The sequence below is a fragment of the Vipera ursinii genome, assembly GCF_947247035.1.
Source record: "Vipera ursinii genome assembly, chromosome: 6".
NCBI lineage: Eukaryota > Metazoa > Chordata > Lepidosauria > Squamata > Viperidae > Vipera > Vipera ursinii.
This window is the reverse complement of record NC_139515.1, coordinates 36,658,554-36,802,732: the sequence shown is the minus strand read 5'-3', so window position 1 is coordinate 36,802,732 and position 144,179 is coordinate 36,658,554. Positions and strand designations below refer to the sequence as shown.

The window sequence follows — 144,179 nt, the reverse complement described above, 5'->3', positions numbered from 1 at the left end:
TGTTCTAATAGATATTGATATATCTTTTTTATCATTCATTCGGTCTTCTGTTCCTAGAAGAATTTTATCTAATTGTGTATGCTCTAATTTTATCCCTGGTTGTTTTTTGTCTTTTCTGTGTCATGACTGTATTTGTAAGTATGCCCACCATTCCAACTCTATACCATCTTCTAATAGTCTTTTTTTTTGTTTTCAGGTTTCCATTTTTGTCTAAGAGATCTTTATGTGTAATTACACTTCCTAAATTTATGAATTTGGGGTGTATGAAAATCTCTAATGGATAGCCAATTGGGGATTTCTATATAATTATTTTTTATTTTTTATCCACATGTCTAATAGTGCCTGTCTAATATGATGATTCTGGAAGTACTGATGAGCCTTATATTTTCCATCCCACATTATAGCATGCCACCCAATTTGCATGTCATGACCTTCTAATGCTAGTAGTCTTCTGTTCCTTAAATGTATCCAATCCTTTATCCATACCGCTATTGCTGCTTGATAATATTTTTCCCAATTCGGAAGGCCGAGCCCTCCTCTTTCCTTTGCATCCTGTAATAATTTTAATTTGATTCTCAGTTTTCTACATTGCCAGATAAATTTGGATGTAATTCTGTTTAAATTTTCAAAAAAAACCTTACGTAATTTAATTGGTACACATTGGAATAAAAAGAGTAATTTGGGAAGTATATTCATCTTGATTGTCGCTATTCTCCCCATAAAGGAGAGCTGCAAGTTTTTCCATCTGTCTAGGTCTGCTGTAATTTGGTCCATTAACTTGTCATTATTTTCTCTTTTGAGAAAGCTCTTGTATCAGGCCACTACAGGCACAGATAAAGAACCCTTTGCATGGACCAAGGATTGTCAGGTGGTGTTTGATAACATTCAAACTGCTTTAGTCAATGCTCCAGCCCTTGGCATTCCTGATGTTACTAAACCATTCACCTTGTATGTGGCTGAAAGTAAAAGAGTGGCTGCTGGGGTCTTTACTCAAACCCTTGGTACTTGGTCTCGCCCTGTAGCCTATTTTTCCAAACAACTGGATCCTGTTGCTCAAGAATGGCCAGCATGCCTTTGGGCTGCTGCAGCTGCCGTTCTTCTTTTGGAGGCTGCTGAACAAATTAACCTTTGGGGCTCCTATCACAGTGGAATCACCCCATTCCATCCAGGATTTGTTAGCAGCCAAGGGGGGCCATTGGCTTACAGCCTCCCGATTGGAACGGTATCAGATCGCACTCCTTGACAACCCATGAGTTCATATAGAGTGCAGTAGTAGGTTCAATCCAGCGACCTTTCTTCCCCAACTGGATAGTGATCATGATTGTGTATAGACTATTACAGAAGTATTTTCTGGCTGGCCGGATCTAACTTACCAGCCATTGGAGGAAGTGGACAGGGACCTGTATACAGATGGGAGCAGTTTTATGGGTAAGGGAGAAAGGCTAGCTGGCTATGCCGTGGTCACATTGGACCAGGTAGTGGAAGCAGCAGCTCTCCCTGCAGGTACCTCAGCTCAGGAAGCTGAATTCATTGCCTTGACGAGGGTCTTGGAAAAATCAGATGATGCGGTTAATATATTTATAGACAGTAAATTTGTGGGGAGGTTTGTGTTATACATGCACGTGGGGCATTATAGACGGAGTGTGGTTCACTCACCGCTCCTATTAAATATGGGTGGGACATTTTAAGGCTATTGGATGCTGTTTTGCTCCCACATAAGGTAGCTGTCATGGATGTGAGGGTCCATGTTAGGGTTGATACTGAACATGGAAGGGAAAGTGCCTTGGCTGACCACACCACAAAGTCTGACGCATCAGGTCACCTGTCCCCTTGGTATATGGGTATGCTTGTACCATCATGTTTGCCTGTGCTGGCTCCAACATATATGCATAGGATGGGTACAGAGCTTCTGAACTAGGTGCTGTTTATCGTGGACGTAGGCTGGAGAAGGACGGGAAATGCCTTCTCCCAAAACATGAGTTATGGACCCTCTTACAAAACATGTGTGCCAGCACTCATTGGGGTTACAAGGCCATGGCTGAGTTTCTTATAATGGACTATGTTTGTCCTGGGATCTATAACAGGGCCCTCACAATGATCAGGCGATGTGTGATTTGTGGATGTAATGACCTGTGGAAATTATTAAGTTCCCTTGTGGAGGCTTGGGGCTGGCCAGGATCCTGCTAGTTTTGGGGAGATTGATTTTACTGAGTTGCCATGGACGCAGGGTTTTAGGTACTTGCAAGTTTTTGTGGGTGCTTTCTCTGGATGGGAATGAGGCCTTTCCCTGTTGTACTAACAAGGCATGTGAGGTGGTTGAGGCCTTCCTGGAGGAAAGGATTCCGTTTTTTTTCCTTCCCATACCAAGGCTTTGGCTCTGACGATGGCCCCACTTTATCCCTGCCATTAACCAGCAGGATATTCAGGCCCTGGGTGTTGTTTGGTGGTTTCATCTGTCCTATAGGCTCCAGTTTTCAGCACACATGGGGGAGGCCTGTTCCCCTTTGGGATAGTGTATGGTCATCCCTTTCTTTCTCATTCTTCCTTATCTGCTTCCCTCCCTGTTGTTGGAGACCGGGCCCTCAGAGGATATATACACTCTCTTGCTAATGATGTTTCTTCCATTTCTCAAGCTGTTCAGGCCCTCCAACATCCTGGGGTGGATCATCCACTCTGTACTTTCCTTCCTGGTGTTTAGGTGCTTGTCAAGTGTTGAACTGATTCTGGCCCTTTAGCTGATTGCTGGAAGGGGCCCTTCATTTTCTTCTTGCTAACCACACAGTGGTCAAGGTTGCTTGGCTTCACACACTCACCTTCACTCTTCTTCACCGCCTTCTGACGCTGAGGACCAAGTTGCTTGGACTGCACCCCTGATGCTGAGGAAGACCTTGGGCTGAAGCTTCTGTTTGGAGGCTGACACTGACCTGTCTATGGGACGTTTTGGTCATTGTGATACCTGTGCCCACTGAGCTTCCACACGGGTGGTTTCCTCTTACCGGTTTCCTGCTTACTTACATTGCAGGCATCGCTCCTCTCTCTCTTGGCTGACATCTAGTTTTTTGTTTGGGTTGTTCATCTTTTCTTTTTTGTTACTCTGTCTTGTTTTTCTTTCCCTACTCCATGCTCTCTTTTACGGGGGGGATTATGGGAGGTGGTCAAGTTTGAGGTCAGGTTCTGGTCATGGTCAAGGTATGTGCAATGACTAGGGGGACAGCTGCTGTGGACTGGGATGTACAATCTGACACACCCTCCAAGCATGGACTCTCCTGTTGCTTTGACCCCCATATCTCGGCAAGGATGGTTTCTTCTTACCCATGGTTGGGTGAGTGCAGATGCTAGCCAGGAAAATCCAAAGACCCCATCACGTGTATATCACCCTGGAACGTTAGTACCAGGACTTCAGCCAGATGCTTCCCATAACACTGAGGTTGGACCTAAAGCCCAAAGTAAGATGTCTGATATGCTGCCTCTGGGAGGAACCAGACATCAAGAGGGGGTTCTGCCATTTTCGGTGGATCATATCTTGGCACAACATGGAAGGTCAGTACTAGCATGTGGGATGATTGACATAGATGTCATTAGACCTTTGGTCTTGACTACAAGAAGGTCTCCCCTGCTCTCTGTAGTTCGTTTGCGGCAATGGGACTCATGGCTTATATGTCTGGTGTTAGAGCTTATATACCTGAGGGGCTGGAAGGCAAATCAGGCATTTATCTTGCTAACCACCCAGACTGGTGGTTCCTTTGTGGTCAGTTTGCCTGTAAATCTTTGCCAGCTTACTAGTCTGGTACATGTACCATAGGGATTATCTTTCCCTCTGTTCATATTATCCAACATAAGGATACCATTCATCTCATGGAGGAAAGAATTAGGAATTACCCTAAAGATCTGATGATTACTACTGATACTGTATGGGGAAGGTTTAGGGAATTATTCTTGGTACTCTCTTTGTAATGTTCCTTGTTCTTGTATCCTGTTGTGTCATTCACTTTTTGTCCCTATTCACCTCTGCCTGTCCTCAATAATGTGGCCCACATACTGCAGAAGCCTATCCCATGTTCATACTTTTGCGCACTACTCTAAGTATGAAAGGGGGTATTATGTTGACCCGGAATTAGGGGACAGTCTAGGAAATATCAATTGTGAATGTGCAGATGGCCCTACTGTCTTTGGGCTCTTGCAAAGTGCAGGATGCAGGGTCATGAAAGGCCAGCAAGGAAAATACCCAATGTTCTAACCCACCCAAGAACATACGATATCTTTAGGGAAACACCCAAAAGGGAACATGTTTAGTTACTTCTGCTCTCTTTTCTACAGTATGCCAGACTTACTGGGTGAAATCTTTATCATATGTGTGTCAGCTTTGCTGGATGGCCTGCTTATGTAACCAGAAAGAATAAATACAAGGATTTCTTGTCTTTCGGGGCTGCTCTCATTTAGAGGAGCCCGTCTTTGTTCAGCTGAATAAAAATGTAAAGCTTAAAGACAACTTCTGGTTTCCTGTATTTTTTATCAAGCAAAACCTCAGAACCTGCATATCAAGGTAGCTTTAACTAGACATGCAATCTTCCATGGAATTTCCCTTCAATTATTTTTCACAAGAGGGAGAATAGCTTTTTTTTAATTCAAGCAGTAGTCAGATCATATAAAAACAATAAATACAGTTCTTGTTCCTGGAAATTCCATGAGTTCCCACTTTCTTAGCTGGGCTGCCTACCCATAATGTAATGGGAAATATTTTGCAGGAGCGTCTGTGATGTTTGAGTTAAACCACAAGCACTGAGTAAAAAGCAACTAGCATGGCAGTCAGATTGTCTGCTTTCCTCTATAATCTCGGGTAGATGTTTAATTCTGGTTGTGAAATTAGTTCTGTCAGAATGTACATTTGACATCTCCTGGCCTTTGGTTTTAAGTGTACTACATTTCCAGTTTCTTTCAAGGTTAATTTACTGTCCATGGTCAGCTATAAAATACTTTGCCTCTGCCCTTTGCAGATGAAATGAGAAAGAAGTTTCATCCATCAATCCTGTTGAACCACCATCCTTATCAGGTCTCTCTCTCCTTGGTTTGTATCCAGCTAGTGATTATTATAGGACAGGAACTGATCTTTAGTAACTGGTAACTGAATTGTTTTTATTTTTATATTACCTTGCTCCCATCTCTTTTCATCTCTATCATCCCCACCCACCCCCTGCCGCTGGGCTGCAGAGCCGACCAGGTGGTTCTGCCCCAGACGCCTAATGGACCTGGAACGGTTCCAGATGGTGCTTGGGTCTTTACCTATCTCCCTCACTCACAGCCCGGCCGATGCCTTGGTGGATGCCTGGGAAAGGGTGGCCACCGAGGCACTTGACCACGTTGTACCCTTGCGACCCCTGACCCGGCACAGATCCCGTTGGGCCCCATGGTTTTCTGTGGAGCTCTGGGAGATGAAGCATCGGAGACGGGGTCTAGAGAGCGGTTGGAGGTCCAGCCGGTCTGAATCGGACCGATTGCAACTAAGAACCTTTACAAGGTCTTATCTCGCGGCGATGAGGACGGCGAAGTCTAATTACTTCGCTGCCCTCATTGTGTCCGCAGATAATCGCCCGGCCGCCCTGTTTAGGGTGACTCGCTCTCTCCTTAATCAAGAGATGACGGAGGAGCCCTTACAGGGGCGGGCTGAGGAGTTTAGTCATCATCTGGCAGACAAAATCGCTCAGATCCGGGACGGTTTGGACTCTGGGCAGAGTCTGACATGGAGGAATCGAGCGGTCTTGAGCATGTTATCTGGACTGAGTTCGATCCTGTGACCCCCGATAACGTGGACAGGATCATGAGGAGACTGAGCTCCACCACTTGTTTATTGGACCCGTGCCCCTCCTGGCTGGTTTATGCGGCCCGGGAGGAGACACGAAGCTGGTTCCAGGCAGTAATAAATGCTTCTTTGAGGGAGGGTGTATTCTCCACCGCCTTGAAGGAGGCGGTGGTGAGGCCCCTTCTCAAGAAGCCTGTCCTGGACCCAGCGATTTTGAACAACTATCGTCCGGTCTCCAACCTTCGCTTTTTGGCAAAGGTTGTTGAGAGTGTGGTGGCGCATCAGCTTCCTCTGTTCCTGGAGGAAACTGATTATCTTGACCCGTACCAATCGGGCTTCAGGCCCGGGTACAGCACAGAGACGGCATTGGTCGCGCTGGTGAATGATCTCTGGCGGGCACGGGACAGGGGATGTTCCTCTGTCCTAGTCCTATTAGACCTCTCAGCGGCTTTTGATACCATCGACCATGGTATCCTACTGCAGCGTCTCAGGGGGCTGGGAGTGGGAGGCACTGTTTTACAGTGGTTCTCCTATCTGCCGTTCGCAGTCGGTGTTGATGGGAGGGCAGAGGTCCGCCCCACGGTCTCTCGTTTGTGGAGTCCCTCAGGGGTCGGTCCTCTCTCCCCTCTTGTTCAACATCTATATGAATCCGCTGTGCGAGCTCATTCGTGGTTTTGAGGTGGGGTATCATCAGTATGCTGATGATACCCAACTTTTTCTTTCCACCCCGAACCAACCCAGTGATGCCCTCGATGTGATGCCCCGTTGCCTGGAGGCGGTCCGGGTTTGGATGGGGAGAAACAGGCTTCGTCTCAATCCTGCCAAGACTGAGTGGCTGTGCATACCGGCATCTCGGGTTAACCAGTTTGTTCCATCGTTAATGAAGGGGGGTGAGGTGTTACCCCCCATTGATAGGGCTCGCAACTTGGGCATCCTCCTGGATTCACGGCTCAGTTTTGAAGATCATATAGGAGCCGTGACCAGGGGGGCTTTTGCCCAGGTTCGCCTGGTGCGCCAGTTGCGGCCCTATCTGGACCGAGATGCCCTACGCACAGTCACCCATGCGCTCGTGACCTCCTGGCTAGACTACTGCAATGCTCTCTACATGGGGCTGCCCTTGAGGACCACTCGGAGGCTTCAGCTGGTGCAGAATGCAGCCGCGCGAGTTGTGCTGGGAGTCCCCCGATACTCCCGTGTAACACCTCTTCTCCGCGAGCTGCATTGGCTTCCAGTTGCCCTCTGGGTGAGATTCAAGGTGCTGGTGATGACCTATGAAGCCCTAAATGGCTTGGGTTCGGATTATCTGATGGAACACCTGCTGCCGACATTAACTCCCCATCGTCCCGTGCGCTCCCACAGGGAGGGCCTTCTTAGGGTACTGCCGGTGAAGGATTGCCGGCGGGTGACTCCCAGAGAGAGGGCCTTCTCTGTGGGTGCGCCTGCCCTTTGGAACCAACTTCCTATGGAACTTAGGACTGCCCCCGACCTCCGTTCATTTCGTCGGGACCTAAAAACTTGGCTCTTTGAGCTGTCTGGCCTAGACTGAGGAGTTTTTAATTGGGTTTTAAAGTTTTAACTTTTGGGCTTAAATTAATTAATTGTTTTAAATTTATTTTAACTTTTGTATTGTATTAATTGCCCTGTAAACTGCCCTGAGTCCTATGGGAATAGGGTGGTATATAAGTCAAATAAATAAATCTTTTAGATGGTAAGCCACTTCAATTACTTTTTTTCTGAAGAGTATAAAAATGTTCTAAATGAATACATAAATCTTACATTGGTGTAGTATTCCATCCCAGATACAAATTAATAGTCACTTAAATGATACCAATTGGCACAGACATTTCAGGAAGGGAGGTAGCTGTTGAACTCTGCTGCTCAGATGTCTGTCTGCTGTAGGCAACTCCCTCTGCTGTTGTGAAAATGTCATTACTGAAAACAAGTGTGCAACATGGAGTCATGAAAGTATATCTGAAATAGTTGTTAAGCAAATCCTATCCAGCACAATAAAGACATTATCTGTATTGTACACTTCCACTATTACATTCTGGAGCAATCCTTTGGGGAGAGGAGGGACAATAAGAACTAAAACATTTATGAATACTCATAATAATCATGTGTTTATACAAAGAATAACCATTATGAAGCTGCTCCCAGTCAGTGCTTTTTTTTTCTAAAAAAAAAAGGTGCCGGAACTCTCATCTTGTTAATCTTTTATTTATATAATTTTATTTATATATTTATTTGTATAATTAAAACATTATATATTTACTGATTATCTGGATTTTTGTCACTCAGCCTTAGCTGCACAATCACTGGGAAGGGGGATGTATTAAAATATGACACAAATTCCACCCCTTACATCACAACACCAGTACAAAAGGGGGAATCTTGTATTGTGGTAGTTTTATTGGATTATTACTGTATTCTGGAACTGAGTACTGTAGATTATTTTTGAAAACAGGCAAATTCTTGTCTGAAATAATGCTGGTTTTTTATGGATCCACACATTATGCTGAGACATATTGTTTAACTGTAATAAATCTCCATTGGCAGGATTCATACATATGGACCTACAGTCTAGGTATACTATATTTATTCATATTTTATATATACCATAAATTATGCATCTAATCTGGATTCGGCAAATATGCTAAAGTGGATCAATCATTTGCTGCTTAAAGTGATGTTTGAATCATGATACTAATTTGGTAGTGGCTGAGCAAGAAGTTTTGGTTTTAAAAGAGATTCCTCCGAAGATCCTAAGGAGAAGGAAAGATTTCGCATTTCTAGTACAGGAACTTAAGAAACGTGATATTAAGTTCAGATGGGAGATTCCAGTTGGGTTGGTGACAACGCACGAAGACATCGTTTGGTTACTGTGGCTCAGGCACGTGATTTTTATAGTAATGTGTTAAAAGCAACCCCCCTATCATTTTTGGAAGTTGCAAAAGGACACGGTGTGGGAAAGTTTCAAGATGTTGCAGACAGACAGGCAGAGGACAATGGTGGTGGAGGGGATCAAGCTACAGTCTCATCGGTTGCTGCAGGAGGCCAGAAGATGACGCGTGCCGCCTTAAGAAGAGCGAGACGAGAGCAAGAGCAAGACCAGTGGAAAGTTATGGAATCTTCAAAGTGTGCTTACAATGAAGATGTAGGAGGAGAGCGGTCTAAAGAAGTTTTGGGGGTCATGACAGAGGTGCTCCAAAAGTTTTGGGGCGTTAAGATTGCTGATTAAATTTTTAGATTAGAATGTCAATGGAGTAAAATTATTATAGAGGAGAAAGAAAGTTTTTTTTTCTTTTTTTTAAAATATTTTATACAATTTAAGATTGATGTTATTTGCTTGCTAGAAAAGTATATTAGGGTTACGGACTTAAAGTATGTGTTGAACTAAGAGTGGGTATGTAAGCACCTAATTAATAACAAATTGTCTTAGAGATTGCTTAAAAATTTTTTTTTATATATATACTCTTTTTATTTGAACTTTTATTTGAACTTAAGGATGATTTGGAACTGTGAGACATTTGGCGTGATACACGCAAGAACTATTTTAGATTATAGTTTAGTTTGGTTGGAGATTATTAAGATTAACAGAGATAAGCGCTTTTGGTGCGTAACTGAGAATTTGTTTGGAAATTAGAGAAAGGTGGGAGAATGCAAATAGCAGGTGAAAGTTTTTTTTTCTTTTCCCTTTTTTTTTGAAATTAATATGAATAAGGACTGGGATTAAGAAAATTTATTTTGAGTAAAGATCTTTTTTTTGTTTTCCTCTTTTTCTTCTCTACTTTATTTGTAATATTAATATTGTTTGTATTCATTTTATATGAGCTAGAGAGAGATAGAATTTATAGTTTATTGTTGATAATATAGGGGTGTTTATGTTTGTTTTTTGATTTTATGCCCTGTATTTAGCTCTGGGAAGTCGGGGGGGGAGGAGGGAGTGGGGGAGAGGGATGGGGTGGGGGAGGGGGGGATTAAAGTCAAAATGTATTGTAAAACTTTTTAAATAAAAAAAAAAGTGATGTTTGAATCCAGTCATTGCAAAGCAACATTTGAAACACACTGTATGTCCTAAATAAGTCAGTTTGGGGCATACTCAGAAAACTATGGCCTAATAATATGATGTGTGAACTTATTTAGAATATCCTCCCCTTCTGCTTGCAGGGAAACCCATTTTTGTCTTGCTTTTGATGTCTGATGAACCTACTGATGCGGCTGGGCCGGGTGTCACTGGCAGAGTCCCCCGGGGCCGGAGCCGGAGCGGCTGGTGCTGTGGGAGCCACGGGACCCACTCTACAGAGGGCTGTGCGGGGTGGGCGGCATCACTGCTGGAGTGGCTGGGGGCAGGAATGGTGGTGGGCTGCCCCCCAAGACCAGAGTCAACACCAAAGCAGGTAGTACGGCAGCCACAGAGCCTGCTCTACATGGCATGGCGGGCAGCACTGCTGGGGCAGCTGTGGGCAGGGGCGCGGGGGCTGGCAGGAGTGGGCTGCCCCCCGAGGCCAGAGTCAGTGCTGGAGCAGCTGCACAGGGTGGGCAGCAGAGGCGGTGGCAGGCATCCAGCACCGGGTAGACCACCATCTGGCCTGGCCCATGAAAGCTCAGCCACCTGCCACACCCCACGTGCGTCACCTCCACGCCCAGCACCTGCAGCCGCCCCAGCAGCGCTGCCCACTTCGCCGTGGAGAGCGGGCCCCACGGCTGCCACACTAGCTGCTCCAGTGCTGACTCCGGCCTCGGGGGACAGCCCACCGCCGCCACCCCTACGCCTCTGCCTGCAGCCACCCCAGCAGTGCTGCCTGCCTCGCCGTGTAGACCGGGCCCCACAGCTGCCACACTACCTGCTCTGGAACTGACTCTGGCCTCGGGGGAGAGCCCACCACTGCCACCACCGCGCCCCTACCTGCAGCTGCCCTGCCAGTGACTCCGCCTGCCCCACACAGCCCCATGTAGAGCAGGCCTCGCGGCTTCCGCAGCACCAGCCGTTCCAACCCCGGGGGGCAGCCCACCACAGATGCCTTCCGTGCCCCTGCCCACAGCAGCGCCACCACCTCTGCCTCCTGATCCTCACTTACCTAGTTGAGATGGTGAAAGTTCCTGCCAACTCACCTTCGCTGCAGAAAACTAGCCTTTGTCTTTTGGTGCGCTCAGCAGCAATTCCTATTGGCTTTCAAAAGCCAATAGAGGAAGTAGCACAGCTTGTGCAAAAGTGTTTTGTGTGTGTGTGTTTGTGTGTGTGTGTGTGTGTGTGTGTGTGTATGCAAAAAAAATGGTGCCGGAACGCCGTTCTGAGCGTTCTATGAGAAACAAAGCCCTGCTACCAGTATACAGTCTTGTTCATCTAATATAGGCATAACACAGAAGGGAAGTAAAAAAGTCATCTCAGAGACAGAGATGAGCCTGCTAGATGGGAGAAAACATTGAAGCAAATACTGAATTGTAAAATGTATAATGAAGCAGGATAAAATTACCATAGCAGTCCAGAACTTGATTAATGTTCAATCATGTGAAAGCAGTCTTTCATATTTCCCATATAAACCTATTGAGCAACAGTTGTTTGCTTGACTTCTCTCCCCACTTCTGCAAGACCAAATCTAGGAGGTCCTATAATGGTGAAGAAAGCCTATTATGTTTGGTTTTGGCTAAAGTTAACTATTTCCTAGCAACACAAACATTTTAACATTTTAAAGTATCATCATCTTCACCATAAAAATCTCTTGTCTATATTCTCCATTCTCTTCTCAGTCAAGAACCAAATTATTCCCCCCTCCCATGTGGAAATGCTTTCCTACCTTTGGCACATTCTTCCTGTATTCAGGTGCTATGTATAAATTTCATTCTATTTTGTTTCTATTGGCATTTTAAACACTTGCCTGGAACTTTTCTTTGATGTTGTTTTAGAATCTGGGTTAAAAATGCTTACTTATTTTTAGTAACAATGTTTAATGATTTTCTTAAACATCATAGCTAAAAATAAAAAGAAATATAAGACTAGTAAGTACAATTCAAATAATTCAGAACAGATTCTGAATTACAAACTGGAAGAGCATTTTCAGCATGAAACCACCTTGGCTATTTTGGACCACTCTTTCAGTCCAACTGATGTGTTTTTGTTATCGGAAAAATAGGTAGGAGCATTATGTACAACACTTGAGTTACATAATAAAGACAAGATGAAAATCTCATAAATAAAGTGTATAATATAAATAATGTTATAAGACATTTTGTATTATAATATAAGCCAAAATAAAAGCAAAAATAGGAAAAATCTACTGTCCTACAACATAAAAATGGTAATTGCATTTTTATACAAAGTATGACAGTTCCTTTTTTTTTTACAAATTAAACTTCAAGCAATTGGAATCATATTATCCCTTTTGTTCTTTTTTTCTTTTTTTCTTTCCATGGATATAAAGTTAGATCAAAGGCTGAGATTTAGTAAATTTTATCAAGCCAACATTCTCATCCTTCTAAAATAAAAAGATCAACTTTTTTTTCAAAAGGCAAACCAGGATATATGCAAAAGTTTTCATAACTGGACAAATTCAATTTTGGGGAAATTTAATACAGTAACAGCATCTTTAAATCTTATCTTCCAACTGTCAAGGCTCTGACTAATGAAACCAAATAAATCAGAACTCTGAGGCTTGAAGTTTATTGGATACATAATATCAGTATGGCCAAAATTGAAACCAACTCTAAAATTTCCCTTAGGGATTCGATATAACTAAATGTAACAATTTCCTCCCTCTACTATACTATAGATCATGCTACTCAATAAAAGCAATTGGTGGGCTTTTATCATGAAGCCTCTTCTCTCTACCTTCCAGCTCCTGTGGGAATGACTTCGGTTCCCATGGGACTGCTCTGTGTTTAGTCTAGCAAAGCTGTTGTTTTCTTCCCCCCTTCTCCCCCCAACCTGTGGCAACTCAGAATGACATAGGTTGCTTCAGCCAGGTTCATTTCAGATGTTAAGAGCTGGATTTCCCTAAAGAGAAAGCAGTTCCTGAAAATAACAAGAACAGATACACGTTAGTATCTCGCTAATTCCCTATTCTATTGTCTGGGGTTTCTCTAGGTTTTGGGGGATGAAACTTCTGTATCAATCTATCTGCCTTTACATCTTTACTCTTCACCCATGTAGCCTCGGACAAAGGATAACCCTTCCATTAAACTTAAGAATTCATTTATTTCACAATGGGTGTCACCCTCTACCATAATGGGACCTGGAGTGGTTCGAGGTACTGGTCTCAATGTTGATTCTACAACTGATTTCAACAAAGTGCAGTGAAAAACTGGATGTATTTTGCAAAGAGTTGTGGGAGCTTTAGCTCCACTGTGACATGGTTTATGATTCTTATGATAGGGAAGGGACAAATATATTTAAGTCCTAGCTTTTTACAGGGTAGTTTTAATCTTAGGTATTTGGTTGAGAGATAGACTTTCTGTCCTATCTGAAATGGTTTCTGGGGAAATCGCTTCTTACCTGCTTTCTCCTTTTGAATCTTTGTGGCTTTGGTTAAGACATGTTTAATGTTTGCCCAAGTGCTCTGCAGTGAGTTTACCCACTCAGTCAGTGTTTGTGAGGAGGCATCTCTTGAGAGTATTCAGGCATGGGAATGAACTCCCTGCCTGTAGCCACTTTGAACGGAGTAAGTCCAGTACTGCTGTGCATAATGTTATTGTATGTCACTTCAACCAAAGGCAGGAGAAGGAAATGGCAACCCACTCCAGTATCTTTGCCATGAAAACCCTATGGACAGTACCAAAAGGCAAAACGATATGACGCTGGAAGATGAGCCCCTCAGGTCGGAAGGCGTCCAATATGCTACTGGGGAAGAGCAGAGGGCTAGTACTAGTAGCGCCAGAAAGAATGAAGCGACTGGGCCAAAGCCGAAAGGACGCTCAGCTGTGGATGTGCCTGGTGGTGAAAGGAAAGTCCGATGCTGTAAAGATTTTTTCTCCATAGGAACCTGGAATGTAAGATCCATGAATCAAGGAAAGCTGGACGTGGTCAAACAAGAGATGACAAGACTGAACATCGACATCTTAGGTATCAGCGAACTAAAATGGACAGGAATGGGTGAATTTAATTCAGATGACCATCAGGTATACTACTGCGGGCAAGAATCCCTCAGAAGAAATGGAGTAGCCTTCATAGTCAATAAAAGAGTAGGAAAAGCAATACTGGGATACAATCCTCAAAATGACAGAATGATCTCAGTTCGAATCCAAGGCAAACCATTCAATATCACAGTAGTCCAAGTCTATGCCCCAACCACCAGTGCTGAAGAGGATGAAATTGACCAGTTCTATGAAGCTCTACAGCACCTTATAGAACTAACACCAAAAAATGATGTTCTTATCATCATGGGGGATTGGAATGCTAAAGTAGGAAGCCAAAAGATAACCGGAATAACAGGAAAGTTTGGCCTTGGAATGCAAAATGAAGCAGGGCACAGGCTGATAGAATTCTGTCAAGAGAATACGATGGTCATAGCAAACACTCTTTTCCAACAACCCAAGAGACGGCTCTACACATGGACATCACCAGACGGTCAACACAGAAATCAGATTGACTATATGCTCTGCAGCCAAAGATGGAGAAGCTCTATACAGTCAATAAAAACAAGACCAGGAGCTGACTGTGGCTCAGACCATGAGCTTCTCCTTGCAAAGTTTAGGCTTAAACTGAAGAAAGTAGGGAAAAGCACTAGGCCAGTCAGGTATGAATTAAATCATATCCCTGTTGAATATACAGTAGAGGTGACAAATAGATTTAAGGAATTAGATCTGATAGACAGAGTGCCTGAAGAACTATGGACAGAGGTTCGCGACATTGTACAACAGGTAGCAACCAAAACCATCCCAAAGAAAAAGAAATGCAAGAAAGCAAAATGGCTGTCTGAGGAAGCTTTGCAAATAGCTGAGGAAAGGAGGAAAGCAAAAGACAAGGGAGAAAAAGAAAGATACACCCAATTGAATGCAGAATTCCAGAGAATAGCTAGAAGAGATAAGAATGCCTTCTTAAATGAACAGTGCAAAGAAATAGAAGAAAACAATAGAATAGGGAGGACCAGAGATCTTTTCAAGAAAATTGGAGAGATGAAGGGAACGTTTAATGCAAAAGTGGGCATGATAAAGGACCAAAATGGCAGGGACCTAACAGAGGCAGAAGAGATTAAGAAGAGGTGGCAAAATTACACAGAAGCACTATACAAGAATGAGCTTAACGTCCCTGATAATCACAATGAGGTGGTCACTGACCTCGAGCCAGACATCCTAGAATGTGAAGTGAAGTGGGCCTTAGAAAAGCTGAGCAACAACAAAGCTAGTGGAGGTGACAGTATTCCAGCTGAGCTATTCAAAATCTTAAAAGACAATGCAATAAAAGTGCTACACTCAATTTGCCAGCAAATTTGGAAAACTCAACAGTGGCCACAGGATTGGAAAAGATCAGTTTACATTCCAATTCCAAAGAAAGCCAGTGCCAAAGAATGTTCAAACTATCGCACCATTGCACTCATTTCTCATGCTAGTAAAGTCATGCTTAAAATCCTACAAGCTAGACTTCAGCAGTATGTGGATCAAGAACTACCAGAAGTACAGGCAGGATTTCGAAGAGGCAGAGGAACTAGAGATCAAATTGCCAACATACGCTGGATCATGGAGAAAGCTAGAGAGTTCCAGAAAAACATCTACTTCTGCTTCATTGACTATGCTAAAGCCTTTGATTGTGTGGATCATAACAAACTGTGGCAAGTTCTTAAAGAGATGGGAGTACCAGACCATCTTATTTGTCTCTTGAGAAACTTATATGCGGATCAAGAAGCAACAGTGAGAACTGGACACGGAACCACTGATTGGTTCAAAATTGGGAAAGGAGTCCGGCAAGGCTGTATACAGGCCCTGCCTATTTAACTTATATGCAGAGCACATCATGAGAAAGGCAGGGTTAGATGAATCAAAAGTTGGAATTAAGATTGCCGGAAGAAATATCAACAACCTAAGATACGCAGATGATACCACTCTAATGGCAGAAAGTGAAGAAGAACTAAAGAGCCTCTTGTTGCGGGTGAAGAAGGAGAGTGCAAAACTTGGGTTGAAACTTGGGTTGAAACATTAAGAAAACCAAGATCATGGCATCTGGCCCTCTCAATTCCTGGCAAATAGATGGGGAAGAAATGGAGGTAGTGACAGATTTTATTTTCCTGGGCTCCAAGATCACTGCAGATGGGGACTGTAGCCAAGAAATTAAAAGACGCTTGCTCCTGGGGAGGAAAGCCATGGCAAATCTAGACAGCACACTAAAAAGCAGAGACATCACCCTGTCAACAAAAGTGCGTGTAGTCAAGGCTATGGTCTTCCCAGTTGCAATGTATGGCAGTGAAAGTTGGACCATAAGAAAGGCTGAGCGCCAAAGAATTGAGGCCTTTGAACTATGGTGCTGGAGAAGACTCCTGCGAGTCCCTTGGACTGCAACGCGATCAAACCGGTCAGTCCTAGAGGAGATCAACCCTGACTGCTCTTTAGAAGGCCAGATCCTGAAGCTAAAACTCAAATACTTTGGTCACCTAATGAGAAGAAAGGACTCACTGGAGAAGAGCCTATTGCTGGGAAAGATCGAGGGCAATAGAAGAAGGGGACGACAGAGAATGAGGTGGCTGGATGGAGTCACTGAAGCAGTAGGCGTGAGCTTAAATGGACTCCAGAAGATGGTAGAGGACAGGAAGGCCTGGAGGAACGTTGTCCATAGGGTCGCGATGGGTCGGACACGACTTCGCAGCTAACAACAACAACAAGTCCAGTACTGCTGTGCATAATGTTATTGTATGTCACTTCAACCAAAGGCAGGAGATCTGCCCAGTTAGTTTGTTGATAGTTAACATAGCATCTCAGGTATTTTTCCACCACTGAATTCATATTTTCAGCAGCTCCATTCATATTTGGCCAAAAAGCTAAGCTGATCCTCTGAATGGATCTGATCAGCTTCAGGAACTCCCTCCAGAGTTTTGCTGTGAATTGGATCCCTCGGCTTAATATAATTCTTCTTGGTGCTCCATGAGTCAGTAGATATGCTTTAAAAATAGTTTTGCTAGCTTCTGGGTGGAGGGAAGTCCAGGGCAGGCTATAAAATGAGTCTGCTTTGAATAAACATTATTAACAGTCCATATTATGGTATTTCTGCTATTTTCTGGGAGTTCTATGATGAAGTACATTGTGATTACCTCCCAAGGCTGAGATGGTTCTGCAACCTGCTGTAATAGTCCAGGGGCTTTCCTGGTCTTTCTTCATGACAGCACAAATTGCACAGCTCTTTACATAGCTTTCAATATCTTTTTTTATCTACTCTTAGTAAGAACTGGTGCTATGCATTCAGCCGCTTGATGTTCTTGCACCTAAAGCACTTGATAGGGGCCCAGTAGGAGCTCTAGGAGCACTGGTCACTGAGGCCACTGCTGGACATCGTCCAAACTGGCACCTTTCCTGGCTTTGCCTTGGCTTCAATTCAGGAAGCGTTTCTTGTAGTGCTTGAGCTCAATGTCTAGGGTCACTGCCATCCAGTACTGCTCACAGATTTCCTCAGGAGGTAGGTGTATGCATGATGCAGGTCATAGTCCAAGCCCTCCTTAAAGCTCTGAATTAGCAACCGCTCTGGCCATTGCCTTATTCTGCCTATAACTTTTTGGAACTTTGCCAGTCGGCTCCTTTGCTTTAGGTTGCGTATTTCAACTTTGGCTTGTAGGGCTTGGGATTCATCTTCAAATCTGGTGCTCAGCTCTTCCAGGGAAAGCTCTATGTTTCCAAGTTCCAGTGCATCTTCATTGTGAAGACTGGTCACCCACTCTGCAGCCTCCCCCTCTAGATTTGCTGCCACTGCGTTCACCCTCACCGTCTTGTCAGGGTAGGCAGAAGAGTAGTGATTGAGGTGAGCCCACACCTGGCTCATTAAGAATGCCAACTTATCAGGATCTCCGTCAAAGATGGCTTTGATTGGTGGTGGGTCCACAGGGGGTGGAGGAGCCCAGTACACCAGATGCCACTGGTACTGGAACCCTGGCTGAGGTTGAGCCCATCTCTGGAACCCTCACAGTTGCTCTACTGGGCTTGCAGCTCACTGATGGGGTGGAAGGGGGCTTCGCCTGGGTGCTGGGCCAAATGCTGCTGCCAGCCTGGGAAGCAGAGAAGTCGCACAGGCTTCGATGACCAGACTCAGGCTCCGACGGCAAGGAAGCGGTTGCATTGACCTGGCCTTGGCTCCAGCTGAGACCCCGTACCGTATTGTGGTCAATGATGTAACCACACCTCAACCAAGACTGGAAGGGCAAGTTACTGTATATAAACAATCAACAAACGCCATTCTCCCATGTGTTGTTGATATTTTCTAGCCTGTTAATGAAAAGTATGTAGGAAAATAAACAAGCTCAAAGGACACCAAGAAACCAATAGTTCAATCTTCTGTTCTCCACAGCCTCTACACATCCTCTCAGCAAATTTGCTACTTGAGATTTTCTTTTATAAAACACTGATTTGTTAAGAGTGATTTTATGGCATTAAATTATGATATGCAAGCCAACATTTTAAAATTATGTGTACCAATAAACATTAAATATTTTTTTGTCTTCATTGTATAAATATGTAAAATACAATTACTAAATTAAAGCTATTTAAAAAGAGAAAAGATTCATTCAGATAAGGCTAGAAAAGGTTTTTTGTGTCAAGAATGAAGGGCAGTTACTAACACTGAATTGAATACATGCCATTTCTATCAAGCAGTACACTTTTCATACTGAATCTTGCAAGAAAACAGCAAGGGAAGGAAACTAGAATCAGCTAAAAGAAACAGGCTTCTGAGAGTAATCTTGAAGGCAAATGGGCTATTTGGTCTCCTAGGACATTGTGGTTCATTGATGTAATTTTTATGTTATCTCACTGATGTGTACAGCAGGAAAATGATTCCAAAAGGTATTGAAAGATGAGCTGTCATCGACACATAGTTATTGTGAGTATATATTCCATTCACTTCTACAGCAGTTCCTTCTCCCTCATGTATATCTCCTTTAGCCTCTTGTAATTGTTGTATAGCAACCTCTCAAATACTGGAATATTGCTATCATATCCCCCCTAATCCTTCTTTTCTCTGGACTAACCAAGCGCAAATCCTGCAACTGTGTCCAGGCCTTTAATCACCTCAGTTGCTCTCTGTACTTTTTCCAAAGTCTCAACATCTTTTTTGTGACCAAAACTGATTGCCACTTGTGGCCTTACTAAGGCTTTATACAAATACTTCAAGTGGTTTTGATTCTATGCATCTGTTTATACAACAAAGTATTGTATTAGTTTTTTTGGTTGCTGCCGCACACTGCTGACTCAAATGATTGTCCACTAGGACTCCAAGATCCCTATCACAGTTACTGTTTTTGAGCCAGGTTTCACCTAATCTGTACTTGTATCTTTGGTTTTTCCTGCCTAGGTGTAAAACCTTGCTTTTCTCCACATTAAATTTCATTTTGTTGGATACAGCCCATTGTTCAAGTTGTCAAAATCTTTTTGGATCCTGAGCTAGTCTTCTGGAGTGTTGGCTATTCCTGCCAGTTTAGTGTCATCTAAAATTTGATGAGTTCCCTTTCTATTCCCTCATCTAAGTCATTTATGAAGATATTGAAGAGTACTGGGCCTAAGAACCTTGTAGTACCCCACTGCTTACTTTCCTCCATGTAGATGTAGTACCATTAAGGACTACTCATTGACTATGGTTTGTCATCCAGTTACAAATCCATGTGGTGATGATGTTGCCTATCCCACATTTTTCTAACTTACCAAGTAGTAGGTTGTGGTCTACTTTGTCAAATGCCTTGCTGATGTCTAAATATACTATGTCCACAGTGTTTCACAAGTCTACTAATTTAGTCACTTTATCAAAGAATGAAATAAGATTGGTTTGGCATGATCTGTTTTTAACAAACCTCTGCTGGCTTCTAGATTTATTTGTTTCTAGATGTTCACAGATCTATGTTTTGATTATTTTTTTCCGTATCTTCCCAGGTATTGATGTTAGGCTGATCAGTCGGTAGCTTCCTGGGTCTGTTCCCCCCCCCCTTTTTTTAAAGATGGGGACTGCATCAGCTCTTTTCCAATCCTCTGGTAGTTCCCCAGTGTTCCAAAAATTTTTAAAGATATACTATGGTTCTGCGATAACATCTGCCAGCTCCTTCAGAACTCTGGGATGTAATCCATCAGGTCCCAGTGATTTATATTCATCAAGGACAGACAGGTGTTCTCTTACCATTTCCTTGCTTATTTTAATTTTTATTTCTAGTCTGTCTTTTACAATTATGTTTTGATAGGTTGGGCTATAGTTTCTTTTTGCATTAAGACTGATGCAAAGAATGAGTTAAGCAGCTCTGCTTTCTCTTTATGCCTGTTAATTCCTTGCCATCTTCTCTCTTTAATGGACTGACTGTTTCCCTGACTTTTTTCTTATTTATATGTTGAAAGAAACTTTTTTTAAATTATCTTTGACTTTTGTTGCAAGGCTTTGATCATTCTGAGCCTTTGCTTTTCTGACTTCATCTTTGAAGATTCAGGCTATCTGCTGATATTCTGGCTTTGTTATTTGTTCCTCTTTCCATTTTTTGTACTTATCCTTTTCGTCTTTCAGTTTATCAGAGAGAACTTTGTGCAACTATGCTGGTTTCTTCTTGGATTTCTTGTTTTTCTTTTTTAGTGGTATTGTGTTGGACTGGGCTTTTATGATCATATTTTTCAATGTTTCCCACACTTCTTGAGTTGTTTTACCCTTTAGGATTTTTATCCATGAAATTTTGTTGAGGGTCTCTCTGAGTTTGTTAACATCAGTTATTTTGAAGTTTAAGACACTGACTGGATTATATTCTATTGCTTATGTTTGCATTATATTGAATTCCAGTATGGCGTGGTCACTCTCTCCCAAGGTTCTGACAACTTCAACTCCCTCTATCACTTTTCGTCTATTAGTAAGAATTTGGTCCAGTATAGTTTTTCCTCTAGATCCCTCCTCTATCTTTTGCATGACAAAGTTGTTAATTAAGTTGGTTAGGAATCTGATCGATCTCCCATTTGTTGCAGTTTGTCTTCATTTGATATCAGGGTAGTTAAAATCTCCCATTACTACTGTGGTATGTTTCCTACATACATTTGTTAATTGATTAGCAAAGAGTTCATCTATTTCTTCTGCTTGGTTGGATGGCCTCTAGTATACGCCTAAAATACACCAGTTACTTGTGCTCCTTGACAGGGTTATTTGTGCACCACTTTTGCTTTGGATTCTCTACTATATGTTATTTATAGTGAGTCAAGTTGAAATTCTAAACCTATATACTTGGGGTATGACTTTTACATCTGAGTGGACTGCTATCAGGTAGTATAAGGTATTCAGGCCATCATCCAAGAATAGTTGTGTGAACTCAATCATTGGGGCTCTGTAAACCAGAATTTATGGTTTAAGATGTACAGACATAGTTGGCTATGTGTTATTCAATGTCTCCATATAAGCGAACCATGAATTGCATGTTGTATGAACCCAGGAATTGTGCTAGTGGGAAGAATATATCTCAACCCACCCAAAGTTTAATTCCAAGTTTAGAATTAAAGAGTGTAAAAAGTATTTTATAAAAGTATTTTTGCTTTACATTTATATGGATTCTGAAAAAAAGTGTAAGCCTCATTATTAGGTTCTGCTATTTATCAGATCATCTTTATCAACTATTCATTCTTGGAAGCAAAATATAAACTATAGTACTTGAAAGAGTTCCTTATATAATTTTGACCCTAATGTATATTCTAAAAAACAATTTGTGTCTAATTCTTTTGTTTACTTTACAGCTGCATTATGTCATTTCAAATATATCAGTAGGAGCCGTGCACCTGTTTTGCCATGGTGAACCTGTGGTTTCAGTCCCCTACTTCTGCAAGGTATTGTTTAATGTAGCACACAGTAACTAGTACCCCAACAAGGAGCAATATTCACAGTGAACTCTGTTTTGACTAGGTATGTGAATTGATATATATAACCTAAGTCTGTTAATTACAACAAATTTCCAAATGCCTCTTTATAAATAGACCAGATAAGTTTAGGAAATTAGCTATCTCCAGACATTGCAAGAAGTATCTTACTAGGAATTCATATTTATTAATCTTTGCTTGAAGTGCTAGAACATACTAGACTAAAAATAACTGGCTTTAGAGTGTACAAACCCAACTGTTGTGATTGCTTTATGGGTCACTGAGTTGTACAGTTCTGAACAGTGGTTATTTTGAATGGATCATGATTCACTTGACCATGAATTAATGTGCTGTGCAGAGAGTTACCAGATCTGAGTTTCAATACCCAGATAATCTCTAGTTGGGAACTAAGAGTCAACCTATGGAGATGTGGCTTGAATTATTGTACCCACATCTGATGGAACCCTTAAATCAGGCATGTCAAACTCATGACTTCACGTGACATCACGTGACGTATCCCGACTTTTTCCCCATTGCCGGCAATGGAGTGGGCACGGTTTTGGCGTAACGCATCTGGCCCGCGGGCCACTAGTTTGACATGCCTGCCTTAAATTATAAGCCCAGTAGTTGGATTTCAGTTATCAACACAGAGCAAACAAAACTTTCATAACTGTGATTAGATAATGAAATTTGCATAGATTTAGTGATTTAATTTTGTTGATTTAAAGAGAATTTTTCATTAAAAACTTCCAGATGTACAAGACTGAGCAGCTACCTTGTGTTCACAAGATTTGTTAAGTTCAGTATTTGTGGGTTTTTTAATAGAAAATTCTAATACAATTTTCTTTATTTTTTTTACTAAGAACTGGACCAAAGAAAAAAATCCTTGGTAGAAGTGCTGGAAACTGTCCAATTTGATAAATGGTGTGTCAAGAGGTTCATCTGACTGTCAGGAACCTATAATAATTACTGTATCTTATATAGTACTGCACTCTTGAAAGGTGAATTATTCTTATGGTGTACTCATAACACCATTTAAAAGCATTATGTCAGGACCCACCTCAATCCACATCTTAGGAAATAAGAACTCTTGGATGCAAGTTTAGTCCAAAAGGAAAATGTTTACTAGGATGGAATCGATTGTGGCAATACAAGACAGAATCTAACAAAGTTACATTTCAATCCTATATAAAGCATTCCCATTTCAGCCCCTCCCCTCATCCATTTGGTCAGGCTCTCATCATTTGCTTAGGTGTCAGGTCCTTCCATGGGAAAGGGAACTCTCCTTGGTTTTATGGTTATTGCTTTTCTTTTTAGTTGTAAATGAAGATGCAATCCAGATCTGTCTCTCCCCCTCCCTCCCCCAGTTCAAATGTTCCCTGTTGTTTGAAGATCGCCTAAAGTCTATCCTCTCCCCCCCCTTCGGAGAGATGGCAGAATCCCCAGAATAAGCACATTGTTCTACCTATACATTTATGAAATGTGATATAAATGGATTCTGACACATTATGTATTTCTTTTTTTCCCTTTTCTTTTTAAATGCTGCAAAAGTCTGGTTCAAATAAAGATTTCCCCACCCAATCATTTCCCACTGAACTTTGCAGCTTTTCATTTTAAAAGTTCTTTCTCTTCATTATGGGGATGTTGGCTGATTCTATAATAGTTTGATGGTTATTATTGTAGTGTTTTTGGTTGCAATTTAAGAACAGTGTAGTTGTTTTCAAATGTGATAATTTCATATAGCTTTAAGGTTCTCTGAATTCTGATGAGCCAGAGAGAAAGTAGTAAAGAAAAAAAAATGAAGCAGATGCCCAAGAAAATCCCATGTAGATTGGATTTAAAGAAACAATACCATCCACAAGTGCTCTCCAAGTTTGAGTTGGTTTATAAAAATGAAGCCAGACATAATTGGTGTAATAATTATTTTTACAACCTGCTTCCTGTTTTTTCCAATATCATTTGCAAACTTGTGCTCACCATTAATTTCCTCCAAATGAGAAGCAGCTTGGTAGATAATTGAGAAGATGCAGTTGTCCTTCAAATTACACCTGTGAATGTCCATCCTGTCTTTTAACTGAAGGAGTTGGCAGTTTCCTGCAAGTCTGATTGGGCACACCTTCAGAAGAAGAATATATAATTTTTGACTTGTAGGGTGTGACTCAGCTAAATAACAGCATATTGTGCAACAGCTTTGGTGAAAGAAAAATCTTCATTAGGGTCCAGTTAAGCCAGGAATAATAAAATGGAGACTGCTTTAGGAAAGAAGGTTCTTGTTTATTGAGTTGCAGAACCAGACATAAATATGGCTCTGGAGCAGCTGATGACATGATCCTGGGAGTGGTGGGTTTTTATACCTTCTTGGGCTTTTCTGTTTGGAGTTGTTCCTGTTTCTCTGGCATGACTTGAGCTTTTAACCATTGTGCCACTACAGCTCTTACTCCCAAGCACTGGTATCACCACTTATGATGACTGATTGTTGGAATGCCTCTCTTCCCAAGTTTTAAAGAGGGAAATAGAGGAGAGAGATTTGAGAGTTGTAGAGAGGAGGTTTGTCTAAATGGAATTCAAAGTTTTAGACTGGGAATACATTCCCTCTGTTTTTATGACCAACAGAGAAATATTTTAGAAATGTTAGAAATATTTTAATGCTGGGAAAAGCTGGTATTTTTGGGATATAGAAGATTACCAAATTAAATGAAACTTTTTAAAATAGTAGAATTTATTAATAAAATATTATGAAGATAATCTTAGGGAAATTATTTACAAGGCTTTACAAAAATAAAACGTGCAGGGAGGGAAAAGTGTGCTGACTCTGTAAACTGCATAGAGAGAGCTGTAAAACACTAGGAAGCACTATATAAGTCTAAGTAAAGGGTCATCAACCTGCAGCTCCGGAACTGCATGCAGCTCTTTCATCCCTCCGCTGTGGCTCCCAGTCCTCCACTCAGTCCTAAAAAACAAACTTTAAAAAACAAAACAAAAGTTCAATCAATCAATTCCAACTTCTCATGGAAAAAAAGATCTTGCAAAGTTGGAATTGATTGATTGAACTTTTTTTTAGTCCCACAAACAAAAAAAGTTTGTGGGGCTGCCCACAAGCTTCTTTTGTTTGTAAGATGTACAGGGCGGTGGAGGAAGTGACGGAGGACCATGTCAGAGCTGGAAAGAAGGTGCTTTGTGGGTCCGATTGGGGGTGCAGGGGAGGGGTTCTGCCAAGCATCTTGTATGGAGCCGAGGAAACAGGCCGGGTGGGGGGAGCTGCTAATTCCACTGCCATGAGGTTTGTCAGATTCCCTCCAGTGGCCATGATCTCCCCAGCCAGCCAGCCACCATTGCCCAACCTACCCCTCACCTGGCCGGCCATCTGGCACAAAGCCTCACCACTCTTCTCCTCATTCTCCCCCCCACTCTGCTCCATCCGAGTTGAAGAAAGCAGAGGTGCAGCAGCGAGATTGCTCTCAATAAGTTGGGCACACATGAGTGAGCATTGCATCTGGCTCTTATTGTTTGAGAGCAATCCCTCTGTTGTGCCTCTGCTTTCTTCAACTCGGATGGAGCTGAGGAGCTGCTGGGGGCCTCTTGAGTGGGAAGGATGAGATTTGCTGCTGGGCCATGCCTGGTCTATGCCCTGCCGCTGCCTCCCAAACTCCACCTTTGCTCCTGGGGAAAGCCACAGTGGTAGGGTGCTCTGCGCAGGGGAGATAGGGAAAAGCGGTGGCAGGATGTGCTCTGTGCAGGGGAGGTAGGAGGGAAAAGCAGTGGCAGCAGGGCACTCCACGCGGGGGAGGTAGGAGGGAAAAGTGGCGGCAGGGCATGCTTCACATGGGGGAGGTAGGAGAGAAAAGCAGCGGCAGGGTGTGCTCCATGTGGGGGAGGTAGAAGGGAAAAGCGGCAGCAGGGCGTGTTCCACATGGGGGAGGTAGAGGAAGAAAGCAGCAATGGCAGGGTGTTCTGCGCAGGAGGGGGGTTAAGCAGCAGCAGCGGTGGAGTACTGGGGTGGGAGAAGCAGCAGGGTTTTGTGGCTCCTGGTGTTTTCTTTTCTGTGGGAAAGGGGTCCAAATGGCTCTTTGAGTGTTTAAGATTGCCGACCCCTGGTCTAAGTGCTATTGCTATTGCTAAATAACAGTATTGTTGATGTACATTGCAGTTGAAAAGGAATGTGAAGGTAGAGCTTCTTTCATGAAGATGTGACTTATGTGGAAAAACTAAAACGTCAAGGATATTCATGGGGATCTGAATATTTTCTCATACCATGTCATAATGTTGTCTTTTTTATCTTTTCAAAATTTTACTGCATACATACTATTTGTGTTGTTACAATTCTATATAACCAAACTTCATATACAGCAATCACAAAAGAAGGCCATCAACACCTAAAAATGATATAACAAATTATGCAAATCCATACTCTTATGAAGTTGTTATATGTCACAGATAAGTGTCAAGGTTCCAGCTGATGATTCCAATGAAGTAACTAAAGCTGAGACATTCCAATCTCTAATGCAAAACTTTATTGAGTACGTCATACTGGCACTGATGAATAGAAAATCAGCTCTGGCAATTTGGCAGAAGAATGACATATTAAAAGTATAGAAACTCCCTTCCCCCTTGACAGTGCAGGTCACATTGCCCAATTAATCTTCAGACAGTTGTTATGAGAAAAAGTCTCTGCTTGCAATAAACAAAACTGGAACAACCTTGATTCCCATGCAGACCATTAGGCAGCTGCACCCCACATTCCATTCAACCCCCTCCCCTCCGTGTCTGTTGGCAAGCTAGGAAGAAACATGGCTGCAGCAGCATAAATGTCTTTTGTAGCTTGGTAATAAGCTTATGAAGTGCACAGCTACCTCTTAATTTAGATCTGTGTTTTTTTCCATACTGCTTTATATCTAATGCAGAAATACAGTAAACATAATAAAATACCGTTAGGTTGTATATAATTCATAGCACTTATATGACGTTTTCTACACTCTAGAATAGTAATTGAGTCAAATTTGCTGTAACTCATTTTTACAAGCTTCTATTGTAAACATTTGGAAGATACATGTCTCTTTCTAGTATGTCACCTGCCAGTTTATATTAATTCATCTTTATCTATTGTGCTCTATTTCATACTGCTCCAGGAGATTTTTGCATGATTTCATCTGACAGCATACATCCCACTATAGTAGAAAACTGACTTGAAATTCAACTACTTTATCCCTCCTGTCCAACAGACACTGAAATACAAAATAAAATTTTATATGAAGATGGAAACAATAACAGATAATTGATTTTTCCAACTGGAGAAGTATTCATGAACTAAGAGGATATTTGATTGGGTGGATTAATAATATATATCAAGACTTTTGAGAGGAACTTTCCAAGCTTTCCCAAACTTGGGAATGTGTGAGTGAGAATGTCATGGTTCCGATGAATGAGACAAATCAAACAAAATGCAAGCATTGTTTATCTAAAAAGTCTTAATCATAAAACGAAACATCGGCACTCATGGAGGGATGCCAGAATTTGAAATCTCCCCCCCCCCCAAATCCATCGTAACACACACACAATCCCTGCCCTTATCTACACATCATAAATCACATTATCCAATTAGTTTCACATATGAGGTCTCTCTTCCCATTCTGTACATGGGCTTCTTATCTTCTCAAAATAGACGTTAGAAAAATTCCCTCCCTTCAAGATTCAAAGTGAAGCAGTTTAAACAAAAGGCTGTCTCTTACATTGTCACTGCAAAAACATGTCAATGTTTGCAGCATTGACAGAGAATATATAGTACATATGAAAATTATATGTTCTGCTCATGTTTAGAGGTTATAGCTAACCAGCATTTATTTACATTTAGGTCGTAAAGTAGTATCTGCTCCTTTTAATGATTTGTCAGCGATGTTTCCCATGTTTTTTTAAATAATTTTTAGAGGATTTTCATAAAGAAGTATTTGTGTTAGGTATTTCTCCCGTTTAATTTTGCTCTTAGTTTTCCTTGAAATATCTGGAATGGTATATGAAATGACAAGCTTCACAAAGTAGACGACATGCTGGAAAAAGTCAATAGATAGACAATCAGTTTCTTACAAGTATTATTGGAGGGGGGAAAAATTCGGCAACATTGTTGATGTATCCCAGTTTGTAATTCTCTGATCAATCTGAAAGGTATATAATGCTGTTTCTTATTATTCATTGTGATAGAGGAATCTGATCTCCAGACAAAAAAACAAAATGTGCCCAACAGAGCAATTGTCTCAGCTCAACTGAAAAGGGAAATATTTCATTATGCAATGTTGCAGGATGGTTAAAAAAAGAGGGTATTTAGTTGGCAATTTTTGTTCCTTTAATTCAGCACTTGATTACTAGTAAACTACTGGCATTATTATTATTATTATTATTGGCATTATTATTATTATTATGTATATAAGTGTGGGAGCATAGTATTCTAATACCATCTCCTTAACATTAACATTAAATTTGCAGGAAAAGTTTTTTTAAAATACAAATTTCATTCTCATTGAACATTTTTTCACAAAGTGCATATATCATACATCTTTAACAACAGTGAAAAAATTAAATTGATTTAGAGTCTTTTCATTTAAATAAAAAAATCTGCAAATTTTTAGTATCCATTTTTAACTAAAGAAGGAACATAAATTTGATAGTGAGAATCAGAAATGAATTATGGATGGAGTGAATAGGTTAAAAAACTATAGTAAAACTGGATGAAGAGTTAATGATAACAGAGATAATGTTTAAAGTATAGAATTGAATTTAGCATGGGTCAAAGTAGCAGTGAATATTTCCATACGTTCATTTTGTTATGAATTGTTATGAGAGTTGACATCTTTAATCCTGCTTGCTAGCTTTTATAGTTATATAAAATAGAATCTGTACATGAGTAAGTGTGGGTAACAAACTATTGGGACAGACCCTAATAGCACGATCTCGTAGAGTCCCCTTAAATAACATACTCTTATTAATAATTTTCACTGATAGCATATTATAATTTCTGGTGGCTGGCAGAGGGAATAGGTTGTGACAGGTTCATACAAGGATAGAGGAAGCGAAACTGGATAGTTGTAAAGAATATACAACAGATAACTGACAGGGCTTTTAATACCAAATATTGAAAAAAACCTCTTAAGATTTAGAAATAAATATACTGACCTCCATCACAAGGATGAATGCTAACTTGGCTGCAATAACATGCCAGTAATAAATATTATGTTCATATTGATGTTTATGTCCAGGAGGGTATCGGAAATCTCGATATCTAACATAGTTAAAGAAAGTAATTCAAACAATTATTTCAAATGTCTCTGCAATAATGTACATAGACCAGAAGAGGGAGCAAAAGTTACCTGTTGCTCTGATTTTAACATAACACACTAAGTAAATGTAATCAGAATAAATTACAACCAAATATGCAACCATATCAGATTTGCAGAATTACATCATGCTACTTTTATATTATTATGTAAGATAATAAAAATAGTTGTGTAGAATTAAAAGACTTTGATTTTCCTTCTAGCAATTTTAATTCCATTATTTTACATAATTTAACAAGTAAAAGCATTCTAATTTTGTTCCTATTTAGTTACTTTAACTAGGATATAGACTTGCCTGCATATTGTTAAATTGGCAAATACGGAAAGAACATGTGGCTTGTTTTCATTTCGGAATTCTGATACAGCAAAAATAGAAAGAGTATTGTTTATATATCCCTTCATGGTATAGCTACTGTGATCTCCATAGGGTGGGATTGAAAATGACCAGAAGTAAACCAGGCGTGGAATCATATCTGATGTAAAAGCAATTATCATTGCTTATATTGAAAACAGGAATAACAGAACATTTGCTTGCTGAGATGGTTGGCTATAGAAATCAAATAAATAAAAACAGATTGTCTAAATCTTCCTAAACAGAGATATGCACAGATAAACATTATACAAATTATATGTGATCTTGGTAGAAGGGTAGAGTACAAATATAGAATTCCTATTTTTTATTTCTACTGTCACAGTAAAACACATTGCTTTCAGGAAAATCTGTTATAACATATCCCTTCTTTCTTTATGATTGCACCTCCTTCTTTATGTCTCACCACTTTAAATTATTGCAATGTATTCTATTAAAGGCATTTTCTAATTAGTGTTACTAATAATCTAACATTATTCTTTCTATAAAGTTTTTTTTTGCAACAAGAATTAGTAGCCTCTCTGACTGGTTGAATTTTAAAAAAAGATGATTTAACTATTTATTTAGTTTTAAGATGTATAAGTCTACCCAACTCAGTCAGTGTGAATCTGAGGGTACAGAGTACAAGATAAATGCAATAATGTTCCTATTATTGCTGTATCTCTGTATAATATTTTTTTTAGAAAAACAGTATGATATTCATTTAGCTGATCTAAGTCACGACATATGGGTTTATTTATTTATTAAAATTATATGCCACCCATCTGGCCTAGAAGTGATTCTAGGAGGCTTACAAATTGATAAAAAGTCCTTCACAAATTTAGTAACCAATTATCAATTTTGTGTTTGTAACGGATCCACTAAGTATGTTGGTGTTATCCTGTGTAATATTTCAGGCAATCATTTTAAATAGGAATAAAAGATATAAGGAGATATCCTTGGATTTCAGTAGATAGACATAGTTCAAAAATCTTGGTATATTACACACTTCATGTGGATTTTTTTTCTTTCGTTCAATCATATCCAAATCTCAGAGACTGCCTGAACAAGTCCCTGCAGGATTCTTGGCAAGTTTTTTTCAGAAGTGTTTGCCATTGCCTCCTTCCTAGGGCTGTGAGTGAGTGACTGGCCCAAGGTGTTTTTGTGTGTAAGGCAGGAGTACAATTCACAGACTCCCAGTTTCTAGTCTGATGTCATAACCACTACACAAATTCCTGGCCTGCAACCAGAGTGGAATGAATCTTGATAATTTGCTTTCTCCCAGCCAATACCCTTCTAAGCACCTTGCACTCAAGTGGCATATCTCATATATCTCTCTGCCCAGGAAATTATTTAGGAGAGCTACTAGTATGTCTCTTTCAAGGCACCCAGATGGTCTCCTGACGTAATAGGCATCCAGTCACTTTTCTCTGCTAGCTGCAGTCTTTCCTGGTCACAGTATTTCATGTCCTAGTAGCTTCCTGTCAAGATAAATTCAATATGCTGCATATGGAGCTGCATTTGAGCATGACAAAAGGCTACAGACAATTGTCAGGAATAGTTATTAAACCATCATTTCTAATAAATTCACACGGTGAAGAGAACTAAATATTAATTTAACAGAGGAGATTGATGGCTCTTAATAAGAGGAGATTATTTTTCACTCTCTCACACCAATAATAACGGAATAGATAGAGGTAGTTTGGGGTTTTGATTTTAAATATTTGGCTAAATAGGTACCCTCAGATTTCTAGTGCAGAGTTAGTGATTGAGTTGCCTACTGAAGCCTATTTGTAGCAGACTCAGCTTTTAGATTTGTGATGAGTCAAATATTACAAAGGCACCTTAAGTCTCTCATGGTTCTTAATCAAAAGGACAACACATGAAACTTTTCATCCAGACTATTTATCCTGTATTTGGGGGAGGATGACTGAAAATTCTATTCATTGCATATGATGTCTTTTGAATGAGGATCTATTAACTGAGGTTGTCCTGAATTATTTAAAGATTTAAATCCCATCTTTTTTCTAACATCTCTATTTCCACAAAAAAAATAACTGTGAAATGGATTGTAGACAGACAGACAGAGGTCCAAGTGATCCCATGAGTTTTGGTGGCTGAGGGTGAATCTGAATCTCTCCAGTCCAATTACTGTTTAATCATGGTTTGGTTTTTTTTAAATATCTAGCAATTGTATTACTAAGAAGTACAAATTGTTTTAATGTTTATAAGCAGGTAATGATTGTTGTAAATGTGTACTTACATTGGTTGCCACAGCCAGAATAGCTATTCCTTGCATGATAGGTTGCCATGCCCCTATATGTTGAGCTTTTTGAGAAACCATGCGTCTATACTGAGTTGTAATCTTCCAAGCATCTACGTGAATTTCCAATAAATTGTTAATAAGGGCCAGAAGGGGTGCCAATGGGAATGATGTCACGAATAATGTTACAAATCCAAACTGTATAACTGGAAATAATACATTATTATATCATTGATGAAACAATGTAATAAAGTAATTGATGATAAAGTAGTGCTTTATCAGTTTTCAAATGTTATATCAGCCAAAATTGTTGCTACTCAAGATTAGCCAAAATCCATCAGTTCCTAATAAATGCAAATCAATTGAACACAACAATCTGGTATGCATATTTAGATATATTTATTAACAATTTGTATCCATCAAGTATCAAGGCAACAATTAAAAGATTCTTATTGCTAATTTTTTAAAAAATAAAGTTTTTGAATTGAGCTCAAATTTCAGTGATGGAAATGCATGCAATACATGAAGTTTTTGGCTAGCTTTAGAGATGGAGTTGCCAAGCCTTTTAAGGAATGTTCTGACATCTTTCCAATCCAACCCACAGCCCTGAAAGTCCTAGTTTGTCTTTATTAAGCAGGACTGACCTTGGTTAGCTTTTTATATCAGCAGAAGTCATCTAAGTGCCACCATTTGTTGACTTATTTTGTTAATTAGGAAGTTTTCTTTTTTTAAAAAAAATACAGCTAAAGTATTTTATTGCTATATACTTCTCTCTTGCTAGAATAGACCAAAACATACAGGAGATATTCACAACATGTTGCATATCATTCCAGGTTTATTCAATTATTTACAGTATCTTATTCAATACATTTCCAACATGTTACTCAGTATTTCAACAAAAGAATATCTACATTATTAATGTGATTATCTATCTATCTATCTATCTATCTATCTATCTATCTATCTATCTATCTATCTATCATCTATCTAATATATACATATATAATGCATTCAGAAAGTATTCAGACCCTTCACTTTTGTCAATTTTGTTATGCCTGTCACTACAGTTGTGGAAATTATTATTTTTCTCATTAATCTACGTACCCCATAATGACTAAGTGAAAACAGAATTATAGAAATGTCTGTAAATTTATTAAAAAGAAGAAAACTGAAATATCACATTGGCATAAGTATTCAGACCCTTGGTAACGCTTGAAATTTAGCTCAGGTGCCTCCCATTTCTCTTGATTGTTGCTGACATGTTTCAACACCTTTATTGGAATCCACTTGTGGTCAATTAAATTGATTGACCATGATTTGGAAAGAACACACCTCTCTATAGAAGGCCTCTATAGATGTACATACACATTTTCTTTTCTTTTCTTTTCCTCTATTCTGTGTTAATTGTTTAACAGAATCTGGAAGCAAAATTTTATCCAATATATAATATGACAACAAGAAATAAAATGGTTGGCCTACCCATTTCAAGGTATTCATAAAACAATCCAAGCTTGCCAATGGGCTGCAAATGGTAGTCCTGCTCCCAGTAAGGAACAATAGTTTCTGCTTGTGTAACTGAGCGGCATGTCCCAATCAGATTCTTAAGCCACCTGTACATTTGGAGAATCAGCAAGATTTATTCTATCTGGTAGAGCAGAGGTGTAACATTTGAACCCTATCAGCATTTCTTTGTAGCTTCCAAAATTCCTCAAAACAGTAGAGATAAACATTTCGATTTTTTCCACACTGGAAGGATTTAATCCATTTATTTCCAATTGAAAAAATAAAACACAATCCTTTTATGATTTCTATTGTTCAAAATCATCCCAAATTATCTAACTATCAACTCTGGGCTGCAAAACTTCAGATGACCACAAAATGATAACAATGGCTTATGGTTTTCTGTTATCTCTTTGTTACCATCTAGATTACCTGGATTTTGGGGGGGCCAATGGGATAGCCGTAATTTAGCTCAAATTGAGTTATAGATTTAGTCGACTTCAAGATAAGTACAAGATATAGAACTACTACTAATTTTTAAAAATCCTTTAATTCTCTTCATTGATTTCTTTGCTATTTCCTAGATCTTCACTATTTTTCTGAGCATTTGACAATTAAATCTATTTTACTGATAAAAAGCTCTGTTTCTTAATTCAGAGACTGCTTACAGTGCAAACCAGTTGTTCAGGATTCTTTCAACTTCAGCTATCAATGCTACTTACTTACGGAAAAAGTACTTCTTGAATGTTATTCCAGATGGCTTTGCCTCCCATTATTATTGCTAGTTGTGTTGTCAGTTCAAGAAGACACCCACCTGGATCACACTTTGAAAGAAAGCATGTTATAACTTATTCCCTGCAAAAAATGTTCATAATAGTTTCTTCAACTAAATTATGCTAAACTTTATGAAAATGTTTTTATACTAAAATCTGCTTAACTGGAATTACATAATATTTTTATTTAGTCAATTTTATCCAACTATTCAGACAATAACTTTCTGTTCATCCTAGTAGATTAAACTGAGCACTAACGAATTCTGGAAATCTATTTTTTTTTCAGTTTTTCAGTTTTATTGATCAGTAATGAGATTAGCAGGCCTGAAATTACATATCCCACATCTGAATATAAACAGAGATTAAATGATCTCTAGTCCACTGTCTTGTTTTTCACAAGCCCTAGAAGTTTCTTGGATGAGATGTGAAACATTTTCAAGGAAAATTATGTCATCTTTTGAAAAAGCATGGGACAACCATGACCTGGATGACTGAGAATCTCCATAGACATACAGTTGTGTTGTTGCTTCCCAGAGTTGATAATTCAGTGATATAATAATAATAATAATAATAATAATAATAATAATAATAATAATAATAATAATAATAATAATAATAAGAAGAAGAAGAAGAAGAAGAAGAAGTAGTTGGAAGGGACCTTGGAGGTCATCTAGTCCAACCCCCTGCTCACGCAGGAAACTCTATACCATTTCAGGCAAATGGATGTCCAGTCTCTTCTTAAAAACCTCCAGTGTTGGAGCATTGTAAGGGCCTGCCTCAGTTAAACCTCCCAAGAAAGTAGAACTCTTGAAACTTGCATGATTTCAACAGGAGCTTTTATTGGGGGGTGCTGACTACAGGGAAGTAAGGCACGATCTAAGGGTTTCCCGCACAAAGCAGTACATTCAAAGTTGGAATCCAAAACCCCACTCCAACTGTCCATCCGGTAGTTTCAAATAGAGTCAGTCCAAAGGTGTCAAATTGTTGTGGGAACGAACCAATAATGCGCCACCCTCAAGGTTGTCAGGTCTCTTTGCGCCACCTTACCCCCGCCCAGAGATTAGGCAGATGGGCAGAGACACATTTCTTTCTCACCCCAAGAAAGGGATGGGACATTTCAAAGAGAAAGAACAAAGCAAAGGAAGCTGAAAGCCCATATGCCCACTCTTCCCCAATAGAATGGCAGAACCCGAAAAGGGAAAAGGGGATTAAGGGAAAAAGGGGTGAGAAATTACAATGGGGGAAGGAAATCAAGGAATACAAAGGAATTTATAAAAATGGAATCGGGACTGAGTTAAAGAAAATCTAGTTAATTCTTTTTTATTGAAAAGCTTTATAAAAAGTTACAATATTATCCCCTTCCCAACCCCCCCTAAACCCCCCTCCCCCACTTCCCAAAGCTGATTACAGGGTTACAAATATATAGTAAACATAATCTAACTAACATTAATCAACTATATAAAAAAACCAAATACATAATACATTTTAACCTGCCTTTAACATAATTACCAACACTCTAAGATACCCAACTTCTAAAAAAAAATTAAAATTATAACAATAACAATCTAAAATTTACTCATAAGCTAAATGGAATTTTTTAGTCCCATATTTTTTCTGAATATAATCTATCCATCTTCTCCAAACCGAAATGTATCTCTCTTGTGAATGATCTTTCAAGTAAGCAGAAATCTTAGCCATTTCTGCTAGATTTGACACTTTAAGCATCCACTCCTCTATAGTAGGCAGACAATCCTTCTTCCAATATTGCCCTACCAATAACCTCGCAGCTGTTATCAAATTCAACATCAAATTAATTTCTTTAGTGTCACAATCTATAATAACACCCAATAAAAATAAATGTGGAGTAAACTTTATCTTTCTCTTAAAAATCTTTTGAATGTTCCACCAAATTTTAATCCAAAAAGCTTTTATATTTTTACAAGTCCACCAAATATGAAAATAGGTAGCATCCAAACTACCACATCTCCAACATTTAGGCTGTAAATTAGAATACATACAAGACAGCTTTTTAGGATCCAAATGCCATCTATAAAACATTTTGTAAAAATTTTCTCTTAAGTTTTGGGCTTGAGTAAATTTTACATTTCTAACCCAAATTACCTCCCACACATCCAATGGAATTGGTTCTTGAATATTTTGAGTCCACTTTACCATGCAATCTTTCACCAATTCCGTTTCCGAGTCCAATTCTATTAAAGCATTATAAATTCTCTTTATATGTGCTTGAGTTTGATCTTTGATCTGTTTTACCAAATTTTCATCCATCAGCGTCAAACCAACCTTCTGGTCTAACTTCCACCTGGCTTGCAAGTGAGTATACTGAAACCAAGACTGTACAATATTTTCTTGTTTTAACTCGACTAGCAACCTTAATTGCCAGTCACTCCCTTCCAATCTAAGTAATTGCTTATAAGAAATCATATCCAAATTCACACCCATAGATACCCCCTCTATTGCGTGTCCAGGAATCCCCCAAATTGGTATTTTATAATTTAACTTATAATAATACTTTTTCCAAACACACAATAAAGCACTTCTTAAAATGTGAGATTTAAAAGTCTTATCAACTTTTTTTGTCATAAATCAAATATGCATGTCACCCATATAATAAATCCCATCCCTCAAGATAAAGTATACTTTCATTAGTTAAATTAAGCCAATCACTAACCAATGTTAAAACCACTGCATCATAATATAATTTCAAATTAGGCACCTTAAGTCCTCCTCTTTCCCGAGTGTCTTGTAAAATCTTAAGTTTAACTCTTGGTTTTTTCCCCGCCCAGATAAATTTATTAATTTATTTATTTATTATTTATTGATGGGATTTATATCCCGCCCTATCTCCCGAAGGACTCAGGGCGGCTAACAACAAAACATATAATAAGTACAAATCAAGATAAAAATAAAATTGAGAATATCTGTGTGATATATTAAAATTAGAGAATTTAAGAAATAAATTAAAAATTCTAAATATTAATTAATTAAAATGCCTGTCAGTCCAGGTCAGCCTGGTGGAACAGGAGTGTTTTGAGGCCGCGGCGAAAGGATTGGAGGTTTTGGGCCATCCGAAGCTCAGGGGGGAGCTGATTCCACAGAGAAGGCCCTCCCTTCTGCCACTCATCCAAATTAGCATCTTTTTTCAAAATAGGTATCATTTGAAACAGAAAAAGAAACTTTGGTAAAAACATTCATTTTAACAGCTGCAATTTTTCCCAACAAAGATAATTGTAATTTTTTCCAATTATTTAAATCCTTTTGTACTTTTAACCATAACGTCTCATAATTATTCTTATATAATTTCACATTAGAAGCTGTAATATATACCCCCAAATATTTAACCTTTTTCACAATTTCATAACCTGTCAATTTTACTAACGTATGCTTCTCATTCATAGTAATATTTTTAGATAATATTTTAGTCTTATTATTATTCACCTTAAAGCCCGAAACTTTCCCATATTGTTTTATAATTTCCATCAAATCTATAACCGATTGAATCGGTTGAGATAGTGTAACAACCAAGTCATCTGCAAACGCTCTTAATCTATAATCATTCTGTTTTATTTTTATTCCTTGTATTTTAGGTGATTCCCGAATTTTAATCAATAAAAATTCCAATGTTAAAACAAACAATAAAGTTCATCTTTTCCACAACTTTCAATAAAAATTGCCAATTCAATTGATCAAAAGCTTTTTCAGCATCCAAAAATATCAATGCCGCAGGGACTTGGTTATTCTTATCCAAATACTTAATTAACTAATTGTCTTACATTATATTTCATATATCTTCCAGTTATAAATCCAGACTGATCTGTATGAACCATCTGTTTCAAAACTGACATTAATCTATTTGCCAATATTTTTGCAAAAATCTTATAATCTGTATTTAAAAGCGATATAGGTCTATAATTCTTAGGCTGAGTAAGATCTTGATCCTCCTTTGGGATCAACGATATAAAAGCCCTTCTCCAAGATGAAGGCACCTCCCCTCCAGCCTGGATATTGTTAAATAGTTCCTTTAAAGGTTCTACCATCTCTGTAAGTAAAGTTTTATAATAAATTGCTGTTAAACCACCTGTACCCGGAGCCTTACCCACTTTTAACTGTTTAATTACTGATATAATTTCTTCAGAAGTGATTAAACAATTCATCCCTTCCCTTTGTTCATTTGAAAGCATAGGAATATGCGCTTCCTGTAAATATTTATCTATATCTAAGGTATGTGGGGACACGGTGGCTCAGTGGGTTAAGATGCTGAGCTTGTTGATCAGAAGGTTGGCAGTTTGGCGGGTCGAATCCCAAGTGCCGCGTAACAGAGTGAGCGACTGTTACTCGTCCCAGCTTCTGCCAACCTAGCAGTTCGAAAGCACGTAAAAATGCAAGTAGAAAAATAGGGACCAGTACGGTGGGAAGGTAACAGCGTTCCGTGCGCCTTTGGCGTCTAGTCATGCCAGCCATATGACCACGTAGACGTCCTCGGACAAGCGCTGGCTCTTCGGCTTTGAAACGGAGATGAGCACCGGCCCCTAGAGTTGGAAACAACTAGCATGCATGTGCGGGGGAACCTTTACCTTTACCTAAGGTATTGTTCTGAACCAGCCCTTCTGGCCTTGTAGTAAGGCAAACCCCTTATCAGAAAGAAGAGACTGGAGAGCGTCCAAGGCTAAAAGGCATCTGCCAAGATTTAATTACGCAGTTAACAAAAACACTAGAGCTTGTCTTCTCAAGCGGAAAAGTTGCTTTCAGCAACCAGCCCCTCCCCAAACACTCCTTTTATAGAGAGCTCAGGGCGTGGTCTCCCTGTGCCTCCTCCCGAGGAGTCCCATAGCCTTTCTTTGTTTGTTCCTGCTCGACTGCCTCCTGCGTCGGGCGTCCTTGAACAGGGCCAGCTGTGGGTCATCATCCTCCGCACTCTCGGGCTCACGCAGCTGAGAAGAGGTCCCCGGCTGAGGACTCTGCAAAGCCTCCAAACCATCATCAGCCGGTTCGTCTCCCTCCTCCCCCTCATCTGAGTCCTCCGATACGTCGGAGCCGGCTGTCAGACCCACAGGCTGGCCCTGAGTCACAACACTATCCCGCACCGCAGGGCCCTTCCCCCGGGTCTGCCGATCCGGATGCGGTCGGGATGGGAACTGTTCGTGAAAAGCAGTCACCAACGCAGGGGCATGAACGGCGGTCGCGTCTTCCCATGTGAAGTCCTCCGGCCCGTACCCTTTCCACTCGATCAGGTACTGGAAGCGACCTTTCAGCCAGCGGGAATCCCTGATGCTGGCGACCTCGTACTCGGGGGTGCTGCCTCCATCACGAGTTCCTGATGGGGGAGGTTCCGCTTGGCGAAGTGGACAGGCCGGTTGTTCGGGGACCAACAAGGACCGATGGAAGACGGGGTGCACGCGCAGGGAACGTGGCAGAGTTAAACGATAGGCGACCGGATTGATGACGGCCTCGACTGGGAACGGTCCAAGGTAACGGTGGTCCAGCTTCCTCGCCGGCCGAGTGGATGGTAGGTTCCTGGTGGACAGCCAGACCCGATCCCCCACCGATAGTGGAGGCGTATCCCTTCTCGACCGATCGGCGAACCTCTTGTAGTCGGCCTTGGCCTTCTCCAGCTGCCGTCGCACCAACCGATGGATCGCCTGTAACTCCGCCATAAATTCGTTCGCTGCCGGCTCCGATGAGTCCACGGGAGAAAGGGGGAAAAACCGGGGGTGATAACCCACGTTGGCCAAGAACGGTGTCATCTGCGTGGAGGTGTGCTGCGAGTTGTTAAAGGCAAACTCGGCTATGGCCAAATAGTCCACCCAATTGTCCTGCTGCAGGTTAACGTAGCAGCGCAGATACTGCTCTAAGATGCCGATGACCTTCTCGGTACCCCCGTCGGTTTGTGGATGATGCGCGGACGAGAGGCAAACCTTAATGTCCAACGCCCGCATCAACTCCTGCCAGAAGCGGGCTGTAAACTGGGCCCCCCTATCGGAGACGACTCTATCGGGAAGGCCGTGCAGCCGGAACACCTGTTGGATGAACATGCGACTAGTGGCGCGAGCTGACGGTAAGCCGCGACAAGGGATGAAGTGCGCCATCTTGGTCAGCATGTCCACCACCACAAACACTGTCGTGAAGCCGGAGGATGGGGGTAGATCCGTCAGAAAGTCCATGGACACAGCCCCCCAGGGTCTCTTGGGTGTTGGCAAGGGCTGCAGTAAACCAGGCGGGGCCCCTGTCGCTGACTTGGCCTGCCTGCAAGGAATGCAGGAGGTGACATAAGACTGGACATCGTGTCGGACTCGGGGCCACCAGAAAGTACGGGAGACCAAGTTCAGAGTCTTGAACAGGCCAAAATGCCCCGCAGCCGGGTTATCATGACACTGGCTGAGGACGAGTCCCCTGAGTGGCCCTCCTGGAACATAGAGCCGGTCACGATAATACAGGAGTCCATCCGCGACCGACCAAGGCGAATCTGGCCCCACCTCTTCCTTCCGCTGAGCCACCCACGCCTCCTGCTGCTGCGCCTCCCGGATCCGAGCCCGTATATCCACCGGCTCCCGCACCGCAGCAAAAGACTCGACGGGGATCACTGTCCTGGGCGGAAGCTTGTCTTCCGCTCGGGTGTATTCGGGCTTTCTGGACAGAGCATCCGCTCTCTGGTTGTGCCCGCTTGGTATGTACCGCACCCGGAAGTCAAACCTCGCAAAGAAGAGGGACCACCGGATCTGGCGTTGATTCAAATTCCGAGCGGTCTGCAGGCTTTCCAGATTCTTGTGGTCCGTCCGGACCTCGATCTGATGCCGCGCCCCCTCCAGATGATGCCTCCAAGCCTCGAACGCCGCCTTGATGGCCAGCAGCTCCTTCTCCCAGATGGTATAGTTGCGCTCCGAGGGGTTCAATTTCCGAGAGTGATACGCGCAAGGGAAAAGGGTACCGCTGGGCGTCGTCGCCTGGAGTAACACGGCCCCAATGGCAATGTCGGAGGCGTCCGCCTCCACGACAAACGGCCGTTGCGGGTCGGGATGTTTCAAGATGGGCTCCTTCATGAAGGCGTCCTTCAAAGCCTGGAACGCCTGTTGTTCGGGGGCGTTCCACTGGAACCGAGTCTTCTTCTGCAGGAGCCGGGTGAGGGGGGCTGTCAAGGCAGCAAAGCCAGGGATGAATGTCCGATAGTAGTTGGCAAATCCAAGGAGTCGCTGAACGTCCTTCACGCGACGCGGAGGTTGCCAACTCTGCAACGACTCGACTTTACTCGGCTCCATGGCGATGCCCTCAGGAGAAATGCGGTGACCCAGGAAATCGATGGTCACCTGGTAGAACTGGCACTTCTCCAACTTGGCAAACAGCCGATGTTCCCGGAGGCGCTGCAGGACCTGACGGAGATGCTGATGATGCGCTTCACGCGACGGGGAGTAAATCAGGATGTCGTCCAGGTAAATCACGACAAACTGGTCCAACAGATCCCGAAAGATATCGTTCATAAAATGCTGAAACACAGCGGGGGCGTTGGTCAAGCCAAACGGCATCACCGTGTACTCGAAATGTCCATAGCGAGTACCAAACGCCGTCTTCCACTCATCACCCGGCCGAACCCTGACGAGGTTGTAAGCTCCACGCAGGTCCAGTTTCGTGAAGATCTTAGCCTCCCGGAGTCGGTCCAAGAGCTCGGGGATGAGGGGCAGCGGGTAGCGGTTACGCACCGTGATGGCGTTGAGTTTCCGGTAGTCACAGCAAAGCCGTAACTCGCCCGACTTCTTTTTGACGAAGAGCACGGGCGCAGACACTGGCGAGGACGAGGGCCGGATGAAACCACGAGCCAAATTCTTTGTCAGGAAGTCCCGCAATGCAGCCAACTCGGGCTCCGACATGGAGTACAAACGCCCCACTGGGAGAGGTGCATCAGGGACTAGGTCAATGGAGCAGTCGTAGGGCCTGTGCGGGGGTAATTGGTCCGCCTCTGACTCGCTGAACACGTCAGCAAAGTCGGACAGTTCGGGAGGCAAGGAAACCCCTGGGGAACCCTCCACCTGGCCGGCACAGATATGGCGGGTGTGGTCCACGCACTGCAAACTTGGGAAGGTGACCAAGTTCTGAGACCAATAGATCTGTGGATCATGCGCCCGGAGCCACGCCAGTCCCAAGACCACGGGGAAGTGCAGATCCGAAGTGACGTAGAACTGAATGGCCTCCACATGGGTACTGATGGCCATACACACGGGTTGCGTGGCGGCCGTAATAGGCCCGGACAGGAGCACTCGACCATCGATGGTCTCCACAAGCATGGGCGGATCCACTGGACACTGGGGAACAGCCCATTTGGCCACAAAGGCCGAATCCATAAAGTTAGTGGTAGCCCCAGAGTCAATTAAGGCATGGACCGGAATCCCCTCTGGCTTGCCAGGGAGGATCAGACGTGCCTCCAGAATCAAATGCTGTGGAGGTTCACAGGCACCGTCGGAACGGCGTCGGTCGGCGTGGTCGTTGTGGGTCGCCCGATCTTTCACACCGTCTAGATCGGGCTCGGGCCGTTTCCCGACAGCAAAGCAGGGGACTTTCTCGGGGCAGGCTTGGTCACTGACGCCCGCTGACGCTTCTTCGGGCAAGAAGCAGCCAAATGTCCAGGGTCCCCACAGTAAAAACACAACCCCCCCGATCGTCGTCTGTCCATTTCCGTCTCCGATAGACGGGACCTGGCGGCACCCAGCTCCATTGGCTCCTCCCTCTGGACTGGGGGCTCACGCACAACAGGAGCGGCAGGGGTCTGTGGGGTGGCACGGCGACTCTTTCGCTGCTGCAGCCGGGCATCGATCCGCAGACAAAGATGGATCAGCCCATTCAGGTCTGAGGGAATGTCCACGCGGGCCAGCTCATCCAACATCTCTTCTGACAAGCCATCCTGGAAGGCATCCACGAGCGCAGCCTCATTCCAGGCGGAATCCTGGCTAAGCAGCCGGAAATCGCTGATGTAGGCCTGTAGGGGGCGCTGACCCTGCCTCAAAGCTTTCAGGCGTCGGGTGGCCGTCTGCGCCTTAATTGGGTCCTCATACATGAGGCGCATATGGTCACAAAACCCCCCAAAGTTATCCAACAAAGGGCTAGGCTGTGCCAACAGAGGCGTGCCCCAACGAGCTGCATCTCCCGACAGAAGGCTCAACACGAAACCCACCTTATCTCGGTCAGTGGGGAAATCAGCTGCTCTCACGCTGATAAAAAGCTGGCATTGTCCCTGGAAGGCAGGAAACAGTTCTGGATTGCCAGCAAATTTATCCGGCATAGCTATCTGACATTTCCTCCTGGGTGGGGGTGCAGCATGTACCTGGGCTTGTAGTTGCCCCACTTGAGCTGCCAGCAAAGTGAGTTGCTGGGTGAGCTGAGCATTCTCGGCAAGAAGCTGCTCCATCGTAGTTGTAAGGGGTGGGAGGCTGAAAGCAAACTGTTCTGAACCAGCCCTTCTGGCCTTGTAGTAAGGCAAACCCCTTATCAGAAAGAAGAGACTGGAGAGCGTCCAAGGCTAAAAGGCATCTGCCAAGATTTAATTACGCAGTTAACAAAAACACTAGAGCTTGTCTTCTCAAGCGGAAAAGTTGCTTTCAGCAACCAGCCCCTCCCCAAACACTCCTTTTATAGAGAGCTCAGGGCGTGGTCTCCCTGTGCCTCCTCCCGAGGAGTCCCATAGCCTTTCTTTGTTTGTTCCTGCTCGACTGCCTCCTGCGTCGGGCGTCCTTGAACAGGGCCAGCTGTGGGTCATCATCCTCCGCACTCTCGGGCTCACGCAGCTGAGAAGAGGTCCCCGGCTGAGGACTCTGCAAAGCCTCCAAACCATCATCAGCCGGTTCGTCTCCCTCCTCCCCCTCATCTGAGTCCTCCGATACGTCGGAGCCGGCTGTCGGACCCACAGGCTGGCCCTGAGTCACAACAGGTATGTACATTCTCACTAGCATATAACTTTTGATAAAAATCCAAAAAACCTTTTTTAATCAAATTTTGTTGATATGTTTCTTTACCCTTATATTCTCTCTATTGTACGTAACTTCCTTAATTGATAAGCTAACCACCTACCAGGCTTGTTTGCATTACAAAAAGTATTATGCTTCGCATATCTCAAATTAGTTGCAACCTGATCTGCCATTAACATATTAAATTGCTCTTTCAACAAATTTATTGAAATCCTTAATCTCTTATCTAATGGATTCAAAATAAAAGCTTTCTCCTTCAATTTAATCTCTTCTTCCAATTCTTTACGTTTTTGCATCTGCTTACGCCTATGACCATTGTTCATATGAATCAAAATCCCCCTCATATAAGTTTTACTGGCATCCCAAACCATTTCAATCGGTGTTCCTTTATGCATATTCAGAACAAAAAACTCTTTCAAATAATCTTTACATTTTTCTGAAAGTACATCATATCTAAATAAATTTTCATTCAACCTCCAAGATCTTCTTATCCCATCTTCCCTAAATAATTCCATCCATACAGGACTATGATCCGACAACGTTCTAGGAAAAATCTTGACATTCTTGACCCTGGAAGTAAGATCACCAGTAACTAAAAAAAGTCAATTCTAGAAAACGATTGATGCCTGTCCGAAAAGAAAGTAAAATCTCTATCCTCCAAGTTCCGCTCCTGCCAGATATCTCTTAGCTCCAAGTCTTCTTTCAAATAAAAAAAAACTTTTAGGCAATCTAGAATAGACAGGAGAGTTTTTAGAAGACCTCTTCTTGTCCTTATTTGAGTCCAAAACACCATTCCAATCACCCATCAAAATAACAGATTTATAATCCAATTGAATTAGTTTATCATGTAAAAACTTGTAAAACTTTCCTTGCTGTTGATTAGGAGCATATAATCCAATAATGAGAATCTTCTTGCCTTGTAACAATAGTTCAATAATAACATATCTTCCCTGTGGATCAGATTCAATTAACGTAGCAGATAAATCTCTTCTAAAGTAGATAACCACTCCACTCTTTTTATCTGTAGCAGATGCTATAAAATGAAGTCCCAACTGAGAATTAATCAAGTATTTTTGATCTTTTGCACAAATATGAGTTTCTTGTAGGCAAACAATATCATTTTTATGTTGCTTCAAATAATGAAACACTTTCTTTTTTGTGGTGAATTTAAGCCATTAACATTCCATGTCAAAAGCTTTATTGCCATCCTCAGCGACCTGGAACCTCTGGAATGGCACCTGGAGATCTGCAGTTGGTCTCTTTGGTCGCGCCCCTCCCACCGGCTCCATAATAACAGGGCCTTGTATCATAGGCCCAGAATTTTATTTTTTATTTTAATCCCATTTATATCCCGCCCTTCTCCGAAGACTCAGGGCGGCTTACAATTTAAGCACAAAGCAATGTGCTTAGCAATAGCCTTCATTCTATGTATATGCCTGCTTATTAGGGCTTTCGCCCCCCCAAGCGGCATTATTACAAAGTCAGCTTATTGCCCCCAACAATCTGGGTCCTCATTTTACCTACCTCGGAAGGATGGAAGGCTGAGTCAACCTTGAGCCTGGTGGGATGCGAACCTGCACTAATTGCAGGCAGCTGGTGTTACTTAAGGAGGGATTAGCCCACTGCTCCACCAAACAGACTCCATCTTCTGTTTCAGTTGTTCCTTTTCTCTCCGCTTATGCGCCGCACGTGTCATTCTCTGGTCTTTTGGTTCAGCCTTTAACATCAAACTTTGTTCAGTAGGTTCAACCAATTGTGCCTCTCCAACAAACTGTGCTGATGCACCTTCAACTTGTTGTTTATCTTCTTCCGCTCTCTTAGGCAATGGAGATGGTGGTGAACCTGCTTTCAGGACATAAGTATAAAATTCTTTTGCCTTAGCAATCGTATTAAGCCTATATCGTGTCCCTGCAAGATTCACCACTATTCCAACAGGGATCTCCCATTTGAACTGAATTTGTCGATTTTTAAGTTCATCAGACAAAAAACCAAAATCCTTCCTTTTTCTCAACATCTTAGGAGGTATTTTTTTTCAAAATTATAATATCTTGACCTGCAATTTGAAATCTCTGTTGATAAAAGGCCTGGATCATCTCATTTCGAAGTGACCTCTTAGAGAAATAAATCACCACATCTCTAGGTAAATTCTTCTGCCTCGCAATCCAGGAATTGACCCTGAAAATTTTTTCCACCTCCCTTGATAACTCCTTGGGATCCCATCCCAAGATGGGAGCAATGACCTTAATCACCTCTTCCAGTAAGTCCTCACAGGGGGTTTCTCTCAACCCTCTTATTCTCAGAGCAAATTCCATTTCTTTAAATTGTGAAATCATGAGCTCATCCTCAGTTTTGTCAATTTTATTTTCTGCTTTAGCAATTCTATTTTCAAGTCTGTCACTATTTTCCACAACCTCATCCACGCAGTCATCTAAACATTCAATATGTGCAGCCAGGCCTTGAAATGCAAACAAAATATCTTCTCTCATCTCTCTATTTTTAAGTTCAAGAAGATCAGCTACCTCTTCCTTTATTTGTAAAGTCATTTCTTGTGCCTGTAACTTCAAAGCATCCTGCAGGTCTTTAAGTGTAAGTGCTGGTGGTGGAGGAGAGGGTGGAGGGATCTGGGTTTTGCAGTAGGCTGTATGACAGGAGAAGAGATTGAGGTTTTAGAAACAACAGGAACTGCCTGCCATCTTGAAGCCATCTTCACTTGCTACAAATCACTTTGTCTTATCACTTTCACTTTCCCAAAAAAAGGAGATGAACCCTTAATAGCAATAATAATAAAAAAGAGAAAAAATTCCAATATATTATTTAAATTTTAACAAAATCCTCGTAATTTATTCTTTTAAAAAGAAAAAACATTTCAGCGCCATTTTTTTTCTTTCTTCAAAGTCTAATTTATAAATGGAGAAGATTAAAGCACCTCGAGTTAAAGTTCTGAATACTTGCAACTTTACTCCTCCTGGTCAGCTCGTTTTGCTTTAAAGGCACACATAAATCACTATAATCCGCAGATGTGGATGCAGCCTCTAGCGATCCTGCACAGAGCAAAGGCGTCCTGGACTCGGAGAAAGCCTCGGATAATTCTGGGAGGTCTTGGGGAGCTCTTCCACTATCCGAGAAAACTCACTTCCCCTTCTTCTCCCGAAGGGGAAGTTTACGAGCCACGGAACAGCTGATTGTCACTGTCTCCGCGGCTCCAACGAAGCCTCAGGGTGGGCGGCCAGGGAAAAGCTGCCATTCGGCGCAGCGTAGCCACCGGAAGTCAAAATCTAGTTAATTCTTATGGTGTGGAAAATCTTTTTATATTTAACTTTTATGAGAAAACAGCTTGAAAAAAACTTTTAAAAGAAGGAAAAAACTTTTAAAATTTGGATATAGACAAAACAGTAAATAAGGACATATAGTAGTGAAAGGAGATACTACAGCAATACCAAATACTAAAATAACTTGAAAAGCTCTTGACCTTGAAACAACACCTGGTGTAAACAAAGAGCTTTATATGACTTTACACTAGAAAAGGCTCCCCACAATCATATCTTTTGACCCTGGATATAACTACAACAGAAACTTTGGAAACAGAGGGCTTTTTACATCTTTAAACTAACTGGAGCATCTGGATTTAGCTTAAAGTAGTTGGATCATTTTATGGTTGGATTTTAGCCTAAGAGAGTTGGCTTTCCCCCCTTTTTTAATCTTGCTTTTTCTCCTTGTGGATTTATAAAATTCACTCAATTAAAAATGAGTGCACCAAATCTCACTAGAATTATGAAAAAAATGTCCTCTGCACCCTTGGTTGGAACATCTAGCCCAACAAACCAGGGATCTATTGAAACAATGTTGCAGCAAGAAAAAATAAATACTGCTCAAACTGAGATGCAGACTACATTAAAATTAATTCAGGAATCAACACAGAGAAATCATGAAGAGACAAAAAGTAACTTTGATAAATTAAACGAACAAATGCTGGATATAAAGACACAATTTGAGGCTCATCAGCAAATGATTGCTGAAAATGAACAAAGAATTCAGAGAATGGAAAATAAATCAGATGATATTGACAAAAAATGGAAACACTAATGCAAGAAAATGAAAAATTAGAACAAGCAAACCAATTTTAGAAGGAGCAATTACAGCTTTGGAAAGGGAGAAAGCTGTACTCTACTTAAGATTCCAAAATATTCCTGAAGACAGAGAAGAAGATATAGCAGAAGTGATTATTAATCTACTGGCAGAGGCTTTAAAAACAGACCAAGCAGAGATACAAATGGAGATAGATGAATGAATTCAAGCTATGCAAGGAAATATAAACTACCCAGAGAAGTCCATGTCAGATTTATAAAGAAAACAATAAGAGATAAGATACTGAGAAGAGTCAGAGATGAACCATTACAATATAAGAATAAAGAAATTGTGGTGTTAGACTTCCGGTCCTGTGCAGCAGCGCGGCAAGTCAAGGTGTTCGGGACTCCGTGCCCTTTGGCTGAGTTTCTTCCTCAAAGAGGCAGCAAAGAAGGAAGGAAGTCCCGGGGACCTCAGAGAGATGGCAGTCGACCCGATCAGTCCAGGAGAAACCTTCCAGAAACCAACAGGAGAAAGGCTAACCTAATTTCAGAGTCTAGCCCAAGCTGCAAGCAACCGAAGTCAAAAGCACTATTTTAAACTGATTCTAAACAACACGTTTGAATCTGGGTAAGAACATCGATTTTCTCTATCCTACTTATCAACTTTCCTGAAGGAAAAAAAATCCCAAGAAGCAAAAAAAACTTAGAAAGTAAAGGAGGGGGATTTTTGCCCCACCCTTTTACTAACAGAAGTGGTAAATTAAACCTTTTATGGAGGACCAAAACATATTGAAATGAAATGACTATAAAACCTAAATTTGGATAAGTTTGAAGTTAATGAATGGTTAAGATTCTAATTTTAAAGGCAGTTTGTTCATTTAGAAAATTTGAAAAATAAACCAGTGCTGACATCTAGTGGTGCATGAAGACTACAACAGCTATGGCTTTCATGCAGGACTGGAAAAAACTAATCTCTACTTGTGACTTTCAAAGCTCTACAAAAGAGAACAGCTGTGACGAAAAAGAAAACAATCTGGGCTGCAGACAAAGTGAGACTTACAAACTTCAGGGAACAAAAAAAACATTTTTGAACTTTCTGGATTACAAGTATCTATTTAACTCTCTGACCCCAAAGCTATTTGCAGAGAAAAGAAAATTTAGATTCTTGGTCATTATGGAAAATCAAGAGATTTATAGAAAGAACATATCAAGAAAAAATAAATACTTTTCAAGAGGAGACATACGATATGTTGCAACTAATTCAAATAACAATGATTTCAAACCACAAAGAAATCCAAAATAACTTTGAAAATATAAACCAATTCATCTCCAATTTAACTTTATAACAAAAAAAAAATCCCAGGAAACAACAACAGAGAAGGAACAGATAAAACAGACAACTGAATACAAATTTGAGTATAGAGACTAAAAGATGGAACCTAACAAAACAAAGAAGTATGATTTAATCCAAGTGGGAAAAAAATTACAAGAATGCTGGATTGGAAAAGACAACTTATACTTTAACACCACAAAACAAATTTGAGGATAAAAAAAAAGATTGGACAAAATGGACTGCAAAGATGCCAGAAAACACACTAGAACTGGAGAGACAAAAAATGATAAGCAGAGAAAAAAGAAAGAAAAATATTTTCAACAAAAATGAATGGGCAAATGCCTCTCACATAGATATTGTACTTGACTTACCTTTTATATCTACAGTAACACCTACAAGAATATGGAAAGATTCTTTAACTCAGCAGAACATATTGATTAAGAAAGATACTGGGCAAAAGAAATAGGCTAAAGTGAAAATTAAGAAAATAGACTATGGGGCCTATTAGAGAGAATATTTAAAAAAGAAACACCTGTTCAAATATGATTAAAGAAATAGAAAAAATTGGATGTGAATTTGACTTTAAGAGGGAAGATCCCCTCAAGTAACATAGTACTTTCTTTTTCTTCTTTTTTTTAAATTTTATTTTTGATATGAGTAACATAAAAGAGTTGGAATGGCTATATAAAGGAAATGTTTTAGATATCTAAAGGTAATTGACTTTAAGAAAAATTACAATGGCTTAAAAAAGGAGTTAAAAGACTAGAGGACTAGTTTTATTAAATGGAATATTTAAAGATTAATTATATATTTTTAATTATGGTAAAAAAGAACAATTTTTTGGAAATAAATATGTATTAGCTTATAGGAAATAGGGATTTTAAGTAACATACTATCTTTTTTAATTCTTATTTTTTTCTTTTTTTTAGTCTTATTTATTCCTTAAGAAAGGTAAAAGTATTGGGTTGGCTTACATGAGAAAAAATAGACTTAAATATTTAAATGTAATTAACTTTGAGAAAATCTTAACCAGCAAGAATGTGGGAACATTGTGGGAAAAACAAATGTAAACAAGAACTGTAAACAGGATCTATGAGCCAGCTTGGTGTTGTCTGCAAATTTGATGAGTTCCCCATCTATCCCCTCCTCCAAGTCGTTGATGAAGATGTTGAAGAGCACTGGGCCTGCCTTACACTGAGGGCGCTCTTAATTCAACGTTTTTTCAATGTTGCAAGTGATTGTGGAGATCTTTTTGGGAAAAAGGAAACAATAAAAGCAAGCTAAGGCATGGAAAGAGGTTCTTATTTTGAACAAGGCTCATGAGGAGCACAAGTTATCATTATAGTAACCATATACTGAGATTTTACAGTCACCATTCATAATTTTAAACTGTAGCAGGTAATTATATTCAGTTCACTAAGTGGCTGGATTGAGGATCAAGCTTGATGTTGCATAGGAAAGTTGCAAACATCTACAATAAAGTAGTAACAGCAATAGCAGAGGAATAATTAATACCTTTCTTTTGGCAGTTTTTCTGCTCAAAATTGGTCACTGACATACTTTTCATTTTCAGGACTACAAATTCATGTTGTGGGGAGAAATAGCAATAGCACTTAGACTTATATACCACTTCACAGTGCTTTACAGCACTCTCTAAGCAGTTTACAGAGTCAGCATATTGCCCCCAACAATCTGGGAAGACTGAGTCAACCTTGAGCCAGTGAGAATCGAATTAGCCTACACTTTAACCACTGTGCCACCAGCCCTGGTCCCCACAGAAGACAAACGATGGTCGACAAGGTAGCTGTCAAAGCAGGAACGGTCTGACCAGTGTTTAATGATGGCAAACAAAGTCAGTGCTGGGAGTGATCTTCTCCTAGGGCCTTACATACAGTCAGTCCCCTCACTTCCACCCCCCATCCAGCTAGCCAGCATCCAGCTAGCATCTTCAAAAGCAGTAATGCCGCCCCCTGGTTCCTTCCTCCGGCTTGCTATGCAGTCCCCTGCATCCATTTCCACGCCGATCAGCTGTTTGTCAGCAGCGCAGCCACCTGGCTGTTCAGCAGCGTGGGAAGCAGGTAGGATCTCCCCCTTCTTTTCCCTGGGTGCCATTCTTGCTGTTCGCCGCTGTTGGGGCTCCAGCCCCAGCCAGCTGCTCCGCAGTTGAGCCAGAGACTCCCTGGGCATTCGGCGTCATTGACAGCCTAGCGCCATGCCAAGGAGCCTCTCAGGTGTTCAGCGGTCGAGCCGAGGGATTCCCCAGGTGTTCAGCATCATCACCAGCCTGGCACCAGGCCGCGAAGCCTCATGGCTGTCTCCCTTGCCGCTCCCTCAAGCGGCAAGCCCACGGGGCTTGACACATGGCACTTATATATAATGTAACCAAAAGGAAGATAATTCCTTGACACCAGCCTTCCTCCCCCTCTTAAAAAAGAAAGAACATCTGGAAACAGAAGTAAAAAAATCCATAACCTACTATTTGAAAAAAACCAGAACCTACTACTTGATAAGATAGAAAAATGTAGGTTAGATAGCATCATCACCAGATGGATTCCTAACTGCCTGACCAATCGCATTCATGTAGTCCTTAATGGAACTGCATCTATATGGAGAGAAATGGGTACCTCAAGGCTCTATCTTAGGCCCAGTACTCTTCTCAATATCTTCATAAATTATTTAGACAAGGGGATAGAAGGTAAATTCATCCAATCTGCAGATGACAGCAAGCTGGCACGAGTAGCCAACACTCCAGAAGATAGGCTTAAGATACAGAAGAATCTCAACAGACTTAAACACTGGGCCCTGTCTAACAAAATGAAATTCAGTGGTGAGAAAATTAAAGTTCTACATTTAGGCAACAAAAAACCAAATGCGCAGGTATAGAATAGGTGGTACCTGGCTCAACAGTAGTAACTGCAAGAGGGATCTTGGAGTCCTAGTGGACAATCACTTAAATACCAGCCAGCAGTGTGCTGCAGCTGCCAAAAAATGCAGTCCTAGGTTGCATTAACAAAGGGATAGAATTGAGATCATGTGAAATGTTAGTACCACTTTATAGTACCTTGCTAACACCACACTTGAAATATTGCATCCAGTTTTGGTCACCACAACATAAAAAAGTTGAATGCAGAAAGAGCAACAAAGATGATTAGAGGCTTCATAAAATATATGAAGAATGGTTGCAGGAATTGGGTATGTCTAGTTTAATGTAAAGAAGGACTTGGAATGACATGATAGCAGTGTTTCCAATATCTAAGGGGCTACCACAAAGAAGAACAACTCAATCTATTCTCCAAAGCACCTGAAGGCAGAACAAGAAGCAATGGATGGAAACTAATGGAGATAACCAACCTAGAACTATGGTTGGGCATAGATAGGGGCCTCTGGTGGAGATATATTAAGAGGCCCCTAATATGTTTTCTAGCCGGCTGTTTTAAACGGTTAGGGAGGGGGTGAATGGTAGGGTTGGGAGGGAATTGGGGTGTACCCCACCAACCGGTCGTCAGTCCAGGCCTGAAATGGTTCCCGGCGAGATGGGGTTAGGGTTGGGGGTCTCCTGGTTTCCCTGGCATTGGGGTGGGGTTTCAAATCCCCACAACGATTGGGAACGGCTGCAGGCGGTTACACGGAGGGCCATATCAACACCTGGGATCGCGCCCCCGCTGTCTTCAAGTGGTAGCATGCTCCGACCCTCCAGTTGGTACCCATTTATCCGGGGGTGAGAGGGATCAGGCCCCTGAGCTCAGGCTGGTGTACTTTAATGCCAGATCTGTTGTGAACAAGGCTCCCCTTGTCCGTGATTTGATCGAGGAGGAACATGCGGATCTGGCATGCATTACAGAAACCTGGTTGGGCTCAGAGGGAGGTGTCCCTCTGACTGAGCTTTGCCCTCCAGGTTTCTGTGTGTTACATCGGCCACGGGCTCAGGGCAGTGGTGGTGGGGTGGCAGTAGTTATACGGGAGAACTTATGTCCGCGGGAGACCACTATTATACAGATAGGCGGGAGTGAATCCCTCCTCCTGAGGTGTGGCCCTGGGGCTCAGTTGGGCTTGTTGCTAACATACCTGGTGCCCAGCTGTGTAGCAACGGCCCTGCCCGAACTTCTCGACGTCCTCTCAGGGTTGACGGTTGAGTTTCCCAGACTTATAGTTCTGGGTGACTTTAACCTGCCTTCTCTGGGAGGGTCGTTTGAGTTGGCCCAGGAGTTCATGGCCTCCATGACAGCCATGGACCTGACCCAAGTAATTCAGGGTCCGACTCATGGGGGAAGACACACTCTCGACCTAGTTTTCTTATCTGGGCAGTGGTTTGATGATCTGGGAGGGGGCTCGCTATCTATTGTCCCCCTGTCATGGTCTGATCATCACCTCCTGCGGTTGGTCTTCCACTATGCCACCCCCTGCTGCTGGGCTGCGGAGTCGACCAGGTGGTTCCGCCCCAGGCGCCTAATGGATCCAGAACGGTTCCAGATGGCACTTGGGTCTATACCTATCCCCCTCGCTCACAGCCCGGCCGACACCTTGGTGGATGCCTGGGAAAGGGCTGCCACCAGGGCGCTCGACCGTGTTGTACCCTTGCGACCCCTGACCCGGCGCAGATCCCGGTGGGCTCCATGGTTTTCTGTGGAGCTCCGGGAGGTGAAGCGTCGGAGACGAGGTCTAGAGAGATGTTGGAGATCCAGCTGGTCTGAGTCTGACCGGTTGTGGTTAAGAAACTTTACAAGGTCTTATTTCACGGTGATGAGGACAGCGAAGTCTAATTACTTTGCTGCACTCATCGCATCTGCAGATAATCGCCCGGCCGCCCTGTTTAGGGTGACTTGCTCCCTCCTTAATCAGGAGGTGAAGGAGGAGCCCTTACAGGGGTGAGCCAAGGACTTTAGCTATCACCTGACGGACAAAATCGCTCAGATTCGAGCTGGTTTGGATTCTGACTGGGCAGAGACTGACGGGGAGGAATCAAGCAGTCTAGAGAATGTTACCTGGAATGAATTCAATCCTGTGACCCCAGATGAGGTGGACAGGATCATGAGGAGACTGAGTTCCGCCACGTGTTTATTAGACCCATGCCCCTCCTGGCTGGTATATGCAGCCCGGGAGGAGACACGAAGCTGGTTCCAGGCAGTAATAACTGCTTCTTTGAAGGAGGGTACCTTCCCTGCCGCCTTGAAGGAGGCGGTGGTGAGGCCCCTCCTCAAGAAGCCTACCCTGGACCCAGCTATTTTGAACAACTACCGTCCAGTCTCCAACCTTCGCTTTCTTGCGAAGGTGGTTCAGAGCGTGGTGGCACTTCAGCTCCCTCTGTTCCTGGAGGAAACTGAATATCTGGACCCATACCAATCGGGCTTCAGGACCGGGTACAGCACGGAGACGGCATTGGTTGCACTGGTGAATGATCTCTCCTGGGCTCGGGATAGGGGTTGTTCCTCTGTCCTAGTCCTATTAGACCTCTCAGCGGCTTTTGATACCATTGACCATGGTATCCTACTGCGACGTCTCAGGGGGTTGGGAGTGGGAGGCACTGTTTTGCGGTGGTTTTCCTACCTCCTGGGCCACTCGCAGTCGGTGTTGACAGGAGGGCAGAGGTCTGCCTCGAGGCCTCTTGTTTGTGGAGTTCCTCAGGGGTCGGTCCTCTCTCCCCTCTTGTTCAACATCTATATGAAGCCGCTGGGTGAGCTCATTCGTGGTTTCGGGGTGGGGTATCATCAGTACGCTGATGATACCCAGCTTTTTCTTTCCACCCCGAACCAACCCAGTGATGCCCTCGACGTGATGTCCCGTTGCCTGGAAGCGGTCTGGGTTTGGATGGGGAGAAACAGGCTTCGTCTCAATCCTGCCAAGACTGAGTGGCTGTGCATACCGGCATCTCAGACTAACCAATCTTTTCCATCATTAACTATGGGGGGTGAGGTGTTACCCCTGTTGATAGGACCCGCAACTTGGGTGTCCTCCTGGATTCACGGCTCAGTTTGGAAGATCATATAGGAGCCGTGGCCAGGGGGGCTTTTGCCCAGGTTCGCTTGGTGCGCCAGTTACGGCCCTATCTGGACCGAGATGCACTATGCACCCATCCGCTCGTGACCTCCCGGCTAGACTACTGCAATACTCTCTACATGGGTCTGCCCCTGAGGACCACTCGGAGGCTTCAGCTGGTGCAGAATGCAGCCGCATGAGTTGTGATGGGAGTCTCCCGATACTCCCATGTAACACCTCTTCTCCGCAAGCTGCATTGGCTTCCGGTTGCCCTCCGGGTGAGATTCAAGGTGCTGGTGATGACCTATAAAGCCCTAAATGACATGGGCCCGGATTATCTAAGGGAACACCTGCCAGCGTCAATTTCCCATCGTCCTGTGCGCTCCCACAGGGAGGGCCTCCTCAGGGTACGGCCGGTCAAGGATTGCCGATGGGCGATCCACAGGGGGAGGGCGTTCTCTGTGGGCGCGCCTGCCCTATGGAATCAACTGCCAACGGAACTCTGGACTGCCCCCGACCTTCGTTCTTTTCACCGGGACCTAAAAACCTGGCTCTTTGAGCTATCTGGTCTGGACTGAGGGGTTTAATGTTTTTAAATTGTGATTTAATTTTTGCAGCTAGACTTAATTTAATTTTATTTTAATTTTATATTGGATTGTTTTTAAATTTTGCCTTGTAAACCGCCCTAAGTCCTTTGGGAATAGGGCGGTATATAAACCTAAACAAACAAACAAACAAACAAACAAATAAATAAATAAATAAATAAATAAATAAATAAGAAGAAATATCCTGACAGTTAGAACAATTACTGAATGGAATGACCTGCCTCCAGAAGTTGTGGGTGATTCAAAACTGGAGGTTTTTAAGAAGAAATTGTACAACCATTTGTCTGAAATGGTATAAGGTTTCCTGCTTGAGCTGGGGATTGAACTGGAAGACTTTCAAGGTCCCTTCCAATTCTGTTAAATTATTCTGTGCAATGCCTAACCCTCCCATCGTATCCACCTACAGTTGCCAAGTCCACCTGAACTCAGAGATTACTCCCCTCAATCAATGTATAGAAGGAAGAGAGAATAACCAAGATAAAAATAAAGCAAGGGTAAGGAATAGTGGATAGACATAGAAAGAGAGAGAAGCTGATATAAAAGAGTTCAATCCACCAGGCAATCAGTTGTTTCCAAGTGATGGTTAATCATACGACTAATACAGCCAGGCGAGTGGTGATGGGGGTCTCCCAATACTCCCATATAACACCTCTGCCCCGCGAGCTGCATTGGCTTCCAGTTGCTCTCTGGGTATTTGTATTTGTATTTTTGTATTTTATTAAATTTGTATACCGCCCTTCTCCCGAAGGACTCAGGGCAGTGAACAGGGTGAGATTCAAGGTGCTGGTGATGACCTATAAAGCCCTAAATGGCATGGGTCCGGATTATTTATGGAAGCACCTTCTGCTGGCGTTAACTTCCCATCGTCCTGTGCACTCCCACAGAGAGGGCCTCCTCAGGGTGCCGTCAGCCAGGGAATGCCGACTGGCAGCCCCCAGGGGGAGAGCATTCTCTGTGGGTGCGCCTGCCCTCTGGAACCAGCTCCCTGTTGAGCTCCGGATGGCTCCCAACCTTTGCTCCTTTCGCCGTGACCTGAAAACTTGGTTATTTGAGCTAGCCGACCTGGACTGAGGGATTGGAATTTTAAATTTTTAGAATGTGATTTATTTGTTGGGGCTAATTTAATTTAATTTATTTTTAATTTTGTATATTGTGTTTTAATTGCCCTGTACACCGCCCCGAGTCCTTCGGGAGAAGGGTGGTATATAAATCCAATAAAATAAATAAATAAAAAAAAAATAATGTCTCATAGCTTTTCAGTAGAATATCTGCGGCCATTTGTACTTCCTACCCATTACTTTGTTTTCAGTAGCTGTTTCTATTTTTATGAGGGATTGTTAGATCAATTCACAGACACTTATTTTTTTTGGGAAAACCCTAGTCTTCATATTTGTAAGCAAATCTAAAATTGTTGAGTTTCTCATTTTGCCTATGCCCAAACTGGGACACTTTATCTGCAAATAATATCATTAGGATTAGTATTTATTAAATTTATATTCTGCCCTTCTCCCTAAGGACTCAGGGTGGCTCACAACAATAAAAATTAAGAGACATAAAATACAAAAATTAAAAAAGAATTAAACAATGAATATAAGAAATACGGGACAATTTACACAATAAAAACCAAATTAAAAACCATGGTCAGTCCAGGCCCGCTTGTTGGAACAACCATGTCTTCAGGTCACAGTGGAAGGATCGAAGGTCAGGGGCCATCCGCAGCTCTGGAGGCAGTTCATTCCAGAGGGTTGGCACGCCCACAGAGAAGGCTCTCCCCCTGGGAGTCGCCAGCCGGCATTACCTGGCCGATGGAACCCTGAGGAGGCTGACTCTGTGAGTCATTCTCTAGTTGTTAAAGTTTCTAGTTATGAAAAAAACAAAAACACATGGAATCTTCATTCATACCTCCTCATTTCTGTATTTTCCCATCCAATAAACTGGATCACCAGGAAAACCTATAAATTTACCCTTAAAGAATGCAATGTAGAAACACGAAGAATAATAGTTGACAAATTGAAATAAAAACATCTTCGTAGTTAGGCTATTTTCATAATCAGTCTGCGTCCTTGGTATTTCTGCAGTTTACAAGCAAAGGAGAGAGAAATTGTTAATCCAAGAACAATTTTGTGCCAAATATATTGTGTTATAGCCTAAATACATTATTTGGGCTATTCCAATATGTAATTGAGGGACGCGGTGAGTCAGTGGGTTAGGATGCTGAGCTTGTCGATCAGAAGGTCGGCATTTGGCGGGTCGAATCCCAAGTGCCGCGTAACAGAGTGAGCGCCTGTTACTCGCCCCAGCTTCTGCCAACCTAGCAGTTCGAAAGCACGTAAAAATGCAAGTAGAAAAATAGGGACCACTACGGTGGGAAGGTAACAGTGTTCCGTGCGCCTTTGGCATCTAGTCATGCCGGCCACATGACCACGGAGACGTCCTCAGACAAGCGCTGGCTCTTCGGCTTTGAAACGGATATTAGCACCGGTCCCTAGAATTGGAAACAAGTAGCACGCATGTGCGGGGGAACCTTTACCTTTACCTTTTTAATATTTAATTATTACGATGTTATTATCTTTTCTTCTTTTACCATGTGATCAACTGGTAAAAGTTATACATGTGTGTTCTCGCTAGCATCGTTTAGGATAGGCATTCTATTAAGAGCCATGGTGGCGCAGTGGTTAGAATGCAGTATTGCAAGTTAGCTCTGCCCACAGCCAATGTTTGATCCTAACTAGCTCAAGGGTGACTCCGCCTTCCCTAACCCTAACCCTTCTGAGATTAGTAAAATGAGGACCCAGATTGTTGGGGGCAATATGCTGACTCTGTGAACCACTTAGGGAGTGCTATAAAGCACTATGAAATGATATATAAGTCTAAATGATATTGCAATTGCTAACTGTGCACCTTTCAAAAATTGATTCCAAAGAAGAGTTTTAGACCAGGCACAAAGATGAAGACAGCATACTTAGATATTCATAAAAGCAACTCAACTTTTTTTTTAGATTTCTTCATCTGCCTGAAAAATATTGTTGTTGCTTTAAGGAATTTACTTTTTAAAGTTGAAGCTTTTGACAGGTTACTGGTATTACTTAATACATTTTACTCTGGATATTGTATAGAATGTTATAACCTTACCAAAGTCAGTAATCATGATTGCTACTTTCTCATAAATAATGTTCAGAATCATAATAATGATGAAGTTGAGCACTGAAGCAGATACTGAAGTTGCTAATTGTGGAGTCAAGTACTTTTGTATTGTGTCTGTTCCATTGATGTGCCTTGGCAGCGTTGCAGAAAACACCAGGAAAACAGAAAGTCTGTAAACAATTATACCAACAATAGATGCAAGAATGAGCAGAATCTAAAAGAAAAAGGCAAAAGATACATTCTTAACTTAGACATACTTTCCTAGACATAACAACTTCCTTCATAAGCATATCCATTTTTCTTAGTTTCATAAGAGACTCCCAAATAAATTCTAGGAGAAATTATACAGAAAACCTCCAAGGTCCTTTACAATTCTATTATGCCGTTACTCTTTTTTTCTAATTTTTCAAAACTTTTTTCTAATTTTTTCATTGTTCAAGTAAGATTTTCCCCCCACACACATATTTCAATGTTTTTTCTTTGGTATTTCACAATATGTTTCATGCTCAACTTACATTCTCTTAACTTTTAACTGAAGCAGAAATATGGGTAAGATTAAAAACTAATGGAGATAAACAGGCAAAAAAAGCTATTCATGCATAACAAGATACTCTGTGGGTCTTCAAGTTAGTGATTCCTGGCAACTGCCCAAACAAATCTCTCCAGTTTTTTCTTGGCAAAATTTTTGAAAGTGGCTTGCCCTTGCCTGCTTCCTAGGACTGAGTGGGTATGACTGGCTCAAAGTCAGCCATCTGGATTTGTGCCTAAGGTGGCACTAGAACTCATGACTTCCCATTATCTAGCCTCATGCCTTAACTACTACACCAAACTGACTGTCAGAACAAGGTATTCTTTCCTAAATGTGCTTGGAAAAAGACAATTTCTCAAATCTATTTGGGAACAATTTAGCATTTTTTGATACTGAACCACACAAATTGAACAAGAAATAAATAGGGAAATAGAGAAAAAGGAATGTGATTTATCTTTAAAATTACTCACTTTGCATTCACTACAAGCAATAACAAGCTTAATAAAATGTTTTAAAATGTTTAAAAAACACTACACTAAAATTTAAAACAGAGACTTCTAAGTACATTTTTTTCCTGAGAACAAATTGGAAGAGCAAATAGCTATTGTGCAAAAGCATAATATCTGTTCATTCATTCACACACACACACACACACGACTAAATCAGCTAATGCAAAGATTGCTGTACTGTGTTTCTAAAAAATTAAGCTGATATACAATCTGTACCAAGAGGAAGAAAGAGAGGATCTGAAATTAAGAAATCAAGCAGAAGAAACGAGGCAAAACCCCAGAAACAGTCATCATGGGTAGTTTAGCAATGAAGAAATATAGCAGATTGCAGAAAGAAACAAGAATAAGAAATAAGAAGAAAAAGAAAAGAAAAGAATAAGAAATCAAAAACAAAAGGAAACAGAGGTCCAAGAAAAAAGGTACCAGACTGCTGGTAAGGGGAAAAGAGACAAGCTGTGCAGGTATGTGAATGGGCATGTATGTATATATATATATACATGTGTTATATGTATTTGTGTATGTATGTGTGTGCATGTATGTATATACAGGTAGTCCTCGACCTACAACAGTTTGTTTAATGACCATTTATTTATTTATTTGTTTGTTTGTTTGTTTTTATATACCGCCCTTCTCCCGAAGGGCACTGAAATTAGTTAGAATGGCACTGAAAAAACCCACTTATGACCATTGCGGCATCCCCACGTTCACGTGAATAAAATTTGAACCCTTGGCAACTGACTCATATTTATGACAGTTGCAGTGTCCCAGAGTCATGTGATCTCTTTTTTTAATTTTTAATTTTTATTTTATTCAAAGACAAATAATACAAACATAACACATATAAGTCTAAATAAAAAACAATATAAAAAAGCCACAAATACTACAGTGTACCCACCCCCATGGAGACCATTTTTATTACCTATATTTCTTCTCATATAACAAATAACAATAAACAATATATTTCAATTGTGCCCTTATCTCCTCCAAAACAGCATATATTCTTGAGCAAGTTTATTCCCTTTGCCTTCTACCAAGATTGTTTTTATAAAATCATACCATATTTCAAAATTATTTACTTTAATCATCCCTTTTTAAAATTTAATTTCTGTTATTAATATCATTTATTGCCATATTCCATACTTCATTATACCACTCATTTCTTTGAATAACCCAATTCCATCTCCAATATTTAACCATCACTAATCAAGCAGCCCTTATCAAAATTACAATCAATTCCTTTTTTGCTTCATTTATATTTTGTTTTTCCACCAGTAACAGTAATGCAATCTTCGGTGACATAGCTAAATTTATCTTCAAAAGTTCTCTAATTTCCCTAAACACCATGTCCCATATCTTTTGTGCGCTATCACAATCCCACTACATATGTTTATATGTTCCAATCTCTTTCTCGCACCTCCATCAAATATTTGTATATTTAACATCTATTTGATTTAATTTATGTGTTGTTAGGTTCCACCTCCATATCACTTTATATCCATTTTCCTTAACTCTAACAGACATATTCTTATATACTCTTCTGTTCCAAATATTTTTCCAATCTTAATCGTTTATTTCTCCTAAATCTGTTTCCCAATTAATTTTAAACCTTTTGCGTGATCTTCTAGTTCAGTTAATATTCTGTAAATTTTGCCAATTCTTCCTTTACCTATATATTCTTCATTTTCCTCACTTTCTTTTATAATATTTCAAATTTTGTTAACTGTCTATCTTTCACCTCGAATTTTTCTTCCATTTTTATCTATTTCTCTAATTGTATTAAATTCAACCACCTCTAGGGCTGCTTCTGTTGTGAGTTAATAAACATGCTTGCAGACTTCCGGGTGGTGCTTCAGCAGCGTGGAGGGTCAAAATCGACCACCAGCCCTCTGATCCTGTAAAAGCCACGGAGCAGCAGACAATCAGCTGTTCTGCGGCTGAAAACCCTTCCCCTCGGGCAAAGAGGGGAAGGGGAGATTCCAGGTAGGGGTAGAGCTCCCCTAGAGCCCCAGAGTGTTTATTCTGGGGCTTGGAGGGTGAGAGCTCCCCCGAAGCCTGGAAACACTCCGGATCGGAGGATTTCTCTGCTTCAAAGCAGAGCAAGACGCTGAATCCACTCCTGCTGGACTTGACTTGATCTGATGCTGTACTCTCTTATATTAGAACATGCACTGATAGTGTAACAATGGATAAGTGCATTAGAGTTTACGGGAAATATAAACCCTGGATGACTGCAGAGATACGAACACTCCTGAGAGCCCGGGATTCTGCCTTTAAGGCGGGGGACAGGGACAGATACAGAGAGGCCAGGGCAAATCTCAGAAGAGGCATTAGGATGGCAAAACAACAATACAAACAAAAGGTGGAGAACCATTTAGCGAACAACGATCCGAGGCAAGTATGGCAGGGACTGCAGCACTTAACCTACTATAAGGGCAGCACGAGGAGCATGGCAAACACCGATGCCTCGTTGGCTGAGGAGCTGAATATCTTCTTCGCCCACTACAAGGTTAAAAGACCAGACCCCGTAGCCTTTGCTGGCCGGCCCTCTGACTCTCAGCCACTCACCCTGTGTGAACACCAAGTGAGAGCTGTATTGAAGGCTGTGAATCCCAGCAAAGCAGCAGGCCCAGATGGGGTGCTGGGGATAGTGGTCAGGAATTGTGCCGATCAATTAGCAGGGGTCCTGACAAGGATTTTTAACATCTCCTTGCAAACGGCATGTGTACCATCATGCTTGAAAGCAGCTACCATTGTCCCAGTCCCCAAGAAAACTGCAGTTGAGTGCCTGAATGACTACAGACCTATTGCATTAACGTCTGTAGTCATGAAATGCTTCAAAAGATTGGTTCGCCAACATCTTAGGACATGCCTCTCACTGGACTTTGATAAACATCAATTTGCCTACAGGGGAAATAGGTCGACAGACAATGCCATAGCTACTGCTTTACACTCTGTAGCAAGTCATCTCGAGAAACCTGGATGTCAGGATGCTTTTTTTATGACTACAGCTCGGCTTTCAACACCATTTTGCCGAGCATTCTCATCGAGAAGCTGACTAACTTGAAATTCTCCCCCGCCATCTGCGATTGAATTCAGGACTTTCTTAGGGATCGGTTACAAACAGTGAGGGTCGGGCCTGCTTTGTCCACCCCCCTGAAGCTTTGCACCGGCACACCACCTGTACTCTTTATACACTTATGATTGTGTATCATCTGACCCATCCACTGCGATAATCAAGTTCGCAGATGTTACAACTGTGGTGGTGTTGTGATTCAGGGTCAGCCTGTGGATTCGGCAGTTGGGTCGGATGACTCAGAGGAGGAGGAGGAGGAGGGGGGTGTTGAAGAGCTTGCTGGGGGGATTGGACAGCTTGATGAGAGCCCTCAGCCAGGCCCCTCTCATCTGGTCATGACGCAGACCCAGCTGTGTGACCCTGACAGCATGGATGAAGATGACCCACAGCTGGCCCTGTTCAAGGATGCCCAACGCAGGAGGCAGTCAATCAGGAGTAAACAGAGGAAGGCAATGGGGCTCCTCGGAAGGAGGCAGAGAGAAGCCACGCCCTGAACTGTATTTAAGGGGGAATGCGTGGGAGGGCTGGTTTGCTGAAGGCAACCGCTTGAAAAGCTCATGTTTCTTAGTTCGTGTCTTGTTCTATTTGTTTTTGTAGCAATAAATTTGGTAGGCGTAATTCCAGCCTCTTGCCTTCTTGTAAAAGGGGTTGTCCCTGCCTTTTCTGCAGGGCCGGTAGCAGGCTGGTACAGAACAGTTTGCCTTCAGCCTCCCACCCCTTACTAATATTATGGAGCAGCTACGTGCTGAGAATGCCCAGCTCACCCAGCAACTCACTTTGCTGGCAGCTCAGGTGGCTCAACTGCAAGCTCAGGTCCATGCTGTACCCCCACCATCACCCCCACCCAGGAGAAAATGCCAAGTTGCAATGCCGGATAAATTTACTGGCAATCCAGAACTGTTTCCTGCTTTCCTGGGACAATGCCAGCTCTTTATCAGCGTGAGAGCAGCTGATTTCCCCACTGACCAGGATAAGGTGGGGTTTGTGTTAAGCCTTCTTTCGGCTGATGCAGCTCGTTGGGGCACGCCTCTGCTGGCTCAACCTAGTCCATTGTTGGACAACTTTGTGGGGTTTTGTGATCATATGCGTCTGATGTATGAGAACCCTATAAAGACGCAGACTGCTACTCGTCACCTGAAAGCTCTGAGGCAGGGTCAACGCCCCCTACAGGGCTATATCAGCGATTTTCAGCTGCTTAGCCAGGATTCCGCCTGGAATGAGGCTGCGCTCGTGGATGCCTTCCAGGATGGATTGTCGGAGGAGATGTTGGATGAGCTGGCCCGTGTAGATATTCCCTCAGACCTGAATGGACTGATCCATCTCTGCCTGCGGATCGATGCTCGGTTGCAGCAGCGAAGGAGTCGCCGTGCCACCCCACAGACCCCTGCAGCCCCTGTTGTGCGTGAGCCCCCAGTTCAAAGGGAGGAGCCAATGGAGCTGGGTGCCGCCAGGTCTCATCTATCGGTGACTGAAATGAACAGACAACGATCGGAGGGGTTGTGTTTTTACTGCGGGGACCCTGGACATTTGGCTGCTTTTTGCCCAAAGAAGCGACAGCGGGCATCAGTGACCGAGTCTGCCCCGAGAAAGTCCCCTACTTTTCTGTCGGGAAACGCCCCGAGCCCGATCTAGACGGTGTGATAGATCGGGCGTCCCACAACAACACTGAGCAACATCTTTCCGATGCTGCCTGTGGACCTCCATGGCATCTGATATTGGAGGCACATCTGATCCTTCCTGGCAAACCAGAGGGGATTCCAGTCCATGCCTTAATTGACTCTGGGGCCACCACAAATTTTATGGACTCAGCATTTGTGGCCAAATGGGCTGTTCCCCAGTGCCCGGTGGATCCGCCCATATTAGTGGAGACTATCGATGGTCGAGTGCTCCTGTCTGGGCCAATTACAGACGCCATGCAACCATTATGTATGGCCATCAGTTCCCATGTGGAGGCCATCCAGTTCTATATCACCTCAGATCTGCATTTCCCCGTGGTCTTGGGACTGGCGTGGCTCCGGGCACATGACCCACAGATCTATTGGACACAGAACTTGGTCACCTTCCCAAGCTTGCAGTGCGTGGACCACTCCTGCCATATCTGTGCCGGCCACGTGGAGGGTTCCCCAGGGGTTTCCTTGCCTCCCAAACTGTCCAACTTTGCTGATGTGTTCAGCGAGACAGAGGCGGATCAATTACCCCCACACAGGCCCTATGACTGCCCCATTGATTTAGTCCCTGAAGCGCCTCTCCCAGTGGGGCGTTTGTACTCCATGTCGGACCCTGAGTTGGCTGCATTGCGGGACTTTCTGGAGAAGAATTTGGCTCACGGTTTCATCCGGCCCTCGTCCTCGCCAGTGTCTGCACCCGTGCTCTTCGTCAAAAAGAAGTCGGGCGAGTTATGGCTTTGCTGTGACTACCGGAAACTCAACGCCATCACGGTGCGTAACCGCTACCCGCTGCCCCTCATCCCCGAGCTCTTGGACCGACTCCGGGAGGCTAAGATCTTCACGAAACTGGACCTGCGTGGAGCTTACAACCTCGTCAGGGTTCGGCCGGGTGATGAGTGGAAGACGGCGTTTGGTACTCGCTATGGACATTTCGAGTACACGGTGATGCCGTTTGGCCTGACCAACGCCCCCACTGTGTTTCAGCATTTCATGAACGACATTTTCCGGGATTTGTTGGATCAGTTTGTCGTGATCTACTTGGACAACATCCTGATCTACTCCCCGTCATGTGAGGTGCACCATCAGCATCTCCATCAGGTCCTGCAGCGACTCCGAGAACATCGGCTGTTTGCCAAGTTGGAGAAGTGCCAGTTCTACCGGGTGACCATCGATTTCCTGGGTCACCGCATTTCTCCTGAGGGCATCGCCATGGAGCCGAGTAAGGTTGAGTCTTTGCAGAGTTGGCAACCCCCGCATCATGTGAAGGATGTTCAGCAACTTCTTGGGTTCGCCAAGTATTACCGAACTTTCATCCCTGGGTTTGCTGCCTTGACAGCCCCCCTCACCCGGCTCCTGCAGAAGAAGACTCGGTTCCAGTGGAATGCTCCAGAACAACGGTCTTTCCAGACTTTGAAGGAAGCCTTCATGAAGGAGCCCATCTTGAAGCATCCTGACCCACAATGGCCGTTTGTCATGGAGGCAGACGCCTCTGACATTGCCATTGGGGCGGTGTTACTCCAGGCAACGACGCCCAGCGGTACCCTCTTCCCTTGCGCGTACCATTCACGAAAACTGAACCCTTCGGAGCGCAATTATACAATCTGGGAGAAGGAGCTGTTGGCCATCAAAGTGGCGTTCGAGGCCTGGAGGCATCATCTGGAGGGAGCGAGGCATCAAATCGAGGTCCGGACGGACCATAAGAATTTGGAAAGCCTGCAGACCGCTCGGAATTTGAACCAACGCCAGATCTGGTGGTCTCTTTGTGAGGTTCGACTTCCGAGTTCGGTACATACCTAGTGGGCACAATCAAAGAGCGGATGCTCTGTCCAGGAAGCCCGAATATTCCCGAGTGGAAGACAAGCTTCTGCCCAGGACAGTGATCCCCGTCGAGTCTTTTGCTGCGGTGCGGGAGCCGGTTGATATACGGGCTCGGATCCGGGAGGCGCAGCAGCAGGAGGTGTGGTTGGCTCAGTGGAAGGAGGAAGTGGGGCCAGATTCTCCTTGGACGGTCACGGATGGACTCTTGTATTATCGTGACTGGCTCTACGTTCCGGGAGGGCCACTCAGGGGACTCATCCTCAGCCAGTGTCACGATAACCCGGCGGCGGGGCATTTTGGCCTGTTCAAGACCCTGAACCTGGTCTCCCGTACCTTTTGGTGGCCCCGAGTCCGACACGACGTCCAGTCCTATGTCACTTCCTGCATCCCATGCAGGCAGGCCAAGTCAGCGACAGGGGCCCCGCCTGGATTACTGCAGCCCTTGCCGACACCCAAAACACCCTGGAGGGCTGTGTCCATGGACTTTCTGACGGATTTACCCCCATCCTCTGGTTTTACGACAGTGTATGCGTTGGTGGACATGCTGACCAAGATGGCGCACTTCATCCCCTGTCGCGGCTTACTGTCAGCCCGCTCCACTAGTCGTATGTTCATTCAGCAGGTGTTTTGGCTGCACGGCCTCCCTGATAGAGTCGTCTCTGATAGGGGGGCCCAGTTTACAGCCCGCTTCTGGCAGGAGTTGATGCATGCGTTGGATATCAAGATTTGCCTCTCGTCCGTGCATCATCCTCAAACTGACGGGGAAACCGAGAAGGTCATCGGTATCCTGGAACAATATCTGCGCTGCTATGTTAATCTGCAGCAAAACAATTGGGTGGACTATCTCGCCATAGCTGAGTTTGCATTTAACAATACGCAGCACACCTCGACACAGATGACACCGTTCTTGGCCAATGTGGGATATCACCCCTGGTTTTTCCCCCTTTCTCCCGTGGACTCACCGGAGCCGGCAGCGAACGACTTCATGGCAGAGTTACAGGCGATCCATCGATTGGTGCGACGTCAGTTAGAGAAGGCCAAGGCCGATTACAAAAGGTTTGCTGATCGGTCAAGACGGGATACGCCTCCACTATCGGTGGGAGATCGGGTCTTGTTGTCCACCAGGAACCTACCGTCAACACGGCCGGTGAGAAAGTTAGATCACCGATATTTAGGACCGTTCCCAGTCGAGGCTGTCATCAATCCGGTCGCCTATCGCTTAACTCTGCCAGGTTCCCTGCGTGTGCACCCAGTCTTTCATCGGTCTCTGTTGGTCCCCGAGCAACCGGCCTGTCCACTCCGCCGAGCGGAACCTCCCCCATCAGGACCTCGTGATGGAGGCAGCACCCCCGAGTACGAGGTCGCCAGCATCAGGGATTCCTGTTGGCTGAAAGGTCATTTCCAGTACCTGATTGAATGGAAAGGTTACGGACCAGAGGAGTTCACCTGGGAAGACGCGACCGCCGTTCATGCCCCTGCGTTGGTGACCATTTTTCATGAAAAATTTCCATCCTGACCGCATCTGGATCGGCAGACCCGGGGGAAGGGCCCTGCGGTGCAGGATAGTGTTGTGATTCAGGGTCAGCCTGTGGGTTCGGCAGTTGGGTCGGACGACTCAGAGGAGGAGGAGGAGGTGGGTGTTGAAGAGCTTGCTGAGGGGATTGGACAGCTTGATGAGAGCCCTCAGCCAGGCCCCTCTCATCTGGTCACGACGCAGACCCAGCTGTGTGAGCCTGACAGTGTGGATGAAGATGACCCACAGCTGGCCCTGTTCAAGGATGCCCGACGCAGGAGGCAGTCAATCAGGAGTAAACAGAGGAAGGCAATGGGGCTCCTCGGAAGGAGGCAGAGAGAAGCCACGCCCTGAACTGTATTTAAGGGGGAATGCATGGGAGGGCTGGTTTGCTGAAGGCAACCGCTTGAAAAGCTCCTGTTTCTTAGTTCGTGTCTTGTTCTATTTGTTTTTGTAGCAATAAATTTGGCAGGTGTAATTCCAGCCTCTTGCCTTCTTGTAAAAGGGGTTGTCCCTGCCTTTTCTGCAGGGCCGGTAGCAGGCTGGTACAGAACAGGTGGGTCTTGGGCTTCCGGATGGCAAGGCGACACCAGAGGCAGCCATTTCTTGGCTGTCAGCCTCGCGGCTCCGTAGAGCTGCCCAAAACAGCGCCGATCAGCTGTTCGGTGGCTTGGAAGCCCCCACCTCGGGAGAAGAGGAGGGGGTGAGTGTCCAGGTAGGGGTAGAGCTCTCCGGGGCCGCCAGAACTTAGAGTTTTGGTGGCGGAAGGATTGAGCCCCCCCCCGAAGCTTGGGCATGCTCCGGACTGCGAGGCGTCTCTGCTCCGGGTTTTTTGGAGCAGAACAGGGTGTACGCAACCATCCCTGCTAGCAAGGAAGAGCTTATGAGAACGAGGACGCAGGCAGAGCGATGCAGGAGATTTTGGTGAAGATGATGTCTTGATCTTTAACTCAATGGACTTTGCTGAATCTGCATGTGAAAGTGCGTAGTTAACAATAGAGGGTGAAAATGGCGGCTATATCTTCTAAAGCTCCTGCCCTGAGGCAGCAGTCTTCAGTGAAAACTTCATTGTCCTCTGCATCTGAATCTGTATCAGCTTTCACAGCAAAAGATTTGCAGAATCTGTTGCAAGAGACTATGGAAAAGCAAATGCAGCAATTTGTTGAGATAATGGAGAAAAAGTTGGAGGAGAAGTTTACAGAGAAATTAACAGAAATGAGAGCAGACATCACATCTGCAATACAAAGCATGGTTAAAAGTATTGAGATTTTGGATGAAAGAGTGGAAGATCTTGCTCAAAATGATATTAGATTGGAAGCCAAAATGACAGAAACTGAAAATATGATAGCGAAAATGGATTATGATTTGATTTCGACACAGTATTCTCAGATGGAGCTTGCTTTGAGAATCAGAGGCCTAAAAGAAAATCCTAAGGAAAATTTGACGAAAATGGTTTCTGAGGTTTTGGAAGGGGTGTTGGAGCGACCAGCAGATGAAATAATGGAAGATATAGATAAAATCTTCCGTGTTAATTCATGGATTGCAAGACAAAAGAAATTACCCAGAGATGTGGTGGTTTATTTCACAAAGAGAAAGATTAGAAATGAAGTTATCCAGGCCTCCTATAATATTGATTTTGTAAAGGATGAGCAAAAAGTTTTGATTTTAAAAGAGATTCCTGCAAGAATTTTAAGAAAAAGGAAGGAATTTGCTTTTTTGACACAAGAATTGAGACGACGTGATATTAAGTTTAGATGGCAAATACCACAGGGTATGGTGGTGACTTATGAAGGTACGAGGCATTGTCTTACCACGGTAATTCAGGCACGTGACTTTTACAATAATGTTTTAAAGGCAGTCCCCATATCGTCTTTGGAGTCTACAAAGAAAAAAGGTGACAGAGAGCCTCAACGTTCCAGAGAGAATCCACAAGATGTTGAAGGGTTAACGCAGACAGATGTGAAAGCTACAGGAGTGGGGCAAATTTCATCACCACGGGAGAAGGCCAGAAATTGGAAGAGGTGTGCTGCTTCTGGAAGCATGAAGCAAACCTGAGGATTTAGTTGCATAGTTGCAAGAGATAATAATGTAATAAGGATGCTAGAAGGATTAAGTCTGTGGGGATTCATTTCTCACCCTTATAAAATAATTATATAATATTTTGTGTTGCTTTAGTTTTAAGATGATTATGAAAATTTAATTGGGAAGATTTGTAGTAGTGTTTATTGATATTCTGTAGGTTATGCTTTGTTATTTGGATGGAAAGTTTTAAGCCTGGAAGGTAGTACATGGTATTTTAAGTTGTATAATACATTAGGAGAAGGAAAGGTTGTATTAATTTGGTTTTAGTATGTTAAAGTTTAGTTGGATAGAAGAATAGTTTTATAAAACTGATATAAATTGTTTTATGTGTGATTGAAATTGATTTGTAATACTTTTATGGGCAATATTGGAGTAGGTAATAGAATATAAGAATATAAGAATGATGTGATTATATAAAAACTTTTTTTAAGTTTGGAAGTAATCTATGGTATTTTAATTTGTATAATATATCAGGATAATTTGAATTTAAAGGTTAGTTGGGAAGAAGAACAGCGTTAGACAATTGATATAAATTGTTTTATTTGTGATTGTTTTTATTGGGTAGATTGAAAAGTATTATATTGTTTTTGAATAATTATTGATATGATATATACATATGTTTGGAGTTTATCTATATGAGTTAAAGTTCGATAGTCTATATAGTTCAGGATTGTTTGCATAAGCTAGATTATGATTGTTTGTATTTTTATACCCTGTATTCTGCTCTGGGAAGTGGGGGGGAGGGGAAAGGGAGGGTGGGGTTGGGGAGGGTTGGGGAGGGTGGGAGGGAAGGGGGCTGGGGGTGGGTTTTTTTCTTTTTTTCTTTTTTTTGTTTTGTTTTTGTTGTTTGTTAAAACTAAAATATATTCTAAAACTTTTTAATAAAAAAAAGAACAGGTGGGTCTTATTACAGGTGGGGATGAGACAGCATATAGGGTGGAGGTACAAAAACTATCCATATGGTGTAGTAACAACAACTTGCACCTAAACATTGGCAAGACGAAAGAGATGGTGTTAGACCTCCGGAGAAAAAAGGAGGAACCTGCCCACTTTACATCGCGGAGGACTGTGTAGAGAGAGTTTCCTCCTTTAAATTTCTGGGAGTCTACCTCTGTGAAGATCTGACCTGGAAAGTTAACACAACCCAGGTGGCTAGAAAGGCCCAACAGAGGCTTCACTTTCTTAAGGTCTTGCGGAAGAACAGGGTAGAACAATGGCTAATGACCCTCTTTTACCGGTCTACTATAGAGAGCGTCCTCTTGCATGGTATTGTTTTTTGGTATGCTGGTCTGACAGCCACGGACAGGAAAGTATTACAGAGGGTAGTGAGCACAGCACAAGACATTGTGGGTTGTTCCCTGACACCACTGAATGACATTGCTAGGTCTCGTTGCCTTGGAAGAGTGAGGAAGATTCTCAGGGATGACTCACACCCTGGACGGTATCTCTTTACTCTCCTACCATTCGGTAGGAGATATAGGAATATAGTCTGTCGTACCAACAGGCTGAAAAATAGCTTTTATCCATGGGCTGTTAGGCTTTTAAATGGGACATAATCTTATGCAGAATTCATTTGGGAGGCCGGTGTGTGGTGTAGTTGGTTCACATGGTGTGGTAGGATAGAGGGTTTGTTGTCACTGTGTGTTGGGGAGAGAGCATGGGGGGAGGCTCAGCTAATCTCAATGTACACATGTTGTACTTTGACAATAAAGGTTTATTATTTATTATTATTGTTATCTTGAGGAATTAATGCAGGCAGAGCGGATGCGTGAGCAGTATAAACAGCAAGTATATAACTCTGGAATCTCAACTTACTTTCTGTCATTTTAAAAAGAAATGGAAGATGGCGCCTGAATGATGCTTTGTAACAAAGAATCGAAAGTGCTTTGAAAGTGAAAGTGGCTGTTTGGATATTGAAAACTGTAAAGACTATAAGAAAATTATAAGAACCTAAAAGAATTTTAAGAAGAGAACAGCAAGACTACAAACATTTTGACTTGATTAATCTTTTTAAATACAGAGAATAAAATTGATTTAAGATGTCATTAAAATCGTCAAAACCTGGGGCCCCCAGGAGTGCAGGGACTTCGCCAGCACAGCAATCAAACTTACAGGCTTTAATGCCCCCCCCAAACTTTGACATTACAAGACCTGCAGGAGGCTTTGAAATCTCAAACTAAAGAAATAGAAAAAGAAATAAATGATAAGATGGAGAAAATAGAAAACAAGATGGAAAAAATAGATGAAAAACTAAATGATAAATTTGAGTTAATGTCAGAAGAGATTGGAGAAATTAAAGAAACTATGCAGATTAAAAATAAAGAAATAAGGGAAGATATTCTATTGGCATTTCAGGGATTGGCACAACATATTCAAAACATGGATGATCGTATGGAAGAATTAACTCAAGGCAATATTGCTTTGGAAGATAAGATGACAGGCTCAAAATAAAATGGAAAAGATGGAAGATGAAACTGTAATGCTACAATATAGAGAAATGGAATTTTCTTTAAGAATTAGAGGATTGAAGGAGAACAAACAGGAAAACCTGAGAGAGATACTGGCAAAGGCCTTTGCTCCAATAATGGGTTGGCAAGTTGAGGATTTCATATGGGAAATTGAAAAAGTTTTTAGAGTCAACTCCTGGATTGTGAAGCAGAGGAATTTACCAACAGACGTGGTGATTTATTTTTTGAAGAAGGTGATTCGAAATGAAATTATTCAAGCTTTTTATAATAATAGGTTCCAAGTGGAAAATCAAAAAGTTTTGATATTGAAAGAAATTCCTCCAAAAATTTTAAGAAAAAGGAAAGAGTTTGCTTTTCTGGTAAATGAATTGAAAAAAGGCAGCATCAGTTCAGATGGGATATACCAGCTGGAATAGTGGTCAACCACCTAGGTACTAGATATCATCTTAATACAATAGGGAAAGCAAAAGAATTTTATTTTAATGTACTGAAAGCAGATTTGCCACTATTTCCTGAAAAAAAAGAAGTGAAGGAGAGAAAAAAACAGGCTCAAATGGAAGAGAAACAGATTCATGCGGAAGGTTCGAATTTGTTGGTTGAAGAACTACAATTAGTTGTGGATATGGACCAGCCTTTGAAATCAATAGAGGAACCTAGAGGCCAAAGAGTGACGCGAGCAACAGCCAGACAAAAAGCGCAAGAACAGCAGAAACAGCAAGATCAAATTAAAACTCAAGAAGTTACTAAAATGGAAGCAGTGGGAGGGGCAAGACCAAAGCAACAGGTTCATATGAATCTGCAGGAATTGTTCCAAAAGCTTCTAGTCGCAAAAGATAGCGACCAAGTTTCTAACTTGGAATGTTAATGGCTTAAATTCACCACAAAAGAGGAAAAAAGTGTTTCATTATTTGAAACAATATAAAAATGATGTTATTTGTTTGCAAGAGACACATATTAGAGTAGTAGACCAAAAGTATTTGACAAACTCTAGATTGGGAATACGTTTTGTTGCATCTGCCCTGGATAAGAAGAATGGAGTAGTTATATACTTAAAGAAAGATCTAACTGCTAAATTATTTGAGGCAGATGCACAAGGATGATATATTGCAATTGAATTTATAATAGAAGGAAAGATAATACTTTTGGTTGGAATATATGCACCAAATCAACATCAAGAAAATTTTTACAAACTTTTACATGACAGAATAACCCAATGGGATTATAAATCTTGTATTTTAATGGGAGATTGGAATGGAGTTTTGGACATGGGAAAAGACAAAAGAAGATCTTCTAATGGAATATCAAACTGTGTGAAACTGCGTAGATCTTTTTTTGAGCTTATGGATGACCTGGAATTGAGAGACATTTGGAGAGAGCAAAATATGGAAGAGATGGATTTTACATTTTTTTCAGATAGGCACCAATCTTTTTCAAGGATTGATTTTATACTAATTACCAATGATTTTCTTTCTAGGGTGAAGAAAATTAATATATGTCCAAGAACATAACATATCATAGTCCAGTGTGGATGGAACTGATTCAAGAGAAAAGGGATAGAAGATCTTGGAGATTAAATGAAAATTTGTTTAGATATGAGGAAAGGAAAGATATGTGAATGAATGTAGAAAACAAATGAGAGAATTTTTTGTAACAAATATGCATAAGGGCACCTCAATTGAAATGGTTTGGGATGCAAGTAAAGCTTATATGAGAGGAGTCCTAATACATTTGAATAACAAGTATAGATGTAAAAAGGAACAAAAGCGAAAGGAGTTAGAAGAGGAAATAAAGATGAAGGAGAGGTTACTTATCTTGAACCCAGCTGATAAGAAAGTGAAAGAAACAATTAACTTATTGAAAGGGCAGTTTAATATGTTGATGGCAGACCAGGTGGTAACCAACATATGATACACTAAAAATAATACTTTTTATAACGCTTATAAGCCATGTAGATGGTTAGCTTACTTGTTAAGGAAGAAAGAAAAGTCTTGGACAATAGAGAAAATAGAATATAAAGGTAAAAAGGTGTATCAACAAGATATTATCAGAAAGGTATTTTCAGAATTTTATTCTAAATTATATGCAAGTGATACAATTCAAAGTATAGATATAGATAAATATTTACAAGAGGTGAATATTCCTAAGGTTACTCAAGAACAGCGGGATGGAATGAATCAGTTAATAACCTCTGAAGAGATTGTTTTAGCAATTAAACAGTTGAAATTGGGTAAATCACCAGGGACAGATGGATTGACAGCTAGTTATTATAAAAATTTGCTTTAAGAATCCCCCCTCCCCCTCCCTCCTCCCCCCTCCCTACCTCTCCCCCTCCCCCCCGACTTCCCAGAGCTAAATACAAGGTATATATATAAAATGCAATCATAAGCAATCATATACTAACAATTATAAACTCTAAAATCCATCACTCTCTAGCTTATATAGGATAAAACAAATAATAATAATATTGAATATATATAAAAAGAAACTAAGATAAGAAAAAAAAACGAAAGAAGACTTATTCAAATGCTACATAGAACTTCTTAACCCTATACTTGTTCTGGATAAAATCAATCCATTTTCTCCATTCCATAATATAGCGTTCTTGCGAATGATCTTTCAAATAGGCCGAAATCTTCGCCATCTCTGCCAGGTCGGAAACCTTTAAAGTCCACTCCTCTATGGTCGGCAGTTCCTCTTTCTTCCAGTATTGGCCTATCAAAAGTCTTGCCGCCGTAATTAAATTCAACATCAACTTGGTGTCCACAACTGTGGCATCTGTAATTATTCCCAACAAAAAAAAATTGCGGACAAAACTTTAACCTCTGTTTAAAAATCTTCTGCATGTTCCACCAGACTTTTATCCAAAAAGCCTTAACCTTTTTACAAGTCCACCATATGTGAAAATATGTTGCGTCTTCATCACCGCACCTCCAACATTTAGGCTGATAATTCGGACACATACTTGCAAGCTTTTTAGGATCTAAATGCCATCTATAAAACATTTTGTAAAAATTCTCTCTTAAATTTTGAGCTTGTGTAAATTTTACGTTCCTCACCCAAATCTTTTCCCACGTGTCCATTGTGATGACTTCCTGGATATTTTGGGCCCATTTTATCATACAATCCTTAACAAGCTCTGTTTCTGAATCAATCTCTATCAATGCAAGATATATCCGTTTGATATGTGCTGGTCCCTGATTCCTAATTTGCTTTATCAAATTTTCATCAGTCATTGTAAGTCCATTTTTCTGGTCTTCTTTCCACCTGGCCCGTAACTGAATATATTGAAACCAATTTTGAACAACCTTCTCTTCTCGCAAGAGGCTATATGATTTCAAACACCAAACGTTTCTTTCCAAACTGAGAATCTCCTTATACGTAGTCCGATCATGTTTGAAGCCAGCATGTATATTTTCTATTGCGTGTTTTGGAATTGCCCACAATGGTATCTTGCAACTTAACTTATGTCTGTACTTCTTCCAAACTCTCAGCAATGCCTGTCTTAAAATATGCACCCTAAACACGTTGTCTACCTTCTTATCATACAACAAATATGCATGCCAGCCAAACAACAAATCGTGGCCCTCAAGATTTAATAACCTCCCTTGCGTCAAATTAATCCAGTCACTTATTCCTACTAATGCAGCAGCTTCATAATATAATTTAAAATTAGGCAATTTAAGGCCACCTCTCTCACGAGTATCCTGCATAATCTTAAGTTTAACTCGTGGTTTTTTTCCCTGCCCACACAAATTTATTGATACCTCGCTGCCATTCCTCCAGATTTGAATCTTTCTTAAGAATCGGTATCATTTGAAATAAAAATAAAAATTTAGGCAGGACATTCATTTTTACTGCTGCAATCCGTCCCAACAAAGACAATTGCAATTTTTTCCAACTCTCCAATTCTTTTTGAATTTTCCCCCATAATTTTTCATAATTATTTTTATATAGCTTTGTATTAGAGGGCGACAAAATCACCCCCAAATATTTAACCCTTTTAACAATCTCAAATCCAGTTAATCCTTCTAAAAGGGCCTTTTGCGGTGTTGTCATATTTTTGGCCAAAATTTTTGTTTTTTGTACATTAACCTTAAATCCAGAAACCTTCCCATATTGTGTTATTATCTCCATCAGGTCCACAACAGAGTTCTCTGGCTGGGTCACTGTAACAACCAGATCGTCTGCGAATGCTCTCAATCTGTAGTCCTGATCTCCAATTTGAATCCCCTTAATTTTTTCCGAATTCCGAATTTTAACCAATAGTATCTCTAATGTTAACACAAATAACAAGGGCGATAACGGACACCCTTGCCTTGTGCCCTTCTCAATATTACATGCTTCTGTCAAGCTATTATTAACTATAATTCGGGCAGTTTGTTTTTGATATAATGCCCTAATCGGTTGTAAAAAATTTTCCCCAAAATCCATTTTATCTAAAACTTTCAACAAAAATTTCCAGTTCAATTGATCAAAAGCTTTTTCAGCATCTAAAAAAATTAGCACCGCAGCAATCTGGTTGTTCCTTTCCAAAAACTCTAACACATCAACTATATGCCTTACATTATTTTTCATTTGCCTACCACTAATAAACCCTGTTTGATCCCCATGAATCACCTGTTGCAGAACCCTCATCAATCTATTAGCCAAAACCTTAGCAAATATCTTGTAATCTGTGTTTAAAAGCGATATCGGTCTATAATTTTTAACTTGAGTAGCATCTTGGTCTTCCTTCGGAATCAAAGAGATAAAAGCTGTTCTCCAAGACGGTGGCACCTTTCCCCCCCTCTGGATTGTCTGGAACAGTTCCTTTAACGGTTTTATCATTTCTAATTGTAAATTTTTATAATAGGCCGCAGTCAAGCCATCCGTACCTGGTGCTTTACCCACCTTCAATTCCTTAATTGCTGTAAAAATTTCTTCTTCTGTGATCAATTGATTAATCCCTTCTTTTTGTACTTGCGTAAGAACCGGGATGCTAGCATTTTCCAAATATATATCAATATCTTTTTCATTAATTTTCTCTTTAGCGTATAATTTAGAATAAAAATCCACAAAAGCGTCCTTGATAAGGTCCTGTTGAAACACAACCCTTCCTTTATACTCAATCTTGTCTATATTAGAAGCCCTTTGTTTTTTCCTCAATCTATAAGCTAACCATCTACCTGGTTTGTTAGCGTTACAAAAAGTATTATGCCTGGCAAACCGCATATTGGTTGCCACTTGGTCAGCCATTAATTTATCAAATTGTCCTCTTAACAACTTAATAGCCTCCTTAGTCTTCACATCCTCTGAGTTCAAAATCAAAGCCTTTTCTTTTTCCTTTATTTCATTCTCCAGTTCTTTCCTCCTAGCTTCCACAGCACGTCTATGTTGTTCATATATATCAACACCCCTCTCATGTATGCCTTGCTAGCATCCCACACCATATCCATAGAAGTACCTTTGTTCATATTAGTTTCAAAAAAATCCTTCATCCGCTGTTTACATTCTTCCACATTTCTCTGATTTCTAAACAAATTCTCATTTACGCACCACGAGCGCCTGTCTCTTTTCTCCTTATCAATCTCTAACCACACTGGACTATGATCAGAGATAGTTCTTGCACAAATCTTCACCTTTTTAGTCCTCAAAAAAAAGTCATTAGTCACCAAAATAAAATCAATCCTCGAAAAAGATTGATGTCTATCAGAATAAAAAGTATAATCCTTTTCCTGCAAGTGTCTCTCGCGCCAGATATCTCGCAGTTCCAAGTCATCCTTCATTTCAAAAAAAGATTTAGGCAGTCTAGCATGACTTGGAATGCGCTTAAAAGCTCCAGCCTTATCCATCTGTACATCCATAACACCATTCCAGTCCCCCATAAAAATAAAAGATTTATAATCCAACTGGGTAAGCTTTGTATGAAGTAAACTAGAAAAGTCAGCCTGTTGTTGTTGTTGATTAGGGGCATACAGTCCAACTAGAAGCGTCTTTTTGCCTTCTATCAACAAGTCTATCAGTACGTATTTTAAAACTTTTCAATAAAAAAAAAATTTGCAGTCAGAAATGGTGGAGCCTTTGAAGGACTTATTTAGAACAATTCAACTTGAGGGAGTAGTGCCCCCATCATGGAGAACAGCTTTCATAACATTGATTCCAAAGGAGGATCAAGATCTTAGTCAACCAAAGAATTATAGACCAATATCACTGATTATAAGATATTTGCTAAAGTATTGGCAAATAGAATAATGAATATAATGCAACAAGTGATACATAATGATCAATCGGGGTTTATAACTGGTAGACAAATGAAGTACAATGTAAGACAAATTGTTAATTTATTGGAATATTTGGAAAGAAACAACCAAGTCTCTGCTGTATTGATATTTTTAGATGCAGAGAAGGCTTTTGATCAATTGAATTGGCAATTTTTATTGAAAGTAATAGAAAAGATGGAATTTGGGGATTATTTTTTACAGGCTATTAAAGAAATATATCAAAAGCAAATGGCACAAATAATTGTTAACAGTAATTTAACAGAAATTTGTAAAATTGAAAAAGGAACAAGGCAGGGATGCCCTTTATCACCATTGTTGTTTGTTCTAACACTGGAAATATTATTGATTAAAGTATGTGAATCAAATAAGATAAAGGGAATTAAAATTAGGCATCAAGATTATAGATTGAAAGCATTTGCAGATGACTTGGTTGTTACTTTAAGTCAACCTACTCAATCGGTTTCAGAATTATTGGATGTGATAATACAATATGGACAAGTTTCTGGATTTAAAGTTAATAAGCAAAAAACTAAAATATTAACAAAAAATATGACCATAAAACAAAGAGAAGCGTTAGAAAAATCAACAGGATTTGAAATAGTAAAAAAGGTTAAATACTTGGGGGTATATATCACAGCATCGAATGTGAAATTATATAAAAATAATTATGAATTGTTATGGCAAAAAGTACAAAAGGAGATTGACAGTTGGAAAGAATTACAATTGTCTTGGTTGGGGAGAATAGCAGCCGTGAAGATGAATGTCTTACCAAAATTTTTATTTTTGTTTCAAATGATACCAATACTTAAGAAAGATGCAAATTTAAATGAGTGGCAAAAAGGTATTAATAAATTTATCTGGGCAGGGAAAAGACCGAGAGTAAATCTTAATGCAAGATGCACGTGAGAGAGGGGGTTTGAAGATGCCCAATTTGAGATTTTATTATGATGCAGTTGTGTTATCAACAATTAGTGATTGGTTCAATTTAATGGATGAAAGAATATTGAATATTGAGGGGTATGATTTATTGTATGGATGGCATGTGTATTTATTTTATGACAAAAAGGTGGATAATATTTTTAAGACTCATATTTTAAGGAACGCTTTGTTCCGAGTTTGGAAAAAGTACCAATATATATTAAATAATAAAATACCTATATGGGCAATACCTAGACATGCAATAGGAAATATAAATGTGGAGCAGAAACAAGATGTGATTACTTATGAAAAACTTCTTAGGATAGAAGGGAATATTTTGAAACTGAAACCTTTAATTGTTTTAAAGGAAGAAAAGATAGTACAGACTTGGTTTCAGTTTATACAATTACAAGCTAGATGGAAAGAAGATCAGAAAATTGGCATAATAAAAGTTGATGAAAATCTGATAAAGCAAATTAGAAATCAAAGTCAATCGCATATAAAAAGGTTATATAATGATCCGATAGAGATTGATTCAGAATCAGAGTTAGTTAAAGATTGTATGATAAAATGGGCTCAGAATATTCAAGAGCTCATAATGATGGATACTTGGGAAAAAATTTGGGTTAGAAATGTAAAATTTACACAAGCACAAAACCTAAGAGAGAATTTTATAAGATGTTTTATAGATGGCATTTAGATCCTAAAAAGTTAGCATGTATGTATCCAAATCAACCACCTAAGTGTTGGAGATGTGGTAGTGAAGAGGCAACTTATTATCATATATGGTGGACATGTAAAAATGTTAAAACCTTTTGGATAAAAATATGGTGGATTTTTCAGAAAGTTTTTAAGAAAAAAATAAGATTTACTCTGCAGCTATTCTTATTGGGGATTATTTTGGATTGTACTGTTATAGAAACTAAATTAATGTTACACTTAATAACGGCAGCCAGACTGTTGGTGGCACAACATTGGAAGAAAGAAGATTTACCTACAATAGAACAATGGATACTTAAAGTAATGGACGTAGCTGAAATGCCAAAAGTTTCAGCATATTTGAAAGAACAGTCACAAGAAAAATATATTTTGGAATGGAAAAGATGGATTGATTATATTCAAAACAAATATGGGACTAAAAAGTTTCAAATAGCATATGAATAATTCTTAACAATTATAGAAGTGTTATAATTACTTTAGTTTTGTTATAAGGGAGTTAAAGGGTGGAAGGTTTGTCAACGTTGTAATAGATATTTAGCATATGTTTGCATAAGATTGCTATATGTAATACCTTTGGGAAGTCCGGGGGGGATGGGAAGGGGGGAGGGTTGATGGGGAGGGGGGTTTATTATTAAAATTTTGTAAAACTTTTCAATAAATAAAAAAATAAATAAATAAATAAATAAATAAATAAACATGCTTGCTATTTCAACACTCTGCCTCGTCAATGCCTAACCGAACTAAGAACATAACAAAAGCCATAAAAAGGGATGATATGGAAACATTTCTTATAATTCAAGGCTTGATTTATGGACAAGAGGTCACTTTAGCAAATTTGTATGCACCTAATACAAATCAAAGAGTTTTATAATAGGGTATATAAAGAAATAGAAGAAATAAAAAAAGGTTATGTGATAATGGCAGGTGATTATAATATGGTTATGGATACAGGAATTGATTAATCCATCAAAAGCGGAAATAAAGTATAATAATACATTTAAGAAAATTTATTAATAGAACTAGATTAAAAGATTTTTGGAGAGAATTACATGGCAATCAAAAGAGTTATAGATATTTTTCTAGTAGACATAAAAATTTAGAAGAATAGATAATATATTTGTAACATTGGAAATATTATCTCAAATAATGAAAGCAGAGATAAAAATAATTAAAATATCAGATCATGCAATGGTAACTATGGAAATGGAAATAGATTGTGATTATAAACAGGCAAGTAGATGGAGAATGGATTCGAGGATTTTTAAAAATAAAGAGATTTTAGAGAAAATGGAAAGAGAATTAAAAGACATATGGACTATAAATGAGAATAAATTGGACAAAATTGGTGATGACGTGGTTATGACACAATATAGAGACATGGAGTTTGCCCTGAGGATAAGAAGCTTAAAAGAAAACCCACAGGAAAATCTGGAGGAGATGTTGGTGGATGCTCTGGCACCTATTTTGGGAATTCAACCGGAAGATTTTTTTGTGGAGATAGATAAAGTATTTCGTGTTAATTCTTGGATTGCTAGGCAAAGGAAACTGCCAAGGGATGTGGTTGTGTATTTTACAAAGAGAAAGATCAGAAATGAGATCATTCAAGCTTTTTACAATAATAGATTTAAAGTGGCTAATCAAGAGGTTTTTATTCTGAAAGAGATTCCCCCAAGAATTTTGAGAAAAAGGAAAGATTTTGTTTTTATGGCAAATGAATAAAAAAAACAACAGCTTCAGTTCAGATGGGAAATACCAATGGGGATTGTGGTGAATTATGCTGGAATAAGATGTCGTCTTAATACAGTCCTGAAAGCACGTGATTTTTGTTCTAATGTATTGAAAGCAGGTTCACTGCCATCTTCAGAAGTTAAAGGAGGGAAAGAAGAAGTTAAAGGAGAAAAAGAAGGAGAGTGACAGGTACAAGAAGCACAGCAAATTTCAGAAACTGTGCAACCCCTGGTTTTATTAGAAGAATCTAAGACTCAAAGAGTGACACGGGCTGCATCTAGACGTAAGGAACAACAACAACAACAACAACAGAAACAGTCTTCTATAACTACAAGTCAGGAATTTACTAGTGAAGCAGTGGGAGGGGCTAGGCCAAAGAGGCAGTTGCTTGTGGATCTGCAAGAAATGCTCCAAAAGCTTCAAGTCGCAAAAGATGGCGACAAAGTTTCTAACCTGGAATGTTAATGGATTAAATTCACCACAAAAGAGAAAGAAAGTATTTCAGTATTTGAAACAATTTAAAAATGATGTTATATGTTTGCAAGAAACGCATATTCGTGCATCTGATCAAAAATATTTGATAAATTCTAGACTGGGCATACAATTTGTTGCATCTACTCCAGAGAAGAAAAATGGAGTGGTTATCTATGTAAAGAAAGACTTAACAGCTAATTTGATTGAAGCAGATAAACAAGGAAGATATATTATAATTGAACTATTAATAGAAGGGAAGACAACACTTTTAATTGGAGTATACGCACCTAATCAACAGCAAGGAGAATTTTATAAACTGTTACATAATAAAATAACTCAATGGGATTATAAATCGAGTAATAATAATAATAATAATAATAATAATAATAATAATAATAATAATAATAATAATAATAATAATAATAATAATGTTGGAAGGGAACTTGGAGGTCATCTAGTCCAACGCCCTGCTCAGGCAGGGAACCTTATACCATTTCAGGCAAATGGCTGTCCAGTCTCTTCTTAAAAACCTCCAGTGTTGGAGCATTCACCATCTCTGGAGGCAGGTTGTTCCACTGGTTAATTGTTTAACTGTCAGGAAGTTTCTCCTTAGTTCTAGGTTGCTTCCCCTTGACTAGTTTCCATCTGTTGCTTCTTGTCCTGCTTTCAGGTGCTTTGGAGAATAGCTTGACTCCCTCTTCTTTGTGGTAGCCCCTGAGATATTGGAACACTGCTATCATGTGACCCCTCACTCTTCTCTTCGTTAAACTACACATACCCAATTCCAGCAACCGTTCCCTATATGTTTTAGCCTCCAGCCCCCTAATCATCTTTGTTGCTCTTCTCTGTACCCTTTCTAGAGTCTTGACATCTTTTTTACATCGTGACCAAAACTGGATGCAGTATTCCAGGTGTGTCCTTACCAAAGCATTGTAAAGTGGTATTAGTACTTCACTTGATCTTGATTCTATCCCTCTGGTAATGCAGCCTAGCACTGTGTTGGCTTTTTGGGCAGCTGCAGCACACTGCTGGCTCATATTGAAGTGATTGTCTACTAGGACTCCGAGATCCCTCTCACAGTTACTACTATTGAGCACGGTACCACCTATACTATACCTGTCATTTGATTTTTCCTGCCTAAATGTAGAACCTTACTTTTTTCACCATTGAATTTCATTTTGTTAGATAGTGCCCAGTATTCGAGTCTGTCCAGATCCTTCTGTATCTTAAGCCTATCTTCTGGAGTATTGGCTATTCCTGCCAGAGTATTTAATGGGAGACTGGAATGGAGTGTTGGATACTCAGAAAGATAAAAAGGGTTTTTTAAAAAATACTCCAAGCCATGCTAGATTGCCAAAAAAAAATTGATTTGAAAGATGACTTGGAATTGCGTGATGTCTGGAGAGAACAAAATTTGGAAGAAAAGGATTTTACTTTTTTTTCTGACAGACATCAATCTTTTTCTAGGATTGATTTTACATTAACTACTAATGATTTTTTTTTCTAGGATTAAGAAGATTAAGATGCCGAAGAACTTTATCAGATCATAGTCCAGTTTGGATGGAATTGGATAAGGGCATGAGGGATAGAAGATCATGGAGATTAAATGAAAATTTGTTTAGATATGAAGAAAATGTGGTAGAATGTAAAAAGTATATGTGAGAATTTTTTTATCATGAATATGCATAAGGGTACTCCCATTGAAATGGTTTGGGATGCAAGTAAAGCTTATATGAGAGGAGTGCTAATATATTTGAATAATAAACATAGATATAGATTGGAATATAAGCGTAAAGAAATAGAGGAGGAAATAAAGTTGAAAGAGAAAGCTTTTATTCTGAACCCATCTGATAAGAGGTTGAAAGAAGTAATTAACTTGTTAAGAGGACAGTTTGATATGTTAATGGCAGATCAAGTGGCAACTAATCTACGATATGCCAAACATAATACTTTTAATAATGCTAATAAACCGGGTAGGTGGTTAGCTTATTTATTAAGGAAAAAACAAAGATCACGTAATATTGACAAGATAGAATATAAGGGTAAAGAGGTGTTTCAGAAAAATCTTATCAAAAAAGCTTTTGTTGAATTTTATTCTAAATTATATGATAGGGATATAAAGCAAGGTTTAGATATGGATAGTTACTTACAGAACGTGAATATCCCAATTCTTACACAAGAGCAACGGGAAGAGATGAATCAATTGATAACTGCTGAAGAAATTATTTTAGCAATTAAACAATTTAAAGTGGGTAAGGCACCCGGTACAGATGGTTTATTTATTATAAAAATTTACAATCAGAAATGGTGGAGCCATTAAAAGAATTATTTAGAACAATTCAATCTGGAGGAGAAGTGCCTCCATCATGGAAAACAGCATTTATAACTTTGATCCCTAAGGAAGATCAAGATCTTGTTTAACTTAAAAATTATAGGCCTATATCGCTTTTAAATAAGATATAAAATATTTGCAAAGATTTTAGCAAATAGATTAATGAAGGTTATGCAGCAAATGATTTATAGTGATCAAACAGGATTTATAAGTGGTAGACAAATGAAAAATAATGTGAGACATATTGTAAATTTATTAGAATTTTTGGAAAGAAATAATCAAGTCCCCGCAGCGTTGATCTTTTTGGATGCCAAAAAGGCCTTTGATCAATTGAATTGGCAATTTTTATTTAAAGTTTTGGAGAAGATGAAGTTTGGTGATAAGTTTTTACAACCTATTAGGGCAATATATCAAAAACAAACAGCTCAAATAATAATTAATGGTAGTTTAACAGAAGCTTGTAAAATTGAAAAGGGAACAAGACAGGGTTGTCTGCTGTCGCCATTATTGTTTGTTTTAACATTTGAAATATTGTTGATCAAGATACGTGATTCAGAGAAAATAAAGGGAATTAAAATTAAAGATCAAAATTATAGACTGAAAGTGTTTGCGGATGACTTGGTAATTACATTAACTCAACCAACTCAATCGGTTATAGATTTAATGGAAATAATTTTACAATATGGACAAGTTTCTGGATTTAAGGTAAATATGCAAAAAACTAAAATATTGTCTAAAAATATGACTAAAGAACAAAAGGAAGCTTTAGGAAAACTAATGGGATTTGAAATAGTTAAGAAGATTAAATACTTGGGGGTTTATCTTTCCGTTTCAAATGCGAAATTATATAAAAATAATTATGAATTGTTATGGTTAAAAATACAAAAAGAATTAGATAGTTGGAAAAAATTACAATTGTCCTTATTGGGAAGAATTGCAGCTGTGAAAATGAATGTTTTACCTAAATTTTTATTTTTGTTTCAAATGATACCTATACTTAAAAAAGATTCAAATTTGGAGGAATGGCAGAGAGGTATTAATAAATTTGTTTGGGCAGAGAAGAGACCAAGAGTTAAGATAATGCAAGATGTACGTGAAAGAGGTGGTCTTAAAATGCCCAATTTTAAATTATACTATGAGGCTGCAGCATTATCATCAATTAGTAATTGGTTTAATTTAACACAAGGGAGATTACTGAATATTGAAGGATATGATTTGTTATATGGTTGGCATGCTTATTTATTGTATGATAAAAAAGTGGATAATGTTTTTAAGACACATATATTAAGATATGCCATGTTGCGAGTTTGGAAAAAATATAGTTATAAGTTAAATTTTAAAATTCCAATTTGGGCAATACCGTATTTTCCGGCGTATAAGATGACTGGGCGTATAAGACGACCCGCTACATTTCCTGTTAAATTATAGGGTTTGGGCTATACTCGCCGTATAAGACTACCCCTCTTCCAACGCACACCAAATAAAAATTAAAAAACATCAGATTTGATTTTAATATAATTTAATATTAATTTGATTTTAATTCAAATGCTTATGACATGCAGGTATTTAGTAGGAAAACTGTCACTTATAAACATAAGGCTGTTTGTCATCAAACATGTAAACATAAAACAGTGCAAGTGGATTAAACTTAGAAGAAGAAGAAGAAGAAGAAGAAGAAGAAGAAGAAGAAGAAGAAGAAGAAGAAGAAGAAGAAGAAGAAGAAGAAGAAGAAGAAGAAGAAGAAGAAGAAGTTGGAAGGGACCTTGGAGGTCATCTAGTCCAACCCCCTGCTCAGGCAGGAAACCCTATACCATTTCAGACAAATGGCTGTCCAGTCTCTTCTTAAAAACTTCCAGTGTTGGAGCATTCACCACTTCTGGAGGCAGGTTGTTCCACTGGTTAATTGTTCTAACTGTCAGGAAGTTTCTCCTTAGTTCTAGGTTGCTTCTCTCCTTGACTAGTTTCCATCCATTCTTCTTGTCCTGCTTTCAGGTGCTTTGGAGAATAGCTTGGCTCCCTCTTCTTTGTGGCAGCCCCTGAGATATAGGATCACTGCTATCGTGTCACCCCTCACCCTTCTCTTCATTAAACTACACGTACCCAATTCCAGCAACCCTTTTCCTATTTTCCTAATTCACTTTTTCACTTTTCCTAATTCACTCTAAAGCTTTCCCTGCGCAGAGCCTTAAGTAACCCCAGCTGCCTGCAATTAGTGCAGGTTCTCATCCCACCAGGCTCAAGGTTGAGTCAGCCTTCCATCATTCCGAGGTAGGTAAAATGAGGACTCAGATTGTTGGGAGCAATAAGCTGACTTTGTAATAATGCTGCTTGTGGGTGTGTGTGTGTGAAAGCTCTAATAGGCAGGCATATACATAGAATGAAGGCTATTGCTAAGCACATTGATTTGTGCTTTAAATTGTAAGCCGCCCTGAGTCTTCGGAGAAGGGTGGGATATAAATGGGATTAAAAAAAAAGACCAAATGGGAGATCCACTCCAGGTTTTCCAGCCAGCCCGCCCAGTTCCTGAGTCAAATGTGCCCTTAGAGTTAAGCTGCTGCTCTGGCTATGCATTCCCCACCTGCCTTTCAAATTGCTCTTGCATTCCTCACCTGCCTACAGCTGCTCTTCAACTTTAGAAGGAAAGAAGCCTAGACCCCAGCCTGTAAAAAATCACAGACTGCAGCTTCTACTCCAATTGGTCCCGCTTTCCCTGCGCAGACTAAAAGGAAGATCCACTCCAGGTTTTCCAGCCAGCCCTGTCCCTAAAGTTTCAGCACCCTGAATGACCCCTGACTTTTGAGAAGATTTTCATGGGTTAAAAAGTAGTCTTATACGCCGGAATCTACGGTACCTAAACATGCGATAGAAAATATAAGTGTGGGATTTAAACATGATGTGATCACATATAAAGAAATTCTTAGATTGGAAAGAAATGTGTGGCAATTAAAGCCATTTAATATTTTAAAAGAAGAAAAGATAGTACAAACTTGGTTCCAGTATGGGCAGTTACAAGCTAGATGGAAACAGGATCAGAAAATTCGTATTTCTGTAGTAGATGAAAATTTGGTTAAACAAATTAGAGATCAAAGTCCTGCACATATAAGAAGGATATATAATGCATTGATAGAATTAGATTCAGAAACGGAACTTGTTCAAGATTGTATGATAAAATGGGCCCAGAATATTGAAGAACCAATAACGATGGATACTTTGGAAACAATCTGGGTCAGAAATGTAAAATTTACACAGGCACAAAATTTAAGAGAGAATTTTTATAAGATGTTTTATAGATGGCATTTAGATCCTAAGAAATTGGCATCTATGTATCCAAATTATCAGCCTAAATGCTGGAGGTGTGGTTGTGATGATGCAACGTATTTTCATATATGGTGGACTTGTAAAAAAGTAAAAGCTTTTTGGATTAAAATTTGGTGGAATATGCAGAAGATATTTAAGATCTCACCTCTGGGTGAGATTCAAGGTGTTAGTAATGACTTACAAAGCCCTACATGGCATGGGTCCGGATTACCTACGGCAACACCTGCAGCTGGCGTCAACTTCCCTCCGTCCAGTGCGCTCCCACAGAGAGGGCCTCCTCTGGGTGCCTCTGATCAAAGAATGTCGATTGGTGGCCCCCAGGGGGAGAGCGTTCTCTGTGGGCGCGCCAGACCTATGGAACCGCTTGCCGGTTGAGCTCCGGATGGCCCCCGACCTTCGCTCCTTCTGGCGCGATCTAAAAACGTATCTATTTGAGCAATCTGACCTGGTCTGATGGGTTAGGGTTGGGGTTTTAATACGTTTTAATTATTGTTTTAACCTTGGGCATTTATTTAATCGCTTTTAACTTTTGTATCCTGTTTCTGTATTTATTGCCCTGTACACCGCCCTGAGTCCTTCGGGAGAAGGGCGGTATAAAAATATAATAAATAAATAAATAAGAAAAAAATAAAGTTTTCTCCACAATTATTTTTGCTGGGTATTACTATAGACTCTACTGCTATAGAAACTAAATTGATGTTGAATTTAATAACGGCAGCAAGTCTTTTGGTAGCGCAATATTGGAAGAAGGAGGATTTGCCTACTATAGAAGAATGGACTTTAAAAGTTTCGAACCTGGCAGAAATGGCAAAAATCTCAGCATATTTGAAAGATCATTCGCAACAAAGATATATTTTGGAATGCAGAAGCTGGATTGATTATATCCAGAATAAATATAGGACTAAAAAGTTTCATTTAGCATTTGAATAAGTATTAGATTTTTAAGATTTATTATTATTTAGTTATTTTTAAGGAGAGTTAAAGTGTGATAGGACTTAAAGTGTTATTATAGCTAGTTAGCATATTATAGTTTAAGATTTTTAGGGTTAATACCCTGTATTTGCTCTGGGAAGTCGGGGAGGGGAGGGAGAGGGAGGGATGGGTTTTTATGCTTAAAATGTATTTGTAAAACTTTAATTAAAAATGGAGAATGGATTCGAGGATTTTTAAAAATAAAGAGATTTTAGAGAAAATGGAAAGAGAATTAAAAGACATATGGACTATAAATGAAGAAGGAGGTAGTAATATAGGTGTAATATGGGATGCAATGAAAGCAGTGGTAAGAGGTTTAGGGATAAAATATTCTTATAATATAAAAAACAAAAAAGTATAATATAAAAAGGTTGGAGGAGGAAATTAAAGAACTAGAGTGTAAATATATAGAAAGTACAGATAATAGGATTATGTTAGAATTATCAGCTAAAAGAAAAGAGTTGCAAAATATTGAGTTAGAACAGGTTCAAAGAAATCTAATTTATTTAAATAGGGAATTTTATGAAAATAGTAATAAAAATTCTAAAATCTTGGCTAGAGCCACACAAGTTAAAAAGGAAAAAAGCCTGATTGGAGCAATAAAGAATGATAAGGGAAAAAGATGTAACATGATGAGATAAAAATTGTTGATATTTCAGAGGTTTTTTGAAAATTTATATAAGGGAAAGGAAATAAAAGTGAATGAAAGTCAGGTATATGTAGAAAAGAATTTAAACTGTAAGATTTGAGAATATGATAAAGAAATAATGGAATCAGAAATAGAAGAGGAAGAGATACTGGAAGTTATTAATAAATTGAAAATAGGTAAAGCATCAGGGTTAGATGGACTAGGTGCAGAATATTATAAAAATTTTAAAAGAGTATTGGTGCCAAAGATGGGATTAATGTTTAATAAAATAATGGAAGGGGAAATTATTCCAAGTTCCTGGAAGCAATCTCTGATAGTATTGATAGCAAAACCTAATAAAGATCTTACAAACCCAGGATCATATAGACCAGGGATGGCGAACCTATGGCACGCGTGCCACAGGTGGCACGCGAAGCCGTCCCTGTGGGTACGCACACCATCACCCCGGAAGGAGGCGGGGCCAGGCTCCTCCCCTCCACCTCTTCACATGCGCCTGCGCTCTCTTTCTTTCTCTCTGCACTCTGAGTCGGACCAGGGTTGGATGGTGGAGGCAGCTGCCAGCGTGAGTCCAGGTAAGCCTGCAGAGCAATTTTGCAGGCCCCCCATGGCCAATCCAGGCAGCAGAGGCCTTTTCCAAGCCTCTGGAGCTCGGATCGGGCCGCTGGGGTGATACAAAATCACCCCGTGGCCATGGATTTGGGCTCCAGAAGGAAGGCAGGGTGATCTGTGCAGCGGGGGAGAACGGCAGTGGGAGAAAGGGGATATATGTGGCGGGTTGGGGGAGAACGGTGGTGGGAGAAAGAGGATCTGTGTGGTGGGTGGGGGGAATGGCAGGTGCAGTGGGTGGGGGGAATGGCAGCGAGGGAAAGGAGATTGCGGCGGGTGAGGGGGAATGACGGGAGAAAGGAGATCTGTGCGGGGGGAAATGGACGGTTTTGGCATGGCAAGGATCTTTACCTCCTCTTGGCCTCAGCCCTGGTGGCGCGCTCGCCTCCCACCAAAACATGGCCCACCTTGCCCAGAGGCCACCACATGGATGGCCATCGGGTGGCAGCAAGGAGACAGCCCAGCTCCCCTTGTTGCTGCTGGTTGTCCGGGCTTTGCAGCCCAGCGCCTCTCCTCCCCTCGCAGCTCATAAGGTCGGGGTCGTGCCTTGTGTGTCTCAGTTAATGGCCGGTTTCATTGTGGTATGGATCTTTGCCTCCGGCTGGGGCAACTCTAGGCAAGGCGAGCAGCACTTTGGCAGGAGGCAAGCGCACTGCCAGGGATGAGGCCAAGAAGAGGTGCAGATCTCCGGCCATGACCCCAGCCTTATGAGCTGTGGGAGGAGGGGGGGCGCTGGGCCACAGAGCCCGGACAGCCAGCAGTGACGAGGGGAAGCCAGGCCATCTTCTTGCCGCCACTCATGGCTGTCTGGGGATTCTGGGCATGGGCGGCTGTCCTGCCCTGCTGGGCTCCCCTCCACAGCCTCAGTCAGGAAGCCTCTGATGGGGCTCCATCCTCCGCGCAGAGCAAGGCTGTAGGCTAAAGACCATGAGGTGAAAAGAAGGTTAGAGTTGAGGAAGTGGTTGGATTTATCTGCTACATGTGCACCTTACTGGGAGGGAAAAATCTGTGCCTCCAAAGGGAAAAAAAGAAAGAAAAAGCTCCAACTTGGTGGAAGGTAGCAGGGAGAAGCGAATGTGTCGCAACAAGCTTGCTTCACAAAAGGCGGCTGCTCCTTTCTGGTTGTTTTTTTCCACCCCCCTCCAAAGTCGTTCGCCCCTTAGGAGTGACCCTCTCTCAGGCTGTATGGATGCAGCGTGTGATGGAAAAGCTGTAGGTCGAATTTGCAAAACCAGTTTGGCCTCTTCTACCGGCTACTGAAGAAGACTCTTTGGGATTTGCTCTTTGGATAAAATTTCCCAAGTAATTAGTTGCAGGGCAGGGGTGTGCAGTGTAAGCAGACAACTCGTTGAATATTTGTGTTGAGAAGGCGAACTGTTTGGGGGGGGGCGAATGAGTTGGGCTGCCTTTCATTTGAGGACCAGGATTTGCTCTTTGGAGAAAAATTCCCAAGTAATTAGTTGCAGGGCAGGGGTGTGCAGTGTAAGCAGACACCTTGTTGAATATTTGTGTTGAGAAGGCGAACTGTTTGGGGGGGGTGAGCGAGTTGGGCTGCCTTTCGTTTGAGGATCAGGATTTGCTCTTCAGAGAAAATTTCCCAAGTAATTAGTTGCAGGGCAGGGGCATGCAGTGTAAGCAGACACCTCTTTAAATGTTTATGTTGGGAAGGAGAACTGTTGGGGGTGGGGCGAGCGAGTTGGGCTGCCTTTCGTTTGAGGACCAGGATTTTGCGACCGCTCGGCATGAGAGAAAGCAAAGAGAAACAAACTTGGCTTGTCGGATCAGACGACAGCTGGAAAGCAAAGGTTGGGGGGAGGTTTTGCCCTCTGGAATGGGTTTTCCAGCACTTTAAGACTTCTCTGAGCCTCCCACGCTACCTTATGAATCAAACTTAGCAGGGAGGTGCCTTCACGCGGATTTCCCATTCAAAAATGGAAGTTTGTGCCCATCCCCTTTCTTGTCCTAAATGCAAAATGGAGTCCATTTGCGATTTGCAGAAGCTTACAAGGGGGCGGGTGAGGAGGAGGACGCATGTGTTTGCACCATGGAGAAAGGGAGAGAGAGGGAAAGGAAGGAGGGGAGGGGGAAGGAAGGAAGGAAGGAAGGAAGGAAGGAAGGAAGGAAGGAAGGAAGGAAGGAAGGAAGGAAGGAAGGAAGGAAGGGAATGAGAAGGAGGGGAGGCACACGATCTGGGGATGCTGCAACAATCATAAGTGAAAAATGGTCAAAAGCTACTTTATTCAGTGCCTTTGTAACTTCGAACAGTCATTAAGGTAACTGTTGTAAGTCGAGGACTACTGAACTTTATCACTTTTTTCCTTTTTTGGGAGGGGTTGGTCATCAGGTTTTTGACCCCTTGCTAGGCAACTGGAAAAGCCCTGAGCTAGAGTACTCAGATTGCAGCTGCTTTCTTACAGATATGTGGAATGGCTTGGGACCCACAGGTTGTGCAAAGTTAAGTGACGAAGTTGGTTACAGCTTTATCTGTACTTTATCACTTTTTTCCTTTTTTGGGGGGGTGGGTCATCAAGTTTTTAACACCTTGCTAGGCGACTGGAAAAGCCCTGAGTTCTTGCAGGTATGTGGAATGGCGTGGAACCCACAGGTTTTGCAAAGTTAAGTGAGGAACTTGGTTACAACTTATTAGGAAAGATAAAATACACAACCAAGAATGCTTTATTGACCATTCTTCATCCAGATTTTATATCAGTTTCATCTGCTAGTACAGGCATTCTGCTTCAGATTTCTGTTATTTTTCAGCATCTGGTAAAATGAATGAGTAGTTTTTCAACAACCTGTAAAATCCAAGACACTGGTTTCATTGTTTAATTCCCCCCTCATACAGTAGTGGCCAAAATTGTGGAAACCTTTGGGAAAAGTGTACAGTAGAAATGCCACCTTTGGTTAAGTTTCCACCAATTTTCCTTCTAATTTCTTTATAACTGTAGCCTTGTTCACTTAATAATTCTATTTTACATCGCTTTCTGGGCGACCAGTCAACTCTTTGCATCATTACTTTAATTTTATTACGTTTTACAAGCTCACTAAATGAAAGAACACAAAAAACCCCAACCAATTTGATAGCAATCACATAACACACTGACAAATGTCCTCCTCTCAGCTTCCATACATGACAACAATAATTGAATCCTACTGTAATCTGATTGGCTCATTGGTGAAACAAGATGATGAGCCTCCTGCCCACTGTCCCACCTGCCACAGACCCCCTGGATCTCCCCCAAACCTGCCCGGCCCCCACAAGCATCCCTCCTCAGGAGCGACATCGAGATGGCCATGCCCACCCTGGCCACACCCAACCATGCTGCCATGACTACCATAGCCCTCCGCAGCTCAGACGTGCTACCGTGAGGCCCGTTGAAGGCAGTGTGCTCTGGCTTCCCCGGCTTGGATGGCAGAGGGCAAGTGGTGCCCGCAGGCTGCCCAGCGCTACCACCTGCACCAACCAGGCAAGCTCAGGGAAGCGGAGCCGGGCAGCCACCTCCCCTACCTGGCTACAAGGGAGTGGCGCCTGCCCTGCTTCGCCAGGCAGTGGATGCTGATAGTTCTGTGTGTTGTAGCCATAGCTCTAGTCATTGCCCGTGTTCTCATACTAGAGGTTCTAAATGGTTGTTGCTCTTCTTCCCTGTGTTCTACATTGCAGGGTGGTTGTGTGTTGGTGCAATCTTGATTTTGATACAATGAGGCACTCTGTGAATGCTTGCGCTGTTTGCCTTCATATCGCTCATGTCGTTCCTCTTCCCAATTCTTTAGTGCCTGGTATGCAGTGGGGAGGTCTATGTGCCAGTTGATAGAGGAGTGGTTTGAAAACCAAGCTTTCTTAAACAAGCGGCCGCGTTTAGTGTTGTCACTGGCAATTGCCTCGGTCCCTGTTAGATTAAAGATGTGGTTATGTGTAGCCATGTGTGCCCACACCTGTGAATGTTATTTTTGTCTTCTAATAGCGAGCTTGGGTTCATGCAGCCTAGTCCTCAGTCATTTTGCCATCTCCCCAATGTAATTGCAATTGCGATTCTGGCATGACATCTTATACACAACTGAGGATTTTTCTTCATTGGGGAGTGGATCTTTAGGGCGCATGACACAAACATGTAAAGTCCGATCAGGTCTGTGGGCAACACCGACCTTGTGAGGGGCTAGTGTGCACGCTGTGGCCTCGGATACACCGTGGATATAAGGCGTGATGTTAAGGTGTTTTCACATTGATGGCGGGGAGGTTCACCTGGTCTAGTCTAATCAAGATTGCACCAACACACAACCACCCTGCAATGTAGAACACAGGAAAGAAGAGCAACAACCATTTAGAACCTCCGGTATGAGAACACGGGCAATGACTAGAGCTATGGATACAACACATGGAACTATCAGCAATTCAGTTTTGACAACAGATACCCAGAGACAACTACATCCCCCAAAAACAGATGCGCGACATCTCAAAGAAATACGGCCGACCTCAACAAACAGATTGGTGACACGCTCCATGAGTAGAGTGCAGACACCAACAGTATAAACGCAATCTATCTATCTATCTATCTATCTATCTATCTATCTATCTATATGTAGATCTTTGGTCATTCGGGTTTTTTCCCACGTAGAATTGAAGGTATAAGAGCAACGTTTCAACGAAATCTCATCCGTCATCCTCAGGCTGGTGGCTTCAGCTTCGTTCTTCTGGGAGAAGTGTGTGGTAGTGGCTGTTTGTTCCTCTTTTTTAAACTGCCAGAGGGGGTGTGTTCTGTGGGTGGAGGTGTGCTCTGATTGGGTGGGGGGTTAGCTGTGTTCTTATTGGGTGGGAGTGGGTTTTGAATGGGGGCTGTGTTCTGATTGGGTGGGGATGTGTTTTGAGTGGATGGGCTGGTCTCAGCTGCCAGCCTTAGACCTGAACTGGTGAGTTGTGCTGCTTTTGTTCGGCTCCGTGTTTGTGGTGGTGCCATGTTTTTATAGTGGGTGTCAGTTTGCTGACCCGTGGCTTTAAAGTGTTGGAACAGGGATGAAATTTGTTCTCCCTTTCTGAGTGAGTTTTTGTGCTCTTCAATGCATGCACTTATTCTTCTGTTGGTCTGTCCGATGTATGTGGTGGTGCAGGTGGTGCATGAGATTTCGTATACTCCTTGGTTTTCTAACCCAATTATGTCTTTGGGGTTTCTTAGGATGGTGGATATTTTTCTGTCTGTGTAGAATGCTGTTTTGATGTTGTGTTTTTGGAGGATCTTGCTGATTCTGTCTGTGGTCCCTTTTAAGTATGGGAGGAGGGCTTTGCCATTTTCTTGTTCTCTGTCTTGGGTTTTTGTGGGTGTCTCTCTTCGGATTAAGTTGGTAATCATGTTTCTTTGGAATCCATTGGCTGTTAGTACATTAGTGAGAGTGTGTAGTTCGGTTTTTAGGTGTTGTTCGTCAGCTAGGTGTTTTGTTCTGGAGATGAGTGTCTTGGTAACGGAGTTGATCTGTGCTGGGTGGTGGTGTGAGAGTGCGTTCAGATAGCGGTTTGTGTGTGTGTTTTTATGGTAGATAGTGAGTCCTAGGGAGCCGTTGGATTTCTTGTAGACTAAGACATCAAGAAAGGGAAGTTTATTTATTTATTTATTTATTTATTTATTTATTTATTATATTTTTATACCGCCCTTCTCCCGAAGGACTCAGGGCGGTGTACAGGGCAATAAATATAAAAACGGAATACAAAAGTTAAAAAACAATTAAATATTATGCCCAAGTTTAAAACAGTAATTAAAAGACATATTAAAACCCCAACCCTAACCCATCAAACCAGGTCAGATTGCTCAAATAAATAAGTTTTTAGATCGCGCCGGAAGGAGTGAAGGTCGGGGGCCATCCGGAGCTCAACCGGCAAGCGGTTCCACAGGTCTGGCGCGCCCACAGAGAATGCCCTCCCCCCAGGGACCACCAATCGACATTCTTTGATCGGAGGCACCCTGAGGAGGCCCTCTCTGTGGGAGCGCACTGGACGGAGGGAAGTTGACGCCGGCCACAGGTGTTGCCGTAGGTAATCCGGACCCATGCCATGTAGGGCTTTGTAAGTCATTACCAACACCTTGAATCTCACCCGGAGGACAACCGGCAGCCAATGCAGCTTGCGGAGCAAAGGTGTAACATGGGAGTATCGGGAGACTCCCAGCACAACTCGCGCGGCTGCATTCTGCACCAGTTGGAGCCTCCGAGTGGTCTTCAAGGGCAGCCCTATGTAGAGAGCATTACAGTAGTCTAGACGAGAGGTCACGAGCGCATGAGTGACTGTACGCAAGGCATCCCGGTCCAGATAGGGTCGCAACTGGCACACCAGGCGAACCTGGGCAAAGCCCCCCCTAGTCACGGCTCCAATATGCTCTTCTAAAGAGAACTGTGAGTCTAGAACAGGGGTCGGCAACCGGAAAAAGGAAAAGAGCCACTCAGAACTGGTTCCATCACACAAACAAAAAAGTGGGAGCCGCAAAAAGTGCGCGTGTGTGCGACGGGTCTCCAAACCTCCGCCATCCCGTCCAGAGACCTGCCGCGTTCGTCAAACATTGACGAACACGGCAGCTGTGCAAACAGGATGGCGGCGGTTTGGAGAGTGCGCACGTACCTCTCCCAAGCCACCGCCATCCGTCAGCAGGTCTCCGGACGGCGGCGGCTTGGGAGAGGTGCGCACGCACGCTCCAAACCGCCGCCATCCCGTTTGCACAGCTGCCGTGTTCGTCAATGTTTGACGAACGCGGCAGGTCTCCATCCGGGATGGCGGCAGTTTGGAGAGGTGCGTGTGAACTCTCCAAACCGCTGCCATCCCGTTTACACAGCTGCCGTGTTCGTCAATGTTTGATGAACATGGCAGGTCTCCGGACGGGATGGCAGCAGCTTGAGAGAGGTGCGCGCGCACTCTCCAAATCTACACCATCCCGTTTGCACAGCTGCCGTGTACGTCAATGTTTGACGAACGTGGCAGGTCTCCGGACGGGATGGCGGCGGTTTGGCCAGTGCGCGCGCACCTCTCCCAAGCCGCCTCCGTCCGTCAGTAGGTCTCCAGATGGCGGCGGCTTGGGAGAGGTGCGCGCGCACTCTCCAAACCGCCGCCATCCCTTTTGCACAGCTGCTGTGTTTGTCAATGTTTGACGAACGCGGCAGGTCTCCGGACAGGATGGCGGCGGTTTGGAGAGGTGCGCGTGCACCTCCACCCTTCGAAAAGGTGCACGCGCACCTCTCAGAATGGGTGGTGCCCCTCTCCATTTGGAGAGGTGGGCGCGCACCACTGCCCGTTCGAAGAGGTGCGCACGCACCGGGCGGCTGGGAGCCGCAGGAGACGACTCAAAGAGCCGCATGCGGCTCTGGAGCCACGGGTTGCCGACCCGTGGTCTAGAAAGACCCCAAGTTGCGCGCCCTATCTACGGGGGTAATAGCTCACCCCCCATGGCAAGAGATGGAATAATCGGAATTTCCCGGGATGCCGGCACGAACAGCCACTCAGTCTTGTCAGGGTTGAGCCAAAGCCTGTTCCTCCCCATCCAGACCCAGACCGCCTCCAGGCAACGGGACATCACATCGAGGGCATCACTGGGGTGGTTTGGGGTCGAAATAAAAAGCAGGGTATCATCAGCATACTGATGATACCCAACTCCAAAACCACGAATGATCTCACCCAGCGGCTTCATATAGATGTTGAACAGGAGAGGTGAGAGGACCAATCCCTGAGGGACTCCACAAATGAGAGGCCTCAAGGTCGACCTCTGCCCCCCTGCCAACACCGACTGCGAACTTCCCAGAAGGTAGGAGGAGAACCACTGAAAAACTGTGCCTCCCACTCCCAACCCCCTGAGACGTCGCAGCAAGATACCATGGTCGATGGTATCAAAAGCCGCTGAGAGGTCTAAAAGGACTAGGACAGAGGAGCAACCCCTGTCCCAAGCCCGCCAGAGATCATTCACCAGTGCGACCAATGCCGTCTCCGTGTTTTACCCGGGCCTGAAGCCCGATTGGTACGGGTCTAGATAATCAGCTTCATCCAAGAACAAAGGGAGCTGCTGCGCCACCATGCTCTCAACAACCTTCGCCAGAAAGCGAAGGTTGGAGACCGGACGAAAGTTGTTTAATATTGCTGGGTCCAAGGCAGGCTTCTTGAGGAGGGGTCTCACCACCGCCTCCTTCAAGGCGGCGGGAAAGCTACCCTCACTCAAAGAGGCAGTAATCACTGCCTGGAGCCAGCCTCGTGTCCCATCCCGGGCTCCATAAATCAGCCAGGAGGGACACGGGTCCAACAAACACATGGTGGAGCTCAGCTTCCCCATGATCCTGTCCACTTCTTCAGGAGTCACAGGATCGAACTCCTCCCAGATAACATCGACAAGACTGCTCGTATCCTCATTGTCAGACTCTGCTCAGTCCAGACCGGTCCGGATCCGAGCGATTTTGTCCAACAGAAATCGACTAAACTCCTCAGCACGACCCTGCAAGGGCTCCTCCCTCACCTTCTGATTAAGGAGGGAGCGAGTTACTCTAAACAGGGCGGCCAGGCGATTATCTGCGGACGCGATCAGGGTGGCAAAGTGGTTAGACCTTGCCACCCTCATTGCCACGAGATAAGTTCTCGTGAACTATCTTAGTCGTAACCGGTTGGATTCGGATCGGCTGGATCTCCAACAGCTCTCTAGGCCCCGTCTCCGACGCTTCATCTCTCAGAACTCCATGGAGAACCATGGAGCCCATTGGGATCTGCGCCGGGTCAGGGGTCGCATGGGTACAACTTGGTCGAGTGCCTCTGTGGCCGCCCTTTCCCAGGCTTCCACTAGGGCATCGACCAAGCTGTGGGCAAAGGAGGCAGGTGGGGGCCCAAGCACTGCCTGGAACCGCTCAGGGTCCATCAGGCGCCTAGGGCGGAACCATCTCGTTGGCTCAGCAACCCCACGACAGGGAGTGGCAAAATGGAAAACCAGCCGCAGGAGATGATGATCGGTCCATGACAGGGGTGTAATAATTGGGGAACCCCCCCCCAAGATCATCTACCCACCATCCGGATAGAAAAACCAAATCGAAAGTGTGACCCCCCCCTATGAGTTGGGCCCTGAATAACCTGTATCAGGTCCATGGCCGTCATGGAAGCCATGAACTCCCAAGCTAACTCAGATAATCCCCCCAGGGATGGTAGGTTGAAGTCACCCAAAACCATAAGTTTGGGGAACTCAACCACCAACCCTGAGAGGATATCGAGAAGCTCAGGCAGGGCTGCTGCTATGCGACTAGGCGAAAAGTACACCAGCAGCAAGCCCAACTGAGCTCTAGGGCCACATCTCAGGAGGAGGGACTCACACCCGACTATCTGGACTATGGTGGCCTCCTGCAGACATAAGGTCTTCCTTGCAACTACTGCCACTCCACTGCCCCTACCCTGAGCCCGAGGCTGGTGCAGCACCCGGAAGCCTGATGGGCAAAGATCAACCAGGGGGACCCCGCCCTCTCCGTAATGCAAGCCAGGTCCGCATGCTCCTCCTCAATCAACTCACGAATGAGAGGAGCCTTATTCATTACAGACCTGGCATTGAAATACACGAGCCTGAGCTCAGGTGGCTGCTCATCTTCGCTCCCGGTACCACGGGCCGAAATCAGAGGGTTGGAGCGCATCACTGCTTGGAGGCAGCGGGGACGCACTCCCGGATATTGATACGGCCCTCTGTTCATACACCTGCGGCCATTCCCTACCGCCGTGGGAATAGGCAATCCCACACCCCGCTCCAGGGCCCCGTAGGCCCCCAACCCAACCCCCACCACGGTGCGATCAATCCCCGACCTGGTCTGAGAAACGGTTGGTTGAACCCCCCCAGTTTCCAATCGAACCTGTAAACCCACCCCCCTCCCTAACCCCACAAAATATTTTGCTAAAAAACATGCCAGGGGCCTCTTGTAAAATTTGTGATAGAGGGGCCTGTCCCTGCCCAACCATCTCTCGGGGTCCCAATAATTGGGCCCGTCATCAAGAGGAATGATGGAAAGGAAGGCGGGTCATGCCCAGGAAAGGGGGGCACCCCTGAGTGCAAATAAGTCTGTGCTGGAGTAGGATAGATAAACCATTTGTCCGGGTAAGTCCAGTCAGGCAGTCCCATAGTCCATCAGTCTAGAGATGAAAACTGGAAGGTCAAAAGTGTCCAGTCCACCAGCTCCCTGCCACTGAGCTGGGTACCATTCAGGTGACATCCAAAGTAGGACAGGCACCTCCCTCTCACGAAGGACCCAAATCTATCCTGGAATGGACGAAATACCAACCCAATAAGGCATACCTCCCTAGATCTCTCACCTCTAGGGAGGCAGATGGTATAGGTTGGTATCGGTGATAATACATACGAGCCGCCCTCTCATGGAGGCTCGTCCAAGACCTTCTTAGACCAGTAGGGTCCATAGGGAGAGGAGGAAAAGAGCAGCAATTATCAGGCGTAACCTGAAGGTAATAATATTCAGGTTGGAGAGCACGGTTCTTCTCAAGGCGGGGAGAGCAGGAAACGCCAGACGGCAGATAGATGGACCCCAATGCAGGCAGCTGAAGTCCGAATGGCAAAAAGCATAAAAGGCATAACTAACCCATATCGTCTGGTCAGCCACACACAGCACCAAAAGTCAGACGGTCCCGCGCCAGCCGTAGGTCTCCCTGGTCGAAAACAGGTGAAGAACAGCCTCAGATAATCTCCAACAGACCACGCAGAAACCATGAACCGGCAAAACGCTCCCATTCCGCTCACTGCCGATCACTCCACCGCTCTACCACAACGCCGAGTCAACCTCCATTACAGAGCATACTGGAGTTTCGGAGGCCACTCTAGGCCATGGCTCTATCGGCTCCGAAGATCCACTACTCGGAGCCCTCCAAGCCGCGGCTCCTCCCAGCTGCACCGGGACCTCCGAGAAGAAAACACTGAAGCTCAGATGGAAATGGAGGGCTGCAACTCCAACGACGTGCCGACCCTTCTTCCTTCTCAGCTCAATCGTCCCTCTGAGCCTTGATACAGAGGAAAAACATCTCTGCGGGCTCGTTGGATCCCCAGAAGACCATTAAGGACGCCAAAACTGGGGAACACTCCACGGAGCTCAGCCCAGCACGTCCGCCATCTTGGGCATGCATAGAAGGTTGATTGTTAGCTTCTGTTTCCATGGTGAATTGTATTTATATATGTGTGTGTGTGTCCTCCAAAAACACAACATCAAAACAGCATTCTACACAGACAGAAAAATATCCACCATCCTAAGAAACCCCAAGGACATAATTGGGTTAGAAAACCAAGGAGTATACGAAATCCCATGCACCACCTGCCCCACCACATACATCGGACAGACCAACAGAAGAATAAGTGCATGCATTGAAGAGCACAAAAACTCACTCAGAAAGGGAGAACAAACTTCATCCCTGGTCCAACACTTTGAAGCCACGGGACATGAAATTGATTTAAAAAAAACCAAAACTATCGCCAAAATTGAACATTTTAACAACAGAATAATCAGAGAAGCCATCGAGATAGAAAAACGCCCCCACAGCATGAACAAACGAGATGATACCTCTCGCCTACCAGCCATTTGGAAACCCGCCTTGATTGACAGACAAGTCCCAACCACCAAGAATGATACCAGACCCAAACTCATGATAACATCACATGACATCACCACCACACAACCATTCAAAAAGCAAATCCGAACCCACAATGATAACGAGGCACAACCACAAAACAGAAACCTAACTACAGCTGCAACATCAGCCACTTTAAACCCCTCCAAACCACACAATAAGCAAACTGACACCCACTATAAAAACATGGCACCACCACAAACACGAAGCCGAACAAAAGCAGCACAACTCAGCTCAGGTCTAAGGCTGGCAGCTGATATATATATATAATATATATATTATATATATAATATATATATAATATATATATATTATATATATATATATATTATATATATATTATAATATATTATATATATATAATATATATTATATATATTATATATATATATATATATATATATATATATATATATATATATATATATATATATATATATATATATATATAATATATAATATATATATTATATATAATCAGCAGTTTTAGCAGTTTTTTAAAAATGAATATACCTGGGACTCAAATTTTTAGAATAATTATGGATGTGTGTGTGTGTGTGTGTGTGTGTGTGTGTGTGCACATACATACACACTTACTAGACTGCATATCTTGGCCTTATATATGGAGTGCTGTATTCCAAAGCACACCTCCTACTCCAATCTATAAAAAAAATTACACTATTGCAGTAATTGTCATAGGAGAAATCAACGTTTTCTAAATAATATGAACCAAATAATTTTACCCAGAATAAGACAGCACATGTACAGAAGACGATCCATACACACTTTCCACAGGTTGTATAAGGAACATGCTCTTCTTGCTGTATAAATGAAGTTAATTGAAACAGGATTATTAAGACAAGTATCTATATCCATGTAATTGCACTTACATTCTAATTTATGTCTAAACTAAAAACTTCAATCCTGTCTAATTGATTCTTCTTCCACTCCCGGGGGATTTTTCATATCTCATTAATTGGTGGAAATAGTTTTTCATTAACAGCAAGGGTTTTTTTATTTCCAAACAGTTATTTCATTTTTACATTCATTAGTTTTATTTATTAAAAATAGAACAAAAAATAACTTTGTTGAAAGAATTACTTTTCATATACAAATCTAGCAATTAAACAATAAGAAAAATGCAGTGTGTTAATATACTTTATTTTGGCATACACCATCATTAGCAGAATGAAATTGAATATAGTAATAATTTGCACATGACAGATACCCCAGATGATCTTTTTGCTATAATGAAGAAAAACAAAGGGTTTTTATAGCTTTAACAGAGAGAGAGAAAGAGAGAGAAAAGAAAAGAAAAAAAGGAAAATTGGGTTTATACATTTCCCCCCCAGTAGTTTTAACTAAGTTTTTAAAGCTGAAGATTGAAATACAGGTACTCCTTATTTAGCAACTGCCACATTGAGCAACCATTTGCAATTACCATTAATCATTGATGGTAATAAACAATAGTACAAATATCATTTTATGGCCAATGTGTGTACTTATGCTCAAATTTCTGCACCTGACAACCACTGTCAGAACCCATTTTTTTAGTGTGTGTGTGTGTGACTTTTGCTGGTACAGTCTTTTTCTTTCTGTGGGTTCTGCCATACTCCTGGAGGGAGGGGGGAAGCTTTAGGGAACTATTCTGTATCTTCTTCCTTTCGCTTAGCTGCTACAATGTATCCCCTCCGCTTCCTCTATCTGCTTGCTCTTTGAACTGTTTTCCCCTTGATGCCAACCTGGGGTGAGAAAGGAATGTGCCTCTGGCCATCTGGCTTATCTCTCACTGTGGAAGAGAAAGTGCGAAGACCCAACAATGTTTTCACAGCCTTGGGAATGGCATCTTATCAGCCCCGTTCCCACAGCGGGACTGGCCCGTTTGAACCAACCGGATGAACTATTGAGGTGGGGTTTGCTTTTTGCACCTTTAACCTATTGATTTGAATGGGAAGCCCTCAGCAGAGTTCTGCTTTCTTGGGAAGAAGTTTTGAAGTGGGTCCTTACAACCATGCCAGAATGAGAGTAAATTGAGATGGCAGCAGTTAGAAATCTTCATGGTCTCTCTGTCTCTTTCTCTCATATGTGATTTACTTATCAGGTCAGAAGAGCCCATTTTTAACTTCAAATATCATCACCCCTACTGTGTAATCTGTGGTCATAGCAGGATACCATATCCATAGTAGCAGTGCTACCACAGGAACTCTGCCACCAAAGAGCCTATGATCCAGGAAAACCCCAAACTTGGCATCTGAAAGACGTTTATTGCTATGCAACATTGCATAGCCATGTGCCACTTTAATTCATATAAAGAAATAAAATGAAAATGTAAATAGCATACAGTTCACACAAGAAGTAAGTGGCCTACACTTTCTGCCTCTTTCCCATGTAATTTTAAAAGGAAGATCTGATCATTTTAGACAAGTCAATCTAAAGTTCACACACTTGTTGCCCCGTCAATTGGCACTTTTACAATGCAGATCAACTGGCAAGGAGATGTTGCTTCTATCACCACCATGATTATTTACATAGGTAAAAGAGAAAAAAGGTCATAGTGCACTAAATAAGACTGTGGTAGAAGAAGTCAAGAGAAAAGTTTTCTAAGAAGCTGCCTTTTGTTCAGCATTATTGAAACTTGTCCCTCTGTTGCAACAAGTTTGTATATTGCATAACTATATACAAAGCCCTGGTAATTAGAAAAAAAAGAATTGAGTGAATTCATTCAAACTATTTTTTAATTAAAAATTTAAAACTGTAAAATACAATTGCCTGTGTAATTTCATTCACTATTAAGGTAAAGGTAAAGTTTCCCCCGCACATGCGTGCTAGTCGTTTCCGACTCTAGGGGCCGGTGCTCATCTCCGTTTCAAAGCTGAAGAGCCAGCGCTTGTCCGAGGACGTCTCCGTGGTCATGTGGCCGGCATGACTAGACGCCAAAGGCGCACGGAACGCTGTTACCTTCCCACCGTAGTGGTCCCTATTTTTCTACTTGCATTTTTACGTGCTTTCGAACTGCTAGGTTGGCAGAAGCTGGGACGAGTAACAGGCGCTCACTCTGTTACGCGATACTCGGGATTCGACCCGCCAAACTGCCGACCTTCCTATCGACAAGCTCAGCGTCCTAACCCACTGAGCCATGGTGGCATTTTGCCTCATACTCTGGACGTATTTGTTCTTCTTGCTCTAAAAACTCAACTGTGTTCCATTCGTATTCTAATTCAACCTGTCGTCGTTTCCAAAACTCCAAAAACAAGCTAACTAAAGAATAAGTCAAGAAAAACAATCAGTATATTCTGTATGAGTGAAAGTCAAATTGCTGCCACCTGCAACAGTTTCATGCCATTTTATGTACTGTTTCCCACTCTTCTTTTTTTAAAAAAAAAATTCAAAACATGTTCACTTACATCTTCCCTAGCTTATGAATGCAATTTCCTGTAGCTTACTTTTTGAAGAGAGAAAGATGAACTAGGAATTTGATGCAACAAGGCATTTTCTATCAAGGATATATTGCATCTGGATTGAGGCAATTCCAGAATGGAATAGCTGGGCAATTCTGGTTGTTGAAGTCTTAACAAAGTTGGACACCCTGTTCTAGGCCATATCCCCTTTTTTAAAGGAAGAGTTGTAAGTACCGGAGAAAGATTGTTACAGGATTTAGATCTGTTTTCTTCTCTCTTTTTTCAGGAGTGCCATGGAGGGCAAACTAGGGAAATTGAGAAGCTTTTAGGCTGATTAATTTCTGTGTATACAGTTGTGCAGGAGAAAGTGATGGCACATGCCCCCAGTTTTCCTTTTATGTGCCCAAGCCCTTAGGCTGGTTTGCTGACATTTGTATATTGATATACAAATTCAAATATTATACCAATTCTGCAATAATGATTGAGGTGTCTCATAAGCATAAATGACACCCTGTCCCATTTGATTGAATTAATCACCTCAGTATGCAAAACAAACAAAGAAGTTAGCTTACCCCAAATCCCCATAAACACTGCAAACACTAATGTTCCAAAGCTGTCAAATATACAGAGTTTCTGAAAAACGTGAAGGAAAAATGGCTTAACATATAATATAGTATTCTTTCAGAAAAATAACACTAGCTCTTCTGTTGTTATTACAGATTTTGTCCTTTGGTTGTCATGTGCATATATTCTTTTATTACATTTTATTACATTATGCACCTAAGAATCTGCATTCAATCATTGCTGCACTGCACTATATACACTATATACACAGTGACAGACAACAATCCTTCACTATGGAAATTGCTGAATCTTCTCCTGGGGCCCCAGCTGATAGCTGACAGCCCTGTACATCTGTTTGCTTGAGGAAAATATGTAAGCAAAGTAGGCTAAAAGGGTGTGCTCTTTGTTGCTGTATATACAATTCTATCAAAAGATAGCATGAATCCATAAAAATAATGCCACATATCAGCTTTTCTAACTATTTTATTCTTAATCATATAAACAGATGACAGTTGACACCAATCAATCTCTCACATCAAATAATTTTGCTGGACTGATGTGAGGATAAAATGGTTTTTAGTTTCTTGGAAGTGAAATCCAAATAATCTTTTTATAACTCCAATCATAAAAATCAGATTTATGTATTTGGGCAAATGGCACAAAAAGGAAATCTGTTAAAGAAAAATGATTTGCAAAAAAATATATGTTACAAGATGCACTAAAATAGTTCTATTTAATAAAAATGCATATAAAATATTAGAATTTGATACTATTTCCTATACTTTTTAAAATTCCAAACTTATGTTCAATGCATGAAACAAATTTAAGATTGGAAAAATGGGAAACTGAATGAAATTAACTTGATATTTCCCTTAATCCCTATTCATGTTCACCATACTATTGTTTTTCCTTTGCACATAGAATTAAGGATATATAGAGGAGAGTTTGCTTTATTAAGGTGATTTCATGAAACCCAATATGTTCAGCTGTACATTGTGTACAGTAGCTTACTTCACTTGTACATTTACAGACCTACAGAATCTCTCAGTAGTTTATGATTCTTTACTTGGATTAATTTTTTAAAAACATATCCATATGTGCTAAGATTTGTACTCATCAGTTACACATTTTTGTTTATTACTGATCTTAGTTATGTGAGATGCTTCTTGCTTCTCCATATATTTTCAGTTTATTTCAAAACAGCATTTTATGTCACATTAACATTGTTTTTAATTCTGAAGAAAAAATACCTTGGAAGAGTCACATGTGATGTTGAGATTCCAGTATGTGCATTCTTGATCACATTGTGGACACATTATAATCTTACCTCCTATGTTTGGGTCACATACTTCTTGACTGAAAGAATGAAGAAATCCATCTTACATATTATGAAACTCAATGAATGGGCTGCTAAAGTCATAGTTTTCATTGATCACTACTGTCCTGATCATCTTCCACTTAATAAGTACTATGGTACTACCAGTGTAGCTACACTGGCCCTTTTTAGATATGCAAAACACAAGCAAAAGTGTGTGATAAATGAGTAGCATTAATGATGAGGTCTTTCCTCATCCAATAATTCTCTTTTTTGGTGAAGTCTCTTCCAATTCAGTTCAATGATGGTTGGTCTTTAACTGTGGACTGGGAAAAATATAATTTCTATAGTTCTTACACAGCTGTCCTAAGGTCTCTTGCCAAAAAATATTCCATTTATTTTGATGTTCCTGATAATTATTTTGTTTTGTTATCTTCCTGTATTATTTAATTTTATTTATTTTCAATCACATGGTTTATTCATTCACAGCAGAATGCTGTATGATTTTAATTAGGACTTGATATTTCTGTTTATTCTTCTGGCAAATACAAGATAAAATGTTTAATATCTCAAAATAATATTGATAAATATGACACAAAAGCTTCTGAAGAATACAGAAGTTTAGAACATTTGTCATAGATGGTACTTTTTTCCAGAACATATATTATCATTCAGTGAAGATTCTGCATTCTCAGCATATTTTAGTAGTTTTTCACTGAATAGAGTTAGTAATAAAAAGATACCATATACCTTTGTTTTTTAAAAAACACATAAAACTGAAATAATAAATTGACTTAGATTAAACTACCATAAATATTGAGTGATGCAATCTTATGCATGCCTGCTCAGGTAAGAGCACAATCTGGTTGTCCAGATCATCTGGCTAAAAGTGATTAGAATAAGATTAACAAATCTATCTGTGGATATGAGGGAGGGTAGTTTTGTTGAAAGTCTATCGTCATGTCCCTGATATATTGGCCAAAATTCTACAAATCTCTTTCCAGTCTCTACTGGGGTTATCTCCACTAATGGGGAATTCCAGTGGCAAAAGAAGTGTAGTATCTCTCTTCTCCCCAAATCCCTGATTAAGCCCTAATTTAAAATACCCTGGAGATACTTTAAATATTTTCATTCCTATGGAATTCAATTCCAAGATCCACCAAAAAAGAAAAGAGATCATGCTTCTGCTGCATCCTTACTGCTTTGCTCATGGAATTCAGTATTTATTATTCTCTGAGAAGTATGTACATAATTTGAAGCCTGTTGAGTTTTAGTTAAACATCACCCAAAAGAAATTTTTGAATTCTTTGAGTTTTAGTTAAACATCACCCAAAAGAAATTACTCTGATCTTTTTGTGGAGTTGTTTTTTGTTTTTGTTTTTTGTTTTTGTTGTTTTTGCTGTTTTTGTGTCTGTGTGCAGGACACATTGATAGAAGGTGATATCTGGGAGAATTTCCCTCCCTTAATCAGCATTAGCCTGTGGATTTTATACCTTACAACAGGCTCTGAGATTGTTAATTATTTTAAACACGCCTGGACTGTTTACTGCTGCTATTGTTTAAGGTGCTAACCAATTGAAAATTTTGGAGTGGATTCATTTATCCCATACGCCCAAAGTTTCTGTTTTAACCAGAGAAGCACAATTAGCTCAATTGATTTTTAAAATCCGTCACCGAACGAAAGCCTTGATTGGGCTGGAGATAGACACTCTTTTTGTGCCTATGTCTTTGCAAATTTGGGAATCATTTTTTCAAACCTCGAGTGAATTACAATTTTCCTTAGCTGATTGGCATGGCAAGGTTTCTTGCCACCCACCACCCGATTAACCAAGCAAACAACACCCCAGCGGTCAGCTCAAAAAGCTGAATTGGCTGCTTCAATTTTGGCTTGTCAAATTTTTTCCTTTCAACCTTTGAATCTTGTTGTGGATAGCTTTTATGTTTATCACACAATTCAAGTGATTTATGGATCTTATTTATCCCCCTCCATTCAACCAGATTTGTTAAAACTTTTTTTAACCTTGCAAAATTTGCTTTTTGAACACCAACATCCTATTTTTGTTGCTCACATTCGTAGTCATCAGCCTTTTCCAGGTTTTTTGCAAGAGGGAAACACTGTTGCAGATCAGGCTGCCTCCGGACCTTCAGCCTGTTCTTTGCAACCCCTCACCCCCTGGGAAAGTCATTCCTATGTTTCAATTGATACCTTTTCAGGATTCATCATGGCCACCCCCCTAAGGGGTGAAGCCACTAAACATGTAATTAATCATTGTATTCGGACCTTTGCAGTGCTGGGATGTCCAAAAGAACTCAAAACAGATAATGGCCCTGCTTACAGCAGTCAAGCCATGGCAAAATTTTGTCATTATTGGCAAATAACACACAAATTTGGAATTCCATATTAAACATGCTTTAGATCGCTATAAAAATCAGAACGGGGGAAAACGAAACCCCAACCTCCCAGCAGTGCAAGAAACTCTTAATCTTTGCCTCTACACTCTGAACTTTTCCAACTTGACTGGCTATCCCTTAACCACAGCTGCAGAGCAGCATTTTTTATCTCCAGTTGCAGATCAGCCTAAACCCAAAGCGTGGTATCGCCAACTTCCAGACCTAACTTGGAAAGGCCCTGCAGACCTTCTCACTTGGGGAAGAGGCTACGCAGCTACTCAACTGCCAGACAAAGTGCTGTGGATCCCAGGTCGCCACGTTCGCCCGTATCATGCCTCCACAAACACAACTGCAGAACCCATTAAAGATGACAGCATGGTTTGTGACTTTTTTCAGCTTTGTTCTTACACCACTGACTGATGCCACTAAAACACAATTCCATCTGAAAGCTTACCCCAGACGTCAACTCCACTTCACCAGCTATCCCATCCTGTTCTTTACACCTTTGACATTGCTTCCAGTCAAAAATGGCTCTTTTCACATTGTTTTTGCCCATCGCATGGACCCAGAAGGAACAACCTGTTGTTAACAACGAGTCTACCATCATCATCTATGTGAACTCTGTAGCTCATGTTCCTGTCCAAACTTGAAATGGTTTCAACTTTCAGGAATTACTTGGCTCCTGGTTTCCCAAATTACCTGGTTTACAAGCTATTGTAGCTTTTATTAGTATGATTGTATTAGGATGTATTATTTTACCTTGTGTCTTGCCTATTTCTATCAGAAGTATTACTAACAGTATTTCTTTGACTGTGCTTGACTCCATGGCAGAATTAAACAAACGATTGAAAGACAGAGAAGGGGAACGCTCCCAGCATTATACTTGGTATCAAGGAATGTTTAACTTTTCTCCCTGGCTGACCACCCTTTTCTCAGCTATAGCTGGTCCTTTAATTTTATTATTATTTGCATGTGCAATTGGCCCATGTGTTATGGGTAAACTTTTAGATTTTCTACAACGAAGGTTGAGCAGCATTAGCGATGACATTCTGTTGATGAAACACACTGTTGACAGTGAATACAAACACCCTCTTTTAGAATTCACTTCTGACCCAGAGACTGATGCACCCTCACACCAACACTCTTTGAAAGGAACACTGGCGCAGGCACAGGAGGTATCGAAGGATTTCTCTTTTTCCCGCGTAAGTTATCCTAGAAGAGAAAGTTCTGGACATTGAGGGGCCTTCTCAGTAATTGGCCTTAAAAAACAGAAAAGGAGGAGTTGTAGATATCCCAGACTCCCAAAAGACCTTTTTTGATTCCTATGTTAAAAGTTACAAAGTTCTCCCTTCCTGTCTCTAGTGATAACATTTCTGCAATTGTAAGGTCACATTCCTGCATCACATTCCTGCCTCTGGTGATTCTTCATTTATAACAAGACTTGTTTCATGTAATTGCCCATGCCTCAAGATATGGCTTCCTGTCTCCTGTAACTGTCTCTGCTTCAAGATTATGTCTTTCAAGTCATGCATTCCTGTGATAACTCTTGTCTTCTCTGTTAGCGTTTGTATATGCTTTATTGTTTCCTGTGATGACCTTTGCTCTCTTCATTAGCAGATGTATGCAATGAGTTATGTTTTCCTTTGACCTCACATATGTTAATTCCTCATGTGTACTTCCCCCCTCCCCGGTGAAACTGCTCAATAAATAGAGGGATGTGCAAAGCTGTCGGTGGGCAAAAACATCCACCCCGGGCACTCTGTACTCTCTCACCTTGAACAAACTTGTGTTGGTGCCTCAGTTTGTCCTAGGACTCTGCTCCTGAGCCATCGCAGTTCCCAAGTGTGACCGTTGGAACGTCCGGCACACTGGGTCGGTGGCAAAGGGCAAGATCCTTCCATATTCAAGGTGTTCACCCTTGCGAGGGTCCCTCTAAATTCTCACCCCTGTCACGGGGCTCTAAGAGTTGAGGCCAGAACCCTGATCAACCGCTCAGCGCAACAGTTGAGAAAAGACATGCCACATCCTATAAAAATCTTTTTCCTCAAGTTTTAATTGAAATTCTACCACTTAGTGATGGATGATTCTAGCCCTGATGGGTATGAAAGTCAAGTTGTGGAAATTCAGCTTAAAATCATGAACTTCAAAATAAAAGCAATGGTCTACCTGGTTCAACATATCATTCTCATAATAACTAATTAGATACCTATTGTCAAAACCCACCTCAACCCACTTCTTAAGAAAGCAGCACTCTTGGAGACAGGGTTTTCCAAGCGGGATCTTTTACTAAGAAATAAGAGATAGCAGGCATAATAGACAGGATCTGAGCAATTCCCTTGCATCCCAATAGTTTTAAAATGCCCCCAAGCAAACTCCACCCCACAGTTCATTCCGTCAGTTCCAGATCAGCCAATCTTCAGGTGGTAAGTCCATTGTGGGAAAAGAAAGATAACAATCTGTTTGCAGCAGGATCATTTCCACAGCTCCTCACACTTTCTTTGGAGAAACAAACCAGATCCTGGAGGGTTGGATTTCTTCCCCCCACCCCCTTTTCTAGTTGCCTGGTAAGTTCAGAGAGAATACCTAGTAAGAAAACAATTTGTTTTACATTGTAACGGATAGAAGGCCAGATCCTGAAGTTGAAACTCAAATACTTTGGCCACCTAATGAGAAGGAAGGACTCACTGGAGAAGAGCCTAATGCTGGGAAAGGTTGAGGGCAAGAGAAGAAGGGGACGACAGAGAATGAGGTGGCTGGATGGAGTCACTGAAGCAGTAGGCATGAGCCTAAATGGACTCCAGAAGATGGTAGAGGACAGGAAGGCCTGGAGGAACGTTGTCCATGGGGTCATGATGGGTCGGACACGACTTCGCAGCTAACAACAACAATGGAGAGCAGACAGGTGGAATAAACAAAAGGTTACATTTAATGGAGGAAATGAAAGCAATAAAGCCCCATGCCTGTTCCCTCTCCCCCTTGGGAATGGCAGAATCCAGGGGAAGATGAGATTTGGTTTTTTCACAGAGGAGATAGTTGAAAATGAAATATAAATGGATTCTGACACCTATTTGAAGTCCTTAAGCATAACATGCATTCAGTAATAATTTTTCAATCAGGCCTCTTAGTCAGGCTTGCTACTAAGTTATGGTGAGAAGTTTTCAGTCTTTCTGTTTCATAAGTTTAAACCTAGAGTCACCCAGTGAAATTAAATAAAATACATGACGTCTTTTCTTTTTCTATTACTGGACTACTTCTGGTTTGTCAGTGAGGTCTGCTACTGCTGGACTGCCTTTGTTCCTGGCTCATTCAACTCTCCTTATGACTGACCCTTGTAGCTTCAGGGAAACTTAACTAGCTATGGTTTCCTTCTACATGTTTGCTGGTTTAACGTTTAGCTCTGTAGTTTAAAGCAGGCAACGTTGGCTTGCCTTGGTCACATTGAATGAAGAGGAATTTCTTGGGATGCATATAAAATATATAATATAGTTACCGTATTTTCCGGCGTATAAGATGACTTTTTAACCCATGAAAATCTTCTCAAAAGTTGGGGGGTCGTCTTATATGCCCAGTCGTCTTACACGCCGGAAAATAGTACATAAATCAATCGAGTGCCCCCGTTCTTGCAAAGCAACTTCAAGCCTCCTTAGTCCAGTCCCCCCTCCAACATGACTCTCCCTTCCCACCCCCAAGAGCCTCTAAGCCCCTTCCCCTCCCCCTTGCAAATGCCAGACCCCGGGAGCTCTTGCGTTTATTCCAAAGGGTGGGTGGAAGGAAAAGCCCCTTTCGGCTCCGGCGTGGCTGCAATTCAACGAGCTCGGGAAGGCATGCCCTCCCCTCTCACTGTGGAGGAAGCAGGGCAGGCTGGCATCAGGCGGGAGCCGGCAGGGCAGTCCTGCGCACGCGCGCACTCCCCAGCTGCTAAGGAGTGCTCGGGGAGCCATGGCAGGCGCCTCACGCACTTCCCTCTCGAGGCGGCACCGGCGGAGCCATCCAGTGTTGGGCGGGAGCCGGCAGGGCAGTCCTGCACACGCGCACGCTCCCCGGCTGCTAAGGAGTGCTCGGGGAGCCGTGGCAGGTGCCTCACGCCCTTCCCTCGAGGCGGCACTGGCGGAGCCGTCCAGCGTCGGGCGGCAACCGGCAGGGCTTTGCACCATCTGCATCAGACAGGGCTGAATAGGGCTTGTGTCGTACACTTGGCAACTGGCATGTAAGTATTTTCCGCCGTATAAGACAAAAAATCTTGAAAATCTTCTCAAAAGTCGGGGGTCATTTTATACGCCCAGTTGTCTTATACGCCAGAAAATACGGTAATGTATATAAATAACAAACTTCCTTTTTTAATGCATATTTTTATTTAATCTTGTGGGGCCATTTTACTAGTTGACCCACCTGGCTTAAAGTAAACAGTATTTCTTTCATTTTCTTGCTTCAGCTATCTGTAACCCACGTCCCCCCCCTCTCTCACACACACAGACGTTGGCCAAGTTATACACACACACACACACACAGAGAGAGAGAGAGAGAGAAACACACAAATGTTGGCCAAGTCATAGATTACTGGATTTGTTTTTTCATGGTGTGAAGTAGCCAATTATCACACAAAGTGGGATATTAAAATCTGTTCAATCTGTATATACAAAAGGTATGCTCTGGGGACTAAATCACAAATTGAGAGGCTCAATATACAAATTAGCATAGCTTTTATACCTTTTGGAAAACCAAGGCCCATGATCATTAGCAACCAATAGGCAACAAAGTTATATAAAGTTGAGGATTGCCTTCCCAGAAAGTGGGCTTATTACTAAAATAACCTCATCCTTCACTCCCTAACTGATAAAGCTAGCAATTAAGTATGTAAAACTTTTTAGCTAATTTATCTTGTAAGGTCCCAGTCCCTTACTTGAACTTTATCTTTATCTTCTTTATCTTTATTAGACTTATATACCGCCCTTCTCCCGTAGGACTCAGGGTGGTTCACAAGGTTTTTAAAATAACAATACAACAATTACAAAAATTAACAACAGTTAAAATAATTACATTTAAACCTTGAATAAATATAAAGCCCCAATTAAAATCCAATTAAAACCCCAATTAATAATCTCAGTCCAGGCCAGAAATCTCAAAGAGCCAAGTCTTCAGGTCCCAGCAGAATGAGCGAAGGTCAGGGGCAGTCCTGAGCTCTACGGGCAGCTGGTCCCAAAGGGCAGGTGCACCCACAGAGAAGGCCCTCCCCCTGGGTGTTATCCGCTGGCAATCTTTTACCGGCGGTACCCTGAGAAGACCCTCCCTGTGGGAGCGCACAGGACGAAGGGAGCTTGATGCCAGCAGCAGGTGTTCCCTCAGATATCCTGGACCCAAGCCATTTATGGCTTTATAGGTCATCACCAGCACCTTGAATCTCACCCGGAGGGCAACCGGAAGCCAATGCAGCTCGCGGAGCAGAGGTGTTACATGGGAGTATCGGGAAACCCCCATCACAACCCGTGCGGCTGCATTCTGCACCAGCTGAAGCCTCCAAGTGGTCCTCAAGGGCAGCCCCATGTAGAGAGCATTGCAGTAGTCCAATCGGGAGGTCACGAGCGCATGAGTGACTGTGGGCAGGGCATCTCAGTCCAGGTAGGGCTGCAACTGGCACACCAGGTGAACCTGGGCAAAGGCCCCCCTGGTCACGGCTCCTATATGGTCTTCAAAACTGAGCCGCAAATCCAGGAGGATGCCCAAGTTGTGAGCCCTATCGACGGGGGGTAACACCTCACCCCCCATCATTAAAGGTGGAATGAACTGGTTCGTCCGAGATGCCAGTATGCACAGCCACTCAGTCTCGGCAGGATTGAGACGAAGCCTGTTTCTCCCCATCCAGACCTGGACTGCCTCCAGGCAACAGGACATCATGGTGAGGACATCACTGGATTGGTTTGGGGTGGAGAAAAAAAGTTGGGTATCATCAGCGTACTGATGATACCCAAACCCGAAACCACAAATGATCTCACCCAGCGGCTTCATATAGATGTTGAACAGGAGGGGCGAGAGAACCGACCCCTGAGGAACTCCACAAACGAGAGGCCTCGGGGCGGACCTCTACCCTCCCGTCAACACCGACTGCGAGCGGCCCAGGAGATAGGAGGAGAACCACTGCAAAACATTGCCTCACACTCCCAACCCCCTGAGACGCTGCAGTAGGATACCATGGTCGATGGTATCAAAAGCCGCTGAGAGATCTAATAGAACTAGGACAGAGGAACAACCCCTGTCCCAAGCCTGCCAGAGATCATTCACCAGCACGACCAATGCCGTCTCTGTGCTGTACCGGGGCCTGAAACCCGATTGGTACAGGTCCAGATAATCAGTTTCCTCCAGGAACAGAGGAAGCTGATGCGCCACCACACTCTCAACAACCTTCACCAGGAAGTGAAGGTTGGAGACCGGACGATAGTTGTTTAAAATCGCTGGGTCCAGGGCAGGCTTCTTGAGAAAGGGTCTCACCACCGCCTCCTTCAAAGTGGTGGGGAAGACACCCTCACTCAAAGAGGCAGATATTACTGCCTGGAACCAGCTCCGTGTCTCCTCCCGAGCCACATAAATCAGCCAGGAGGGGCATGGGTCCAATAAACAGGTAGTGGAACTCAGCCTCCCCATAATCCTGATTGATTGATTGTGATATCATATCAATCTAATCAGATAACCCAAGCAGAGACTTCTTGATCAAGGACTTTATTTGATTAAACTAAGCAGCTGGGTGGCAAACAGTCTGGAATGCTTGCAAAATTACGTCCAGAAGTGCCAAACCTTAGAAAGTTAGTAGCATTGCTTTATAAACTTTGTTAGTGCAATGTTGTGTGGTTGAACGGAGAGACGGACACTTGAGCTGGGTATTGATTCTTTATTGAGGCAGAAATGAAGCTGGGGCAAAGGGGTTACCTGGTGTCTCTTTATACCTGCCCAGGTGAATGGTGACCAATAGATTTAAACCTGGGCTTCCCGCCAGTGCAGGTGGCCAATGGATTTGAACCCTGGCTTCCCGCCAGAGCTGACCATGCCCTGAGGCTGTCAACGACTCGGTCTATTCAGGCTTTCCCGCCAAAGCGGTTATAGCCTGGAGCTGTCCAGCCCCCTGCTGTGCTGACATTTCCATGTATGCTTTAAAGGCATACACTACACCCCTTCCCCCATAGTGAGGAATTACCCTCTGTCATTCTGTCTCCATAACTATATACACTTATTTACAAAATTTACATATACAAAAGTTTACAATTGTTATTCCTCGGTTGCTCCTCCACCCCCCTAAGAACGCACATAGTACGCGAGGTAGCTTGGAGCCTTGTGTGGCCTGCTTGATCTTCTTGGGACTGGTTCACCTGGTGGTGTGCTGCTATGTCTAGGCTCTCTTCCTTGTTGTGAATGTTGTGGTGGATTGTGGTGTGTGTGTGTGTGTGTGTGTTGCGGTGCCCGGGTTTTGTATTCTGCTGGGTTCAGGTGACTGCCTGGTTTCTCTGTCAGTCTCCTGCCTAGGGTGGGGTTGCCCTTGTGCCCCTCTGGTAACCCTCCTGGGTGTTTGCGTTTGAGTTTGTGTTGGCTCTTCCTCCTCCGCCCCCAGTGTGTCCTCTATAATCCTTTCAGGAGCCCTTTTCCTCAGCTGATCCAGGTACCTTTTCCAAAGGAGTCCCCCCTCCACCCTTACTCTGTAGGAAAGGGGTCCTGTTTGCTCTAATATCTCCCCTGGCACCCATGGATGACCTGTGCTATAGTTCCTAGCCCAGATGGGGTCTCCTGTGTTGAAGCTTGTTTTGATGTTGGGGGTCCCGGTGTCTGCTGCTACCCTGTCTGGGTGAAGCCTGTCCAAAGTTGTTATGAGGCATCTGCCCCATCTGAGCTCCGCTGGGCTTTTGCCTGTGGCGGTGCAGGGTGTTGCATGTTGGTGTAGGAGGAATGTGGCTAGTCTTTGTTTCCAATTTCCCTGTACTATGCACTTGAGGGCATCCTTTGTCGTCCGCACGAATCGTTCTGCCAATCCGTTACTGGCAGGGTGGAAGGGAGCCGAGGTAGAGTGCCTAATCCCCAAGGTCCTCAGGAACACCTGGAAATCCGAGGAGGTAAATTGTGTTCCATTATCTGACACGATTACATCAGGCAGCCCATGTGTAGCAAACATCCCCCTCAATGCTTGAATGGTTCCTGCCGAGGTCATGTTGCCCACAGGCACCACCTCCAGCCATTTAGAATGGCTGTCTACTGCAACCAGAAATGTGTGGCCCTGGAATGGGCCTGCATAGTCTATATGCACTCTGGACCATGGTGAGTGTGTCTCCTCCCACTTGTGGACTGGTGCGTGTGGTTGTTCTGGCCGTGTCCTCTGGCATGTGTAACACCCTGCTACTAGTCCTTCTATTTCCTTGTCTAATCCTGGCCACCACAGGTAGCTCCTTGCTAGGGCTTTCATCCTTACTATTCCTGGGTGGCCTTCGTGTAATGACTGGAGAACTCTTTCTCTGAGCCTCGTGGGGATGATGACTCTACTTCCCCACAATAGGCATCCTTTGTGTGTGGACAGTTCATGCCTTCTGGAGAAGTAAGCAGTGAACTCTTGCCCTGGTGATTTGTCCTGCCACCCACTGCTCACCCATGATTGAACCCTGCTCAGAACCTTGTCTTTGGGGGTCTCTGTGGCTATGTCCCTTGCGTTGAGGGGGCATTCTGGCAGTTCCTGTATTGCCAGTATTTGGACAGCTGGTGCTGGGTCTGGCTCAGTGTCCCTTAGGGGAAGCCTGCTGAGGCCATCGGCGTGCCCCATCTCTTTGCCCGGCCTGTGTACCAATTTGCATGAGTAAGCGGACAGGAATATGGACCAGCGTAACATCCGGGGTGACAGGATCTGCGGTGTCTGCTTCTCTGTTGTAAATAACCCTAATAATGGCTTATGGTCTGTATAGATCAGGAATTTCCTACCATAAAGGTAGTCATGAAATTTCTTTACCCCAGCAACCACTGCCCGTGCCTCCTTGTCTATCTGGGCGTAGTTGCGCTCAGCAGCTGACAGGGTCCTGGAGTAATAGGCGATGGGGGCCTGAGTTCCATTCTCCCTTAAATGGCTGAGAACTGCCCCGATCTCATAAGGGGATACATCGCAAGCAAGGCAGACTGGCTGATCCTCCCTGAAGTGGGTGACTGTGGCATTGCCTGCTAACAGGTTCTTCAGTGTTTTGAATGCGTTAGCGTGTGTATCAGTCCAGTTCCAGGATGCTTGCTTGTCAAGCAACCTGTGTAGGGGTTCTGCAATAGTGGCCTTGTGTGGCAGGAATGCATGGTAAAAGTTGAGGAGGCCCAGGAATGCCTGCAACTCAGACTTGTTTTGGGAAGTGGGGGCTTCCTTGATGGCCCTGACTTTGGATGCCGAAGGGTGGATGCCTTGAGCATCAATCCTGAACCCCAGGAACTCTGTCTCTGTTACCCCAATTTTGCACTTCTCCCTTTTGAGTTTTAACCCTGCACCCCTGAACCTCTCAAGTACTGCCTTCAATAGGGCTGCCAGTACGTCCTCGGAGCTGGCTGCGATCAGGACATCATCGAAATAGGGGCAAACCCCTGGTATTCCCTTGAGGGTCCTTTCCATCACCTCCTGGAATATTCCAGGAGCCACGCTGACCCCGAACTGCAACCGGTCTACCCGGAACGCCCCTTTGTGTGTGATGATTGTTTGTGCTCTAGCAGCCCCTGGGTCTATCGGCAGCTGCTGATAAGCTTGGGCGAGATCCAGTTTAGCGAACACCGAGCCGCCTTGCAGGGAAGCCAGAATGCTGTTTACCGCAGGAACCGGGTAAGAGTGAGCGCTCAGAGCCCGGTTGATCGTCCCCTTATAGTCGGCACAAATTCTAATTTCACCGTTTGCCTTGAGCGGTGTTACGATGGGGGTTTCCCATTTTGCTCTATCGACTGGCGTTAGCACCCCCTGGTCTACCAGCTTATCCAATTCCCGCTCTATCTTGTGTTTTAGCGTGAACAGAACCCTCCTGGCTTTCATTCTAATGGGTTGCACCTGGGGGTCTAACGTAAATGAAATTGGGGGACCCGTGTACCTTCCCAGCTGCCCGTCGAACACGTCTGCAAAATCCTTGCAGACTGCTTCCAGGAAAAGGCAGCTCCGCGTCTGGTGAATTTCCGTGATTCCGATGCCCAGCACGTTGAACCACCCTAACCCCACGAGGCTGGTCCGCTGGCCCTTGATGACCAGCACACTCAATTTGCCCTCGAACCCTTTGTACTGAACCCTCACCAACGCCTCCCCCCGGATGTTAATGGGTGAATTTTGAAAGTCAGAGAGGGTCAGTCTGGATGGCCTCAAGGGAACCCGTTGACCGCTCCGTTTGCAAATCTCCTTAAACGTTCTGGTGGAGATGATGGACATGGCTGACCCTGAGTCCAGTTCCATTGTGCAGGGGACCCCTTGCAGCTTCACCCTCAATTTTATTTTCGGGGTTAGCGCCGCTGAAGCCCCTGTTAAATGAACGTTCGGCCATCCTGCCATGTGGCTGACTGACTGTCCCGGCAACTGCTCCCCGGTACCTGTAGCGAACTGGAACTCTGCCTCCACCTCGTGCAGGCTATCCCGCTGCCTGCTCCTGCAGACCGCTGTGATGTGTCCGGTTTTTCTGCAAGCCCGACACTTGGCCGACTTGAAACGGCAGGTAGACCGGATGCTGTCCTCCGCAGCTGGCGCAACGGGTAGACCGGGAGCTGTTCGTGCCACAGCCGGAACACTGGGTAGACTAGGGTTGTCTGCAGCCGCTGTGCTGGGTAGACCGGGGGCCACAACCACAATGTTGGGTAGACCGGGGCCAATTCGCACTGTAGCTGTGGAGTTGGGTAGACCGGGGGCCGTTCGCTCTGCATCTGCACTCCTGGCTTCTTGCGTCCGCCGTGGCTGGTCTTGGCTCCCTCACGTTGTCCTGGTTGGAGGTGACTGGTCGCTGCTGTCGGTTGATGGCGTCCACTTCCAATTCTGCCCCGTCCACGTCGCCGCAACCGCTCAACAGGTGGATGGACTCGCCTTCCCTCGCGTCGGACTCCTCAGCCGTGTCCCAGGCTAGGAATTCCTCTTGGACATCCCTCAAGGTCAGTTTCTGTTTAGCAAAAATTTTCTGGCGCAGCTTCCTGTCCCCTCAGCCCACAGACGATCCGGTCCCGCAGCCGGATCTCTAAATTCTCGAAATTACAGAGGCGAGCTGCCTGCCTCAGGGCCACCATGTATTGCTTGGCAGACTCACCTGGCCGCTGGTCCCGCTTCTCGAAACGATATCGCCAGGCGATCTCGGATGTCTCGGGCTTGAAATGCTCAGTTAGTTTTGCCAACAACTCGTTGTAACCGACAGAGTGGATGTCGTCGGGTGTGCAGAGACCGACCGCCAGCTGGTAGAGTAGTGCTGCAGCTGCAGAGTAGTGCTACCGCTCTCTGCCGGTCATCCTTCACCCCGTTCGCCCGTAGGAAGCACTCGAGCTGCCCCACGAACGCTTCCCACTCCTCCAGGCGGTTGCTATGGAAAAGGGGATACTGACCCAGTTGTGCCATTCTGCCATCTCGGTCGTCCTGCGTCTGGATCCGGGGCTGCCGGTTGGATTCCATCCGCGGCTAGCATTGTCCGGTGCAGGATCCCACCTTCGTCGCCAGTGCAATGTCGCGTGGTTGAACGGAGAGACGGACACTTGAGCTGGGTATTGATTCTTTATTGAGGCAGAAATGAAGCTGGGGCAAAGGGGTTACCTGGCGTCTCTTTATACCTGCCCAGGTGAATGGTGACCAATAGATTTAAACCTGGGCTTCCCGCCAGTGCAGGTGGCCAATGGATTTAAACCCTGGCTTCCCGCCAGAGCTGACCATGCCCTGGGGCTGTCAACGACTCGGTCTATTCAGGCTTTCCCGCCAAAGCGGTTATAGCCTGGAGCTGTCCAGCCCCCTGCTGTGCTGACATTTCCGTGTATGCTTTAAAGGCATACACTACAGTTAGCCAATGAAAATCAGACAACAGAGTCATTACAACATAAGGAAGACATCAATCATTCTTGTATACTCCCTTATTCCCTCTTTTAGTACATTGCATCCATGTACCTGGAAAGTCAATACAACCCAGGTGGCCAGAAAGGCCCAACAGAGACTCCACTTCCTCAGGGTCTTGCGGAAGAACAGGGTAGAACAACAACTAATGACCTTCTTTTACCGGTCTACTATAGAGAGTGTCCTCTCGCATTGTATTGTGGTTTGGTATGCTGGCCTGACAGCCGCAGATAAAAAGATATTACAGAAGGTGGTGAGCACAGCACAAAACACTCTTCCAAGGCTCGCTGCCTTGGAAGAGTGAGGAAAATTCTCAGAGACGACTCACACCCTGGTTGATACCTCTTTATTCTCCTACCATCAGGTAGGAGATACAGAAGTATAGGCAGCCGTACCAACAGGCTGAAGAACAGCTTCTATCCATGGGCTGTCAGGCTCTTGAACAGGAACTAACTCTATGTATGATTGACTTGCGAGGCTGGTGTCTTGTGCAATTAGCTCACATGGTGTAACAAGATGGTGCGTTTGTTGTCACTGTGAGTTGTGGGGTGGGGCACGAAGGGAGGCTCAGCCAATCTCACTGTACACATGTACTTTGATAATAAAGGTTCATTCACATGTTTCCCATGCTTGTATGAGATTTCCCTGGTGCAAAAGCTGATTACAGAAAGCAAGAAAGCAACAGTTAGACTAAACAATTTCCCTTTGTTCCAGTTACAGAACCCTTCATATCTTAAGCATGCACAGAGTACATAAATTCCAGTGAGAGATGTGTCAATATCTAAATATTAGACAAAAGGCTTTATTACACTATATAAATCTAAGTGATCTGATTTTACCAATCACAGATATATATACCAAACACTGCAGAGGAAAGGCATCTTAAGATAGTAGATTTGTTATCCCCTTATTTATTTATTTATTTGTTTACTTAATCACATTGATTTATCTCCTCAAATTATTAAAAAGGCAATTCATAAATCATACGAATGTATAAAGTGTATAAAACTACAAAATATGTAAATATTTATATAAATGTATATAAATACATATATCATAACTACTTCTGCATAAATTCATTTCTTTTTAATGCAGCGATATATTTTTTAAAAGTATAATGTTAAAGCACTCACCGACTTTGTGGCTTCAAGCTGCAAACCACGGCTTATCAAGTTTGACTCATAGACTTTTCTCTTCCTCTGTTAAAATTGGTTAAAATTGTGAAACTTTTTTATGATTCATATCTTTCAAAAGAAATGAAAACATTTTAACAAAAATAAAACATTATTTCAACTAATTTTATTTATCACTGAAACAAAATTTAAAATTTAGCCTTCAGCAATTAATGCAGATATAAGCAACCAAGAACTTCTGTTGTCAAAATTAAATAAAATTTGAATTACTAGATTTATTTAGTAAAACTAGTCAATAAAAATTGATTTAATTATAAAATTAGATTTTTTAAAACGGAATTTTTGCTATAGCCATTGAACACAATTTTGAATTTGCCCATAATCATGATATATAAAAGCACTTCTTTTTTTCTTCACTTGCATCTTTCTTTCATTAGCTGTTACAGAGTTTGTAGCAAACCACCATTGGCAGTTGTGATAAAGACAGTCAACATTTGCTTTAATTACCTTCCAAACCAGGATTCTAATAAAGTTGGTGTTTTTTTCCCCAAGCTGATGGTGAGGATTGCAATACATCTTGAAACCATATCAGTATTATGTAACTATTACTTCCCTATTGGTATTTCATTTGATCACATCTTAGAGGTGGCTCTGATAATCTTAAATGGGATTTAATATTGAGGAAAAAATAAGCATAGTTCAGGGATTTAATTGCAGTTTCTGACACCAGAGTAAAAATGGTTGAAAATATGTTTAATTTGGTCACTTGCAAAGAGGTTTTGGAGACCCATCCCTATTTCCATGCTATTAACAGTATTCCGTACTGTTTAGGAACAGAATATCAAAGGAAATATAAGGGTTAACACAGGAAGGAACAACACATTGCCACTTATATTCATCTCAAAACACTCAAGTGCCTCTCCTGATGTACCGTCTGATTTGAGAAGCTGATAGTTTCTGCAACTGCTGCATTAAAATGTTGGCTTTATGCATGTCTAAACTTTATATGGCTGGGTAGACTTTTAAAGAGTTATGAAAAGCAGAACAGATGGTTTCTATCCAGAACCTACTTTATTTAAATATCTCAACAGCTTTCTGTTCTTCATTTTCCATATCAAATTAGAGACTGGGTAAAAGCAGCAATCTCTTCTCAGGTGTATTATATCACAGTATGGTGGCTGTGGCTATTCTCCTCAACCTGTATCAAGATTTAAAGCATAGGACAGCCATCACAAGTGCAAATGTCAAACTCTCTGTAATAGAATTTAGTGGTGGATTAGACTGATGCTGATTCTTTGCTAGTTGTTTCACTTCCTACAAATGTTCCTCCTGCTCCTGCCATCATGAAAATACACATACTCACTTCTCCTCCTCCTGCAGTCATATTTTTCTGGTTTGGACACAAAAATGTTTTATGTGTTGTTCTAAAGAGGTATGAAGCCAAATTGCTTATTTATTGATTCAAAAATCCAATGAATAAAGTGACAAGGTTTTGTGTAGAGAGTTCCCATGCTAAAAGAATTAATGGTAATTCTGCAAAATAATAGTGAAAAAATACTACCATGTTTATTTTCATTGTGCTTTTTGTTTGTCAGTAATACATGTACCTTAATTTAAGAGGTCACTGTGAATTTACTTAGTTGAAGGATTGCTTCACCCTTATTGCAACTTGCAACCATATGACAGTGACAATGTTTCCATATGAATGTACTTATTTTAAAATATGAAATTAGAAACAAAATAGATGCAACATTTTTATCTTGATGTTTTAATATGGCTTAATACTGTTCCATTTAAAACATAAAACTTGTCTATCTAGAATCTGGATTGGTTCACCTTTTGTGGGCTTTCCAAAACATTGATAAGACTGCTATTTCAGAAATCCTTTGATGAATGACGGTCATTTATGATTATTTGTAGGACTGATATTTCAAGTAATTAAATTATTATATTTTGAAATATTATATAATGGATGTTATATTGTTTATTGCTTCTATGAATGTTCATTATAACTTTACCATGGATATTTTAATGCTATCTTTATTGTGGACATTTTAGTTGTTAATACCTTAGGTGTTGTTAATAATTGGAATTTTAAATGATTATTTTGCTATGGTAATTTTGGATCTAATGTAAGCTGCCATGACTCTATGATTCAGCAGCATATAAAGCCAAAAAATGAATAAATATAATATTTTAGCCACAAACAAGCCAAATTAATAAAAATGAAAAGCCTGCATGTATAAAATTACCTAAATTTCACAATGTGCTAATGCAATATTTAGATTGTTCCCATTTTAGAAAAGCTAAAAAAAAATAAGGGACAATACAATAGTTCTATATAGTTATCAAAATCAGTGGAATTTTCTAAAGGTTGAATTACATTTTTTTCCCATTGTAGACCTGGTCTTAAACTTGCTATAGTAAATGTTTGCATCACAAATGTTTTGCAGCTTTCCTTAGGGCACAACATTACAGTCCTAAATAAAACTAAAACCGAATGTTAGTTTTTATCATTTAATCCATTCTGACTTCAAGATTCTAATGCAAAATAGGATGCTGATCCGAGTATACATACTGATGCAACTGACTTAGTGATATTTGAGCCTTTTTATTTCCCCATTTTAGCTTTAATAATGACTGACTTGAATAGAATCATATGGAATTTTCATTATTCTGAATTTGAATGGAAAAAAACATGTGGCTGAACTACTCTTTTCATGCCAAAGAATTCCTGGCCATGGAAAGAGAGAAATATGATTCCTTTGGGGCAAAGTTTAACGTTGTTTGGCTAATCTTTACATATTACTGCAATATATGTGTGCATTTTGCTTCACTGACTTGCTATTTTTGTTCTTTTTTGTCCATTCTTGTTTTAAATATTAAATAAACTTATTGTTTATAAAAAAAATGAAGAGAAATACTGTATTCTGGATTGTTTGATTTCATTCTTCTTTTTTAATCTTGACATTTAAATATGCATTTTGACTTGGTTCAATCCCAAGAAAGCTATGGAACATTGAATTGTGATAGATCAAATCCTCCTCCTGTCTGAAATTATATAAGTGTTATTAAATCTTACTCATCTTGGTGGAGTTGGGACAGACCAAAAATGAACTCTTTTAGAAATTATCAGAATCTTAAAAGGAATCTATCTAAATTAACGGATTAAGTAAATCCAGATTAAGTAAATATTAAAGCTTTATCAATAGCAGCATCAAATAGAAAGCAATTCATACCTTTTGCTTTTTATGAAAACTCTTTTGACTTTCCTTTTTGCTTTCATCTTCATATACTAAGATAAAGTCAACTTTTCTTTGGCCATCATTAAAATACAGAGAGTCAGAATTCAGGTCAAACTCTACCTGGAAAGAACATATTTGTTGAATATTACACATATTTCTGTATCCATCTTTATCTTCTCTATATAAATATTAATATACCTAATGGAATTCGGGAATAAAAATATATGTGGTTGAATAGCTTAGGATAGCAAAAGTAGGCTAGCAGAGTCCTAGAGACAGATGTCTGAAAAACATGTCAGACTCCCAAATATTGTAGTCTATACTGAGGATGTTAATATTTCAGCCAAATATATGTTGAGTCGGTCTTCACAGTGGAATAAATAGAAAACAAAACAAGTTTTCCATCTAATATTTGATTAGCTTACTCAAATACATATATCATATGGATTTTGAAATTTTCCAAGCATGAAAAAATATGTTCTCAATAATTTTTTTGAGTATTGTGAACTGAGTACAAATCATCTATGTTCTGAGATTCTAGTCAAATGTTACAACTAAATTCTAATTCCTTACTAGATTCTGACAAAATACAATTGTTTGTGTGGCATTGTTACATAAACCTGCAACAAAGTCAAATGAAAGTAAATGTAATTACTCTTATTGTCCAAGACTTGAGAAGAGAATAGGCTGGTGAAGGAGAGGCAGAAATTATTACATCATTTGCTCAGAGCTAGTTCTTGCTGCTGGATCCTAGTTACTTGCCTAGATCAAACAGGTTATTGCATTTGCATTCAATGTCCATTTGAGATGGCTGAATTCCAATGTACAAGAATGGGCAGAGGCAACTTTCAATTGTAGTTTATTGCTACTGTATTAAACTTTGTATGTTGCATGTTCTGGGTTTAAAAAAGAAAGGTGTTGTGCACTATGAGTATTTTTCCTGGTTTGATTTTTCAGTTTTTAAATGCAAATTGTAAATATTATGTTGATTATGCTAAATTTTGCTGAATTTGCATGATGGCTCAGTGGTAAAGATGCTGAGTTTGTCAGCTGAAAAGCTGACAGCCCATGTTCGAGACCTGAGAGTCGCACAATGGGGTGAACTCCCGTTCCTGCCCCAGCTCTTGCCCATTAACAGTTCAAAAGCATGCAAATTCAAGTAGATTAATAGGTATCACTTTGATGGGAAAGTAATATAATATATAATTCGGTGGGCATATGAGCAATACAAAAACATAAAAGTAGCCTAATGCCATATGTGGTTTCTGGCTAAAAGAAGATCTTTTGGTGTTCTTGCATGCCTTGAGAAAATTTTTGAATAAACATTTTTTTAAAGTAGCTTAAGTTAAATTATGGACTACAGTTCTTCAAACAGTAGTGATAGCCATATATCTAAATGTCTTTATTTAAATTTATATACCTGCCTATCTCATATGAGACTGGGTGGCTAGTAATGATTAAAAACCATATAAACAAAAAAAAAACCCCATATAAACTATTATGTATTAGGCTTAAATAAACAACTAAAGCATTGTATAAGAGTCACCACCAGGAGGCATTGAACTGTAACTGTTTTGGTGAGAAGCAGTTTCGGCAGGAAACAGAGGTTCAATCTGATTGGTCGGCTGTGTACCTGGCCAGGTACTGGCCAGGTATATAAAGAGTGCAGGTAACCCCTATTCCCCAGTATGGTCACTTCCACCTAAGAAAGAGCTGTTATGCTGTACTCATTGGCCTGGCGACCTTCCTACTCTCCAGACCCCACTACACAACAGTGGCGATGAAGGTGGGATCCTGCTTTGCCTTAAAGAGCTGAATTCATGAGGGGATGGCTTCACGCACTGGAGGAAAGAGGCATCTTTCCCCCCCTTCTACGGCCGGCTAGTCACCACGCTAGCGGCCACACATACTCAGAACCAACTGTCTGAGTCGGCGGAGCAGGATCCAAGAACAAGAGGAAGAAGATGCCAAAGGTCAGCCAGCCCAGAGAATTCGACATCCGCCATCCTGAACGGTAGCCATCACACCTGGGGTAAGTTGAGAACTATCTCTGGGTGAACCAAATCGCCGAGGATGGCCTAAAAGCGGCAACCTTGCTTTGCATAAGTGGGCCTGCCATATTCAATTTGGCCGAAAGCCTATTTGCACCGACACCAATTGAAACCATCTCATACAGAGACCTTACGAAAGAGCTGAATGGACATTTCAAGCCCCAAATGTCTGATTTGGCCTGGTGGTTCCGCTTTGACCAGAGAGTGCAACAGCCAGGTGAATCTGCATCTGAGTTCATCACAGCCTTGTGACAGGCTGCCTGCCTCTACAAGTTTTCCAACCTGGACAAGAGACTCCGGGACAGGCTTGTGTGCAGCCTAAGAGACAAGCGACTGCAACAGAGGCTTTTCGCCCGAGTTAACTCTCCAAGATGCTCAAGACGAGATCTTGGCTGACGAGGTGGCAGGAGGTGTGGTGCAAGTGGTACAGACTCCCCTGCCCAGCAGCCCAGAGGAAGCAATACACTATGAAGGCGCTACATACAGCAAGCACGCAGCCGAGGAAGAAACTGACATCGACCAGATCCAGTGAAAAATGGAACAACGGGATCGACGACGCGAGCACAGGGAGAGCCAGCAGAAGGCAGCTCCCTCCCCAAAATGCAGAGGCTGCGGAGGCAACCACACATGGGTGAGCTGCAAGTTCCAGTCGGCCACGTGTTGGGCCTGCGGGAATTCAGGCCACATCGCAGCGGTCTGCTGTAGCTGTTTCCGAGGGCCTACCCAAGCGACAGTTGGAGAACTCATCATGGAAAGGTACCTGGGCCCGGAGCTCGACAAGAGTGGGGTTTTTCGAAAGCCGGAGGGCCATCTGCCGAACCAGGGCCTGCCGGCCGCTTAAACCCAAACTAAAATTGGAAGTCCATTTACAAGGCATTCCTTGTAAAATGGAGCTAGACTCCGGCTCTGCAGTCTTGATTATTTCCAATGAGATGTTTAAACTTGTTGGCGGCCAGAGCAAGCAGTGGGTTAAATTGAGGCCCTCCAGTATCATGTTAACTGATTTCCAAAATGCCCCAGTAAAAGTTAAGGAGGAGGCCACCCTTTCTGTGCAGTTTAAGAGGTTTCAGGGGCACTTGGATGTTATCGTAGTCAAAGGTCGTAGAACAAGTTTAGTCGGGTTGGACTGGTTTGAGGCATTGGGCATTGTAATATCTGGCATCCACAGAATGCAGGGAAACAACATCAAATCTGTCTGCAAAGAGTTTGCAGATGTATTCGATAGTAAGCTGGGGAGGTACACAGGGCCTCCCATTTCATTTAAATTAAACCCCAGTGTCTTACCCATTAGAATTAAACCCAGGAGAGTCCCCTTCACACTCAAACACAAAATTGAAAAAGAGCTAGACAAACTAGTTCAGTCTTGGGTATTCACAGGGTGGCAAGATAAAAGTCCAGGCCTGGAATTCCAAGTGTATTTCTTAAGGAGGCATGAATTGTCTGCACATAAAGGATGCCTGTTGTGGGGTAGTAGGGTTATTATACCATCAACACTGAGAGAGAGAGTTCTGCAGTCTCTACATGAAGGGCAACCTGGCATAGTTCGCATGAAGGCTTTAGCAAGGAGCTACCTTTGGTGGCCAGGGTTAGATAAGGCAGTGGAAGAGTAGGTACATGGGTGCTACACTTGTCAAAGGTCCAGACCTGAGATGCCCCAAGTGCCTGTCCACAAATGGGAGGCAACACATACACATATCTTTATATGAACTATATGAGAAATTTTATAACAATAATGAGTTAGTACCTACCATTTCAGGCATATGAAGAGCTTGCTGGCCAGGAATTGTTCCATAATTGGGAATAACAATTTGTTCCAGTTCTTCTAAGACTAAAAGAAAGAACTCCCATAAAAATACATTTGAGTATAGCATTCAGGTAAATGTAGATTCTATTTGGGAGGAAGTCAAATTTCATGGATTGCCCATTTATATCTATCATGGAGAATTAAGATGATCGCTTAGTTACACAACTGAACCTCAATTTTCCTAGCCCTGGATGCAACTTTAATCTGGAGGAAAATGAAATGGATCAACAAGGCTGATTCAGTCTCCAAGTTGTCAGGATACAATTTCATATTACCTAAAACCATGTATCTTATTAAATATCTATAGAGGAGAAATAAAGTAGGAATAACTATGAATATGAAAGAATGGAAAGTGTTATTTAAATCCAAAGAGTTCTGCGTGTATAACAGAGACGTAATAAAAGGGATAAAATGTTAATAAAAGTAGAATGAAACATATAGCCCGTGATAATTCTTCAAGCTTCTCCATATGTATATTCTTATACAAAGAGTTTCCTAAACCATTTCAGTTCCTACTTTGTCATCATGACCTTTGTCAAATAAAACTAGTTATGGGTTACTTATTTATGTACTAATATTTACATTAAGTGAAAAGCAGGTTAGTTTAATCTTTACAAATATACTCCTTTAAAAAAGATTTTTGATAGCTTGGTTGAAAAGCTAAATTTGTCAGAATCTCTCACTTTAATCATAATCCATTAAAATACTATTAAAATACTATAGTTGTCAAAAAGAAGATAGTACTAAGTGTATGAATTCATTTATATGAAGCAATTCTTATGTTTATATTTTTAAGTTTTCTAACGCAAGTCCAATTGCTTATAAATGTGGGTGAGAAGTTATTTTTTTTCTCAGAACTAGAAAATTCTCTTCTAGAAATGCAATGGTAAAAGAGTTACTCTTGGGAAGCAATCTTGCCAGCAATTTTCCATCAGCATTAAACTTTTTGTTGTTGTTAGCTGTGAAGTCGTGTCCGACCCAACGTGACCCCATGGACAATGTTCCTCCAGGCCTTCCTGTCCTCTACCATCTTCTGGAGTCCATTTAAGCTCACGCCTACTGCTTCAGTGACTCCATCCAGCCACCTCATTCTCTGTCATCCTCTTCTATTAGGCTCTTCTCCAGTGAGTCCTTCTGCAATATATGTGAGTTTAAACACTGTTAAACGTAAGAAACGCAAGTGACAGCTCTTTTGACAGCTGACAGCTCTACACACGGTTTCCGATGACAGCTCCACATGCGGTTACAGATGACAGCTGAATCTGACAGCTGCGCACGTGGTCTGCGCGGATTGGATGAAACCGAAACGGCAGGAGAATCCAAGGACTGGGATTGGCTAGAGGCTCGCCGGCACCTCTATATAAGGGGGGGTTCAAACTTGCTTGTTCGTTCCTGTGAGGCAATAAACAGCTGATCAAGTTCAAGCCTGCTGTCCTCTTATTTTACTGGGAACCCGCTGCAGACAATACATCTGGCGACGAGGGTGGTACTGCTTCACGGAGCTACATAAGAGCGAAGTCACGAGCTGACTAGTCACTGAACAAAGTCACTGGGGAAACTAATTCCTGAAGTAACCGTGAAGCAGTAATTACCGAGACAGCATGGCAGGAGTTCGACCTCAAATACTCAGAGCGATGGGAATCACACCTAGGACAAGTCGAAGGCTACCTCCTGTTCAACAGAATAACTGAAGACTGCATGAAGGCTTTGCCTCAGCGGCTCAGCTGTATACGATGTCGCCGCCGGCCTCTGCAATCCGGACCCAGTCAGTGCCGTTCCATATGCAAAGCTGATGGATATGCTAACAAAGCATTTTGTACCTTCCCGATCGGAGCTCTACTGGCGGCTCCGATTCGCCCAGTGAACCCAGTGGTCCGGGGAAGCTGCAACTGACTTTGTCGTGGCCGTCTGACATGCCGCACGCTGGTGCCATTTCCCGGACCTAGAAGATAGGATCTGGGACCAGATTGTCCTCAGACTCCTGGACAAGCGGTTTCAAAGGAAAATAGTCACCAAACTGACCATGAGCCTCACTGAGGTAGTGAGCGAAATCTGGGCATACGAAGCCACGCATGATGAACATCAAGACCCCCCCACCAACGGGTCCAACGGGTCAGTCCATCAATGCCTTCAAGCCGAAAGCGAGGAGGAAACCACGGAGCCCGACAATGAAATCAACGCACTCCAACAGCAATATACGAAGTCTTAAACACAACGGAATGACAGAAGAGGCCCTAACAGACCACAGATTCCCCACACAACAAACTCAGGGCAAAGATGTGCAAGCTGTGGAGCACCTCACCCATGGGCATCCTGCAAATTCAGGAACGCCAGATGCCACGAGTGTGGCAAGACCGGCCACATCCATACCGTCTGCCGCAGCAAGAACCGCGGAACCGTTAATGACCTGGATTCTTCCCTGCCAGGTATGACTAACCCCCTTCCCCCAGACACAGAGCCCCCAAAGCCCTTGGTACAAACTACAAACTGGCTAGGTAAACCTGACAGCCATTTAAATGCCCACCAACTGCTGAGGCCCAAGATTAGAATCAGGGTCCAATTACAAGGAATTCCTTGTGAAATGGAGGTGGACTCCGGGTCCTCCGTTTCAATAATCTCAATGGACACTTTTAAAAACATTTGCGGCCTCAGCAAAAGGAGAATTTCCCTTAAGCCCAGCCCAAGGAAACTGGCAGATTTTCAACAAGCCCCAATTAGTGGTGGAGCAGTGGGCTAATGGTGGAGCAGTGGGCTAATGCCTCCTTAAGTAACACCAGCTGCCTGCAATTAGTGCAGGTTCGCATCCCACCAGGCTCAAGGTTGACTCAGCCGTCCATCCTTCCGAGGTAGGTAAAATGAGGACCCAGATTGTTGGGGGCAATTAAGCTGACTTTGTAATAATGCCGCTTGGGTGTGTGTGTGTGAAAGCCCTAATAAGCAGGCATATACATAGAATGAAGGCTACTGCTAAGCTTGTAAGCCGCCCTGAGTCTTCGGAGAAGGGCGGGATATAAATGGAATTAAAAAAAAATAGAATTAAGGGAATTGCTACGCTACACGTTAACTATAAAAGATTCCAGGGGCCCCTTGAAGTCCTTGTAACCCAGGGAAAGGGGGCTAGCCTGATAGGATGTAACTGGTTCCAGGCTCTGGGCATTTGGGTAGGAGGAGTTCACTACACCCAGGCCAAAAGCCTCAAATCCGTCTGCAAACAGTTTGCAGACGTATTCGATGGCTCCCTGGGGAAATACACAGGGGCCCCAATCTCCCTAAAACTCAAACCCGAAGTCCTCCCTGTTAGAATTAAGGCCAGACGGGTTCCATTCGCCCTCAAGAAAAAAATTGAGGACGAACTGGAATGCCTGATAAAACTAGGGGTGCTTGAACCTGTGGAGGGAGGAACCTGGGAGACCCCTATTGTCACCCCCCTGCGTATCTGCACAGACTATAAGGCCACCCTTAACCAGGCCCTGAACCCCCATGCTTACCCTGTTCCTGCAGTGAAGCATGTCCTCTCTGCTATTCAGTCCGGCGCCATCTTCTGTAAACTAGATCTCGCGCATGCTTACTTGCAGCTCCCTGTCACCAGGGAGACAGCAGATGTGCAGATGATAGTTATACACCACGGGGCTTTCAAAGTTCACAGACTCCAGTTTGGCATTTCAGCCGCACCGGGCATTTTCCAAGAAATCATGGAGCGAACCTTGAAAGGCATCCCGGGGGTGTGTCCGTATTTCGATGACATCCTGATAGCTGGGGAAAATGAAGAGAAGCTAGCAGAGAGGTTAGAAACAGTGCTAAGAAGATTTTGAGCCGCAGGGTTAAAACTGAAAAAGGAGAAATGTTCGATAGGAGTACAATCCACAGAATTTCTGCGATTCAGAATAGATGCTCAGGGGATTCACCCCACAGAATCCAAGGTTAGAGCAATAAAAAAAGCACCGGCACCAAAAAACAAAGCAGAGCTACAAGACTTTTGGGGGCTTTTAAACTTCTACCATACCTTCCTCCCTCACAAAGCAGCTAGGGCAGAGCCTTTACACAGGCTTCTAGATAAAAACACCCCATGGAAATGGACCACCCTCCATGAAGCTTGCTTCAGAGAACTGAAGGAGCTATTGTCCAATAATTCAACTATTACCCATTATAATGAGCACAAACCCATCTGCATAGCTTGCGATGCCTCTCCATATGGGGTTGGCGCCGTACTTAGCCATTTGGAGGAGGGAGGGGCCCAGAAACCAATAGCATACTATTCTAGAACTTTATCAAAGGCAAAAAGGAATTACGCCCAGATCGATAAAGAGGCATTGTCCATTGTCCATTGTCGGGAATTTACGATCTTCACCGACCACAAACCCTTATTGGGACTCTTCACTGTCAACAAACAAACCCCCCAAATTCTGTCCCCAAGAGTCCTGCGTTGGTCCCCATTCCTATCAGCTTATTCATTTAAATTACTCCACAAACCTGGTAGGGAAATGTGTCATGCTGATGGACTAAGCAGGCTCCCCTTAGCCGATTTTGAGCCAGACCCTGCACCCGGGGGACAAATCCTGGCCATCGATGAACTTCCAGATTGCCCCCTGCAGGTTAAGGACATAGCCTCAGCTACGGTCTCAGACAAACTTCTGAGTAGAATACTAGCATAGGTAACCTCTGGATGGCAGGGCCATTGCCCAGGGGCTGAGTTCCAGGCCTATTACAATAGAAAGAATAAATTATCAACACACCAGGGATGTGTTTTATGGGGGAGCAGGGTAGTCATCCCCAAAAAACACAGGACCAAGACCCTCCTAACACTGCACGAGGGTCATCCTGGCATAGTAAAAATGAAAGCTTTAGCTAGGAGCTACCTGTGGTGGCCAGGCATAGACCAAGACATAGAAAAGCATGTAGCTGGATGCTACCCATGTCAGCAGTCCAGACCAGGGCCCCCTCATGCACCACTACACAAGTGGGAGCCTACGCACAGACCCTGGTCAAGGATACATATAGATTTTGCCGGACCCTTCCAAGGACAGCTGTTCCTTATTGTAGTGGACAGCTATTCCAGGTGGCTAGAGGTCATCCCAGTTAGACATCTGACCACAGCCAGCACTGTACAAGTGCTTAGGGGGCTCTTCGCCACACATGGTCTCCCAGATATTATAGTGTCTGACAATTCACTTCTGCTGATTTCCAGATTTTCATCAAGGCCAATTTAATTAAACATGTCACCTCGGCTCCCTTCTGGCCTTCCACTAACGGCCTGGCAGAAGTTATGGTGAGAGCTACCAAAGACTCATTGCGCCGTATCATCTCCGGCAACTGGCACCAGTGTCTGGCACAGTTCCTGTTAGCACAACACTCAACCCTCTACACAGCTACTGGCAAAAGCCCTGCTGAATTACGTTGGGGCCATTGCCTAACCACCAGACTGGACAGACTGCACCCGGACAGGGTAACTACTGGACCTGAACTACCAGCCCCACTGCGTCAATTTAACATTGGGGAACTTGTATGGGCCAAGAATTTCGGACTGGGAGACAAATGGCTGCCCGGGGCAATTATTCTACGCACAGGGCCAGTTTCATATCTGGTTGAGGGGGAAGGGGGCCGGCAGATAAGACATCACATTGACCAGTTAAGAAAGAGAGGATCGAGTAACCACCCCTCGGGCCCAGAGGCACTCCCAGTTGCAAGGGAACCTGTTCACATTACCCCTACCACTGTAGAATCACCCCAACACGAGGAAAACAGGAACCTCCCAGATCCAGAGGAAATCCCTATCCCACAGACAAGCCCCACCGCTGCTCCTGGGCACCCAGACAACCCAGAGCCCACAATGACCATTCCCCTACCCCCACCCAGGGAAAGGACTAGGGACCAACTCCTACGTCGCTCCAGCAGAACAAGAAGTCCACCGGCATAACTACAGGACTACGTTTGGCTGAAACCCAAGGGTCAGGACAAATGAACGTCAGAACACAACACCATGTAAATAGTTAACTGTTTAATTCTTTGGGGGGGGGAAGGGATGTAATATATGTGAGGTTAAACACTGTTAAACGTAAGAAATACAAGTGACAGCTCTTTTGACAGCTGACAGCTCTACACGCGGTTTCTGATGACAGCTCCACACGAGGCTACAGATGACAGCTGAATCTGACAGCTGCGCACGTGGTATGTGCGGATTGGATGAAACCGAAACGGCTGGAGAATCCAAGGACTGGGATTGGCTAGAGGCTCGCCGGCACCTCTATATAAGGGGGGGTTCAAACTTGCTTGTTCATTCCTGTGAGGCAATAAACAGCTGATCAAGTTCAAGCCTGCTGTCCTCTTATTTTACTGGGAACCCTTCCTTCTCATCAGGTGCCCAAAGTATTTCAGTTTCAACTTCAGGATCTGGCCTTCTAAAGAGCAGTCAGGGTTGATCTCCTCTAGGACTGAACTGGTTTGATCACCTTGCAGTCCAAGGGACTCACAGGAGTCTTCTCCAGCACCATAGTTCAAAGGCCTCAATTCTTTGGCGCTCAGCCTTTCTTATGGTCCAACTTTCATTGCCATACATTGCAACTGGGAAGACCATAGCCTTGACTATACGCACTTTTGTTGACAGGGTGATGTCTCTGCTTTTTAGTGTGCTGTCTAGATTTGCCATGGCTTTCCTCCCCAGGAGCAAGCGTCTTTTAATTTCTTGGCTGCAATCCCCATCTGCAGTGATCTTGGAGCCCAGGAAAATAAAATCTGTCACTACCTCCATTTCTTCCCCATCTATTTGTCAGGAATTGAGAGGGCCGGATGCCGTGATCTTGGTTTTCTTAATGTTAAGTTTCAACCCAACTTTTGCACTCTCCTTCTTCACCCGCAACAAGAGGCTCTTTAGTTCTTCTTCACTTTCTGCCATTAGAGTGGTATCATCTGCATATCTTAGGTTGTTGATATTTCTTCCGGCAATCTTAATTCCAACTTTTGATTCATCTAGCCCTGCCTTTCTCATGATGTGCTCTGCGTATAAGGTAAATAGGCAGGGCCACAGTATACAGCCTTGCCAGACTCCTTTACCATTTTTGAACCAATCAGTGGTTCCGTGTCACTGTTGCTTCTTCACCCGCATATAGGTTTCTCAAGAGATAAATAAGATGGTCTGGTACTCCCATCTCTTTAAGAACTTGCCACAGTTTGTTGTGATCCACACAATCAAAGGCTTTGGCATAGTCAATGAAACAGAATTAGATGTTTTTCTGGAACTCCCTAGCTTTCTCCATAATCCAGCGCATATTGGCAATTTGATCTCTAGTTTCTCTGCCTCTGCAAAATCCTACCTGTACTTCTGGTAGTTCTCGATCCACATACTGCTGGAGTCTAGCTTGTAGGATTTTAAGCATAACTTTACTAGCATGAGAAATGAGTGCAATGGTGCGATAGTTTGAACATTCTTTGGCACTGCCTTTCTTTGGAATTGGAATGTAAACTGATCTTTTCCAATCCTGTGGCCACTGTTGAGTTTTCCAAATTTGCTGGCAAATTGAGTGTAGCACTTTTATTGCATCATCTTTTAAGATTTTGAATAGCTCAGCTGGAATACTGTCACCTCCACTAGCTTTGTTGTTGCTCAGCTTTTCTAAGACTCACTTCACTTCACATTCTAGGATGTCTGGCTCGAGGTAAGTGACCACCTCATCGTGGTTATCAGGGACCTTAAACTTATTCTTGTGTAGTTTTTTTGTGTAATTTTGCCACTTCTTAATCTCTTCTGCCTCTGTTAGGTCCCTGCCATTTTGGTCCTTTATCATGCCCATTTTTGCATGAAATGTTCCCTTCATCTCTCCAATTTTCTTGAAGAGATCTGTGGTCCTCCCTATTCTATTGTTTTCTACTATTTCTTTGCACTGTTCATTTAAAAAGGCATTCTTATCTCTTCTAGCTGTTCTCTGGAATTCTGCATTCAATTGGGCGTATCTTTTTCTCCCTTGCCTTTCACTTCCCTCTTTTCCTCAGCTATTTGCAAAGCTTCCTCAGACAGCCATTTTGCTTTCTTGCATTTCTTTTTCTTTGGGATGGTTTTAGTTGCTATCTCTTTTTTATTGAAAAGTTTTAAAATACATTTAAAAAAACATGAACTCCCTCCCTCCCCCCCACTTCCCCTCCCTCCTCCCCCCCACTTCCCAGAGCTGAATACAGGGTATAAACTTTAACCAACTTAAGCTAAAATATGCTAACCAACTAAAAAGACACTTTAAATTCTATCGCACTTTAACTCCTCTTAACATAACTAAATAACTAAATAATAATAACTAATTAATAATACATCATATAATACTAATACTTATTCATATACTAAATGAAACTTTCTAGTCCCATATTTATTCTGAATATAATCAATCCATCTTCTCCATTCCAAAAAATATCTCTGTTGCAATTGTTCTTTCAAATAAGCTGAAATCTTTGCCATTTCCGCCAGGTTTGAAACTTTTAAAGTCCACTCTTCTATAGTAGGCAGTTCCTCCTTCTTCCAATATTGCGCAAACAAGAGTCTTGCTGCCATAATTAAATTTAGCACCAATTTAGTATCTATAACAGTATAATCTGTAATAATACCCAATAGAAATAACTGTGGAGAAAATCTTATCTTTTTCTTAAATATCTTCTACATATTCCACCAAATTTTAATCCAAAAAGCTTTAACTTTTTTACAAGTCCACCATATATGATAATAGGTTGCATCATCACAACCACACCTCCAACATTTAGGCTGATAATTTGGATACATACATGCTAATTTTTTAGGATCTAAATGCCATCTATAAAACATTTTATAAAATTTCTCTCTTAAATTTTGTGCCTGTGTAAATTTCACATTTCTGACCCATATCTTTTCCCATATATCTATCATTATGGGCTCCTGAAAATTCTGGACCCATTTTATCATGCAATCTTTAACAAGTTCCGTTTCTGAATCTATTTCTATCAGTGCATTATATATCCTCCTTATATGCGCTGGACTTTGATCTCTTATTTGTTTAACCAAATTTTCATCAGTTATCGAAATACCAACTTTCTGATCTTCCTTCCATCTAGCTTGTAACTGCCCATACTGAAACCAAGTCCACACTATTCTTTCTTCTTTTAAAATATTAAATGGCTATAATCCTGTATTTAGCTCTGAGAAGTGGGGGGGGGGGAGTGGGCGGGTTTGGGGTGGGGGAGATTTGGGGATATATTGTAAAACTTTGTTTTTGTAAAACTCTTTAATAAAAAATATATATTAAATGGCTTTAATTGCCATACATTCCTTTCCATTCTAAGAATTTCTTTATATGTGATCACATCATGTTTAAATCCCACACTTATATTTTCTATTGCATGTTTAGGTATTGCCCAAATTGGTATTTTATAATTTAGCTTATATCGATATTTTTTCCAGACTCGCAACAGGGCATACCTTAATATATGTGTCTTAAAGATATTATCCTCTTTCTTATCATATAATAAATATGCATGCCAGCCAAATAATAAATCAGATCCCTCAATATTCAATAATCTCCCTTGTGTTAGATTAAACCAATCACTAATTAATGATAAAGCCGCAGCCTCATAATATAGTTTAAAATTGGGCATTTTAAGACCACCTCTTTCACGTACATCTTGCATTATCTTAAATTTTACTCTTGGTCTTTTCCCTGTCCAAACAAATTTATTAATACCTTTCTGCCATTCTTCCAAATTTGAATCTTTTTTGAGTATAGGTATCATTTGAAACAAAAATAAAAATTTTGGTAAAACATTCATTTTCACTGCTGAAATTCTTCCCAATAAAAACAATTGTATTTTTTTTCCAACTATCTAATTCTTTTTGTATTTTTAATCATAACAATTCATAATTATTTTTATATAATTTTGCATTTGAAACTGAAAGATATACCCCCAAATATTTAATCTTTTTAACTATTTCAAATCCTGTTAATTTTTCTAGGACTACCTTTTGTTCTGTGGTCATATTTTTAGGCAATATTTTAGTTTTTTGCGTATTTATCTTAAATCCAGAAACTTTTCCATATAACAATATTATCTCCATCAAGTCTACTGATGTCGGTTGACTTAATGTAATAACCAAGTCATCCGCAAATGCTCTCAATCTATAATCTTGATCTCTTATGTTAATTCCCTTAATTTTATTTGAATCATGTATCTTAATCAATAATATTTCCAGTGTTAAAACAAACAACAAAGGTGACAACGGGCACCCCTGTCTTGTACCCTTTTCAATATTACATGCTCCTGTCAAACTACCATTAACTATTATTTGAGCTGTTTGCTTCTGATATATTGCTCTAATAGGTTGTAAAAACTCATCCCGAAACTCCATCTTCTCTAATACTTTAAATAAAAATTGCCAATTCCATTGATCAAAGGCCTTTTCAGTATCCAAAAAGATCAGCGTTGCAGAGACCTGGTTATTTCTCTCCAAAAATTCCAATAAATCTACAATATGTCTCACATTGTTTTTCATTTGTCTACCACTTATAAATCCTGTTTGATCACTATGAATCATTTGCTGTATAACCTTAATTAATCTATTTGCTAAAATTTTTGTAAATATCTTATAATCAGTATTTAAAAGCGATATTGGTCTGTAATTTTTGGTTTGGGTAAGATCTTGATCTTCCTTTGGAATCAACAATATAAAAGCTGTTTTCCACAATGGAGGCACTTGTCCTAGAGATTGAATTGTTCTAAATAATTCTTTTAGAGGTTCCACCATTTCTAACTGTAAATTTTTTATAATAAATGGCAGTCAAACCATCTGTTCCTGGTGCTTTACCCACTTTAAGTTGTTTAATTGCTAAAATAATTTCTTCAGCATTTATCAATTGATTCATCCCTTCCCTTTGCTCTTGTGTAAGTACAGGGATATTCACTTCTTGTAAATATCTATCTATATCTAAACCTTGAATTCTATCCCCAGTATATAACTTAGAATAAAATTCAACAAAAGCCTTTTGAATATAATTCTGCTGAAACACCTCTTTTCCCTTGTATTCTATCTCATACATGTTACGTGACCTTTGTTTCTTCCTTAACAAATAAGCTAGCCACCTACCTGGCTTATTAGCATTACAAAAAGTATTGTGTTTAACATACTGTAAGTTAGATGCCACTTGATCTGCCATCAACATATTAAACTGACCTCTTAACAAAGTAATTGCTTTCTTCGCCCTCTTATCAGATGCGTTCAAAATTAGAGCCTTCTCTTTGCTTTTGATTTCCTCCTCTAACTCTTTACGCTTATATTCCAATCTACATCTATATTTATTATTCAAATATATTAACACTCCTTTCATATAGGCTTTACTTGCATCCCAAACCATTTCAATAGGAGTACCCTTATACATATTTATATTAAAAAATTCTTTCATCTGTTTTTTACATTCATCCACATTTTCTTGATATCTAAACAAATTTTCATTTAATCTCCAAGACCTTCTATCTTTCCTCTCCTTATCCAATTCCAACCATACTGGACTATGATCTGATAAAGTTCTTGGACATATCTTGATCTTCTTAACCCTAGAAAAAAAATCATTAGTAGTTAATACAAAATCAATCCTACAAAAAGATTGATGTCAATCAGAAAAAAAGGTAAAATCTTTTTCTTCCAAATTTCGTTCTCTCCAAACGTCTCTCAATTCCAAATCATCTTTCATCTCAAAAAAAGATGTAGGCAATCTGGCATGATTTGAAGTACTTTTAAAAAGACCTTTTTTATCTTTCTGTGTGTCCAGCACGCCATTCCAGTCTCCCATCAAAATACATGATTTATAATCCCATTGAATTATTTTATTATGTAAAAATTTATAAAATTCTCCTTGTTGATTAGGTGCATATAGTCCAACTAAAAGTATTTTCTTGCCTTCTATTAAAAGTTCAATTATAACATATCTTCCTTGTTTATCAGCTTCAATTAGATTGGCTGTTAAATTCTTTTTTACATAAATAACTACTCCATTTTTCTTATCTGAAGCAGACGCACTAAACTGTACACCCAGTCTGGAATTTATCAAATACTTTTGGTCTGATACACGAATATGCGTTTCCTGTAAGCACACAACATCATTTTTAAATTGTTTCAAATACTGAAATACTTTCCTTCTCTTTTGCGGGGAGTTTAATCCATTAACATTCCAGGTTAGAAACTTTGTTGCCATCTTTTGCGACCTGAAACTTTCGGAGCATGTCTTGCAAAACCACAAGCACCTGCCTCTTCGGTCTCGCTCCTCCCATTGCTTCACTATAAGTAGATTCTTGAGATATAATTGTGGATTTCTGTTCTTGTTCTTGTCTCATTCATTTGGTTGCAGCCCACGTCATTCTTTGTTCCTTAACCTCTTCTGACGATCCCTGGGGCTGCACCATTTCCGAAGTTTGCTGAAGTTCTTTAACCATCCACGAGATAACTTCTTCATCTCCCTGTATACTCTCCATTTGTGTCTGTCGCACTCCATCTTCCTTCCTTCCTTTAAATTCTGGGGATGGCGGAGAACCTGCTTTCAGTATATTAGAATAAAAAACTCGTGCCTTCAAGACTGTATTGAGATGATATCTCGTACCTGAATAATTCACCACCAAACCTATTGGTATCTCCCATCTGAACTGAAGCTGGCGTTTCTTTAATTCATCTGCCAAAAAAGTAAATTCTTTCTTTTTCCTTAAAATTCTTGGTGGAATTTCTTTCAAGATTAAAACTTCTTGATCAGCAACTTTAAATCTATTATTATAAAAAGCTTGAATAATCACATTTCTGATCGAGTTGCTATCTCTTGTACAATGTTGCGAACCTCTGTCCATAGTTCTTCAGGCACTCTGAAGAACTGGTGGTGAGCAGGTGGTGTGTGTTGCTGGCCGTCGGGCGGCACAGGTTATCCTCATGTCGCCTGTGTTTTGTGGGACCAGCTGCACTCGAGCTGCTGAACTTCGCCAGCTGGTATTTGACCCGTTTGTTATCCAACCTTTCTTGCTTTGGAGAAGGACTTTTGCAGCCGGAACATCTGTTATTTTGTCATCTTGTAGGCTTTTTATGCCTTGGCAATTGCTGCTCAAACTCCTCTTTTCTCCCATGACCCCACAGGATTCAGAAGGTCCCGGAGTTGAGTCACTCTGAGAGAGTGGCTCAGTTATACCATCTGCTACCCCCCTAGAGGTGAGAGATATAGGGAGGTATGCCTATCCGGGGTTTGTATCCTGTTCCGCTCCTGGATAGGTCTGGGCCCGCTGTGAAAGGGCGGTGGCCGACCTGCTTCGGAGGTCACCCAGGAGGTTGCCCAGCTCAAGTGGCAGAGGAGCTGGTGGACTGGATATTGTTGACCTTCCATTTTAGATCCTCCTGATTGACTATGGGACTGCCTTGCTGGACCTATTTGGACAATGGCTCGCCTATTTTATTCTAGCATGGACTTATTCGCTCTCAGGGGTGCCCCCCCTTCCTGGGTGTGACCCGCCTCTGTTTTTACCTCTCGTCTTGATGACGGGCCCAATTATTGGGACCCTGAGAGATGGTTGGGCAGGGATAGGAGCCTCTGTTATAAATTCAACAAGAGGCCCCTGGTTTGTTTTTATCCAAATATTTTGGAGGGTTAGGGAGGGGGGAGGGATTGCAGGTTTGGTCGGAAATTGGGGGGTATCCACCAACTGCTATTCAGGCCAGGCCTGGGACAGATCACGGTGGGACGGGGCTTGGATTGGTTGCCCCTGGGGCAACGGAGAGGGGTGTGGGATTATCTATTCCCACGATGTTAGGGAATGGCAGCAGGCATTCGAACAGAGGGCCGTATCAACACCCGGGAGTGTGTCCCTGCTTTCTTCAAGCGGTGATGCGCTCCGACCCTCTGGTTTCGTCCCGTGGTTCCGGGAATGAGGATGAGCAGCCACCT

At 42.1% G+C, this 144,179-nt stretch overlaps 1 protein-coding gene across 1 annotated transcript; it reads right to left on the bottom strand.

Annotated features, from left to right (window-relative positions):
• Window positions 1-26,317: 26,317 nt before the first annotated feature.
• Window positions 26,318-131,278, bottom strand: ANO6 (anoctamin 6). The gene is given in 20 exon segments (XM_083366550.1): window positions 26,318-27,690; window positions 27,694-27,825; window positions 28,946-29,051; window positions 29,402-29,603; window positions 31,715-31,924; window positions 33,198-33,328; window positions 33,945-34,042; window positions 57,837-58,006; window positions 59,067-59,292; window positions 103,066-103,161; window positions 105,453-105,580; window positions 106,293-106,353; window positions 107,535-107,640; window positions 120,061-120,263; window positions 120,925-121,142; window positions 121,249-121,390; window positions 123,167-123,232; window positions 126,406-126,531; window positions 130,211-130,290; window positions 131,166-131,278. Coding segments are annotated over 20 exon segments (2,667 nt in total). The 5' UTR covers window positions 131,260-131,278; the 3' UTR covers window positions 26,318-27,618.
• Between the last annotated feature and the right edge of the window lie 12,901 nt (window positions 131,279-144,179).